Raw genomic sequence first — 135240 nt, forward strand, 5'->3', positions numbered from 1 at the left:
CTTCTCGTATTTCCGATAGAAGAGTGCGTAACTCACAAACACAGGTCGGTCTCAATGCAACTTTGGGGCAGCACCCGGAAGAGTGCGAAATCGGCAGCTGTGGGAGCCAGAACCTGGAGTATGCACAAATCTGAGAGGCAAGCAGGGCGATATAATAAATATGTTTCCGCTTTTGGCAAGATATTGTCACGTCAGAACGCAAGTAAGATTAATGCTGCACAACTCCACTCATGCATTTAGTGACGCGATGTAGTGCTACTCGCAATAGCTGCACACATTTGTCCGTATCAACTCGTACTGATTGATACTGCCTGTGAACGACGTCAACTACAGGATAAGGCCACTATTACTGTATTTTCGTTTACTTCCCCTGCAATGGCTGATACGACACACGCGTGCCATGCATACTGAGTTATTCATTGCCGTCTCTATAGAGTACAAAGATGGCAAAGCTGATCATGGCCTCACAGAAACAAACTCCATGCGACACACGTGATCGCAATGAAGAAACAATGCTCCTCAGGCTATCTTCTTGTGATTAAGAAGGCGTACGTAGCTGTATAGTCGCAGATTCTCGATAAGTTCAGGAGTGCAGCTAGTGATTGTAAGTCCATGAGAACAATGTAACAGCACCCACTTTACATAGACAGATCAAGTATTTCATCGAAAACGGCTTTCTTTAACTACCTGTGTACCTGTCGTGCCTCTGAAGTATACTCCTCTCTTTCTGATAATTTGCCGCATTGGAAGTTATACCACACGTTAATTACAATATCAGAGAAGAAACGTTTAGGCAGATTTGCCCTAATATATTTGGTAGATGCGCCGCTATTGACGACACCCAGGGCCTTCATTTAAGATAGCTTGGATTTAAAAAAACTTATCTCAGTTCAACGTGTAGGAGTATGCGGTACAACTGAAGCCGGAAACTCTCGACATCCCACAATGAAGCAACCGAATGCAATACGCGTTTCACAAGAATGTTTCATACTGACGTAATGCCATATCATGCGGTTCAAGAGAGGAACAAAACTGTTCTTTTTGTATTTATTTTGTATCTATTCTGTGCTTAGCACTGGAGCGCAGCTTGAAGGTGCAGCTGTAGCACTTGCACTGGTTGCTTTGCTCGCTACTAATGGCACTAGTAAGAGTACTGAAGCGTGAACATCGCAATGGAGGAGCCAGCGCGACAAATGAATCTCGTGAAACTGTATAGGACCAGCAAGAGATTGATTGATTTGTTGGGTTTAACATCTCAAAACCATAATTTGATTATGGGAGACGCCGTAGTGGAGGGCTCCAGAAATTTTGACCACCTGGGGTTCTTTAACGTGCACCCAAATCTGAGCACACGGGCCCTAGCATTTCCACCTCCGTCGGAAATGCAGCCGCGGCCACCGGGATTTAATCCCGCGACCTGCGGGTGAGCAGCCGAGTACTTTAGCCACTTGACCACCGCAGCAGGGTGGACCAGCAAGAGACTCCAACGCACTAAAAAAAGAACTGTTTCATGCGATGTGAGTGCGCATTGCGAACAAATACTCACGGCTTTGTGAAAATAAGCGCGTCACAACCCAATTGACTGTCAAAGACACCACTGAGGCAGATCAAAATGCTCGACAAGCTACGCCAGCGTGGGGAACATTGATGTGGAAGGCATCAATAAACCCCAAAAGGATATATGGCATCAATCGACCCCACTTTTACACATCAATGAACCCCCCACTGCCAATGTACAATGTATAGTCCGTATTTGTTTCTGGCCGAAAGAGCTGCTACTACTTTGATAGAGACGCGTTTCACCTCATTGTTTTGAACGATGGTTATCTCACAACCAATGTGTTTTTCCTTGTTATTCTAGATGGTCGCATAGAGGCATAGTCAGGTAAACAAGGAATGAACACAGAAACGTCTAAAATGTTCAACATTGCGACCTAGTAGGCAAGCCAGACCACAGGTTATAATACTTCAAATATTGGTTTATTTATATATTCTCTGGTGCATACATTAGCTCGATTTTAGGGTATTATTCGATAAAATAAATAAAGCTTTTATACGCTACGGGTCTGGCGCAGTATACGGTTTTTGCAACGTTCTTCTCAAGTCGTGTGATTCATGGTGCAAGCGGTGACACGTAGTCAGTGCTGGTGAAAGCAAGCTTTTTAGTCAGGAACCAACACGAGGAGTGACTCAACTAAAAAAGTGTCCCCAAGCGTAGTGACTCCTCATGAATATGTCCTTGTTTTGTATATACGCAAACCAAAATAATAAAATAAAGCAATAGTTACTTTATTGATTGACAACAATATGAACCGTTTTTAGAAAAGGCTTCAGGTTTAAAAGTTGTCCGGCGTTTAGCTACGATACAGTAATGCATGTATATTTTAAGTATATTATTTATAACTTTACGTGCGCTTAACTTGAATAAGTCTTCCTTTTGCGAGTAATATTATGTGAGACTTCATGTGCCAGGGTCATGGCATCACTATGAGACATGCCACTGTGGAGGGCTCTATATATTTAGAACATCTTTCCAATTTCACATGTAACGATTTTCATCTTTGAGCATTTCGCCTCGTTCTAAATACGATCGCCATGGCAGGAATCGAATCCGTGACTTTTGGGTCAGCAGCAGAGATTATTTTTGTGGTAAGCCTGGACTGGAGGTATTGTAGAACAGATGTGAATAAATAAAACCAATTTGATACTCTTTCACCACCCAAACGTAATTGAACATGGCACAAATACACAAATCAGTTAGCGAAAATACCACCAAGTCTGAGCAGCAGACTAATAACTAAGCAAATAACAATCTTCAAAAAACGTTTTTTTAAAAACGGTATTTCGCATCAAGGAATAACAAACCATATTTTCTGTGTTTTGAACGATGACTCTAAAAAGAAATGGTGTTGAATTGTTTCAAATGAGAAGAAGAACTGAAGGCATATTTTAATTCTTGCATCTATAGGCCATCATGGCAGTCGAGATGTTTCGTAACTTAGCGCACAGCAATACTCTAAATTAATTCCAGACAAATCAAAAGTAAGTAGAGATGTACTGCCGCTTGCGCAGGAAACGCATAGAAAAAGGTTATCTTAGCTGTTGCGATACCTTGCTATGGATGCCACCTTACGAAAGGAGCTATAGTAAGCACGCCCGCAAGTTAACAAGCCCTTTCGTGGTGCCGTTATTTTTTTGCGATTAAGTGCTAATGCAACAGTTAGAGAGCCTCTCAGTTCTTCTGCACGACAGGCAGGATGTAAACACACCACACGAATGTGTGGTGTGACGGTGGCAACAGTAGCGTAATTTTGTTAACAAATTAAGTGCCTCCGTATTTGACACTCAATATCAGTCACAACCGAGCGACACTTGTGAGACGATAAATATCACCGAGTGAGGTGTTTCGCAATCCTTTTTGTTCTTTCCCTAAGGCAACTTCAACATACGACAAATGTCTACTGCTGCGCCTTCCAGTGATTCTGTTATGCCAACCGCAATATGCACTCTCGGCTATCTACTCTTATCTGAGTTTCCGCAAATGAAGTTGCCTTGGCGGATGCAAACCAAAAGCAGTAACGCCCACACAGCCAGCGTTCATCTTGAGCGATGACACCAGATGCTTTTAAAAGCGCGTCGTGATGGCGAGTTGCCTTCATGCTACGTGACCAATGCGACCTCCCTCGCATGAGCATGTGAGTGATTATACGATTGTTTGATTGTTGTTATCCTCAACGAAAGGTGCGTAACGTTCGTTATTGTTGAATAGATGCGAGTACCCAAGTCACATAACAAGCGAAATTTCTGCAACGCTACTCAAATTTATTTGGAAAGGTTTTCTGAGTCTGACTGCTGCGTGCCTCATAGAGTGAGAGCATACCTATGACAGGTTGAGTCCTCATAGCAGTGGCGAAGCCAGGTGAAGGTTGGACCCCCCCCCCCCCCGCCGTATTTTGTGCACCACGGCCCCCCTACCCCGCCACTTACCCATCTCTCTTTTCTCGTGGCTTCGCGCTGACAAAATTTCGAAACTAAGTGCGGCTCCTATCACAACACCATTCCTGGGCTCTTTCACAGTGAATAATGTCTGCATACGAAAAAAAAAGATGTCGCGATGTTTGTCGAAGCTTTGGCACTCTGAAAATTTGGTCATGAATCTCGGCCGCGAGCATTTTAAGTTGGCTCAGCGACGGAGTTATTGCTGCAGCTGTGGATGCATGTGCTCCCCGGAACATATCCCGCCGGAGTCGATCACTGCAATACTTTTCACTAGTCGGAGGTTCGTTGCAGGGGTATAAGCCAGACACACTCTCAAAGTCTGATAAGGCACGTTCAAGCCCGTTACAGTGTGACTCTTCATAGGTGTGCTCAGATATGCTTAGGTCAGAGCGAAACATTTGTATTGAGCCCTTCGCACATTTCTAACATTTAAACACACACAAACACACACTTACACGTCACACATGCGTGCGCACACGTTCGTGCGAAAAAAATATTCGGCTCATCCACCAAACTTCGCTTGTATGCGAGTGCACAATATAATGATAGATATCTTTACTATGTCCAAACTGCTGAAGACTCTCTTAAGTGTGGTGTAGTGACAAAGGTGCAATAGAGGCAAACGTTTTCGCCAATCGCGACCTTAGAAAGGCTACGAAAATACTCAAGATGTAACTTGAGTTGGTAAGTAAAATAGGGTGGTCATAAGCCTAAAGCAGCGTAATGAGAAATGCAGTGTGGCAAAATGTGGAAGACGAACGAATATAAGGCTGAAAATTTATGCGGCGTGTATATATATATATATATATATATATATATATAGATTTTTGTCACCTGTCCGTTCCATTACATTAACATGACTAGAAGGGGCACACCGAGCGATTTATCCAACTAGCGACATAACGCACAATAAGAAATGTACAGGACGAAGAAACATCGTTGGACGTGCTATCATGTAGAACAAAGAACAATATACATAGCAACCATAATTTTTACAAAAAACGAAAGGAACTATATGCAAGCAATATTTCCCGCAGAAGGCAGGTACATGACATAGCGGAATGCTGTTGATTATCTTTTTAAATTGACTCGAAGATTATCCTGCGCATTACATGTCATATTATATGCCATATACGTTACCCTAAATTACCGAGAATAGTTACTTGCAAACTGGCGTTTTTGCGTCGCCGTTGACACCATTCGTATCCGTGCACGTCTGCAAAAGCAAACAGCAGGCAACGGGAGAGAAGGCGTTACTCTGCTATGGTCTGAAAGTGATTTTCAGCAGTTCGTGTCGGCCGCGTATTCCAAGCAGCGATACCCAGCAATAAATATAGGCAGCGTATATTAAGGGGTTAACTTCGCATTGCTAAGAAGCAACGCAATCTGCAGAGTTCGGGCAGTGACACTGAATGCGAGAAACGAGAAGGTTTTAGCGAAGCTAAAAGTCGGCTGGTAAAGTTCCGTCCTGCTCACTAGTGCTCCTTTTTTACCCTGGCGGAAAGATTGACTGACGGGTATACGATTATTTCGCTTACCATCAGGTTCCCATAAGGTCGCGCTCGCCCAGTACCTTACACTGTGCGCGAAGCGTCTTGCGTTTGTGATTGTGCCCACGCACCACCAGAAGGCGTGTAGTTTCTGTTTTATTGGGATCCCATACCACAAACGTGAATGAATGCGAAGGAGTTCATGCCTATAGTGAAATTTCAGCGATTCGAATCATAATGCCAAAACACACAACCGATAGGCTCGGATGGTGCACAGTACAGTGTAAGTAAACTCGTGTTGTATGCGCTGGTAGTGCTCGTCGGAGTTAACGCGTTCTAAGACATTGATAAAGGCACACTATGCTATGAACAAGACCTTAGTTCATTTCTTCGTCACTAGTGAACCAATTACTCGAGATGTTGCGTGGTACGAGGCTGCTCCAGTTCGTATCGGCATAAGTGCTGGAAACATGATTACACGTACTAGTTAGAACAGTGTATAGAAGCCATATTTATTCTGCGCGATGAAATATTCCCTACAGTTCTAAATCTGTTGACTGCATGCTTGCAAAGAACAGAGAACACCTTGCCGCAACGCTAATGTTTCAGGGAGCAGAGCGACGAAATCTCCGAAAAGAAAAGAGAACAATACGCGCTTTTCTGCATATTTACGTTTGTAGCACATATAAGCAGCGAACAAGCTATTTTTATGTGAGCAGGCATAGTCTGGTCTCAGGTACATTTTAGATTGAGACAAACTGAACATTTCTCAACCATGATCACCTTTCCCTCGCAGAGTGCACCACAAAACCTCTGCGATTGGAGTAGATCATTGCTATCAATAGTCGCGGTAAATAGGTTCGCTCAGCAAAGTAAGCAAAACCGAAATGTAATTTACGGTATACTCAAAACGATGTACGCAGCATGTAAAACATGCTGTGTATACGTTTTATTCCGCGTTGTAAGTGGAGTCGTCTTTGACTTGTGAAACGCCCTTCACCCCGACGAGGACTACGCCAACTACGAGATTAATAAATAACGATGCCTTCTCCGATCGGGCGGGTTGTCGCAATGACGCGTTTTCTAAGACTATACAATTCAATGGTGCGACGAGAAGTCGTTGCTTCAAACGGCCATCGTATCTGTCGTTTACTGTATTTCACGCCGATTACTTCGCGTTTACTTACTCTCTTCACAATTCAGAACAATACGCATGCAGGGAGGAGGGGGTCTCAAAACTTTGATGGCATGTGCACTGGCTGCTCAAACTACCACCGATAGTCACGTCACAGTTGAAAGCTGATGCATCTCCCTCCCAGTTGGGTCAATGTAACCCCCCCCCCCCCCTGGAAACGTTGCTGGCTACGCCCCTGCCTTATTGTGTCAGATAGAAAGCTTCTTTATTCAATTTCGCAGGCATTTACACGCTAACAGATGTGAGCTGCACGTCTTGATGCTGCTATGTTGTTTTGGTTTAGCGAGCTCAGTTGACCCGCATTAAAACAGATTCCTTTAATGCGACTGGTGGATTTCGATGATAAACAGTATAAGAAGCATGGACACTTCACAAATTACCGCACCTAAATTATGTTAATAGAGAAGTCAAGTAATCACCGGAATTTTACTGCTCGGTCCACACGTTTTGCCTGGAATGGTCGCTTTTGCTAACCATGGCATACATCATAGCATGCATGGCTTGTATATAAGACGGGGAAGAAAAACTGATACAAGTATGCTTTCTGTCCTTAGTGCCTGGACGTGCCACATGTACGGCGATAACTCCTCGCAATGGCACGGGCACCAAGAAAGGTAGGTTAAGAGCAATTTGCTGCCCTCTCTGAGATGGTTTTCTTACACAGATATCGATCGTCTTTATATACGGTAAAAATAGGCGCGACGATCCTGCTCAGGAGTCACTCGTTTGACCGCGTGCTGCTTTCGTAGCACGGGCCACCGGATCAGTCAAGAGAACTTTCAAAAACTGATTTGGTGAGGCGGCCCTGAATATGGCAGCATCTAGGTGAACAAGACAGTCTGACAATAAAAAAATGTCAGCCAATCGTAGCCCAGAATGCAATCAATAGTAAAACATGTTGGCAATTTGTAGGCGTCTCTGTGAATGCCACCCTAGTAAAACATGTTGGCAATTCGTAAGCGTCTCTGTGAATGCCACACTAGGCTTTTTTCTCGATCGCTTTGAAAAGAAAGAAGGTATAAGACAGCAAAAATAACAAATAAACTTATCACTGAATTTCACAAATTGTGCGATGGTATATAGTTTTCCCTCTGAGTGTTCCGGCCCATATCGCTCTGCATTACCGGCAAGACGTTATCCCGCAGGTAGAATATGTCAAGTATTTAGGGATCACTTATACTGAAAAACTTATTTGGAGTTCACATATAGAAAACATGGCTGCCAAAGAAACACGCGCGCTGGGGATGCTTCGTAGACTCAGCAACAAACGTTCACGTTTACGCCGTGATGTTCTCATCATAATTTACTTCATGTATATTCACCCGATATTAGAGTTCGGCTGCGTCTTGTTTTCTGGTGCACCTGAATACAAACTACGACCACTGGTTCTTTTATAACGTGAATCATTACGATTCTGTCTTTGACTTCCGAAATTTGTATAAGATACTATTTTATACAAAGAAGAACACCTCCCTTCTCTTCGTACTCGGTTTAACATCCTAACCGTGTGTATATTTCTAAAGATTTATGCATCGCCATTGAGGAGATCACATATATATTTTTCTTAATCATCCGATGGAATTTTTCGGCCATCTGTGGCCACGATTACGGCGTCCCAAGTCATTTTTGCACAGACACAATTAGAAACATTACAAGTGCAGCTCCGTGAGATACTAATCATGAGCAGATCTGTACAAACAAGTCAAATAGGTTTTGATGACATATTTCCCATGAATTGGAAACATACACCCAGTAGATTCTTAAATTGCATTTTGGAGGACCGTTTATCTTGATTAGAAACGGCTGCAGTGATAGCAACTGACGCTTCACTTTGTGAAGAAAAAGCAGGGGTGGGAATAGCATCATTACGTTTAGATTGGTCGTTTTTAATTCTATTACCGGACTTTACTCCTATTTATCATGCACAAATATTTGCCAATATATTAGCTCCATAGAACTTACCCCTATCATTATCAGAAGCCATCATTCTGACAGACAGCCTATCCGTCCGTTCCTCTTTAACTGAATCAATTTTTTCAATTTCTTTAGAAATATTTGATTCCGTCATTCCAAGACATATACGTATTATTCGTTTGATATGGGTACCAGGGCACAAAGGTATACCTCTAAATCAACAGGTGGATGCACTCGTACTTTTATCATGTAATGGTTCGATAATGTCTATTTTGCCGACGTTGGCGCCTGTAACTGCGGCGCGTTTTAAAACATTTGCCCTATCAGACAACTTCTCAAAGTCTGTGTTACATTTTCTGAGTTCCCTCACCTCAATCATTGTTGGCAGAGTCGATGGTGTTCCTCCAGAAGGACCAAGATCGCAGTTACCAAAATACGATGCCGACTCCCCCCACTGAATTTTCACCTACACAGGTCTGGTCCGGTACAGTCACCTTTATGCCTTCATTGCACTGAGTGTGAATCTATTGGTCATTTCTTTCTAACGTGCAGATTATTCACCAATCAGAGGAAAAGACTTCTATACGAACCGCTTCGAAGGTTGAGATTAAATCTATCCCTTCCGGTTCTTCTTTCCTTTGGGGCTACCGTGCTGGGGTTTAGCCACAGGAGCGTTTGCGAAGCCGTTTGCGATTTCCTTTGGGAGATGCCAAGACTAAAATGCTAAGTTCATTGTTAAAAATTATCAAAATAAAGCATATTGATTAAAAACTTAACATTTCGAAATTATAAACATTTTGTTTCATATAGCGAGACACCGTTCGTTTCATGGCCGATCCCCCATAGTGGGTTGTGCCAGCATAAAAGGGACAAACAAACAAACAGACAAACAAACATAGTGATGACGATTACGGTGGCTTAATGTAACAGTGCATTGTTTCGGAGCACGAGTAGTGGGAATCATCTAGATTTTATCAGGATTCTAAGAACAGGAGAGTAACCGGTGAGACGTAAAGGCATCCAGGTCTTCTGATTGAAAAGTTATGCATGCACTCGTACGTTACCTAATACCACAACCTGATGCGAACTATTCGCAAGTTTCTTCCTTTATAGGGGGCGCACAGGGTGGTTCACTATGGTGCCCACAGGGAGTATCAGAGTCGCTGAGAACATGTGCAGCTTGCCCTGCACTGTTTTTTTTTCTTCGCGATGGCTCTACCCTTTTTTTGCAGTAGCATATTATGCGCCACCTAGACACTTCAGAAACTCGGATATGATGCCTCGTTGAAGGCGAAGAGGTCCTGAATGCCAACCACATCACTTGTTGTGGCGTGCGATGTCCATGCACGTTGCGCTACACTGAAGGAGTGCCTCACAATCATTACGTGGTTTGTAACGCAAAGCCCCAAATAGTGTTATAATATTCTGTATTTCCTTTCATGTAGTCCGTTTGAGCGGATACCTATCGATGTTATTTTCTGCTAAGTTATCGAAATCCAAATATTTTGGTGCATTAAAAAAAGTCACAGCTTTGCTGCAAAAGCAAAGCAATGAACGAAATAGCAAGAAATTGAAAGATTACGAGCAGAATGGCTGGCACATCGAGACGTGTCCCGCGTTTTTCACGCACAAATGAGGCACGAAACGTACTCTCAGGCATAGATTAACGCAAATAAGCGTCTGAGTTGTTGCTTCGCTGTGTCTGAAAACAATACTCTCTTCGCAAACGGAGACTGTGCAACGTTTTCAGTGACCTTTGTGCTACTGGTAACTACAACAGAAACGTTCTAGTGAAGGCCGAATGCCAGCCAAGACGTACGATACTCCCCAACGCGAGATAAGGGCACGCGGGTAAGCGTGACGCCCTGCTCTCCATAGGGCAAAGTGCACGTGGGAGATCACAGCACGATCCACCGCGTTGTGACGATGTGGCTTAGCGCGCTCATTGTGCCATTTTGCTGGTAATGTTGAGAACGCGATAGTCCCCCCGCCCTCAACGCTTGCACGAGCGGTAAGCGGTGGATATAGTTAGCTTGCAGTTTGAGTGTTGAAAGACGTACTCCTCGGTGGCTCAGTAGTTAACGCCTCGCACTCACGATACAGAGCCTTCAAGTTAGATTCCGCGCGCTGGGGTGTTTTTCTGGATTATTTTTCTTTCTTGCTTTTTTATATAGATGATACGTATACATATACGGCGAGTGACGATGACGCCGACGTGGACAGGAAAATCAAGCAGAGTGTGTTCACATAATTTCTGCCGTAATAAAAAAAGAACGGCTGCGTAAGGAGCAGCCTCGGGGTGTTCAACAACAAGGCCACGTCATAAGCCTACGAGGAGAGGCCAAGACGTACGATGCCCCCCGCCGCGAGATAAGGGCACGCGAGTGAGCGTGACATCCTTATCAACATCTCAAGCTTCCTGCGTGACGTGCTGTCGAACCATACGGCCGCGGCGCCAGGGAAGGTAGCTGTGGCCCTTCAAGCGCGGAATAACCGTCACCGCTCTACGATTTTCAAGCCACCTGCGTACTGTGACAACCTTTATCCAATACTTCTCCATCGAATTCATTGCCAGCTGAAGACACGTCCAAGTTAACGCAGCGCGATTCCTGCGGCAGCCTCTTCTGCCACTTTTCTTGCACCTGAAGGGAAAAGAAACAGGAAACCTGCTTCATTTGAGGCAATGACGACTTCGGCTATGGCTGTCTCTCAACAGACACATCGACCGCAGTGGCCAAGGGCCATTTTCGTTTCGAAGCTGAGCCCGAACACCACTGCTGCTGACATAAAAAAACATATAACTTCAACAGATCTGTCTCCCACCTCTTGCCGGCATCCTCAGACTAATTTTCAGACCTTTTTTTTCTACATCGAAGTTGACGAGGAAACACTACAACGCTAGAATGACCCTTCAATGGGATGCATCTTCAAGTTTTGGGGTGGTTGCTGCACATTGACATTCTTCATCCTTCTAAGCTAGTTAGTGCCTATTGTGTTGAAAGTGCAGTGTAACGTGAACATTCTCTACCAGAATGATCGTGGTCTGCGTACCAAGAGAAACAAGTTTTTCACTAATGTTCTTTCGTCTCCTTTTATTATTATCACTTTTTCTTTAACTTGGCTGCGCCCTGAAATTCCGTCTCTGACTTTCTGCAGTGACCAAGATTTTAGTGCAAACAAACAGAAAAGCGGTGACGTGCTGATTTCCATCGACAGTTCGCTGAAATATGTTAGACGCAAAGACCTGCAATCTTAAGAACAATCAATTTGGTTAGAAATCAGCCTGCAGCGCTGAGAAAAAGGGTTGATTAGACGTTTCCAATTACCATCGAGTATTCCCCTGCCTTGATTTCTTGATGTCATGTTTCCCAATGAACATTTGATTTTGTCTCATAGCGGGCACAGATTTATTGTTCTTGGTGACTTCAATGTGTCAAGAATTGACTGCAGCACGCATACCATTTGTCATTATAATCGATTAATTCAGAAAAAAGTACAGTCTGCTCTTATGCTTTTCGGCGTTTAATACTCTACTGAAACATACGCAATCAACCGTCGCAGAGACAATGTCTTAGGTTCCATGTCAGTCAAACGATCAGACCGTTGACGTTTCACACTCCGACATCTCTATTGTTCGCCCTGACAAATACCACCCACCACTTAATGTAATTCTTATCAGCATGTGCCAAAACGTCGAGCTATACAGCCGTCACTTTAACCAATCTCCAAGATCTGCTTTCAAGAGAGGTGACACGTGCTTTCATCAAAACTTGTACGCTGTGTATTGGGCACAGGCTACTCAGAAACCAAATAATGATGACCAAATTGAGAAGTTTACGGAGCTTGTACTAAACAGCATGCGTGCGTTTATGCGGCAACACGCACATAAACATCGAATATCCCTGATGGTTCTCCCTTAAACTTAGGGCACTCGCGCACTAAGATCGGGCTCACAAGAAGGCTAAATGTTTTTCATTCAGCAACCAGAATGAATACTACAGCTCTTTCAGAACTCTCTTAAAACGCCTACATAAAGGGACCACAGCTCATATATTGCATTACTAGAACAAATCTTTCTCACAGCCCAGTTGCGTTTTGGAAGTATGTGCGCAAACGGCGTAGGAAAAGGGGGGAGTCCTTCGGGCTTTTGGACTCGGACGGTGTCGAAGTGCGTGACGTTCTTGGTTGTTTTTCTACGCATTTTTCATTCGTTTAGAAGGCCTAAGACCCTAGAACTGAAATAAGACCACAGCACAAGCCAGTTTCACATCTAGTGGTCTGTCACTGGATGAAAAGTTCATCTGCTCATGCATCATGCGCTTATAACCGTCTTTATTGTCTGGCTCAGCTGGGATCCCTTCTGCCATACTAAAGGCTTATGGTAGTATATTTGCCCCAGTACTGACTGAATTGTTTGATAACAGCCTGACCATTTCCGCATTTTTCAGCGTATGAAAAACTGCACGTGTTTTTTTGTTTTTTTAAGGCGGACTGCAAAACTGATGTTTCTAACTATCGCCCGATTTCTCTACTGTGTGCCACTTTCAAGATCTTTAAGCTGGCTATTCACAATATATTGTATGTTAGCGTGAATATATAATTGATCTATAATCAACACGGCTTTCTCCTTGGCCGCTCAGCTCCCAGAAATCTTGCTAGTTTCATGACGCAAATCTCCTCAGGTATTTCTCAAAGACGGCAAGTTGTGTCCAGAGAAAGGCTTTTGACGTAGTAAGCCACTCAATGTTTCTGGTCGAATTTGCAAGCTTTGATTCTGACTCGTATCCTGCGCATCTCCAGAGAACTATCTACTTAATAGATCATAATATGCTGCCGTGAATGGATGTTTTCCTTGTATAAAGTGACTACTGTAGTCCCTCAAGTATCGGCCTTAGCCCAACTCTTAGTTTCAGTTTTCTTTAACAGTATCTTTTTTGCAATTCGTTATTCCTCTTTTCTCTTGTATGCCGATGCTGTCAAAATATTTAGGAAAATTTATTCAGTTAACGACTGTCATTTACTTTAGTCAGATTTTTGTTCGTTTTCAGAATGATGTGACAGCAACAACCTTTCTTTTAGTATCTCAAAGACCAAATTCATAAGTATATCTCGCAAAACATTCATTGTGTCATTTCCATACTCTGTCATTACCATGTCGTTATGCAATGGTTATGAGTTGAAAGATCTTGGTGTTCTTCTTGACAGCATGTGAAATTTTTCTGCTCACACCTAATGTGCTGCCATGCGTGGCCTTCATTCTCCACACTGCGTTTACAGAATTTCTAGAGAATTCACTTTTCCTACAGCCTTCTACAAATTCTACACCGCAATATGTCTTCCTCAACTTCAATATGCATCTGTGATCTGCAACAGCATTGCTAAATCTCGCAGTGACGTCTTTGAGCGAGTGCAACAAATACTGATAGACATCTACAAACATCGTTTCGCTAGAAATTACTCTAGATCTCACTGTAACACTACCAGATTATTGTCATTGCCATCACTTCACTGCCGATGAAGTCGCACTGTCCTGTCATTTCTTTACAGCCTAGTTCACGGTATGATATCCCGCCCTTTACTTCTCAGTTGTGTAAATTTTTGGATTCGCCATAAGTTCACTACAGAGATTCGACTATTTAATGTACCTGTTAAATTCTTTCAACACTACTGCTCACATAAAGGGAAGTCTTTATATTAATACTTTCTATGAACTTGATACTTTTCACAGTCTACTGTCATTTTTTTATCTGAGCTCTACGCTGTGGTAATATAGTTTTTCACAGTGTTAAGATTCTTCCAATTTCCATCTTTCAAGATGATTTCTACATAACTTTGTATAACCTCCTTTATTTTTCACGTGCATTTCTTGATTCTCCTGTTTTCTATCCATTGTTCGCATATTGCGTTAATTTCTTTTTGTCTGTGCGTTATCACCCTTTTTATTTGATTTTATTTTCTAAAGACTGCCTGTATTGTATTCTTCACTTGTATTGTTTTATGTTTGCGTACGCCTGCACTAAGACTTCATGGTTGTTCTAGGGCATGTTAAATATATCTGGTTTTTTTAATAACACATTATTATTATTATTATTGTATTATTATTATTATTATTATTAGTATTATTATTATTATTATTATTATTATAAACTTTTGCACAACTGTCAAGGGTGGCTACAACAGCACGATGTAGTAGAGCAGTAGGTGAGTCGTTGCGCCCGTATCTGTTGGAGATGAAGCGCACCTTTCCGCTGAACCCTTTCCAGTATAGCGATACAATTCACAGTGTGATAGAACCACACAATATTAGCATGTTCCAAGACCGGGCGGACAAATGTGACGTTAGCAAGACGGTTCGTTTCATGTGTGGAGAATGACAGGGCCCTTTTACTAAAAAATTATTTGCTCATCGCTTTTTTGGACACTTGACGCACGTGCTCTGTCCAACTAAGATCAAATTCAATTGTGATACCAGGGTATTTGTACTGGTTAACCCTTTGTAGTGACACATTATTAAATTGGTATTGAAAATCAAACTTAGACGCCTTGTTGGTAATGAATTTATTATTGGAAATTTTGGAAATGGAATAATAATAATAATAATAATAATAATATTAATAATTATTATTATTATTATTATTATTATTATTATTATTATTATTATTATTATTATTATTATTATTATTATTATTATTATTATTATTATTATTATTATTATTGCATTTGCAAGCACAAATACACGAGAAGGCAGAGGGTACTGAAGGGCTCAACCAACTTGGTTTTGAACAGACCGGTATAACATCATTGGCGCTCTCCATAGAATATTTTAGCATCTGTTGCCTCACTGATATTACATTCTGGAGTGTAAACACACCGTCGATAGTGTGAAGCAGCTGGTATACACGCTCGTCTGTTGATGAACGCAAACGTCGCTACTCAATCTCTCTACAATAGGTCAGAAGTAAGGCTCAGTCAGGGGTGTTATTACAAACGCCTACTGGAAGGAATCACCACAAGAACTACTCGCGGAATTGATCTCCCGCAACCCCCACGAAACTATACTAGACGCTCGACGAATGGGACTCACGCGATCGATTCTCATTACCTTTGGACAAGCCACCGTCCCACGAAGGATTGTTTATGGTGGAGGACTGCATCTGTGCACGCCCTATACACCAAGGGTCGAGACGTGCAGTAACTGCCGGACCATAGGCCACCGCACGGATGTATGCATACAACCTAGGACGCACAGGTGCCCCAGATGTGGCCAATTACACCCGAAGGAGGCAAATCGAACGTGTACTCCAGTCTGAATCATGTGCGAAGGCCCACATCTGTCGGGGACCCGGGAGTGTAAGCACCGGCACCTACCTAAAGTAACCAGGCCCAAGTCACCACGTGAACCACGATCACAGGAAGGAGTAGACCACTCACTACGCGGTGCAAGCACCAAACGCTCTGAACCACATGCCGGCCAACGAAAAGGGCAGTCGAAGAGTTCCGACCAACCTACATGGGCGGACAAGCTGAAGACGCCCAATGGGACCAGACTCCCGGCAACCAACACTCCGCGTGCCCCGGACCCCCGTGACCGGAAGCTCCGGGCCCTGCGTGTGGAGGTAAGCCGTCTCACGACCCTTCTAACACAAAGCCCTACTCCCCCCTCACCTTCTTCGCAACAGCTGTCCCCGGAACAAGTCACCCCTCCCACTGCGCAGTCACCCAACAGCCCCACCACACACTCCTCACCCCGCCTTAAAAAGAAACGCAGTTCAGACTCAGTCGATAATTATCAGGCTGACCTAAGAAACTTGGAAGCTAAATTTGACGCCAAATTGGTAGCGTTGGAGGCGCGCATCGAAGCTAAATTTTCAACGATAGTCGAGCAGCTGTCTACTCGTTTTGAGCAACAGATGGATGCACTATTCACACGCCTAACCCAAACTCTAGAAACTAGGTTTACGCAATTTGAGACCCGCCTTCAGAGGCTCGAAACTACCAGCTCATCACATGAGGGGTCTTCTACCTACATCTCACACACACCTGCTCCTTCTATTTCACTTCCACTACAGCAACAACAACCAATCCTAGCTCCGCCCACGCTCCAATATGGCGGGTCATGATACTTCCACCCACCTATCACTAATCCAATGGAACTGCCGCGGCTTTCGGGGCAAGCGCGCACCGCTGCAGCTCTTAATACCTGCCCTCCCTGCCATACCCAAACTTCTTTTGTTACAGGACACGCAACACCAAGCCAAACTTCCAAGTTACCATGCAGTACACTCAGACCCCACTGACACTCCCCGAGTGTCCACACTTATACATCGCACCCTTATCTACCAAGAACACACAATGACCTCCTCCACTCCGTGCGTCCTCATAGAACTCATCGCCACAAAACTTAACACACCTCCAATTTTTATAGCCAACATCTACCACACCCCACGCCAGGCCATGGCCACTCTCGATGTGCTATTGCAGAGAATTCACCGCATCGCGGGCGGAAACCCCCTACTCATAGGCGGCGATTTTAACTCTCAGCATACAGACTGGGGTTATCGGTACACCACAGCACGGGGTCGCAGGCTTTGGACTACCATTCAAGACTTGCGCCTCACTACACATAAAAACTTTCTCACACCAACCCGAATCGGCAATAGCGTAACAATGGACACTAGTCCGGACCTCACACTCAGCCGTTCTCTCAAAGATATCTCATGGCCTCGTACACAACACACACTTGGAAGCGACCATTATATTATCGCCTTACAAATACCTCACAAACCACACAGACCTCGACTCCTCACCCACAATCTCATTCACTGGGACGCTATCCGATCCGCTCGTCGGGAACTCCCCAATACCCCGATACAAGACATTGATCATTGGGTCTCATTTCTCCTAGATTATATAAGCGCACACACAAAAAAGATTACCACACCACCCAACACCCCTACATTGGACACTCGCTTAGCCCACCTCTGGGAGGCGCACCACAGCATACTGGAGAGATGGAAACGACAGAAACATAACAGAACGTTAAAACGCCGACTGGCTACGCTACAGACACAAATAACTGCGCACGCCGAGGAGTTGTGTCGTTCCAACTGGGGTCAGGTGTGCAACAGCATAGCTGGCAACCTCTCTACCAAGTACGCATGGCACCTCCTACGGCACCTTATCGACCCTACACACTCACGCACAACGTCACAACATCACATCACACGCCTACTTCACAACTCCACGCTTTCCCCTGACACCCTTCTGGACCAACTACGCACAACACACACGGCACCCGGCACCTCCTCCCCTCTCCCGCCCTACACGGGAGCCCCGAATGAAGCCCTGGACAACGACATATCAAAGCAAGAGGTCCGTATGGCCCTCCAGAACATCCGAACAAGCTCTGCACCGGGGAAAGACGGGATAACTAACTCCATGCTCCGTAATCTGGATGATCAATCGATTGCACAGACTACAGATTACTCTATTAAATGCTGGAAGGAAGGCACCTTGCCGCAATCCTGGCGCCATGCCAAGATTGTATTCATCCCTAAACCTAACAAACCCCTTACCATATCAAACCTCCGCCCCATTTCACTCACATCGTGTCTCGGGAAGCTTTTCGAGCACGTTGCTTTAAACAGACTGACTCAACACATGCACGACCACAACCTATACCCGCACAGCATGGTGGGCTTCCGCCTGTGTCTCTCCGCCCAAGATGCCATGCTTAAACTGACGCACGGCATTCTTGATCCTCTCATCCCCGCTCATACTAAAGCCGTCTTGGCCCTGGACTTAACCAAGGCCTTTGATCGAGTAGAACACCGAGCGATCATGGCGGCTCTCTCCCCCCTCAATGTGGGCGTTCGTATGTACGCCTACATACAAGCCTTCCTATCAGGACGCACGGCCGATGTTCATATGGGCCCCCATGCGTCCCCTCCATATACTCTCAGTGGTGTAGGCACTCCGCAAGGTTCGGTCCTTTCCCCTTTTATCTTCAATGCCACACTCATTCCCTTAGCCCGCGCTCTTCACAATATCCCTCACCTTCACCACACCCTCTCTGCAGACGACATCACACTGTGGATCACCCACGGGGTAGTGATGGCGACATAGAGGAAACTTTACAAACCGCCGCAAACATTACACAACAACACGTACAAAGCATTGGTCTCTCCTGTTGCCCGGAAAACTCTGAGCTGCTTCTCATACGCCCTTCACCACGTACTCTTCCCACTGCCCCCGTCACCGTTACTCTGACGGCCGCCCTATCCCAGAGGTCGACACAATCCGAATCTTGGACCTTCACATCCAAAATAACGACCGTAACACTTTCACAATCCGGAAACTCAAGCGGGTGACGGATGCGCTCTCGCACCTCGTCCGCAGAGTTTCTGGAAAACACTATGGCATGAAGGAACACGATTTGTGTCGTCTCATTCATGCCTTCATACTGAGCCGCTTCCTTTATACAATCCCCTGTGTCCGACTTCGACAAGAAGAAATAGCCACCCTGGATGCCATGCTTCGTAAAGCCTACAAGGTGGCCTTACACCTCCCCCCTAACACACAGACCACTAAACTTCTTCAGCTTGGGCTCCATAACACCACACACGAACTCACTGAGGCCCACAGACGAGCGATACACTCGTTTAGCTCAGACTTTCACCGGACGCTACATACTTAACACCCTCAGTATTCACATACCAGCAGCCGACCCCACACTTCTACCAATCCCCCGACCCATACACACACAGATAATTGTTAAACCTCTCCCAAGAAACACCCACGTTACCTACCATTCGGCCCGCCGCAAGGCCCGTGCAAAAGCTCTCCACAAATACTACGGTTCTGAAGAGGACGCCGTATGGGTGGATGCAGCTTGCACGGGCGACGACGCGGCAGTTGCAGTCATTGATCGCACACTCCCACCCATTGCAACTCTCCACCTTCCTCCTGCATCCACCCCGGAATCCTCGGAAGAAGCGGCGATCGCGCTTGCCCTCGCACACACTGATGCCCGGTACGTCCTTTCCGACTCGAAAACCGCGATCCTAAATTTCGCGCGAGGACGAGTCCACGAGAGCGCTTTCTGAATTCTCAGCTGTCCCACCAAAAACCCGGCCCGCCATGTGGAGCTGATCTGGGTGCCTGCGCACTCTGGAAATCCCGGCAACGAAGCCGCCAATGACCATGCCCGAGGTCTCATCAACCGGGCGGCGGCGGAATCGGAGACGGGCTCTTCCAGGGAGCGCATGCATTCGTTCAACGAGATGACCCAGTCATATCGCGCCGAACGCCAGCTATACCCACCACCCCACCGATCCCTCAAAAATTTTCACCAAATATTATGGCGTCGCCTTCAGACCCGCACCCTTCCCTCCCCCTATTTTCTTTCCCGCATTTACCCGGGAGCGTACGCCCCGTACTGTGCTCAATGCACTCACCCCCGCGCTACCCTTACCCACATTCTCATGGAATGCCCGGCGGACCCTCCCCCGCGGGGCCCGGAGCCACTGACCACATGGGAGGAATGGCAGACCTTGCTGCGCTCGACGGACCCGGCCAAGCAGAAAATCGCCACTGACCGGGCCGCCCACGTTATGGAACTGCATGAACTCATGAACGCATAGCGCAGTGGGGTCGTGCGGGGACTCTGGGACGTAAGTGCCCAAATCCCTTGGTCTAATAAAGTTTTACCTCCTCCTCCTCAGAAGTAATAGTTTTATCACTGCGCGTCATGTGTATACGTCGTGTATGTTATCATTCTGTTTCGCGCAGGATGCAGCGTGGTTGTGGGCGTCAATGTGCGACTCTAAACGCGCGTTATATCCCACCGGGCCGAACTTGATGTGTTTTTTTCTTTCGTGGATTAGAAGCGTGGAGGTGTAAAAATAATAGTTGTATCTTAAAGTCTGTGAAACTAACAAGCAGTGCAAAAACGATGTATTGCTTTGAGACAAAATTCAATCTTCATAAAGATCTTCCATAAAGGGCTGACGGCAGATTAATTCAGTGTACATTCTAACGCGGCAGCGTTAAATAGGTCGCTTTTCAGGCATTATGACGTTAGCTTTGGTGTATAGGCGTCTTTCATTTATGCTAAAAAACGCGTGTCGTACGTCAGCAAAAAATTGAGAATGAATGAACGAATAAACTTTATTATTTCTTCGTTTGGGTGAGCCTGGGGAAGTGGGGCGGGGGAGGAGGGAAGAGTGGCTCGAACCACTATGTCATTTCACCTTCAATCGGTGATGATGAAGCTGGTCAGCCAGCACTTCGCTGGCCGATCAGCTTTAGGCCATTACGCAAACCATTGATGTGTTTCGAGCAAAAAAAATATTAAAAAGTCGGTCCCAGATTGTATGCATATCAAGCAGGTGCTCTGCCACAGAGACCACTTCAGAAAAATGAATACACTATATCAGTGTCCAGTAGTGGGTGGAGTTTTCTTAATGCATGTAATATTGCGTAGCTAAAGCTTAAGATTGAGCAAATCATCGAAACATGTGAATTAAGCAAAGAGGGAGTGTTTTAGAGGCCCATTCATTGCAAAATGCTCAGGCATATTTAATTGTAATCATTAGCAAAAGCATCAACGAAGTGACCAGCTGTGTAGGTTTGCATGTTGCCTAACAGAAGTGTAGTGGGTCCTTCGCTGATGCGAAGAAAAAAGTTAAGGCGTGCTAGGCAGTTGACAACTGTAAGTGCCGATGTTTTACCAATTTGTTCTTTTAAAAAAATTATTCCTATATAAACGTATTCGGCTAGTAAGACAATTTTGTTTCTAAAATAAGGTAGCATCCGTTTCATGGCTGACCCCCGCGGTGATTTGCGCCAGGCATCTAGTGGGCAACCAGCCAACGAACGAACTGCAGTACGCATTCCAGGACATTTTGAAGCAGTCACTGTTACCTACACAGACATTCATTTTCTTGCGGCATGGTTGAGACATCCATCATGAACCGCAGCCTGGCTATTATTACAGAAAGCGATGAGCGCGGGGCTCGATTACGTTATCAGGTACTACTTCTAAATGAGAATTTGAAGTGTCCTGCAAGTTTTTGTTTCCAGTGAAGTTTTCCATGGCACTGGGGAACGTCAACGAGAAAGCCGCTGTGTGACCAAATGGGAAGATAGCCATCAATCGGGAACTTGAATAATTGTTTTCTTTGTTAAAAGAAACGTTATTCTGACGAAGTTTACCTTGAAAGAACTGTTTTCTCGATCAAGGTATAGACCATAATATAGTTAGAACATGACATGTTTTGAATCGCATCTCAACATGGACAAAAATGGTGATTCTGGAATTTTCTGGAGTTCATAATTTTTCCTTCAAAAGTGTAAAAACCTTAGTGCCCAGAAAATGTTTTACCGTGAGCTAAACCTTTTGCAAAGTAAGAATTGATTACACAGACATTCATATGTTTTCAAATATTAGAAGAAAATAAAGAGAAGATTTTGGCCTAATTCGTTGACGACCATACGAAAGAAAAATCGCAATGATATTATGGGGCTTCAAACACCCCACACAAACGCATTTGGCCAGTACTTAAACCGAATTCGGCATTCAATTGAATAACGACATCTTCAGGACATTTCGTTCTGACAAACAAAATTTTCGGACGACATTCTACAAACCTGGGAGGGCTCTCACGTGGCTGGAAATTTTTCCTGTCGGAAATATACCAATACTTCAATGTCTTTAATGAAACAACTCAGCAAAATGTTCTGTAATGCAATTGACAAGACCGCTCAAATGGCTTAGACCTTAGGCGTGAAAAGACCTACACAAATGAGTACTACTGTTCCTTGTCACTGTGAAAAAATTGCATGTTTGTCTCGGTTTAAAATGAGACATCCAGGATGTTTTGTAATAGCGGATGGCTGGCTACGAAGAAACAATGGTTAGGCTGTGGCACCGATATCTGGCAGCCACTCTGGTATACGCTGCGCACTATTGTAACAATAGTACAATCTCTGACGTCATTTGCAGCATCCTGTTTATGCCATAGGAAAGTTATATACATAGTAGAAAGAAGGGAAATGACATGTTCTAGTTGTAATTGCAAGAATACGCGTGTCTTGTGTGGAATTTTTTCAGGTGCCGAGAGTGACACTCGTGACACTAGCGACGAAAACAACCAACCAGAGTGAAATAATCTAGGCTTCACTGCCGCATATTCGTAACCTTCGATGAGGCGACTCATATATTGTTTTGCTAAGAGCCGCACTTTTCTTTGTCGCTATTTCTTCCACTCTAAGATTGTCCACACATCTGCTTAACGACCAGTGGTGTAATCGTTGACTCTCTTTCACTCATACGTCTGGATGACTGTGTTCCTTCGCGCTGAAGTCAAGCGAGGTCTGATAAATATTGTTTAAAATAGTTCTCACATGCGAAGCAAGCGCTCTACCTCTGAGATGCACTCCTGCTATGTGTTTAAAATAGTTTTCAATCATTAGGGGACGATGGTGCTGAGCCCCTTCCCCCTCCCAAAGAATATACAAATATCTCAACACAAATTTATCAAATCACTACCCTGGCTCCGTATTTTCGTTAACAAAGAAGAGACCGTACACCTTGTGATGGCTTTGAAATAGAACACGTTTTTACAGTCTGTTACTAAATGCAATGCAGTTCTGCACGTATGAAACAAACTACAAAATTCTGTGAGCACTGCCAAGACTCCACTCGTTGTACGGCAGTACGAGACATCATCTAGAGCTAATGAAGACTAGTCGCCAACTCAGTAGCAATACGAAGTTGCATTGATGACAGCTGACCACAATGACCAGCTAATTCTGGTAACCAGGATAATACATGCAGCAGTGAGTCTCAGTTTCCAAGAATGAAGACACTATCTGTGAAAAGCCATCACAGAAGCCTATTCGTTAAGTTCATCGCTCATTCTCGTTTGCGCAAAAAATAAAAATATTGTGGTCTAATAAAAACTGTTTAGGCTCATTTTGTTTGTGTTTGTTGCTGCATGAATACGGCGCTCTGATTGTTTCCTAAAATGAACAAGGAAACGTTTCTACAAGTAGGAATATAAAAAATTATCTTCGTTAGTGCATTACCTATAAAAATGGCCAGGACATTGTCATTGCAAAAGACTTATGCCACTTCTTGTCACCCCTCAGTGGATGATCAGAAATTGAGACAACGGTCCGTTGTAAAGAAAAAAAAATAAAACCGTATAGACGTGTTAATATGCCACTAACCGACCCCAAGATTCAACATTCAAATGAAGAGAAGTATGCACACTTTTGCTATGTTCGTATGTAGCTGCAAGAATATTGCGAATACGCACTGTAATAAAAAAGTTAGAGGGTTTAGAGCACCCGTTTCAGCTGATTTCGAATTTTCGTGCTGCCACTCGCCACCCTTATTCGCAATAGAGCAGGGAAGAAGTAGCTCGCCGTCGTGACTGCGGCCACTTCAGCTGCGTAACACAACGTCCGTCATGCATCATTGGCGCGCAACCAATGACCGACCGCAGCGTATACCCTGCTTCCCCCACATGAAGACGTTTCATAGTGGCACAGACAAGAAACGCTGCGCGAAAAGCACATTTTCCCTGGTGGTATTGAGACGTCTCGGAGGCTTTCGTTCTTGCAATCCCGCACTTCTGGAGTTTCGGGTGCCACAGTACGGCAGAGGGCAGCACAGCAAAATCAAAATGCGGACTGCGCAGATGAACCTGCATCGCTGCGGGGCGAAGACACTGTTTCGTAGGGGAAAGAACCGATAGACAAGCTCGGTGGTGCGTAACGTAGCCCATGGGCAAGCTTTCGTCGTACTGTGCGTACGAGTGGATTGGTCCTGCGAAGAAAACAGGTGCGGGGTTGCTTCTTTTATAAATGGAGTGTCTGCGTGGCAAATGCTGTGCGGCAAAAATTCTGCGTGGCAAATATTCTGCGCGGCAATGCCTGCACCGCAATTATTCTTAAATGCTATCACTGTGGTCTACTGTATGAATTTGCGAGTTTCTTTGGAGGGGGGGGGGGGAGTAAGAAATGTCGTAACCTCTTTACTGACCCATTAGTGTACATGTACAGCATATCTGATGCCATTTCGTCCAGAATAAGTTAAAACAAGCAGTACTTCTATATTATTACCGGTTGACGCCTGCTACCTGTACAGAAACTTTTGGTGTTTGCCTCCCCTAGGACACAAGGTGGATCAATTTTTTCAAGGTAAATAGAACATCTGACGAAGCTCAGCGAACAACGCTAACTTTGCATCAACTCTTAACTCTCCACAAATATAGACACATTGACAGAAAGAAAAGCTGGGTCCTAAGGTCCATAATACCGACATTGAAGTCGGCGACTAGCATAAAAGGAGGACAGATGCACGGACGGACAGACAAATGGACGCACGGACGGATTGACTGCAGGTAAACGAACGCACAGGCGGACTGGTGGACGGACAGACGGATGGCGCAGGTGGTTTTTTCATGGCTGTATAACAGGTGTTTTGATATTAGTGTGGACGCCACTACATCACCGGACAAGGCTTTCCCCGGAGGAGCTTCGCCCCTAAAATATGACGTCTTGAAAAACAGGCCTCATTCAAGTTGGTACTTCTGCGCACACATCACGAATTTACAAACCTTTCCGTCTTCGTGTTGTGTGTGCAAAAGATTTAGTATGCAGCCAAACCATTGATTCGGGTGCTCTAATGCATTGATGCAGCCAAACCATTGATCCTGACCCACCACTCTCCGGAAGCTTCACGCATCTAGCATTGCCTCAAGCATTCGAGGCACAGCTGGTTTTTCATGAAATTGTTATACCGTTATTTTACATCGTTACAATTATTCGGCAAAAAATTTAACAGCGGTGTTAAAGAACGGGGAGAATCCCGCCAGCATACGCGGTTCTTCTGACGCGTTAAGGAAGTAAAAAATTGTGTTCCATTACTCTTAGACAAATGTTTTGTGAAATTGAGCCCTCTTCCCTTCATTTCGTTTTTTTTTCGCTTGATGAGGTAACCAGGATTCAGCACTGTGTCCCTTCTCTGTCCGTATCTAGCACATTGCGCTGTAAAATACTCTATCGTAACCTCTATTCGAAGTCCTTACCACTGCGAAAAATCAAGTAAATGTCCACGTAATAAAAAAAACACTAAACACACCTCTTTAAATATTCGTCAACATTCGTAATCGTCCTTGCTTTGCGTACTTCTTTTGTGCGTGTGCGCACACCCTTACTTTCAGTATGAATACAGACCGAACCAACAAGCTCAGTTCTGTGTTGCTCTTGTGATGATCGCCCGTAGATGATTTTCTATTTTTATGCTACTTTATATGTTTTGCGTTTTTTTTCTTTCATTTTAGTTCGAACAGAACCACTAGACGTAATCTGGTGAAGCACGTAGTGAGTGTTAGTACCGTGACCCCTGCGGTTACCAGAAACCTCAAGCTAAGGACTCTGCCCTCATATTCAAGTTGCAGCTATCGTGCTACCTTAGGCAGTGATGATATTGCTTTCGGTGTTCTCAATACACATCATACATTCTCGCAGTGCGAGCTTCTTCAGGTACTACAAATGCGAGAATAACGACTGATGGAAAGATACGGTGTTATCAAAAAATGATTTTGGTTCGAAATGAAGCTCTCCCGATTATATGCAAAACGTTCAACATAGCTCTGAACAGATGGTTTAGACCAGAGCATACTTTACGACAGCATAAGCTATACGTTAAGGCTCTACGACGAATATAGCGCTCTTCTCCTGATGAACCGGTATGATTCACAGGATAGAAGGGTTCAGTTTGTGGAAAATGCAAGCAGCCGTTGCCAACTCGAAATGGCTGTTTTTGTATCTACTGGATGGGTTGGCTTTCATATTTCGGGAAACATATCGATATTGGTCTGCAGGATGACTGAACTGAAGACGCCCACTCTGAAATAAAAAGCTTTTGTGCTACGGTTATGTTTCAAAGGATGGTTGACGGACTAGACGCCTAACAAAAAAAAATTGTGAGACCAATGACACTTCCATGGGTCTTGAACATACATAATACGAACATTTGGGAATAAAACATTCAGCGGATCCCATGTACCTAGGAATGGACGTTATGCAAAACACGAGGGGGGAAGGTGACCATGTTGCAATTTTTTTATTGAGCGATACGTTATGAAATGACGCTAAGTATATGTAGAAATGTTGGACGCACATACATAGGTTGAAGAGTTGCAGATGTTTATATAAGCAATTGTTTGCACTTGCACAACGATGCCAACTGGAACATGCGCCTTAGCAACACCAGTATCTGATATGAAGCACTGATGCTCGTCAGGATCCTGGCCCTGGACACTCCTGAATAAATTAACTTCAGCGCATGGCAATTAACCATAGTTGGTTAGCTGCCATGCGCTGTCCATGCTGCACTCCAAACGCAACCCGACGTGACGGCTGTATCAAAGGGGTACATATGAATGTTTTCTAAATTTGGGTATGCAGCTCTGCATTTACTACTGACATTTCACGAAGATTAGCGTCTATTTGAAAAGTAGTTCCCAGACCTGGCGTAGCTCTGTGGTAAAATGCTTCGTTGTCACACAAAATGTTTGGGTTCAATGCCAGCTGAGACCCTGACATTCATTCTTTGCATTCGTCGGGTCGACGCTACCGACATCGGGTATTTCTTGACGCTCGCGCTTTGAAATTGCCCATGTGTGTTTTTGTTGTTCTTGGGACATACTAAGTGTCAATCACCTGTGGCAAATACCCACATTCCAGCGGCAGATACCCGCCCGTGAGTATGTGCCACTGTCTGGCGGGAAGTGTTTGACAATGGACGTGACGGCGTTGTGACAATATTCATCTCTTGGGCAGCGCGTCATATTTGTTTAACCATCTTACCCTCGCATGCTAATTTTGGCTCACGCCAAGTTAAGGGGGTGACCTCGAGAGCACCCAAACGTAAGTGGCTAGATAGATAGATAGATAGATAGATAGATAGATAGATAGATAGATAGATAGATAGATAGATAGATAGATAGATAGATAGATAGATTCAAATTCACCGAAGTTCACTAAATATGCTTCGCATATAAACAATCAAACGAATGCAGTATTGTGTGGGCCGGGCCACTAGCGAAAGGTCCAGAGGCGGTTTTTTTGACACACCATGCACGGTGAAAATACATAGAAGCGCAGAAATTGTCTGCTTATTTCTAGGTGCCGAAGGTGTGAATTAGGGAGTTTGCGATTTTTTTAACGCCATAGCAACTGTCGCTTTACGGTGGGACTGGCTGTGAAAAAAAATGTGTATGTCGACCTTCAGCGAAAGATCTCGATGGATGCAAGGAATGATACGCAGCGTTCGAGCATTCCGCGTGGCACTGAAATGTTGTCACACCTGTACGTGGAAATACTTAGCAAAAGAAGACCCCGTGCTGTTGTGAGGCGAGAAAAAGAGTCAAGCTAGCGAAGATAAAATCGCGAGGCAGAGGTGCACCAAGCGTCACACCGCCGCACCCACGCATAACGTGTCTTTTGCGACTGCAATTTAAGCAGGCGCTCCTATAGGAAAGCGTGCAATGGTTAATGTCACGCACGCATGCTTTCCGCCACAATAGTTGCGGAGTAGATGGAGGAGAGATGTATGGAAAATGAATGGTGAGCCAAAAAAATGCAGCATATCCACGGAGTGAATGATGGAGAGTGGGGCGAAGAATTCGTCCGTCCATTCGTTCCTGCTTCCGTCCATCCATGCGTCCGTCAGTGTGACCGTCCATGCGTCCATCAGCCCGTCCATGCGTGCGTCTGTTCGTGCGTCCGTCCCTGCGTTCATCCATGTTGCCGCCCCTGCGTCCATTCATGCGTCCATCCATGCATCTGTCTATGTGTCCGTTCGTCCATCTAATCAACACTCCAAGTACTACCATCTCGCATCTTTTCATCATATATTCCCCATATAGAAGCACCGCCATCCAGCGGACATTCCAAGGACTAAACGAGAGGTGGCACACGCACACTTTCTTACGGCTTGCGCTTCGGGTCCACTTCCCACCTTTAACCACCTCGAGTTCATGGTATATACTAGTTCACTGTATTCATGGCACTGTGGCTGAACGCTCGCTAAACCTTTCGAAAACCAAGGAGGTTACACCCAGCGAGTATGACGTAGCAAACTTTTTCAGTCAGATAGTGCTCAACGTACATGCCAATGGCTGCTAATGGTGATCGCAGCCTGCGCGTCAACTAAAAGCCGAATGCTGCTGTCTCTTATTCCCCAGTAGCAGCCATTGACATGTACATTGAGCACTATTTTTTATAGTTCAACAACGCACGGAAGAACTCTCTCACAGGCACCACCTTGGAGGTCAAAATGTTATACTTGTTTCATACTACGGGGGACAAACGGGTGCCGCTATAAGGAGCTTCGCCGCTAAAACAGCCTGATAAGCTCTCGCGTTTGAATATTAATGGCGAAGTTTAAGCATTCTAGGGCGTTCTTTGTACGCGCCCATATTGAACAAGTGTGGAGAAGTTACAGCTTCTCATTACGTGTGTTCCTCACGGGGAGTTCTACGGCAAGGCTCGCTTAAAAAAATATGTAAACAAAGGCAACACTATGTTTCAATTAAATCCCACTCTAGTGTAAGAATGTTGTTACACTTTTTTCAACATCTCTCCTGATCGATTTCAACGTCCTCGTGGATTCATTAAACACAACAGAATGGCTTTTTCACAGAAACTGTTGGAATAAGAACATATTTTGCCTAAACCGTTATGCCACCATACTTTAAAAAACAAAATTCTTATGAACAAAGAGGAGATGCATGTGCCATCGCCACAAATGATGGTTCAGAGACGTCAGAAGCCCAGAAGCTTGTGGATTTTCATTATTTTTTTGCTGGTAATATTTGACATGGAAGCCGAACTTTCCCCGTGGCACGCTTCCGCATGGTCTGTTTTATAAAAATCTTCATGCAAATACGGCTTACTATTTTTAAAAAATTGTGACGTGAGGATTGAGTCACCAAGCGCGCACTGTGTGGCTGGAGTCATCTCAATGTTTTCGTCATGCGCAAAAGAAACGTGACAGCAACAACGGTAACTCGAATCAGTTGCAACAGGTGTCCGAGCTGGCCTGCGTATTGTGTCACATTGAGTTACGGGGGAGGCGACCGGAAACGATTGCCTGAACAGACGGCGTTGGGCATATCGTCAGACACGAGGTTATGCCGTCAACCGGAAAGGGCAATATTTTCTGAGAACATATCTCTGTATATTTTGCTGACACGAACGAGACCAAAACAAAAAGCCACGGTACGAGCATTCGTAGAGATTTCTACATATCTCTATAGGGAACTGTGGTGTGGTGATCGTTCGGCCTCCATCGGAATAAATGACACAAATTGGCCTAATCTTCGTGCTGGTGGCTTTCAACACACTAGTGGCTTTGATAAATGCTTTGTTTTGACGTTTGTTTTGGATCAATGAATGAGCATTTGCAAACTTCATGAGCCCACTTCAATTTATGAGCCTAAGCTAGTCCACGTGGCAATCGGAACTCTTAAGCCTTTGCTCAACTTCATTTTGTGAAAAAAAAACGGACGCAGTCGACACAGTACCAAATGGGGACGAGAGAACGAACCGTAATAAAATACATGTATTACCCATAATATCCATGCTGGCTGAAGTAACAGGTGTTGCAGCTCACATAGACACTAGCCCCAGAGTTCCCTCTGGTAAATGTAGTAAGAAACAGCATACGCGCTGGGAGGCACGATCGTGCTGTTTTAGAGGTGTTGAGCAGGTTATAGCTGGGAGTATTTTTTCGACAGATTAAGCCAAAAAAAAATGAGATGCAAGATATAACAAATATAACAAGAACTACACCGTTGTGCGCGTTGCTACGAGTGAGGGTGTTATTTAGTCACGTGCTCCTGACGGTTAGGTAAACCGCACTGAAGCCGAAACGGTTCAATTATTTTTTCGGTTAATTAGTGCGCAGCAAAATAAGTACCACTCAAGGTACTACAGCGGCATCGGTCGTTCAAAAAACATCACATGGTCACTTGTACGTTTCCTTCAGCCTACCCGGAGGTTCAGTACAACGGCTTCTAAGCCGCTGTACTGAACCTTCCGCACCCCACTAAGAAACATTTTGCCACTAACATGGCCTTGCATTGCCTCTAAGGCTGGAGGCGCAGTAAGCTTTCTATGTCTCAACTTGTTTTGCTATGCTTCCGGGATCAGCCCACTTTTTACAGGCATTGTTTTTATGTGATAACGTCACAATATAGATGCTATACTACAAAGCAAAATATACGCAATGAGCAGAAGGATAGGCCATTTGTATAGATACGTCATCTCTTTATTAGTAAGTTCTATGGAAGCCGTGCTCACACAACCCACCAAGTATGAAATGCGTTCAATGTGAAAGCGTTTGCAGCAATGAAAGCATTGATATTATTTAGGCAGGTGCGTCCGTTATCTCCTTGCTGTTTATGATGAACAGTCGCCCGCAAGCTTAACACGGAATCTTCGCAGCGTAGTCTGAAACAGTTTGACGCTAGCACCGCGTATAGGTTTGGGCTATCTCGCCGAGATGTTACCCATGCATGCCAACATACCATCCAAGCAAACCGAGGCATTATCTCGGGAACAGCGCGCAGCGCTTCGCGGCTGGCATCAGCCAAAGTAGTCCAGGTCACACGTCGGAGTGTTCGCGTTAATTAGAGATCATTCGACCAACATTCAAGCGGCCCACAGGACACAGTATACACCCAGCGAGAGAATATTTTGTTGAACTCCTATGTGAACATAATGACTATGACGCCACCTGCTACTACACCACTCAAAGTTCGTGTTGAGCTCCCTAACACCTGTACGTGACGAAGGGGCGAAGTGCACTTTAAAAGAGTTCGTTTGTGATGTTGTGGTTGATATAAAGTCAAGGCTACCACGAATTTCAGGGGCGATGCTCCATGAGGCGTGGGTCTGTCCATCCTGCGTCGTTGTCGGTCGTAGCCACCGGGATGAGAGATGGGAGATGACGGTACTTGGAGTGTTAACGAGATGGACGCACGGATGGACGCATGGACGGACGAACAGACAGACTAGCAGACAGGCGGACGGACGGATGGACGCACGGAGTGGGCGTGTGCCACAAGGGATGTGACATGGCGGTACTTGGCATGGCGGTACTCTATCTATCTATCTATCTATCTATCTATCTATCTATCTATCTATCTATCTATCTATCTATCTATCTATCTATCTATCTATCTATCTATCTATCGGCCTATGTCTGGGTGCTCTCGTGAACACCCCCTTCATTTGGGCTGGACCCAAAATAGTATGGGAGAGTGAGATGGTTTGACGAATAGGACTCGCTTGTACTGACGCGAATAATGTCACAGTCTCGTCGTGCATTTCGTCAAACACTTTGCGACAAACAGTGGCACGTACCCGCGGCTACGTATGCGCCACTTCAGGCGCGTACGTTTTTCTGAACATGAAGCGATGCTCCTTTGTTGGGGAAAACTCATAATTGATTTGATTGATTTGTGGGGTTTAACGTCCCAAAACCACCATTTGATTATGAGAGACGCCGTAGTGGAGGGCTCCGGAAATTTTGACCACCTAGGGTTCTTTAACGTGCACCCAAATCTGAGTACACTGGCCTACAACATTTCCGCCTCCATCGGAAATGTTGGGGAAACTCAGCTCTGTGCCTATTTCTCATCTTTACTGCGATTTGGAAAGTAGTGCTAAGTGGTGGTTTTAGTGGCTTTCCTGCGCTTTGTGCGCTGTAAGGCTCATGCTTTACAAAAAAATGCGGGCTCACTGAAATGTACACTTGAGCGAAAGAGTCGTACAAAATGCGTGGTATGGCACTTGACAAGGCCCATGAAATACGAATGAAGACGACACCTTTCCTCGAGAATGTGCGCTTTTGGCACTTGGCCAGACCCATACAATACAAATGAAGGTGACAGCTTTTCTTGGTATACAGAGATTTCAATCGTTGGCCTCTGAGGCTGCAAGAGGTCATATGAAACAATACCTTACGTCGTGCCTAATTGCTTTTCTAATAATGCACGTTTTGCTGCATCTAACAATTCTCAAGCGTTCTCGCAAGCAATACATTAAATAGTATAAGTATAGCGCTGACTCTTACGAAATTTTTCATACTGCTTCAATGTCTTTAACGCTCTGATTTACTTGATGTTGAGTTCTCCTGCTTGTAATTACTTTTAAAATATGGCTTTAGCAGTAACGTTGTCGCCAGTTCGATTGCTAACCTTTCACTAAACTACAGTGTTACATTAACAAAACCCTGTCGTCTACAAACTTGATTTTCTGTTTCACAAGCGAACCAGTGGCAATCGAAAGATTCGACGACAGCATAAAGAGCGCGAGCGTGCCACGTCACCCGCCGTGGTATTGACGCAGCTAAGTGGTTCGCTTGCTGAACGCGGCAGCCGTATTTCAACAAGCGCGAAATGCAAGAACAACAGAGCACTCCCATTCAGATGCACATCAAAGAATCGCGGGTGGTTAATTGTAACACGCGGTCCACCGCTAAAGCGTGCCGGACAAACATGTTGCGACTTTGGCACGCAAAGCTCCATAATTTAGCAACTATGTCAGGTCGAGACTTTCTTACATCGGAAGGCGACGAGCAGCGCGAAGCATGCGCCGTGCGATACCCGTCACTCGCACAGCAGGTGCTTGCTTACACAAGGCAACAGGGAAACTTTGCACTGTGCTTTCGGGTGCTTTTGAATTAAGAAACCGCCGCAGAGAGATGCCTCGCTTGGGCGCGCGCTCTAAATACAAGCAAAAGGCTCGGGATGCGCGAGCTATATACCGAGTGGCCCTCGATACGAAGCAGGGCGCTCCTGCGCGTCCCGCGCGACTCGCGAGGCGGAAGCCCTAGATGTGGCCCAGTTGGGAGCATCTGTCGGGAGCCCCGTGCGTCGTCAAGCACGGCAGCTGCAGCTGCAGTCACTTGCCGCTGCACAGCAGCGACGACTGATTCCGCGCATGAGCTCTCTTCAAGAGTGGTGTTTCCACTGATGAGCCCAACGGGGACACCGTGGGTCTTGTATAATCTGCGTGCATTTACCTCTGCCTTCTTATATTGTAAGTCAAAGGAACCCACGCTGAAGTCGTCTCAAGAGGCCACGGCCGGTGGAGCGAATTCAAACGTGAGTGACACTCGTCTTTTTAAACAAGATTTCAGTAACATTAACCGCGTATTTTGCTAGCGCGGTTTATCCGATATGAAAGTATGAAATCATGACCTCTGAGATAGTGTGCTGGCGAGAATCCGCCGGCTCGCAATCTATATTAATATGTTTTGGTTTGATGCCAGATATACCACGCTATAGAAACACACACTAAGACGTCGGCGCGCAATCTCTGAGGCCATGTATGAACTCATTATGATTACAGCCTCACGATCTTCCATTCACGAGGGAAGCTCGAATAGGAACGCCTCAAACTAATTGGTCAAATAAGATTACTTTTCATGTATTCTACGAAATTGCCGTGTCTACATGCTTCTCGAGATCTGACTAAGAGAGTGCAAAAGGCATAATTTGAGTCGTTGACTTTGCATGTCGTGAGAATATTTTGTGCAGAAGAGGAGCTTGTTCAGCCCCATAAGGCTTCAGATCGCGTTGAGTCTTTGGAAATGTACGCAATCGTGGGTCCTCAGTGTTGGAACAAGTGAAAAAAAAAGCTGTTTGTGTGAGGTTTTACTAAGCTCAAAACACTACCTGAAGACTCTACAAGCACCTTTGAGTACCACTTGTGAAATGCTTTGTTGATACTTGAGTTTTCTTGAAGGAGCGTGGCCTCGTGGTTGACTGAAAAAGTTCATGAGTCTTATTTTTCGAATTTTTAGGAAACAGGCATGAGCTTGTAAGTGTGGAATGCCAGTATAACAGAAGTATAACAAAGTATAACAGAAACTCAGGCAAGTCACAATAAAATGAATTGCTAGATTTTCAATTCACAACATAGGACAACAGAAATTTCGGTTAGCTTGTGCGGCTTCATATAAAATTTTCACTGCAATGTAAAACCAAGCGTTAAAAAGCGGAAACAAGGGATTACTTGAGAAGCATTGTCAGGCAGATACCATATATACATGCACCATAAAAACGGCCGCATGTAGAACATTCTTTTTAAATGCGCAAATCAGAACAATAAAGTACATTCCATAGACTCTCTTTTAATAGAGTAACATGAAAAAGACAAGGTAGGAGGTTACACGCGCACAAACAACGCTTGCAATGTTTTCGATTAGCTGCCTGGACTTAGCGGTTTGCGGCGCGCAAACGACTACACATACCTAACACATGCTAAAAATTACACCAATAAGTAAGCGAATTGATTGGGGGTCTTGAAAAAAACTGATTGAAGGTGAATAAATCAACCAACGTACGTAAGAAAAAAGTCTTAAACCGAGCATGAAGCTTGGTTGCCTAAACAAATAAAGTACAACAAAGTTGACATACTCAAAGCTTTCAATAGAGTGATGTTCCCAGCTTTAATTTCTCCACGAAATCTGATTTTCTTTTTCCTGTCTCTTTTCCTGTTAGTGCAATATTGTAAGTAGTGATCGTTTCAGCATACGTTAATAATTAGGAATTTACAGAATGCATGTAACGAATTTACAGAATGCATTTACAGAATGCATTTACAGAATGCGTTACAGAATGCATTCTGTAACGCATTCTGTAACGCATTCTGTAACGCATTTACTAATGCATTTACAGAATGCATAATTAACGCAGATGCTTTTAATTTCATCGCCCACGCTGGTAGACAAACTTTTCAAAAAAAAACTTTGTAAGACTCCTGAGGTGCCAGCTAGTGCAAGTGTACAGAAGACCCCTGGCTTGCTAATTTGATAACCTATTTTGTAACAAACCAGCATATTGGTTTTCAAACGTATCAAAATGCATTATAATCGTGTGTCGGCTTCCAACAGCCCCTTCAAGCCTACAAGATGCTCCTAAAACTATCGCTTAGAAGGAAGCTTCTTTACTACTGCTGATAATACCGGAGTGGTCGCTTTAAGCACATGATCTTACAGATATACACGTTAACTGAATGGTCGATTTTATTGATTAGCGTTTGCCCTTAAAATAATCGTTTAGGTAGCATAGGTATTGCCTAAACATTTTTCAACAGCTGGTGAAGTGCCCATTTGGCATGCGGTTGGCCTGTTAGGGTGGCACGAAGTTAGCTATGTTACGGCAACCATGTTTGTTAGATCTTTGGCAAGTCAGATACGAAGACGACAACAATTCACTTCATGTGGTGTACGTGCCTCTATATAGAAGCGCTTTTGCAGTGTTAGCCAAAGTAAATGTAAACTAGTAGCAAAACTTCCATGGACGCCCATGTATACAGTACAGTTGGCGAATCGTCGCCACCATCATCATCTGCGTATAGAAAGCACCCCTAAAAAATTAAAAATGGTGTCACAACCGGCAGCGGTAACGATGTCGTGCATTTGCCATACATGGAGCGAAATTGAAAGTTAACTTTAATTGCTTACCTTTCACATGCCGTTATAAATATGCAATCTCATTGCGTCTTATGGCTCTCTAATTTCGAGCACTATAAAAAAGACCAAAAAAAGATTGAAGAAACAAAGCTGTTTTATAAGGCAAATGGTCTATTTGAAACATGCATGGAAAGCTTCGCAGATGGAGTTGTGACACAACTGTTCCCGAGCACAGCATAATAGTTTGAATACTCACGTTGCCTAATCGTGGAAAATAACTTGAGAATATCGTTTTGGCAGGCTTGAGAATAGCTTTGGCAGCCATAAATTGTAGCGGCCGTCTCGTTCCTTAGTGTGTCGCAATTATCGTCAGCAAAGGCGAAGGCACGCCGGCCGTGCGCAACTGAACACTCGGTAATCACAGCAGTGGCTTTCTAGACACTCTGTGAGCTAGATGAACTGCGAAATGTCATGCTAGTAAAAAGCCCCTAAGCATATAAATAAGCAACAGAAGACACGCAAGAAACCACTATGAAAAAAAAAATGGCAGCATATCCACGGGGTGAATGAAGGAGGGTGGGGCAAAGCATCCGTCCGTCCATTCGTTCTTGATCCATCCGTCCATGCGTCCGTCTGTGTGACCGTCCATGCGTCCATCCGCCTGTCCGTGCGTACATCTGTTCATGCGTCCGCACGTCCATCTGTGCATCCGTCCCTGCGTTCGTCCATGCACCCGCTTCTGCGTCCGTCCATGCGTCCATTCGTCGGTGCAGCCATCCGTGAGTCCGTCCATGCATCTGTCTGTGTGTCCGTTCGTCCATCTATTCAACACTCAAAGTACCACCATCTTGCATCTTTTCATCATATATTCCGCATATGCACCGCCATTCAGCGGTTATTCCAAGGACTGAACGAGAGGAGGCACACGCAAACTTTCTTACGGATTGCGCTTTGGGTCTACTTCCCACCTTTCACCACCTCGAATTCATGGTATATGCTAGTTCACTGTATTCATGGCACTGCGGGCCAACGCTCGCTAAACCTTTTTAAAACCAAGGAGGTTATGCCCAGCGAGTAAAACGTAGCAACCCTTTCTTGTCAGATGGTGCTCAATGTACATGCCAATGGCTGCTAAGGAGGAATGAGAGACAGGAGAATTCGGCTTTTAGTTAACGCGCACGCTGCGAATTTTTTATTGTTCAACAACACGCAGAAGAAATCTCTCACCGGCACCACATTGGAGGTCAAAATGCAAGACTGGTTACACACTACACCTACTACTACGACTACGAGGGACCAACGGGTGCCGCTATATAGAGATTCGCCCCTAAAAGTGAGCGATGCCTCGTTGACCTAACATTGCGCTGAACTAAATACGAGCTCTCATAGCTGACTTCCTGAATACGCCCCTCCCCCCGCTCCGGTCATGGCACTCGACCAAAAGTTCACATAATCAAATATTTATTCAAATGTCAGTTAAAGTGTTCGGCAAAACAGTAATGATCTTTGACATATATGAAATTATGACGGAAAAAATATATTGAGTATTTAGTTTTGGTTATTTCGCCCCTCCTCACTTAGTCGCGCTTCAATCGTCGGCAGGCGCACAGTTAAAGCCTGTGGCAATCGGTTTTCCACAATTTTAGTTACAAGTTTCGCGACCCATATAATTTGACCATAATCTTGGGTCTGAAGAGTACGTGGAGCAATTCTGTTCGGGCAGAGTACTTGATTCGGCATTCTGGATCCTGCAAAAGGCAGGCAAGTGTAGTAAAACACCATTTTATGAATGATGCCTTTACACTTTGTCACAACCTTCTCATCTGCACCAACATTTACGTCGGATGAGCAGACATGCATCAACAGTGGGCTGAGAGTACTATTACGTGTGTGGGTAGAATAGCAGACCGGAAAACTTGTCTGCGCATTGTTCGAGCGTGGAGGCTGGGATCTGTTTTCAGCAGGTTAACGTATACTGTTATGAACGCTAAAGCAGAAAAATGAAAGAGATACAGTGGACATCTACAGCGTGTTAACACCTTCTTATTGTTCCAGTGCATACATAAGTACGCCAAATTTTTCTCTAAGGAATGTTGATATTGCCATTTTGAATGAAAAGTCGCAGCTCTTGTGGAAACATGTGTTCGGAGGAACTCTGGGCAACATTTTTTATACGAATCGTTCTTGATAAGCACTTTCATCATTCTGTTCTGACAATTCGTTTTTTTTTTCGTTCACATTTGCACCTTTTTCCTTCTCCCCACTACTTATTTGAGCGCATTGAGACTCAGGCACCTCAGTGGCAACTCGGTAAGATTGACAGTTGTTGGTTTCCGCGCAACCGTTCATGCTACGTCATGTCGTGCCTTCAGTAAGTCGTTCTTTCTTTATACAGCGTATTCCACGCAAAATTTCCCAACCTGTGTTATATTGTATATGCCTTTATTCAGTATATTGTTAAATGTTTAAAATTTGGTTGTTGCCTAATTTTGAGTGTTCGTATTTTCGTTAGATTCAATGCTTTTTCAAGCTGCTGGTTGCTCGTGTTGTTGATTTTTGTTTGTACTGATGCAAATTCGCAATATTTTTCATTTGACTCTGAAATTTCCAATTTTAATTCTTGTGATTCTCATAATTTTTATTATTCTTCTCTTTCATTACGAACACAATCGAAATAGTTATGAATATATGCCGAACTGCTAACCGATATTTTCGTCATCTCCAGTTGTTTCTTGTTAGGTGGTGGCCCCAGGAGTTTTTACTTTGCGACCTCCGAATCTGCCATTCTATGTCTACTGTTAATTCGCTAAATAATGATCATATTTCTGCAGCCAAAAAAATGGCATCAGGGGCTTCCGCTGTTAAACCATATGCTCAAGTTTGTTTTCCATGCTCACGGAATACCTGAAATTTCAACAGAATTCTTCACTTTTTCTTTACTATCTAGTTCTGCCGTACTGCCTTCTTGTCTGTGGCTGGGTAGGCTGATAATTTAGACACTGCATTGACGCTGTCTAGCGCATGCCCAGTGCTTACTCTATAACGATGCTTCGAAGCATATTGAATAAAATTCGAACTTTCTTTTCAAAGATAAATGAAATACTTCCAAATCAAACTTGAGCACGTGTACTCATTGTACGTGTAAGCAGCACCGAACTTAAGCCCCGCAATACACCTTTAGGAGGAAGTGCCCAATGAAAAGAGAACTGCCTGTCTTATCATATTTGCAGGAGTAGATGATTAAATAGCGCGCGGAATTCTGCACAAATTTACCAGTCGGTTGGAAAAAACGCAAATTTACTAATGCACACAAACGAAGACATCAAAAGCTTGGTGAACGATTTACTTCTCAGCTTGTTCTCAGTATAGCATACATAATATTCGAAACCGTAATGTACAATGACATAAGCGTGGCGTCTACTTGTCTTATTTCAACGTTAGGAAAGCAAGCTAGCTTGAGAAAAGGTTAGTTTGCTACGGGTTACAGATATGTTCGCAGTCAAACAATTGAAAGCCATACATAATACTAGAAAGCCATGTAGAGTCGTTAGCAAATTTAACGCGAACGTGTCCTGGAACAGTTTCATTGACGCTAGCGCCGCGTATATATGGGTTCTGTTGCCGAGATGTTACTCATGAATGCCCATATACTATGCAAGCATACTGGGGCGTTATCTCGGAAACAGTGTCCAGCGATGGCGGCTGACATCAGTCAAGTAGTGCAGGTCCCTCGTAAGAGCGTGAGTGCCTGGTGAGTATACAGCCTGTTCACGACTGTACATGGTCTTCGTTACCTACGATGAGCCGTTCGAATAAGTAGAAGCCATGGCAGTTTGAGACTCACCGCCTGGCCAACGAGCACGTAATACGTAGGTGGATACCACAGCCAAAGTATGCGAACAGGTAGCCCGCCTCTCCGCTAAAAAAGAGGAAAATTTCGATAGCGAAATCTGCATTACCAGGAAATGTCATCTCTCCAGTATATATTACCTTCATACTTTGAAGTAATCAAACGGCTGATATACAGAATCTATGAGTATAAGAATAAATATAAAGTATTTATCTGAGTAACTGTGCCTTTATAGAAACATCGTGTTACTGAAGAGTGACGACGGCAAACTAAAAAAATAAATGGTTGAAAGGCCAAACCGAGAGTGAGCTAGAAACCAGTGGATTTATACTAAGAATTTACAGACATGAAATGCACCAAGCTCTAGCACAATTGAATCAATTGGAAATCATTCGGAGATGCCTGCAATCAGCACGATGGACAGTCAGAGTTAAGTCAGCGCTGTTTCTGTCTGTTTCTTATTGTTTCGTCTATTTCACACTGTTGGTACCTTTTACGATTGTTGATAATGCTACTGATGATGAACATAAATGGAATGTGATAATAGTGTTAGGACCACAGCATAAGATTTGCAAGGTGCATTCACAACCCATAGTTATATGTCCCTGCGGCTTAAAGTGGTCCTGCAGAGCCGCTTAAGTGAGATCAGAAAATGGTGCCGGTCGGCAGTAGAGGATACTGAAAACACGCGGACCAATCATTAGAGTGAATTGTGGGACGTTGAATTCAAATTAATTGTCAAAGTGAGCTAGAAATTGCTCTCTCTTCTCACTACGAATGATGCCCCGTATCTAAATTACCGCGGCAATTGTACAAAGTCTGCGGCTGCTGGCTCAATTGAGCACAGTGAGCCTTTCGATAGCTCTCCACTCTCGTAGAACGCTTTAAGATGTCCCGAGCATTATCGACAGAGCAGTGTGAGCTCTTCAGGTGAGGTGCTCGAAACACCGTGGGTATATAACCTTGGCAACTATAGGTGGCCGGCCAACAGCGTATGAAGCTTCGGCTAAGCTTTGGCACGGCTTCGACTAGGAGGAGGAGGAATAAATGAGGAAGGACAGGGAGGTTAGCCAGTTCTCAGACCGGCTGGCTACCCTGTACTGGGGAAGGGGGTAAGGTGAATAAAAGATGAGAGAAAAGAGACGTTGTAAAAAAAGAGAGAGAGAAAGTCATCAGACGATCCACGACGCTGTTTACAGTCTGTCTCTAAGACCACTTGTCCGCAGAAAGCGCAACAACGCTCTCAATGCCTTGCGTGCAGAGGACGGTCTCGGCCAGTGTCCTAATACCCTTTCTTCCGACAATTGGCGATTGTCTATTCTATCTAAAGCTTTTGACAGTTCTTTTCTTGGCACGCTGAAGCGGGGACACTCGCAGAGAAGATGAGAGAAAGTCTCTGCGCAGCCACAGTTGTCACATGTCGGGCTTCTGGCCATTCCGATTCGAAACGAATAAGCATTCGTAAAGGCCACCCCAATCCACAGACGGCACAAAAGTGTCTCCTCTGCTCTGGTTATTCCTGATGGAAGACGGAGCTGTAGGTGTGGGTCCAAATTATGAAGGCGGACGTTGGTGAATGCCGGTGAATTCCACTGAGCAAGTGTCAGTTCTCGTGCAAGTGATCGAAGCCTTGCAGCGGCGTCCGTTCTTGATAATGGTATAGCTACACAAGGGGCATCGTCATGAGCAGTTCGGGCTGCTTCATCTGCACGGTCGTTTCCATCAATGCTGCAGTGGCCTGGTATCCATTGATATGCTATGTCATGTTGTTTCTCTATAGCCCGGTGATGGAGCAGTCGTATTTCAGCAATTAGCTGTTCGTTTGGTCCATGACGATATGGCGAGGCAATTCCCTGGAGAGCTGCTTTGGAGTCGGAGAATATTGACCATGTCTGTTGCGGTTCTTCAACTAGGAACTCCAGAGCGGCACGAATGGCGGCGAGTTCTGCCGCCGTGGATGATGTCAGATGCGAGGTCCTGAACTTTATCGTGATGGATTTCTCCGGAATTACCACTGCGCCTGTCGAACTTGTTGAAGTGACCGACCCATCCGTGTAAATGTGAATCCGTCCACTGTGTTTCTCATGCAGAAACAGTAATGTTGTTTGTTTTAGGGTCAAATTTGACAAATGTTTCTTCTTTTGCATTCCGGGGATGGTTATCAGGGCTTCCAGTGGATGTAGACACCACAATGGTAACGACGGTCTTGCTGCGTGCGTGAAGTTCGTGGGAATCACCGTGCGATGTGGGGCAATAATAGAGCAGAACGCAGAGCATGGCCTGGAAAGTGGAAGGGAGGCAAGGTGATGCGATTGAATCCGGGTGGCATGTCTTATGTGCGTTCTTAAAGCATCGACACGAATGTAGGTTGTGATAGGGTGTTCATGAGCGATTGCGACAGTCGCTGCTGAGGATGCGCATCTCGGCAGCCCGAGGCATATTCTCAGTGCTTGAGCTTGTAATGACTGTAGAACGTGAATGTTTGTTATGCGGGCCTTGCCAAGCACAGGTAGGCTGTAGCGCATGAAGCCAAGAAAAAGTGCAGCATACAGTTGAAGCATGGCTCGTACCGATGCACCCCATGATTTTCCCGCAAGAAACCTTAGGACGTGGGTGATCATGGTCAGTTTCTTCTTCATGTAAGCAATATGAGGGCTCCAAGACAAATCACGATTTATTATTACTCCCAGGAAACGGTGAGTCTTTTGATAGCTAATTGTGTGTCCATTAATTCTGATGTGATATGGCGTCATTGTCTTGCGCGTAAACGCAACTAGTGAGCATTTCTCATATGACAGCTCCAGTCCTCGTCCTTGAAGGTAATTTGACGTCAGTGTAGCCGCTGTCTGAAGCCTGGCTCGTACGTGTAGACGCGTGACCCCTGATGCCCAGATGCAGATGTCGTCCGCGTATATCGACAGATGTACGGAGTGTGGCAGGACGTCAATGAGGCCGACGAGCGCAAGGTTGAAAAGTATAGGGCTTAGGACCCCACCTTGAGGTACGCCGCGATAAGTATGATGTTGCCTTGTTGCGCCATCTTCTGTGTGAACGAAGAAGGTTCTGTCTTTCAAATAGCTGTAGACCCATTGGTAAACGCGGCCTCCCAATCCAATGCTTCCCAAGGCGTCCAGGATGGTTTCATGTAATACATTGTCGTATGCAGCCTTAATATCCAAGAAAAGTGCCGCTGATAATCTCTTTAGGCTCTTCTGTTGTTGTACAGACGTGACAAGATCAACAACATTGTCTATGGAAGATCGTCCACGTCGAAAGCCGGTCAAAGCCTCGGGGTATATATTGTTATGTTCCAAGTACCACTCCAGGCGAGTCAGCACCATTCTCTCCATCACCTTTCCAAAACAGCTGGAAAGCGCGATGGGGCGATAGGAGGCCATGTCCAGAGGCGATTTGCCTGGTTTGAGCAGGGGAACAAGACGGCTGCACTTCCACGAAGGAGGAACCGAACCGTTGCTCCACGAGTCATTGTATACAGCTAGAAGGGCACGCCGAGCTGTTAGTCCTAGGTTAGCAAGGGCCATGTAAGTGACTCCATCGGGTCCAGGCGATGACGAGCGCTTGCATGCTGCCAATGCTGCCTGAAGCTCCTCTAGAGAAAACATATTGTCCATCCGAGTGTCTCTGGACACCGGCGCGTTTCGTAGGTTACTCATGTTGATCCCGGACCCCTTTTTTGCAACCCTGGCACAGAAGTCTTCCGCTACATCGATTTCACGCCGGCCTTGGTGGAGAGCAAGGCATTTGAACGGACAATTCTGTTGTGGCAATGCTCGTAGGCCGCAGATTATTCTCCATATTTGCGAAAGAGGTTTGTGGGGATCGAGCGACTCGCATAGTGACTTCCATCGTTGCGATTGTAGTGCATTGATTCGACGTTGAATCTTCTTTTGTAGACGTCTCGCTTCCCTCAAGTCGTAGATGGATTTCGTGTGCCTATAACGTCGTTCGGCGCGACGACGGATTGCGCGAAGTCGCTCCAACTCCACCTCATATTTGCAAAAATCTGGCAAAGGTCTACAATTAAACGTTGCCTCTTGAATAGCGGCCTTCATTATACCTTCTAGGCTTTCAAGAGAGCCTTCTTGGTTTCTCTCGCATTGCTTCTCTGTGGATGATCTGTACTTTGACCAGTCTATCCGGGAAGTGGGCGCGATTTGCGACTTGCTTAGCTCCTTGATTTTTATATAGGTGAGGATGTGATCACTGCCATGCGTTTCATTGTCCGCAAACCACTGCACCTTGGTGTTCAGGCTACTCGACACAAAAGTTAGGTCGAGACAGCTACTATATGTCAGACCCCGTAAAAACGTGGGAGCGCCGTCATTTAAACAATGTAGTTGGTGGTCAGATGCAAAGGAGGACACATCTCTTCCCCGACGGTCCATCTTCTGGCTTCCCCACAGGGGGTGATGAGCGTTAAAATCACCGGTAATAATCCATGGCCCAGGTGTCACTGATATAATGGCACTTAATCTTGCTGGGTCGAAGCGGCCTGAAGGCGAAATATATACTGCCACTAGCGTGAAGTTCACGTTCTTACGCTTAACTGTCAGGCACACGTATTGGTTGCTGTCGTCCGGTGTTACTGGATGCTCAATATATGTGAGTTCGCACCTGATGTAAACAATGACCTTACTGGTTTCGTTACGGGTTGCAGATCTGAAAGCCTCGTATTTAGAAAGTCTTATAGCATTGTGAAGACGTGGTTCACAAATTACGATAATTGGAAACTGATTCTTGAAAACATATGGTCGAAAATCCGAAATGCGGGGTTTAAGACCTCGGGCATTCCATTGGAAAATTGATGCCTCTTTCACTTGTTTACGGAAGGGCTGCAGGGAAAGAGCCATGGTGCTTCTGTAGATTTGATAGCACCGGATTCAAAGCGTCCAATATTTGAAGAGCGCTGTGGGCAGCCGGAGTCTGAATATTATTCAGGAGTACTCGAATTGTCTTCATGAGGGTCTTAATCACGTCTATTATTTCGTTATCTTGACTGTCGTGACTTACTCGCTCTGAAGTAGCTTTCAGTGGGCGATGCTGCCGTTCTACTGGCGGTGTCACTGACCGCAGCGCTGGCCACGCGTCAGGGTCAATGTTTCTGGCGTCTTTCTGAGGATGCTTGTTGTTGGCACTTGTTGATGCTTGTGGTGGTGAGTGCGTGATATTGGGTAGCGGTGTATCCCTGGCCTTGGCAGAGGATGTCCTAGGAGTTTTCCTATGGCGCGATCGCCGACGTCGCACTTTGGCAGCAGCCTCCCTGTGGGTAGAACCGTCTCTGGCCATCTGCCTCAGCACTTGCATTTCCTTCTTCACATTTGGGCACTGCTTTGATGACGCCTCGTGAGGACCTTGGCAATTGCCGCATTTGCGATGTTCTGCCTGGCAGGCTTCCGTGTTGTGCGACTCCGAACATCGGGAGCACACAGCAGAACTTGTGCAAACAGCACTCACATGTCCTATTTTACAGCACTTCCGACACTGAAGAGGTTTCGGCACGAACGGCCGTACTGTGTGTCGAAAATGACCAACTCTTACTTGAGTTGGGAGGCTGTCACCCTTAAAAACTAGTTTCACGCATCGTGAGTTCCCGAGACGGCGGGCTTGCAAGATTGTAGTAGCTTCCGTCACTGGTTTGATTAGAGTTGGAAAATCAATATCGCTAATAGATGTGTCGACGTCGTAGATAACGCCTGCCCTAGAGTCCTTGCCATCTGGTATGAAAGAACGAACGTTGATGTTCCCGAGCACATTCACCTTGGTCAATACGTCGAGAGCAGTACGTTGCGTAACGTCTATCGCCAGAACGTTCTTGCGGCCATTGATTCTCACGTCTGTTATTTGTCCCGGAACGAGCGCCTCAAGTGACATAGACGTGGCCTGGCGATTAAGTCGGTTCATGCTGTCAGCGGCATTCAGCGGGACAAACAAAATAGTGTGAACCGGTGGCTCTTGAATATTCGTGGTGGCCTTACTTTGGGAAGGAGATGTCGTAAGCAACCTCCTCTTCGCCTTGTGTCTTGCCACGGGCACAAAGTCACTTTCGTCGGAGCTCTCATCACTGGCCGTAGAGTACATGAGCGTGTCCTCACTGTCGACGTCACTTGGGTGGCCGGAGCGCTTTCTTAGAGTGGCCACCGACGACGCGGGACGTATGGGTGGAGGCCCTGGTGATTCTACGTCCATTTCCGCAGGCAGAAAAGCGGCGTCTTCCACTAGCACCAAAGAAAACGAGAAAAAAAAATCGACTAGAATGTGAATTTTCGCTGTAGTCCTGCGCCGGCTTACCACAGGGAGCGGATGTCACGCGTTTAGCTCTCGCTCGCAGCAATACCTTCGTCCCAAACTCGTCTTCGTCCGAGTTTGGGCTACGCGGTATATCAACTTGTGGGGTGTATATATATATATATATATATATATATATATATATATATACTTGGTATTCCGTGCTTTTTTTTCCGAGAAAGTTTTTGTGACATGGTATCTGTGACCTTTCTTTGTGTGTTTTTGTCTGCTAACTGTCTTCACCCTGGCAGTTTTCAGAAGTACGTATCAATAAGTCTCTTGTAGTAGTCTTGTTGCAATCGTCAATCGTCGCATCTTTTTGCCTGTGTATGGAATTTCAAGCCTTCATATACTTTCCCCTTCCTTGCATGTCATTTGAATAAAGTATATCAAATATAGGGAGTTTATAGGATGCGCCATCATTCTTTGTGTATACATATCATCAAAAAGCTAACTGCTCCGTTCTTAGTGCTGTGAATAACATGACTCCGAAAGTCTGCTGCGACGCACGGCAGCAGATAGCGTTCGTTCTATTTCCAACCAAGAAAGACGCTCTCCCCATGTGCACCTAAATATTTTTAGATTGGTACTACCTGGAATTCTGTGCAAGGTTCTGTGTTCTGCTTTGATGACGCCACTTTGGGACATATTGCGTTAAACGGAAACTCGTATGTCAGGTTTCGAAAGAACACGAGCGCTATTCGACAGCTTCATACTACGTTTCATAGTTGGTTTCCTGGTACATATGCCTGTAACTGTGAGGCGGAACTCTCGTCGTGCGCAGTACACAATGCGCGTGTGCTTTAACCACTTGTGTCGTTCAATTTCTTAGTCACTTGCGGTTCTGCCTATCGACTATATATATTGCAGGCATGGCCCCGAAAAAAGCAATGAGGACATGAAACCCATACCAAGTGCCACTAGATATTTCTTGCGACCTTTAAGACGCCGTGGACGTTTTTTATGTATGATAATAGTAATAACATCTGGGTTTTTGCGCCCCGAAACCCACGATGTGATTATGAGAGACACCGTAGTGGCTGGCTCTGTAAGGTTCAACCACTTGGGTTTTTTAACGTAAATGTAGATTACTTGAATCCGAAGTAGTGAATTCAGTTTCTTAGGCTAATCATGAAAAAAACTTTAAAAGAAAATTATCATAGTTCGAATATCATGTTTCCTTCGTGTTTCCTTAACTATAGGAGAGCACAACGTGGTGGCACAGTGTTTATCTCAGACCTGGGGTTATTTAGTGGGCCCTGGCGTCACGAACGGACATACGAGGTGGACGTGTAATTTAAATTGAGCTTTTTCTCCATACTCTCCGACCCACTCTGATTTAGGGTCAAAGCATCGCAAGGCGCCTAACATGCGGTGACCTTAATGTCGTTATAAAGACCACGCCTCATAGAGAGCTGAGCTTTGCGTCAGAAGGTCTGCCTATGGATGCTGATACGAGCGCGGCCTTTCGAATGCAGTGACATTTACCTTGACACGCTCGTGGGGCTTGGCCTTCGTATTGGCCGTGACCAGAATTGTGTCCGCCCTCGACCACCGTGTCTGGAATCACCCACAATGGTTGCGTTGTGTTGAGGGCAGCTGATCAAACATAGTATGAGTGCCATATCGGCCTTTGGCTCTCGCCACCTAGATACTATGTATGAAATTTGTCAACGTGAGAGTGAGATAACAATTCCTGTAAAAGATTTTACATTGTGTTCTTTTATTTTAGCGCTACTCCAAGTGCCTTCGTTCATAATCTGTACCACAATAAATTGGCTCACAGGCTAAGAAAACTTACTACTCACAAACTTTTCATAAGTTGTTTCAAAGGGAACCTTTTGGTCGGAATCCAGTACGTAATCATAAAATTGTTACCACCAGGGTACTTCGTATCAGGTTCCGGCATTCATTTTGAAAGGAATTCGTCCAAATGTATAATAAAATTAACGTTAATCTGTGTTTACTGAAGTCAATCGTCTAATCAGTATAAATAGATTGCGTCGCCACTGGCAACTAACTCGCCTCTAGTTGATTGATACATGAGCATCTGGGGATACCAGCATACGACATGTGTAAGCCAAGCAACACGTCCCTTCGTACGAATTGTCGCTGCATCTATTTCACGAATGAATATCGCGCACGCACTGGTGGCACAACACGTACCGTACAGTGTGTACAGCTATTGCCAAAGCATTGTTGATTATCTAAACATGAATTCGAAAAGATTTGGTGCTTTTAAAACTAACATATGCCGTAACATGACCCTAGAAAAATTGTGCGTGTGTTACTACTTGGATTAGTCTTGACCTGCCCCGCATATGACCATGTTTAATGAGACACCATGGCTATCGACACATTAATTTTACAGCTAAAAAAGATATGGCATATGACATCCTAAGTTCTATCAAGAACAAGTTTGTTGCATTTGGTTGTATTGAAAAACAGAGCATAGTGATGTGGAGGTGAACCGAGTGAGTATCCAGGCATGAGCACTTGCCAAGCTCGGCACATGTGGCATCAAGAAACTTTATCTCGCTTTCCTGAAGAAAAATGAACCATTTGCTAGCACAATCGGTTCCTTTCCTTTGTTCATGGGGAGCCTCCCAGTGTTCTTGGTCTGATTTCTTCCAACTTTTACCTCTAATCTCAGCTTCGCGAAATATTGGGTCACTCGTGATTTTCCCACAGGGGGAAGAAGGATTGTCAACATTAAATGTTGTACATGCTCTCTGTATGAGTAATCAAAGCAGCAGCTTGTTTGCCCTCTGTATAACTTTGCACAAGCCAGGGTCATGCTGTACACTTCTTTCACATGTCTCAAAAAGACCGAGGCGTGCTTCTTCGCGCATCATTTCTTCTCGCTTACCGCCTTTGTGGTGCGACGGTAAAGCTTCGCGATTTACTTGGCGTTGATAACTCGCTCTACAGTACCACTACTCATCTGTGCCAGCGTGACAATCTTCAAAGAGGGTTCAAGCGCATCATTAAAAGGACAGCCTACCACTCGGAAAATCTTTTTCCGATTTTGGCGCAAATGGGAAGATATTTTAACACATGAGCGGCAACGAGCTTACCTTTGTTCATAAAAGAGCAATGATACATGTAACATGATGTTGAATCTCAACAAAAAAAGAACCGCCAGTGCCAACCAACATCTATGTGCTAAATGTACTAGTGACAGACATGCATAACGTGTAACTACACTTTATGCACTTGAGGCAGCTTTTGGTTCCACAGAAACTAAATTTTACGTGTTCAAATAGAGGCCCACTGGCGCTCCCAGTGGTGTGTTCGCTTGTCTGCATGTCTGCCTGCAAACGACGAAGAAACGCGACAACGACGTACGGGGCCGCTCAATAGAACAGCAACAATAAAGTGTGCGCGTGCCTTGAATGACCACTAAAATTTTTGTTATAGTAATAAACTGAATGACCAGTAAGATATTTGTTAAAGTAATAGACAAAACTTGATGAAGCCTGCAATAATAACCATACGTGATTTCAGTTTTCGGCTTTCAGCGGCAGTGAAATTTTGTCATCGCCTTTTTTCTACTGACCATTGTTGTGGAAATTCATCTCACTCATAGAAAGAGAACAAACGCATATCAAAAAACTTCCTTTTTTGCACACAAAAACTTTACACACTTTTCAGAGAAACCGCTTCAAAGTTGGACACTTGAGATGATATCTTTTTTATTGCAACGCAAAACATAAAAAGAGTGAAGGGCGGTAGACAAGTGGCAAGTTAGAGCTCACAAAAGAGAGTAGAAAAATTATCGTTCTTTTTGAGAGTATTTTTTACTGTCACGCACTAATTTAACCTAGTCTATCACAGCTTAACGCACTTAAAGTGTTTTTGAGAATGAAAGAGAGACCATAGAAAAATAAAAAAACAAATGGGCACACAGGCTCAAAGAAAAACTTTAGATGCTTTATTCTTGAAGCCCGCGCACTCATTTGTCTGCTTCTTTTTTTTGCGTGCTCTACGCTAGACATATTTAAGAAATATGGAGTAGCCTCATTTATTCGTCAGCGTCTTCTTACATCGCGCTAATGAAAATAAAAGTGAGTAAACTAGTGCCCTTGTTTAGGAACCTCACGTGGGAGGAGGAAATCTTTTATTAATTATGAAGGCCTACAGCATCCGAAAGGAGTTATGATATATGTGCTAGGACTGCCTTATTCTCTGAAACAATCAAAGAGCAGCTGTTTATGCGTAATACGCCTCAATGACAAGCGTATGTGGAAGTATCGCAACTGTGCAATACAATTTCAAAATGCGAGTAAAATATTATTACTATAGTTATCAACGAGCACGCGCCACTAGTATAATTAGCGGACTCCTGTTTCATGATTAAAAATTTTTTCTGATAGCAAAGTAGTTAAACCGTGGTGTATACTTACTGTTATGCTGTCTCTTTTGTCAAAGACGATAGTCTTTCTTGGGGACTTGCGACGGAAAAATTTTGGTCTGTCTGTCTGTCTGTCTGTCTGTCTGTCTGTCTGTCTGTCTGTCTGTCTGTCTGTCTGTCTGTCTGTCTGTCTGTCTGTACATTTGTGTGTTTGTCTCCCCTAACGGTACTTCAAACGGCATCAAACGACCAACCCTATCCGCAGCGCCCACCAATATTGCTCAAGGTTCAGCGTTCATAGTTGTGCAATTGTCAATTAAAAAGCAATTATTGCGCATATCTGAGGGGCCACAACAACGCTTCGATGTCTTCTATGTCTACCTTTATACTAGAAGAGGCACACACAAGTAACTCTAAGGAATATAGCGTTTAATCGCGCTGCGCGGACGGTGCAACGCGAAGCTCAAAAAAGTGTTTCCAACGCTTCGCTACGAGGTCACGGTGGTCGCACCTGCCCGTCGCTTTGCGTTCTACACCTTATCACCTCCGAGACTGGCGCGCATTTTTCTCCGCGGGCTGCACTCCTTCGTTTTCGAAGATAACTGCCAGATGGCACCTGTGTCTAACGTGCCTAGATGGGCTCGTTCGCCTCCGCGCACGCTCGAGGCACTTTGACGCAGCGCCTCCAGAATGCCATTCACCTATATTCTTGCGCAGAACATCAAATAAACGTTTAGCTCACTCTCTCCAGACGCAAGACTATCGTTTTTCGACGACATTTACAGTGTAACATGTATATTCGGGCCAATTTTTTATTTCTCTTTCGTTCCTTAGAGTTAAACCGTGGTGTCCTTCCTGTTATGCTGTCTCTTTTTTTTCTTTCTCATTTTCTTCCTTATACTTCGCATGTGTTAGAAATCACGTTTGGTCACACGTAGCTAGCTGGCCTCTCTTTGCGCCGCAATTTCTAGTAATGCATGCGTGCGCTGCCACATGTGGCATTACGTGGTAATGTTGCTTCGAGCGCAATGTGAAGAGAGAGAGAGAGAGATAAATAGAGAGGAAAGGCAGGGAGGTTAACCAAGCTTGGCTCGGTTGGCTACCCTACACTTGGGGTGGGAGAAAAGGGGAATAATAGAACGAAAAGAGACAGAAAAGAAGAGGAGTAAGAAAGAGAAGCATAAATAGTCAGCTCGAAACTACACAGCACGGCCTCGCACAGTTCTTTCACAAGCGGTCGTGAAGTTTGGTGTTCCTTAAAAAGCACAAGAGGGCTTTCGTGGCTTTGCGCGTATGGGAAGCCGTCGGCCAAGGTCCCAGGATCTTCTCTTCTGTAAGCGGCCGTGAATCCAGCTGACAGAGCTTGGCTTCCATAATACGTCGTTCGGTCTGGTATGCTGGGCAATGACATAGAATGTGCTCAAGCGTTTCCTCGCAGGCGCAGATGTTGCATGCCGAAGTGCTCGCCATTCCAAGGAGACGAGAGTACGAATTCGTAAATGCCACGCCCAACCTCATGCGACACAGTAAAGTTTCGGCGCATCGTGGGAACCCGGATGGCAAACGAAGTTGCAAGTTTGGGTCGATCGAATACAGGTGCGTGTTGGAGAAACCCTGCGTATTCCATTGTAGGCGAGATATACGGCGAGCAAGTGATTGTAGTAGCCTTGCAGCGTCCGTTCTCAAGAGTGGTATGGGCGTGCGCTGGTCTTGGTCATGAGCCGATCGAGCAGCTTCATCTGCGCGGTCATTGCCAACGATTCCGCAATGACTCGGTAACCACTGAAATACAATATCGTGACCTTCCGCGAGCGCTTCGTGGTAGTCGTGCCTTATCTGATATACTGATTGTTCATGTAGCCCGTGCTGCAGAATAAACCGTAGTGACTGTAAGGCTGACCTGGAGTCGCAAAAGATGGCCCATTGGTTAGGTTCCTGGTGAAGAATGTACTTTACTGCACCTTGAAGTGCTGCGAGCTCTGCTGCTGTCGACGTCGTGGTGTGAGAAAACTTGTACTGAAGCAACACATTTTCAGATGGAACAACCACTGCTCCTGTGGAGCTGTTGGAATTAGTGGAGCCATCGGTGTAAACATGTATGCGGTCGAAGTACCTTTCATCCAAAAGACGCAAAGTCAGTTGCTTCAGGGCTAGCGTTGACATGCGTGCCTTCTTAAAGATTCCAGGAACTGATAAGCGCACGTCAGGTTGACGAAGACTCCATGGCGCAGTTGCTGGATGCATGGCAAGTTTGAAGCCAGGCGGTAGTATGTCCTGATGTTTTGTCACGATACCGCAGTACGAAGAATGGGGCCTCCGAGCTGTCAAACACGTTAAATGATGTGACGGTAGCCGTGATAAATGCCGAATGTGCGCTCTCAGCGTCTCGACAATGATGTGCGTTGTGACCGGTTGTTCTTGTGCAATAACAATAGTTGACACTGTCGATGAGCATCTTGGAAGGCCAAGGCATGTCCGAAGTGCTTGGGCTTGTACGCTTTGCAGTGCACGGATGTTAGTCTTGCACGTGTTGGACAGGACCGGAAGGCTGTACCGGAGAGTTCCGAGAAATAGGGCTGTATAAAGCTGCAACATGGAGTGCACGAATGGGCCCAATGATTTTCCAGCTACGATTTTGAATACATTTTCAATGCCAACGAGCTTTTTCTTCAGGTATGTGACATGCGGGCTCCAGGTTAGGTCACGATCTACGATGACGCCTAAGAATCTATGAGTGCTCTTATATGGGATTGATCTGCCATCGATGCACAATGAGTAGAAAGACATCGGTTTGCGTGTAAACGCCACCGCTGCGCATTTTTCTGTGGCGATAGTCAAACCTTGCTGGCGAAGGTATGTCGATGTCATTGTTGCCGCTTTCTGTATTCTTGCGCGCACTTGAGGTCGTGTCACGCCGGACGCCCAAATGCAGATATCGTGAAATGAATTGCGATTGTACATAACACTGATTCAGGCACGAAATTGCGCACAAGGACTGGAATAATACTCGCACCTTACCTTCCGCTCATATTACGAATGTAGAATGCATCCAAGAATCTTTTAATGATAACCGCACTGGTGTAACAGGGAGGAAGGTACACCCGCCATCCTCCGAAGTCTTTGAATGTTGCAGAGCCTTTTGTTCTGCAGTGCACACACAACAGGCTGATGATTATAATAGGAACGCTGCAGAGCGCAAAAGGCTGTTCAGTGAGTATGGAATAGAAGGTGGAGGTATAAAAAATATGCATTGATTTAGAGTAAAACAAGAGAGAAGTTATTCTACGTGTACAAGCGTAAAAAAATCAATAAAGTGGATAGGCATGGCACTTAATCCTATAACCGAGAATCAGGTTGGAAACTTCGAATCAAAAGGTCATATCTCACAAGAAACAAAGAAAAAAACATCGAGCAGGATTTAGCAAAAAAAAAAAAAATAAGATGGGCGCAGGCATGCATTAGTGGAGTAACGACAGGTAGCAGTAGTGCTGGTGGTACCGCCCACCACTTTTCCTGCACCTCACTACTCTCTCACATCGCTTGCATTATTGCACCATACAAGATTATGCTAAGCTTTACCCTATCAGCCCCTCCTTTTTCCCCGCTCATCCTCTCTTTTCTTTTTTACCCTTTAGTATATTTTACTATGCGCGGCTATATTTTCTCTTTCTTGCTGTCTTAGTTTTGAGTGTGTATTCGAGCAAAGCAGTAGATCACCGAGAAGAGGGCGAAGGGATCACGTGCCTGCTTATGATGACAATAGGCTCCACGCCCTGCCATGCGGCATAATCAAAAACCTAACAAATTCTCTGCAAAAATACTCATATAACGTCACGGTAGTCTTTCGGAACCTGTTACCTAATGATGTGGAGTAATCAGAACTTGGAACAACGTAAATTTTATTTCTTAGCAAAGCTTCAGTAGGGTAATCTACATTACTGAGGAAGGATGTTGTTTTATAGAAGCCATATAACTGGGGTTGGGTTCTTTTGCTATTGGTAGCAGTAACGTGACACGATTCTCTTGCCAGGTAATTGTAAATGCTCACGTGCACCAATAGAACACACAATGCTGTTGACTTGTGATGCACAGTCTACCAAGACAAAACTACTTCTCCGCAAAAATTGTGGGGAACGTTCATGAAGTTCTGTAGCATGTTGCACATTCTGTAACCCCTGAAGGTTAGAGCCCGCTGTGAACTTTGTTTGCTGCAGGCTTTTAATAAATAACGAGTCTTCAAGATATAACGACCCGTAGTCTGAGTGACAATCATTATGGTACCGTTGTGCTCCCTTTCCCTCTCCCCTCACACTTCTCATTACGACCTCAGCGCGCCACGCGGTGTCGCACTGCCTCGCGGATTGTCCAGCCTTTGTCCAAGTGACTGTATCATCAGGTGATATCATAATTCTCTGTCTACGAATACGCCATGGTTATCTGATGTCATGTGATGATATGATAACGCTGTGGTGTAAGTCACCGATTTCGGCCCTCTGTGACGTCATGGTTATGCCACAACGAAACTGAATCGTACTTTCTCTACACACCTCTCCCTCAGAGAAGAGCGCGTGCATTTCTTGACAACTTCATCCACCTGCCGTTTTTCACTGTGTGTCACGCTTAAGGTTTTAGCCTTAATAAACTGAAAGTACCGTGAGCTGATCTCGAGCCCAGTGATGAAAGTATGACAGTGCCGAAAACCTCAGTATTTGCCAGAAGTATTTAGACAGGTGGCTTGCATACGAAATTTGTACAATATGCAATTAGGACCAGGGGATAGCGCCACATAACTTAACGAGACCCAGCACCGACAAAAACTGCTTGCTGGCGTATCACTTCGCAGCGGGGCTGAAGAAAATGCTAAAATGACGCCACGCTTTACATCTGAGTAAAACTTTATTGCAGTTTATGCGTGCGAGTGCAGCAAGATGGCTGTCTCGCCTTCCTTCACATCCACAAAGAAATATGCTGTTTAGCAATTTCATATCTTCATAGAGTTGTGTTCAAATTGAATACCAAGCACCACTGGCTCTTTTGCGTTCAAGTGAAGCGTGGCGTCAATGTACCACACAAATGGACTCACAGCCACATTTCGGAAAGGAAAATCTACCACGGGGAGTGACGAAAAGACACGCCACAATGCTGCCCCTTCAATCCTGAATAACAACGACTCGCTCATGCGGCATGTGCGACGCCAACGCTGATAGCCAATGGACAGCTGTGTTTGCCGGGCCGTAATTCATTATGCAACGTCTGTACAAGTCCGCTGCGTGGAGAGCAGTGCGTGCGTGCTCAATCCAAAAAAGAAAGCTGACACAGTGTGTGCTGGCGTGTGTGTTTTTTTTCTAGAATACAGCAAAGGCTTCGCTGGAGGTCAATACAAGCGTTTTATTTACGTAAGCGCGTGTTTTTAAGGACTAGCGACTTCGAACGACCTGCAGGTGATCCCCGCAGAAAAACAGATACGACTTGTTGTGCAAGGAATTTGCTACAGCTTCTACGCTATGGGATTAGGTTCTGTCATTGAAAGTCGAGTCAAGCTTGCGTTATCCTAATATTTTTGTGCGCTGGAGGTCGTCCCGAGACATCATGTTGCCGTGCTTTCGTCACGCAGCATGGGATGCCACGGTCGAGAGCACTGGAGAAACTTGGTGGCTGCGATGCAACTTCAAATCATCGAGATCAATTCAACGTAGATTTGCCTGGCTCACGTACTCGGTTGAAATGTTGTGTCACTAAATTTGTGAGTATTCAAGGATATTGAGATACGGGCGTCACCAACACGGCTGCATTCATGCCTCTATTACACTTCCGTGATCAGTGTGAATTTAGGTGTGGTACTTAAGTGCGTAAAGACATCAAACTATATAGAAAAAGTAGCGTAAATGTTTCACTCTCTTTTCTCATGCAACTTCGCTCACATAAAACAAGACATTATAAATCGCCGGAACCTGTTGCCAAGGTTTTCGTGAAAATATTTGAAAATTTTTACAAAGCTCAAATCGTTACCGCAATATCATGGTACACCTGTCACATACTTTCTTAAATGCAACATCTGCGATCACTTAACATCCATTGTCAGGACCGCCTTAAAATAATTGCGAAGAATGTGATATTTCTAGCTGAGGGAAGCCTCAACGTACTTACGATATTCGCCTACCCTATAATGAATTCACGTACCAATAACCTCTTTTGTAGAGGTTTTGCACAGTCACTCTACTGAAAAGTGTGTTTTGCTTTGTTTCTAAAAAAGTTTTTGTAGTAAAAGAACTCTTGAATAAGAATTATGCTAACCGCTAAACGTTCACATTTCTCTAATCTGGCCAGGAGCAAAAAAAAAGAATGAAAAATTCGTTGAGCCAAGCACAGGCCAGAAGTGCGCTTGTACTAATTTAACAAGTTAGGTATCTCGCGGCAGCAATTCTCTGCCTCCCACTGCAGCGGCGGATGCTCAACTATTTCACCAAGCCTGTCATGGGTTAAGGTGCGCCCTGGGGCCTTCGCAGAGCCTTATACGGCTACCTCTCGAGATGAGCACCCAGAAACAACCAAGCGCCACCTCACTGTACTCCTCTATTCATTGGGCAAAACCTCTGGGTTCCCGGTCGGCACTAGAATCGAAGCCGGTACCTCTCGCATTCTAGGCGGACGTTCTAAAGCACATAGCCACCATTGCAGTATGAGGGACACTTCAATTAGCATAAACACTTTTCGTTTCCTTGAGGCTGTGCCTTAGTACAGTGAAACAGTTTCTATAATGGTTCGCTATCCGGTTCGCAACCGTTAGGTGCAATGCGCTGCGTTTGGTACATCGTACAGTGCTATTTAGTTCTGGCTGTACTGGCTCCAACACTTCAGAAGTAACTGCTATGGGTCACAGCACATGAGCTAACAGGTCTTGTCTGTTTGTTTCTTTATCGTGTTCTCTCTATAGGGTCTGCATCACGTGTACCGCAGCTCATGAAACGAGTGGAAGTTTTGCCAGGACATAAAAGAAATCAGCCTGCTTCCTGGCAAAAAAATAGCAATGTCTTTTTGTAGGAATACCGCAGAGAAATTTACCGAAAAAAGTAACTGCAGGAGGCATACACATATCTGCGGTCATCTTATGACAACTGCGCTGCATGGCAAGTGTAGCGGCATTTCTGATTCTCCAACATGTGTTGTCACCTTGCGCTGTCCCTTTTCATGGCTAATCTTGCTGAAAATGGTAAACAATGTAAAACCAATAAGGTGTATCGAAGATTAAATGAACGTGAGCCCTGCACGCAACGCGCAGCACTGTCCCCTGATTTTACAACTATTCATCATGCGGAATTACTTGCAATTCTCATAGCATTACGGAAATCGCCTCAATTCATGAGAGATGCTGTTATTCTAAAGGACGGCCTGTCCGTGTGTACTTCATTAACGGCGCCTAATATGTCCAATGTTTTAGAAGTGTTTTACGCCCTTGCCCCAACATATTGAAGAGTCATTATCTTGGTGTAGTTATTAGGGCATAAAGTTGTAACCATCATTGAATATGCAGATGCACTTGCAGTGGCCTCACACACTTGTCCCATAGTTTCTATATTGCCGGCACTAGCAGTTATCGTCGTGGGACGCTTTGAAAAATTTGTCACATCGGATAATTGTGAAAAGTCTCGCTTGGTAACACCTGGGTTTTCTCATCTCAAGTACCCCTGAAAAAATTGATGGTGCCCCTCTATAAGAGGGGAGATATCAATTACGAGGCTACGAATCTGAGTCTTCCCTCCCCCTCCCCCTCCGCTTAGTTTTTATCTACACAAATCTCGTCTGGGGCAGTCTCCCCTGTGCCTCCACTATAACGAGAGTGAACCTACGCATCACTTCATCTTAACACGCAGGTTATTTATAAATCAAGAAAAACGACTGTAAGATGAACCCTTACATCCTCTCTTTAGGTTGGCTTTAAATTTATTTCTTCCGGTGGTGCTTTCTTCTGGAGCAACTGAAAGGGGATGTAGCGGCAAGAACGTTTGTGAAGCCGTGTGCGATTCTCTAAAGGAAACAAAACGAATAGAATGTCGGGCTTAGGCATAAATTCACTTTATTTCCTACCATACAAGCTTTTTGAATTTTTTCATTACGTCTATTTATTTTATTCAAATCCATGGTTTACCTATGTATTCTCTGTTAAACGTCCCTATCTAAACGTCCCACCTGGTAGAACAATTCAATCTCAAAGATGAGGTACCACCCGTTTCATGGCCGATCACCAGTGGTGGGTTGCGCCAGGACTCTGAGGAACAGCCAACAACAACCACTGTCACAGCGAAAGCACGAAGAGCGGCCTTTTCTTAACACTTTTGAGTAACTGCTACAAGCACACTTGCTTGGTACCCACTAGGTCATAGATAATTATGATTGGTGTGTAGTAGCCTGGCTATCCTTCATCATTCTTCGGAGAAGCGTGGTATCCACTCCCCACTTGATAGCAAGATTGTGCAATATTTCTATGTCATGGCTGATGACGAGGAAAAATTATGCCTGAAGTGGGTATGCGCTACAGTTAACAGGTGAAGAAGAACAAGCTTTTGTAATGGGCTAAAGTATTAGACAACCCACTCTTTACGCAACTCCCATGGCGTGACGCCTGTTTGTTCCTCTGATGTTTCTAAAACGCTTTATTACTAAAATGCTGGGATTCTTTTCCCGGCTTCAAGCCTGCCTAAGGCTAGTTTTGAAACAGGTTTCAAGTACCGGTGTGGTTGAGTTGTAGAATGCCGCGCTGGCGCGCAGAGGACCTGGGTTCAAATCACTCTGTGTGCTTACTGTCTTGTATTTACTGGTTTTATCCTATTTTTTCGATGATTACCTTCGGACACCGGCAGAGGCAGCCAAAAATTTATGACAAAAAAGCTTAATCTGTTATAAATGACTCGGTTATCAAGTGCAGCGGTCGTTCTGGTAAATAATACAGAATTTTTTATTATTTAGAAGGAAACAGGTTAATATAGCTAAATTAGTGACTCGTTCGACCAACTCCATGCAGGGGGTATAGTAATAGGATAAACGAAAGACATGTTGACGCAACGACGAACAACAATTAGGCCCAACTAGCCTCGTTCTTGTGTTTTTCAAAGAAGCTGATTGTCTGCTCTTTGAGTGCGCTACATGTTTCGCGCAGGCCTGGTGCTTTCTTTTTTTCTCTGTCTCAGCACTGAAACATACGGACAATACTAATATGGGCTCACCTATGACTAAAACTCTATAAGTCTCTCATACGCCCCAAACTCGAATATGCATCCACCATATGGGATCAAAGTCATGCTAATCTCATCACCTCTCTTGAACTAGTACAAAATAACTCTGCTAGGTTTATCCTCTCTAACTACAACCGCGCTGCAACTATGACTTCAATGAAAAATAAATTATCACTTATTCCATTGGCTCACCGACGAAAAATTGCCCGTCTTTTGCTGTTTCATAAAATTTTCTATCACCCTACACTTCATAATGACCCGATACTCCAGCCTCTGTACATCTCAAACCATGTTGATCATCGCAATAAGGTAGGAATCGCATCATGTTACACTAGGTCTTTCTTTCAGTTATTTATTCCCCGCACATCTCCCGATTGGAACCGCCTTCCCTCGAATGTCGCAACCATCACTGACTTCAAAATTTTTCACAAAACATTAGCTAACATTGTATAACCAAGAAAATCTGTTACCTATGCTTACTGCTTCTGTTTTTGTATGTTTGGAAATAACTATTTTTTATACATTCTCCAGAAATGTTAATATTATCTGTCTTTTATTGTATTGTTTTATTTGTAGTTATTTATTGTTTATTTGTATTTATTGAACTGTTTTATTTGTGTTTTTATGTATTTACCCACTCCGTTCTTCAATGCCTTTTTGGCTCTGAGGGTATTATAAATAAATAATTAAATAAATAAATAACTTCCCCGTGGGTACGTTTAGGTGAAAGTTCGATCAGGCACAGTTAGTATACACACCACAAGTTTTATAACCACTTTGACAAAAGTAGGCTTTGAGATGTGGTGCCCATTTTTTTCTCTATCATTATTTAGTTCTCAAAGGTACGGTTGGGCCGCAAAACTGGGGCTTGTAGATTCGGAACGTGATGTCATAGCCCCTGAGCCACCCTAGAGTGAATGAAATCGCTCACACTCGAAAGCAAGATCTTTAATGTGTGCCCGTGTGTGCGCTGTGCTTCCTAAGTATCGCGCTCTTCTCTTTTCACTCACGTTCTGAGTTTCATATTCCCTGTCATCCCCCGTGTGCTACCCCGAACACAATACTTACGACCGCTTTGTCTTCTCTTTGATAAAATTTTTGCTTCAGTGACTTGTTTTGCTTTATTGCACGTACAAGCACAACGTACGTTCATATAAGTCATATGCGAGGTAACTTCTAGGAACTTGAATGGTGCCGTCAATGAGTGAAAAAGCCCGGTGCTCCGCAACTGGAAGGCAACGCAGGATACGCTACTGATTACAATCATACCGGTGAACAAAAAGGGCGCGTGTACACGGAGGCGGCGACACGTGAACAAAAGCAGGTCATGAGGCTGCGCCGCATGCACTGGTGTAGGCGAAATTTGGGATAGTGGGCGCTATTCTATTTAGGATAGATGTCTCTACTTGGTTACTGTTATCCTTCCTCAGCAGGTTGAGTGTCACCTCCACCGCCCCTCGTTGCGGTGGATCTCTCGCTAATCGTTCAGTGCAACTGCAGAAACACGAAATAGTTCAGGTAGCTTCATGTCTTACACCACTTTGCCTTGCAAGTACACATGTAACTCCTCAATAGCTATTGCCCTTCGCTGACTCCGTCTCTCACTCTATTTTGATACAGTGCTTGTTTAATTCAGTGCAGCAGCGTAGTGTTTTCCTGTCGATGGAATGCTGGAAATGAACGATGCATTTGCGGCTAACCAGATTCAATTTCCAGGTTTTAAAGCAGGCACATCACGCGCGCTTCAGACGACCGCTTGGGTAACGATGCGAATACTGAATGCCGATGCAGTGAGCAATGCACTGCGTCAACGAGTTCAAAAAGGCCGCTTAGATCACGGCTGGGCTGGGCTTCTTTCTTGTGGTGAAAAAAAATGTATGCGAAGATCGTTGCGATTTTCGTTTACGCTTTAAAACACTCAAAGAGTGAAAGTGTATTAAGGATCTACTCAACGGAGTATCCTCGTATTCATTCCGTTGTGAAAATATTATAAACTATTCTGTTCTGCTGACTTTTTATTTTCTTTTGTGCTGGGTTGAATCATTTTTGTAATAATAATCATTTTTGTAAAGACGACGTGACAAGAAAGCATTTCCACTGATCTGCAGGCAGCATGGCGAAATGAGCCAAACGACGACTAGATATAGAACCACTCGAAATAAAGCGCGATCATTTTACAATAATACACCAGCGGCTGCAGTTGCTGAACTTCATTGTCCGAAGAAAAACCCGTTTGCACAAACTGCTGTGGTGTCAACACACTCCGTCTCACCTGATGGCTGTTTAGAGCCTCAGAATGCTGAGGCAGAAAAAGTCAGCAGAATGAAGGTCCAACAGACGCGATTCCGTTTTGTCTGACTTTTCGGTCTTTAACATCAGGACTTCACGAAAAATACACTTAGCAAACTAAGTTGTTTTAAAGCCGGGAAATATGTGCTCTTTGCGGAATGGTGTAATTCCTGTGGCTGTAGAAACCCGTGGCTTGCGAGTTCTTTCAAGTTTAAGCAAAATATCACCGAAAAATTCACGTTATGCCACCACGCTAGGAAGCGCTGAACAGCATTTGCCTCTGTGCTTGACTCTTGCGGAAAGAGCCACGCGTTATCCGTGTATAAACAGCGGAGCGATTCCACGTTATACATACATATAAAAAGTAAGACTCGACGAGCATGCCTGGTGGTGTCTTATCTACCAGTTTCGGAATTCCTGCTTCTGCCTTTGAACTCTGGCAAGAGTTTGTTCGCCTGCACGCACGTGGTCACGTACGTTTTGTTGGTGTCCACGCAGAACGCAATGGTGAAAAATATTTCTCCGTGTTGTAATTTTAGTCCAAAATAACACCGATTACGTTTATATTTCAATGAACACTCGCTTGTTCTCACTCGCTTCATTCCAGTAGAACTATTATGAAGCAGTCAGGAAATCCAATTACAACGATGCTATTGTTGGACGAGTGCACGTTCCTCTAACGTTTTATCAGTATTATACATATATTATTATATATTTGCAGTGTTACGTATTATATTGTAGCACAGCTTTCGCACCCATTTCTATAAGTCATAAATGCTTTCAGCTCACCTGTGTTTCTGTTTATTGTGGCCCTATCCGAGAAAGAGAGCGAAAAGACATTTATTGGGCCTAAACTGCAGAGCTTGAGGTGCTGATCCATCCATCTTCTGGCTATATATCTTTGCCGCGAACTTTAGGTACCTGCGACATTATGATAATTGTGAGGCCTGTACATGCGGTGACGTGCCTCATTATTGTGTGAGCATGTGCTTGACATTCCTTAAACATGGAAATCTGTGGCAGTCAGCGTCATAAGTGCCGTACACGGTATCACGTGTGAACTGTACTTTCTTCTCCACATGTCACGCAGCATGGGCCGGACAGCGTTCACAGCTGGTGCACGGCGGGCGCCTGTGCCTTGTCAGCCTTCTTCGCTCTGGCCCCGTTGCGGGCCTTCGGCGTACTTTTCGTGGCCATTATGCAGGAGTTCGGCGCCAACAGAGAAGAGGCCTCGTGGACAATCATGCTACTGGGTGGTGGGAGAGTGCTGTCGGGTGAGTGCATAACCACTTCTGTGGCTGCAGGTTGTCATGTATGCGCCTAAATAATGCACGAAAAAATGTTATAACAGTAATACAAAAGAATCGCCCTGTTTTCCCACGCCAAGCTTTCAAATTTGTCACCGTTGTACGGGTAAGGTACAAAACAGCACTTACATATATGCACACAAAATTACTCTGAAACAAAGCTGCAGAGAAGAAATCGCATCGGAAAAGTTTGCAGTCATAAAAGATGTACTGGGTTCATCATTGTATATAAACATTGAATTGATGGTGACCTCAAGCGTACGGGCAAAAGCAGAAACGAAGAGAACAGCTAATTAGATTTGTCTTTTCCTTTTGGTATATAAAATTTTCAATTCTGCGAGCACTGTGATTTTCAAGTCTGTGAGCACTGTTAAATTGTAGATCTTATGAAAGCTGCATATACAAATTCATCGCATTAGAGTACATCTTCCCATACAACACCCTAAAGGAATGATGTGTAGACTTCTTGTTATTCAACGCTCAACTGCATATACAAATTCCTCATATTAAAGTGCATCTTTCTATGCGGTACCGTAAAGGAATGATGAGTGACGTCTTAGTATTCAACGCTGACCCGACAAATAACAAAGAAAATCGACCACACGCAATGCGTCTGTGCTCACTTCGTATTGGTACCCTAGAGCACAGAAGGCAGTAGCAATAAAATGATTCCAGCGTGTTTACTAGTGAGGCACTACTAATGATAACAATATCCATTTTATCAATAGTTGAGTGACAAAAACTGTCAATAGCACTATCGACCCTTAGTTTCATAGTACAGTATTGATGAGGTAATATCAACCACGCAAGCTCAATTCAGCAACAACTGAGTTTCTCCAGTTCCTCGTAATAGGCGGAGCAATAGGAGCACGCCGAAAAGCAGAAACACTGACAGGCTCGCGTTCTTTCAGCAGAATGCTTCACTGGCACATTGCAATTAAGTTGAACTGTTCATCTGTAGCGACAAACTAGCCGTTATATAGATATATATAAGAGAACTGCCAGCACTCAAATTCAAGTTACATTCTCTGATTTCAAAGAAAAAATATCAAACAGCAATGGTTGGGGTTTCATCGTTCGCTTTCCAACCTAAAAACATCAACAACTAAGTTTGTTCGTTTTCAGGTGTAACTGACTGTTTTTGGCCACAAATTTTTTTGATGGCCATGATCCAGCATTTCCGCTGCTGGAATAAATTAATTATTTTCTCAAAAGAGTTTCTGTAAACGAACCAAGTATTGCTGCACTCGGCTCTTGGGGATGTTTTGGCATTATTCTCAACCGAAACAACGTAATTATTCACTCTCCACTTTATTTTGTGGCAGTTATGCAGTCTTAAGTAGGTATGCTGCAAACAGTGAATGTGATCGCGATAGCAATTTATACGCACGTGTAACGCCAGCAATGATGAAAAGTGAAGACCTAAGCACAAACACGTAATGGTGTGTTTCTCACGACTGCGGTCCCGTGACCACTGCTTTATAGCGGGCTAAATTATTTTACAAAACTACAGCGATTTTCCGGGGCTCTTCATGCAAGGACTTTTGGTTGCGAATAGATCGTTTTTTAGGCTTTAGCCGAGTCTAGCTAAGCCATGTCTTCGAAAACAAAATGACGCGTTTACACGTAATCCACAATTCACGCATAGTAGTGTAGTTGGATGGATTCAATATGACATCGCTTGACAACTTGAGCGAGTTAGAAGAATGAATTTCGGCTCTCACGCAAGCGCAAAAGTTGGACCCCTATTAGGTAGGACGAGAGTGACATGCTTCGACGGACGACAGCGGTAGCGATGAATCCGACGAAACGCCACCATCGCCACCACCAGCAGCACGCATGAAGATATTCCCCACAGAGCAGTAGGTCCATGGCATTTCGCGTGCCGCAGCAATCGCATTCACAAGCTCGCGTGCTTCTTCCGACGCGCCCGACCCGGCGGGAATCGAGCTACTCTGGAAACCACCCGTGGTTGCGCGCATGCGCAACTGCACCCGTTTCTAAGCAGAGGCCACGAAAGCAGCGCCACTTTTTATGTGGTACTTTTAACTAGTAAGCCTAGTAGAAACAAACGAAAATGAACAATAACAAACATATTACAAATTTAAGCCCTTATTCCGGTGCGCTTTAAAAAACACAACAAAGTTATTAGGAATTCACATTTGTTTTTCAAAGCTCTAGTGCTAGGGGCGCGACATTCTGGTATTTGTTAGTTTTGAACGCGATTCAAAAATATATATCCTACTCAGATGGCGAAAAGTTTGCTGCTACCTGCCACCATAATTTTTGCTCTTTTATTTTCCACCTGAATCTAATCCCCCGTTTTGGCGAGTTCTGGGTCCCTCTAAAGCAAGATATTGGTGCTATCGATAGTCCGTTTAAGGAGAGTTGTGTGTCAACAGTATCTAATAAATTTATTGATATTGTTTTTACACTCTGTTGGGGTAATATTTTTTAAGTACATCAGCACGATGAACTGCTCATGGATGCCATACGCGGGTTTTCGTGTGCATGCACGCTTTCCTGTTCAGGTGATTGATAGTGAACACCAGGCGTTGCTCCTCGCAGGTCTGCTGGCTGGTCCCCTTGCGCACCGTTTCACGACAAGGCCGGTCATTCTCTTGGGCAGCATCATTTCAGCTGGAGGCGTCATGCTGGCCTACTTCGCTACAAACATGTGGAGCCTACACCTTACGCTAGGCATTGTTCACGGTGAGTGCACAGCGCCGTGGTGAGGCGCTGTCTTTGTAGCTCTTGTGCTTTAAGCGAATGCTCTTGATAGTAAAACGTAAACCCCCTAAAAGGAGTTGTAAAACGTGGTCGAATTTTCAATGTTATAAAACAAAACAAAGCAAAGTGACATTTCTGGATCCGTGACAATACCTGGTTCAAAATTGAATGTCGGCTGAGCGGCAGGCTTTTAGGTATTGTGGAGCGCATCACACAAACTGTGGGGGCACACGTGATTTGGGGCGTCAGATGTGTGAATTATCAGTATATTCGAGATTTTGCCTGGTTGTCAAGCTCTTCTTTGTGGCCATTGTTCGCATGCTTTTCCATCTGACCTCGTGTTCCCGTCTTCTTGACATGCTCTGCATGGTCCTTGGTGGAGTCTTTTTTACGCTGCTGCTTCAGACGCGTGCAGAAATTTGCACTTTAACTGATTTATACCGAATTGCAGTAGTGTACATAGGATCTTGTAGACGATGCCAGGAAGGCTTGCAAGAGAAAATTTTTTCCATTAAGAAAGTCATCCTTAAGCTTGCTCGTTGGCAAACGCCCGATATGCACACTACGTTGTCTGAACACACGTCACCAAATACATTTCTGCGCACGATGGCTTCAAAAAAGACTTGCAGGAAAAAGGCTGGAAGCGTGTCAAACTGCTAGCTTCAAAAATACCTAACGCACTGAGCTGAGACCTTACCGTCAATATGTTGAACAATACGTCAATGAACCCTCGAGATCAAATAATGGACGATTTTTGAAATAGTCAAAAGAGCATCGAACAGCAGTTTATCCACGTTTCTTTAAAACAGCGTTGCAATGTTTTCCCATGTCTCCTATTGAGATTTCATGGGAGCACATCAGTTGAACTGCACGAAACATCATAACATCACGGCAAGAGAGCTTAAAGCCAGCTCATGTAGAGCAGCTTGTGTTTCTGCATAACAATTCATAACTTTTTGGTAGCAGTCACTCAACACGCTGTGTGCTTGGAGACATGAGGAGATTTTTTTTTCTTGTTTCTCACCATATTGTATAGGATATATTTCACTGGGTATTTCATTCTATAGTCTCTATTTCCGGCCACTATTCAGCACTATTGCATTCAAATTTAATTTTAGATGACATTTCTCCATTCGAACACGTAGGCTTTTGTGTATTCAGGCTTCTGTGCATCGTTTGTGGGCAGCTACAGTAATGAAATGCTAACTTGCCAGTCTGCGCTGACGACATGTTCAAGAGTAGTAAGTAAATTGAAGAAGTCATCATCATTAAAAATCTACTTTGCACTGTACTTTCACACATTAAAGAAAATATCTACAAGAACGGTGTCGGATTATTGTATTGCGCTCAGTATTACAATGACATAAAGAGTGAAATGTCAACAAACGTAGCGGACACTCCTTTCATGTTGTAATATAACACGTTTACATGAATTACGATTGTGTATCTGAAGGTGGCGGGAGTATTCGGAAGCTGTGCGTGACATGGTGGTCAGTGACAGCGGTCACTTGCCTTTGTTGGCTCTGGCAAACTACCTCAGCATGTACAGTTGTGCGTGCGCAGGCTTTCCAGGAGGGGGGAGGGTGAGGGAGCGATGGGTGATTGCAGCGCCCCCTTCCTTTCATGCCAATCAACGGGACCGACTTTCCGTCTTCCCCATGAGTCACAGCGCCCCCTGTAATATGTTATAGTAAGGGCCGATTTTGTGCCTCCATCTTAATGACGAGAAGGGTAGGTACCCCCCTGCCTCCTCGTGCGCATGCCTTTGTCATTATGAATGAGTGACATCGACGGAGTGCTTAAGATTGTTACGCAGGTGGAATCGGACGCCAGGTAAAGGGCTTTCTAAACTAGAAAATCAAAATAGGTATATAAGGAAAGTTTAGCACTTTCTAAAAATGGGAAGTAGAAGGTCTACTTGGACCTTTTGTTGATCTACTGTTGAAATTTTCGCTGGTGCGCTCAAATTTAGAATAAACTGCTTCAGATGAGACGGTTAGAGTTTTTGCGCGCTTTTTTCGAACATGCAAACGGTCTACTGATGCGCTGGCGAAGTTTATGCGCAACTTAGGGCTGATGTTCTGTGAAGTTTTATAGCGACCCATCTGTAAGTTAATATTTTGGAACTGAGTAAACTTTCAATTAGGTGTCCGAGTATCTGCACATTAACGATTATACACACTTTGCTTACTTTTTAAGCTTATAAAATGGCATGTGTGGACAAATCAAGTTAGGTTGACTTTACCTTCTGCCCGAGTCGTGCGCAACTAATGCTTTACTAAGATCCAAGAAAATCAAGAGTGTAAGCTATCAAACAAATTTACCTGTAAGAAGCAACGACGAACTTACACCGTGCACTGTGTACAAATTAGAAAACTCACTGAGGTTTACCTCCGGTAAGCTTAGCATTCATGGGTGAATGTATGTATGGCTTTCTCCCACAATGAGCATTTAAACGGCGTACACCCTCGGTATCTTCGACCCTGGCCCGCTTCCGGGATTTTTAAGCTTTCGTATGACTTACCAATCTGGCCTCCGTTCGCTCCTGCATTTCAACAGGCGTATTTGTCTTTGCTTAGGCTTTATCAGCCTGTCCTTGCGATATGTACTGGACGGTTGGATTCAACCTGTCGCGTGTGCCGCAGTACACGCACGGATCACCAAGCGCCGGCAAAAAAGCTGCTAAACTTTTGCCTAGCCACTAGGTGCCTTGGCAAGAGAGTCACCGAGCATGCGCAGCTGCTACGCATTGCGTAGCACATTGCGTAGCACATGCAGGGGCAAAAAGAGCAGCAGCTGCTGAAGTAATTGGCTGAGAGCCATAAAGTTTTTTGTGTTTCTCCCTAGCTGGCCCCTCGAACCATGAGTCACTAAAACCCCTTGATCCCGGGAAAGTAACGAAACTCTTCTCCACGCACGTTTCCTCCTCGATTCTTCGCGCCCGTTTACGGTACGCGCGGCGCCATTTTTTGCCGACACTCTCGCTGGGGCGCCGCAGCATTCAGTGGAGGTGGTTTATTTGCGGCAGCTTGCGCACCATCGTAGTGCTGAAAATTACTTAATGGTGATAATAAAAGTAAGAACGCTGAGGCAACTGTTCAATAAAGAATGAGATTTTTCCAAACGTCGTCTAAGTGGGGCATGCTATAATAATATAAAAGTTTTTATGGGGAGTTCTACAATGCGGATGTTTTTCTGCCGTATGATAACGAGCTGTACGTTTGCATCTGATATAGTTCAACTTGTGGCTTCTTCCGTCTGTGTTCGGATTTTTTTTTCGTGCTTTTGCGCCAGTATAAGACACGGGTAATTGCACATATTGCAATGACTTGCACATATTGCACATATTGCAATGACTGCACACATTGCACATATTGCAATGACTTCGTGCATGGAGGATCGTTCAGCCACGTGTTCATCTTCTCGGCGTGAAAGTAGCCTTGTGCACTGGTCTCCAAACTGAAGAAGTCTTTTGAGGAATCTTAATACGATTAAGTGTTGCCAACATTGACTCATCTACCACAATAACAGAAACATAAGAAAATGAATATTTAGAACTACGTTTTAACGTTTTTGTCAAAGAAACTAGCAAAAGGGTTACTTGTGAGAGGAGAAACTCTGCATCAGGAATGTCATCAAATTCTGCGCCTTGATAGCGACCAAAAGTTCTATTAGGACTGACTGATTCAAGTCTGAAGTACCCATGTATAAAAGGTACTATAAATTTTTCTTGGAGAATGGAAGACATGCTAATGCAGGTGTGACCAAAACGATTGCGGCCTATAAAATGGCTCGCTCGCTATCACCGTGCTAAAGCTTTCTTTTTTTGCATCTCTGTATTTTTTTTCTTTCGATGGACAACATCTCTTTCAAGAATTTTGTGTTAATGCCCCCCTCCAAAAACAAATAACAAAATAAATATCATTATAGAAACGTGCGCCAATCACTGTCATCTCTATTCATTCATTCATTCATTTGTTTGTTTTCTCCAATAAACTTTCTCGTAAACAACTCCTCACAATCACAAAAAGCGTGATCGAGAAGCTGTGTCATCCTACGTAATTGTTCGCACAGAAAGCAAACTACAGTTGTGCATTCTCGACAATTATCAAGGTGCATGTGAGGTGAAGAAGTATGAACTAAATATTTTTAATTATTTTATTGATCTATTTAGACATACTGCAGACAAGCATTTTGTTCCAGGCAGGAAAAGCATAAGACACGTCAAGTGATTCGTAACAGTAAAAACAAAACATGTATCCATACGCTAACGGAAGTGGCATGTCTGCGAAACAGCAACAAAATTTATAACACATTTGAACACTCTAATTACTAAGTACATATCGTTCCACTGACATAGCAAAGTTGTAAGCCGAAAAAATCTCCTGAGCCAGGGAATTGCATTTATCATCTGTTCTGGGAAAATAACTGTATTTGTAAGCATTACTTTGTTCAAATATCAGTGCCAAGGATCGATCATGTTTACGGCGGGTATTCCAGGAAGTGGCTGACTGAACGCAACAAGGTACATTTAGGGCAAACTTCTTTGACATAACTTTTGCAAAAAAACGTTAAACGATTCCACTTTCTCCTTGTTTCTACCAAAGAAATTCAGCCAATTCATGACCATTCCACTTTGAAGCAACGCGCGAATAGTCGAGAAAAAATTCACAGCATACCAACGAGGTGAATGATGACGAGTCGGGCGAAACGTGCGGACGGACGGACGCACAGATAGACGGACGGATGGACGCATAGAAGAATGCATGAATGTACACACGGACACACGGAAGCATGAACGAACTTACGGACGGTCGCTTCATTCCACTCATCATCATTCACTCCGTAGATATGCTGTGACACCATTTTTATTGACATCCAATGCCATGCAACCGGCTACTACGATGACACGGGACATACGACCCACGGCGCAAAAAGCTTCGCCCCTAAAAACACGCATGTGGATGAGCAGGTCGAAACAATAGTTCAAACGTAGCATTCGTTGTTGCTTTCATACAAGCAAAAAGAAAGGCGCGAAGTTCACTGTTCTTTGTCGAGACGAAGATTTTCGGCCGATGTTGTGCAGCCACTGCTGCTTGCGCAGGCCATCGTGTTTACCTTTGGGTATCACAACAAGTGCGTAACCATTTCCACTGTATTTGTTGCAGTCATAGGCGCAACAGCACGGCTTAGCACTCATACAAAGTACAGAAAACAAAGCGCGCGTTAGGTTTGTTATGCAGAGCGTCGGCGAAAAATGGCGCAAGCAAAAAAGAAAAGCACAAGCAAAGCGCAAGATGAGCGTGTCTCGAAGTTCGACCGTGAAGGAAAGCAATCATGGTGCAGAAAAAATTGGCAGATCTCACATACAGTGGGAATCGCTGATATGCGAAGCACGAATGGAAAATGTTGATATGTCACTTTGAAAAAAGCACAAGGTTACCAGGTGGAAGTAAATGATGCCGCACATGAATTCCGTGTCATGATGATCAAGTTTGGATGTGTCGTTCACTTTCGTCTTCTATTCATGTCAGGTGCAAATTTAGTATATGTGGAGCTAGCGAAATGGACGCGAGCACGCTGTGAGCGTGGCATGTTGTCATGTTCTTAGATGACATGTGTGTCAGGATTATCATGTTTGCACCAGTCATTTATTTCCTCATTCAATGACGTCATATAACACCCATTTGGTATTGTTACGAAGCGACGACGCCGACACGGTCCCGAAGGCACCACTGCTCCGAAACTCACCTCCTAGGTCACCAGCCGTTTGGTAGCGTGTGTTTCTCAGCTCGTGACTGCTTCTGCCAGGGCTGATAAGCGAGCGCACAAGACGACGGTGAGTAAAGGCGAGGCTTATTTACGGCATAGAAATAGAGGCGTTACCAATTCGGCACTGGGGCCAACAGCTTAGGAACTCGAAGAGCCGAAATGCCTTCTCTCTGACGAATACGTCGGCTGCTATCTGACGGATTGGTTAGCTGCAGGCGACGTGCCACTTGGCTTTTTTAGAGCCATCGGGTGAACCTTTGCATCACCAACGTCCAACCAGAAGCGCTGCTGGCCATGGTGTCAGAATCCTCCGATGGGGACCCGCCGTTGGGCTGCGTCATAATCATGACGCAGCCCACAGGGCACGGCGGCATCGAAAACATGCGGATCACTCAAAACCCGCTTGTCTTGATTGCGCAGATCCTTAGCCTTCTGCAAGATCCAGTGTCATGGTGCTCGGAACCGCTCATGGCTGCTACCGGGATGCTTCACCTCGATGGACAGCCTCGGTGCGTGCTTCACGATCTCAACTGGCCGCCGTGGGAACGACTGAATCATCGCTCTACGTCACCGCACGTGGAGCGCTGCGCAGCACCACCACAGGCGGCGACACTGTGCTGGCCGGCTATAAAAGGGCTGCCAGCTTACTTCACGGCCACAGGGCACGGCGGCATCGAAAACATGCGGATCACTCAAAACCCGCTTGTCTTGATTGCGCAGATCCTTAGCCTTCTGCAAGATCCAGTGTCATGGTGCTCGGAACCGCTCATGGCTGCTACCGGGATGCTTCACCTCGATGGACAGCCTCGGTGCGTGCTTCACGATCTCAACTGGCCGCCGTGGGAACGACTGAATCATCGCTCTACGTCACCGCACGTGGAGCGCTGCGCAGCACCACCACAGGCGGCGACACTGTGCTGGCCGGCTATAAAAGGGCTGCCAGCTTACTTCACGGCCACAGGGCACGGCGGCATTGAAAACATGCGGATCACTCAAAACCCGCTTGTCTTGATTGCGCAGATCCTTAGCCTTCTGCAAGATCCAGTGTCATGGTGCTCGGAACCGCTCATGGCTGCTACCGGGATGCTTCACCTCGATGGACAGCCTCGGTGCGTGCTTCACGATCTCAACTGGCCGCCGTGGGAACGACTGAATCATCGCTCTACGTCACCGCACGTGGAGCGCTGCGCAGCACCACCACAGGCGGCGACACTGTGCTGGCCGGCTATAAAAGGGCTGCCAGCTTACTTCACGGCCACAGGGCACGGCGGCATCGAAAACATGCGGATCACTCAAAACCCGCTTGTCTTGATTGCGCAGGTAAGAGGGCATTATGGTAAATGCTTTCGCTCCGATAACCGTTTTCTTTTGATGCTGCCGTGCCCCCGGCTGTGTGATATGTTAAATGTACTCACTTACTCGGCCAGGAAATTGCTGTTGCTTGGAGGCGACATAGAAGAAAATCCGGGCCCAGACACAGCGCAAATTGCTAAACAGCTTAAGGAAATTGCTTCGGACATTAAAGAAATCAAGGAATCTCGTCTTCGAGACATTGAAAGAAAATTAGATTCAATTTCCGCTCTCGAACAAAGGGTAGCATTGTTTCAAGAGCAAATTAACTGCATGCAAAACACTATAAAAGTACTTGAATCAAAAATAGACGACATGGAAAACTATAGCAGACGCTCTAACTTGATCGTTTATGGACTTCCAGAAAAAGAAGATGAAACTAACACCGCACTTGAAACTGCCGTAAATAAAGGCATTTTTCAGGATATTCTTGAAATTGAGAGCGTACAAATCGAGCGTATACACAGACTAGGCAAACAACGAGATGACTCGACCAGACCTGTCATTCTTAAACTGTTAGATTCAAGAAGTAAATATGCAATACTAAAAAAAGGCTTTAAACTCAAGGGCACGGACTATTCCATTGGTGAAGATTTTTCCCAAAGAATTCGCGACATCCGAAGGAAATTGTGGGCTAGTGCAAAGCATAACCGTGACAAAAGAGAGAAGGTTTCACTAGCGTTCGATAAACTGTACATAAACAACGTGCCTTACGTCTGGGATCATGATTTGAATGATAAAGTTCCGTTGGGAAAAAACGGCAATGCGGGCATGAACCGCCCGAATACCAGAGGCTACACGCAGAAGCAAAACAAGAATTGAGAGTGAGGGGTGATCACGAGGGTCCTTCAACATCCGTTAAACGCGTTCATTTATCTCGTCAAGTAGATCAGAATACCCGCAAATCTACGAAACCGAAGGAAAAGAACTTGCGAATCCTAAATATAAACGCACGAAGCATTGTAAACAAAAAAGATTCTATTGAGGCCACACTACTCGAATACGACCCACACATTACTGTATTCACCGAAACCTGGTTACGAAATGAAATAAGTGATGACTTAGTTTTTCCTCCGAGTTACAGTGTCTTTCGTAAGGACCGGACGAATAAGGGCGGAGGTGTTGCTATCCTTGTCAAGCCTTCAATACAAGCGATTGTTTTAGCGGATGTCACTGACCTCGAGTGCTTGTGTATCAAAATAACTTTTTGGAATCAATGCTTTGTGCTATACGCGTGTTACAGACCACCAGACGCTGCTCCTGAATATTTGCTGAAATTGCAAGAACATATGACCCAATTTCGCAGTAAAAGAATTTTTGTTATCGGGGATTTCAACTTACCGAATGTTGATTGGGAACTCCTTCAGGCAAGCCGCAAATCGAACAACAATGCTAACATAGTCTTTGACATCATGCTTACTCACGACCTAGTTCAAGTGGTTAGGCAGCCTACTCGAGAACAAGGTTCGTCTAGTGCAATACTGGACTTAGCGTTCCTAAGCCGCGATTTTTATGAATATACAGTTCTAATTGAAAGTGGTCTGTCTGACCATCATCTTGTAAGTGTCACCATTCCTTTATTAAGCTCAGTCGGTCACAAACGCACAGCCACTCGAAGCTTCAAGGATTATGCAAGATCCGATGACGCGTCTATTGTGCAGTACATGAGAAGTTGTTATGATGACTTTATTGAAAATGAGGGTGATGTTGACGCCCTATGGAACCATTTTACTAGAATGTGCCATCACTGTATAAGCTCATTCGTACCAACCAAATCTAAAAAGATTGCTAAAAGCACCCCATGGATTACGCGTAAAATCATTCATCTAAAACGCAAATTAAAACGGCTGAAAAAGAGTAATCCCCAGTCAGCTGTTATTCATGAACTTAAAATAAATTTGGCACGTGCTTTGCGCGAGTCAAAGGATTTTTACTTTAAAACAACACTGCCAAACTTTTTAAAAAATGATCCTACGAAGTTTTGGAACTTCCTGAGCGATAGTAAGAAGCAGGTATCACATATATTAGTCGATGGAAATACAGTTACAGATCTGAAGCTCATTGCAGAGCATTTTAACAATTTTTTTCATAGCGTGTTTGCTAAGGCGAGTCTTAATACGCCTCAGAAAAGAGTGTTTCAGCCTAATGAAGTGGACTTTATCTCATATTCTGGTGTTTTTGCAATGATCTTGAAGTTGAACACTAAATCATCTTGTGGTCCAGACAATATCCCTAATGTTTTTCTTCGCCGTTATGCAGAAAGTATTGCTCATTTTGTCACTGTGCTTTTTCGATGTTCGCTGTCGAGTGCAAAACTACCCAGTGACTGGAAGAGGGCTCGTGTTGTTCCTGTGTTTAAGAAAGGCAACCATTTACTCGTAGAGAACTACCGTCCCATCTCGTTAACATCACCAATATGTAAAATGCTTGAACATGTAATATCCAAACGCGTTGTGGAATTCCTCGAACAAAACTCTATATTAACTAATTTTCAGCATGGCTTTAGAAAAGGTTATTCAACCGTAACTCAGTTAGTCTCAGTGGTTCATTCATTTGCAGAAACTCTGGATAAAAATGGTCAAATGGACGTCATATTCCTTGATTTTAGTAAGGCATTTGATAAAGTTATTCATCACAAACTGCTTGCAAAACTCAGGGACATCAATCTACCCGACATATTCATTGCCTGGATCCAACACTATTTAACAGAACGTTCACAGTTTGTTTCAGTAGATGGGATCAATTCGAGCTCTCTTCCTGTAACATCAGGCGTGCCACAGGGGAGTGTTCTGGGGCCGCTATTATTTTTAATTTATGTAAATGACATTGTAAACACAGTACTACCAGGAACTCAAATCAGACTGTTCGCGGATGATTGTGTGCTATTTCGTCAAATTACCTGTTCTAATGATCAACAGAACTTGAACTTAAGTCTTAATAACATACTAAACTGGTGTAATGACAATGGTATGGCACTCAACGCACAAAAAACTGTTTATCTTTGTGTAACTCGTTCAAAAACACCTCTTCAATTTACTTATAATCTCGGCTCATCATCACTACAACAGGTTAACAACTACAAATATCTAGGCGTAACAATAACTAATGACCTCTCTTGGAACTTACACATAGACAACGTATGTTCTGCTGCCTTCCGTAAACTGTGTTTCCTAAAACATAAGCTTAGAAATTCTCCTTCTAACATAAAACTACTTAGTTACTTTACGTACATAAGACCAAAACTAGAATACTCTTGCGTTGTATGGGACCCCTTTACTAAATCTAACATTAAAAAACTGGAAGCAGTGCAAAGAAAAGCTGTTAGGTTTGCTTATTCAAAGTTTAAAATTACGGACTCGCCGACTGAACTTATGACTGCTAACAACATTGAAACACTTGAATTACGGCGAAAAAGGAACCGCCTTAACCTTCTGTATCTTCTTGTCAATCATAAGTTAGCCCTTGACCCGCGTGCATATGTATCTCCTCTGTCCACTAGGCATACACGTCATCATCACACCCATTCTTTAACCCCGTATTTTGCTAAAACCAACGCGTTTCAGTTTTCCTTTTTTCCGCGTACTGTATCAGAGTGGAACTGTCTAACTGATCTTAGCCAATTTTCTGTTGCTTAGAGCTAAAATATGCACTGTTAACTTGTGTTATGTATCCATTAAATGTAATATTTTGCCATGTTATCTTTTATGCGCTCTGTTAGTAGGTGTTTCGATTCCATTTCTCGTGATATATTCTTGTTATCACATGTGTTTTTGTTTATATCCTGCTTCTTGTACCTGTCCTGCTTGGACCATTTCTTGGTCTGCAGTATTGAATAAATAAATAAAAAAATCAAATCCAGAGCCGCTGCGCTGGGTTGCACCTAGGGACAAGTGAGGTTGCCACGCATTGTGTAAGACTCGCCAGACTGGAACGCATCGATTGCTTTATAGGGCTCGTGGGCTGAGGGAGCTCGCTGTGCGATGCGTAGGACAGACCAGCGCCACCGCTTGATGACGTCGTTGAGTTGATCGCGTCAGGCGGGCTCGATTGTTGGCCTTGACACAGATTGCCTTTGCAGAGGCATTGACGTTCGGTGTGGACTCCCAGGCGTAACAGCACCCCCCCCGCCAGACAATGCATCGGAAAGGCGAGATGCTTTAACGTGGCCCGGATGTCGGGCGCGCTCGTTCGCCGGATCCCTCCAGGTTTGCCTTCAGGGCCATGGGGAGGATGTAGCTCCAGGCACAGTTCCGTTAACACGTGCCTTTCTTGAGGACGGATTCCAGCTCTACTGGCTTGTCGCCACAACTTGTCTGCTAGCTTCGGTAGTCTCTTCGGACGATTTTTGGTCTCAGCACTTGTAGATGGTTCTGCAACTTGTCAAGAACGGTTCGACAACAGACAACACACGACACGAGCAAATGCCCTCGCTTACCCTACAGAACACCACACAAAGTATAGTTCAACATAGACCTAGCTACGTGCCTATCGGTTTCGTTCCCTCTACAACAAGAGGCACATGTGTGACACACTACTCTTAAAATTAGAACTCATTTTCACACGTACAAGAACGTAATGAAATAGAATACAACATAAAGTCCACTTCTTGAGATAACTACGAACAAGAGCGCTCAGCCAAGGCCGTGATGAGGAAAAAATTTTGTCCCGACTCGCCAGCGAGAGACCGAAATGTGAAAGAGGTACATGCTAAAACGCACGGTTCAATGCGTCTGATATAGCATTTAGCTTTCTTTTTTTTGTAGCGAACATCAAAGTCGTGGTGTTTGAGTATCATGCTCCACCACAGTACCGGCCACTTTTAGGCGACGTGTTATTTATCCAGGTTAGAAGACAGTGGTTCGTTTCTACCACAAACCTCGAACCGCAGACAAAACAGGCTAGGTCTCAATGGCCCACACGAGGCAAGCTCATTGCTTCTCAGAGGTATGCCTCTTCCCTGCAGTTGAGTTTTGACTTTCCTTACCAGCACTGCCTTCCTGACACAATATACCTCCCATGCCACGATCACTTGCATCGCATTGAATGACAAATCTCTTAGAGAAATCGGGTGTCATGAGAATGGGCTTTTCGCTTAAGGCCTGTTTAAGCTTCCAAAACGCCTTCTCCTTTTCTGAGTCCCATACTGCTTTAACCGGCTCGAACTTTCGAAGTGCGTCAGTTAGAGGGCTGGCAATGCTCGAGTAGTTTTGCACGTAAGGCTGATAGTATCCAGCTAGGCCCGAGAATGCCCTTATCCCAGATTTTGTGGTTGGTCGTTGATAGTTCGCAACGGCGGCTACTCTAATTTCTGAAGGTCTACGCCGGCAACGCCCCACAACGTATCCAATGCAATACACCTCGCTGAACCCTAGGTGACATTTATTAGGTTTCACGGTAAGACCAGCTGCTTTCAACCAGTTCAGTACGACGCGTGAATGCTCGACATGTTCTTCCCAGTTATTTGAAAAGATGGCGACATCGTCAAGATACAGCAGAGCGAACTCAGAGCGGCCATTAGGCACGCGGTCCATTAACTGAAAAACAAAAGGGCGCATTTTTCAATACAGAGCTCAGCTTAAATGGACAATACGTCCCGAATGCAGAAACGAATGCGGCATAGTGGCTAGCGCACTCCGTAAGGTGGACCTGTAAATACCGTCGCACGAGGTCTAACGTAAATATAAAACTAGACTGTTACACAGTTTGTACCCTCTCCTCTAGATTTGGTATCGGGTAAGTTTGGTCTCGAAATATGGCGTTAAGACGCCGATAATTGATGCATGGCCTCGGATGTTTTCCTAGCACTTGAACCAGTATTAGAGAGAATGTGTAGTCACTCTCACCCGGTACTAAGACTCCCATGTCTAGCATTTTATCGATCTCCTCTTTAATTATCTGTTTTTGCATAGGAGAACTTCGATACAGCTTGCTACGGATTGTCTCCTCACAAGTTAGCTAGTTATCGTGTTCAATCACCGTCGAGTAACTGGGACGTTCCGAAAACATGTTTTTAAACCCCTAAACATTCCTTCTCAAGTCCTCCTTCTGGACTGCCCTTAAGCTTGGCTCCAGGTTTAACTGCTCCAGGATTGCATAGGATCCCCTTTCGATTATTTCACTACAATTCAAAATTTCTGCTCCCTCTTCCTCTGAAGCATGGAAAAGCAGATTTACGACCGCTTGACGTAGAACTTAGGATTTCATCACGGTACTGTGGTAAGTTTTGTTCGTCCGCCTTATTATTTTCACTTCATAATTGGTATCGGGAAGCTTCAATATTACTTTGGCAGGCCCTTCCCAATGAACCTCAAGCTTGTTCCTTTTGTACGGCCGCAGCAGCACTACCTGACTACCCACTTCAAAGGTGCGTTTCTTGGCCGATTTGTCGTAGTACACCTTCGACAATACTTGTGCGGCCTTCATGAGGCTTTCCACAAGATTTTTCCTTGTTTCAAGCCTCTGAAAGAGGTCTAGAACATAGGCAACTACATTAGGGTATTTATCAAATCCCTCCCAAGACTCACGTAGCATTCGCAATGCTGTTTTCCAACTCCTTCCATACATGAGCTCTGCAGGGCTAAAACCAGTGCTCTCATGAGGAGCTGATCTCAAAGCGAACATAGCGGCAGGAATACACCCTTCCCAGTCACATTTGTGCTCGTAGAAAAGAGCTTTCAGTATCCGTTTTAGAACGGAATGCATAGGCTCTACCAGATTATATAGCGGGTGATCGATCGAGCTGTGCACTACTTTTATCCCGTATTTATTCAAAAAGGTAAAAGTAGAGCAGCTGGTGAAGACACTACCGTTGTCGCATTGGAATTCAGAAGGAAATCCGACGCGTGAAAATATAGATAGCAGTGCATCCACGACATGAGGGGAATTGAGCTCCTTGAAGGTGCCCTGCGACACTTTCAGGACAGCCTTATTTATCACCGTAACGCGTGTAGCGATGATTACTGAGATGAATTCATTCATAATGATGGAAATGTGTGCACGAAAAGTGAAGTTATGAGTCCTCAAAGTGGAAAACTGGAGCAGGCGATGACGAGAAACGCTATTATTTGCATTTCACTCGCCTGCTGACGTCAAAGACCGCTTCCAATTACAGCGCGCGTCTCAAAAAGACGTTCCGAAAATGTCGCCTCATTGTAGCCTTCACACAATACCTCGCTACCACTCTTTTCACGGTGTTGTTAGCATGCCTATCACGAACAACGTGTGTTGGGTAGCAGACGCTCCCACGGTCACACTGTGCAAGATACACACATACGCTTTGTGCGGGGTCACTTCTCGGTTTGCATACCCGACGGGTTCGACGGCAACGCGAGCGCTTACCCCCTGTCGCATTTTCGGCTCAATAAAAACGTGGCATACATTTCCACTTCTAAATGCTGGCGTACCGTAGCCTGGTTCGCAGTCTAAGTGTTGTGTTCATTGTTCTAAAAATACATCACTTAGAAATAGAAATGCTTACTTCCTGAGAAACTATTGAAAAAGGTTTTTGCTGTTATTAGCATCAACACGTATGGCCTAGCTACCCCGGTATGAATATTGCACGCCATTTCTCGCGTGAAGCCAATCAAAAGCGAGTGGTGCTTGTCGTCACGTCACACGACACGATGCCCCTTCCCATGAAAAAATAGCCGATGTGTGTCGCAGTAGGGTGAAATCAAGGTAGTTTATCCCGTGAATTGAAATTATGACCGCGTCAATTTTGGAGTTGCCATGTGCGCAACGATATCGGCGCATTCCGCAGCACCAGAAGAACCAATGGAAAATAAATGCTCAAATAGTGTCGCAGGGCCCCTTTGAGTGGTATGGCTTCCGGAAGTTTTGTGGTGACACAGAGGGCCGTCAGGATGTACCGACAACCTTACCTTGACTCTGGCAATGGCCCGAGGATATCAATCACTAGTTGCCGATAAGGTTCTGTGATAATTGGCAGATGCTTCATAGGTACCTTCCACTTGTCCATGGATTTCCCCGCTTTCTGACAAGTGTCACGTGAACGTACAAAGTCTTCGATATGCTTCCAGCATTTCGACCAATAAAACTAAAGGAAAACAATAACATTGCTCTTTTTTATGCCGAGATGCCCTGCCTACGCATTTTCATGCGCCAGTTTCAATAGTTGGCTACGATACTTTTGTGGCACCAAGAGCTGCTCATACTTGCGACCTTGCACAGTTGTGTAGCTTTGATACAGGAGCCCTGCCTTCTCAAATACAGAAGCCTTCATTTTTCCCCAAGTTTACGCTTTCCATTAGCGCTTTATTCGAGAAGTCTTCACGCTGCTCTCGAATGAATGTTTGTCGATGAGCCTTCGACAGCTCATTCCAACTTTCCGCTACAGGAAAGAGCGTTGCACCCCTCTCGCTCTGACTCAATGGTGCCATGTCGTCTCCTCCACCGACAGAGACCACTCCAGTCGCTTCGGCAACGCGCCGCTCGAGTGACTGCTCAAATGACTTACACGAAAAATTTCCTGTCTGAGTTTCCATCGACTCGCCGTCACAAAGATCAGCAGCTTTTGGAGGTGGTGTTTCACCACATTGAACAAGATCAAGTTCCTGCGAAAGCTTCAGCGCTTCGTATCGCGTGAGGGCCATGTACGCTAAGTTGAAGAACAAAGATTTACCCTGCTCTTTGACGACCTGTTCAGAGTTATTAAAAAAAGATGAGGAAAACGATCGGGAAGCGCGGCAGACACAGCTGCTTCGGTGCGAAGCTGACGGAACGGGCCTTTAATGACAACCGTAGCGATTGGTGAGCAAGCACGCTGCTCCTCGGCGACTTGCCTAATCCACGCGCATTCTCCTGTAAAGTCATCCGGAGACACCAACAAAGGGTGGACAGCGTCCATGGCTGCCACTGAGTCTCAAAGTGCTCGACACGTTTTTCATCTTACACTAATTTCTTGAAGATACGGCTCTAAATATCGCATGTTATTTTCCTATTCTCGGATTGTTGCGAAAGCACACTTTGCTTACAGTTTATCGCGATGTGCCTTTCCTTTTTGCAGTTGTAGCAGACTAGCGGCTTCCTTGATTCAAACACCCGTATGGTATCAGTGCGTTGTTCAGGAACCTCACTCGACTTCTCCACTTTCGTTTGCCCTTCCCCAACAGTGTTCTTCGTAGGAGACGGGTCCTTCCAGAAATTACGGTGCGGAGTGGGTTTTCATTGATCAGGTTTTTTTAGAAGCCCTCGTTTCTTTCATTCTTTTCAACGCACACTGCGCTGCTATGCAACTTTCGTTGAGTGTAATACTCCTCAGCTAACTCTGCTGCCTTCTTCATCTGTACTTTACTTAGTTTGTCCTGCAGCCAAAGCTTGACATCCTCCTCGATGCAGCAGTATAATTCCTCCAATGCAATGCATTCTACCACTTTATCGCGATCCTAATAAACCCCTTCACCCTAGAGCTATTCAATTAAATCGACTTTAACACGAAACGCGAAGTCAACGTGCGACTCATTCCCCTTTTTAGCTTACCGGAACCTTCGCCGGAAAGCCTCGGGTGACAACTTATGACGTCTCAAAAGCACTTCATTAACTTCGGCATAGCTCTCAAACGCTTACCTCGACGAGCACATTATCAAGTTGGACACTTCGCCGGGAAGAAGAGCTAACAAGTTCTGCGCCCATAGAGACCGCTCCAAGGCATTTCGCTCACACATGTGTTCGAACTTGACGGGATACTTCGCCATGTCCTCGCCTACTATGAACGGTGGCAGTTGGTAGCGAATTTTCTGACCACTGACCTGAACTGTCACAGAAACCTCGCTAGGCACCTGCGAACACTGTAGGATTGCCAATTCTTTTCGTTTCAACACAAGGCGCTCCTGTCTCTTGGCCTCCTGACGGCGTTCTCGCCTTTCAGCTTCTTCGTGCTCGCAAACTTCTCGCCTTTCAGCCTCCTCGTTGCGTGCTTTGATATCTGCCTAGGCCTCATCAAGTTCCTCAGTCGTCACTCCTGCATCACTCATGATCTCAAGCATCGCTTGCTTTTGTTTCACACGGCCCAAAATGAGGCCAAGTTCCTCACAAAGTTCGATTAGTTCCTTCACCTTAAAGTTCTCCATCGTTCACACTAGCGTCTTGGTGTTTGCCCCTATTAAGAATCTACTTGCCGTACCCACTATAAGTCTATTAGCAAGACGTGCAGGCAGTTTTTAACACTGCAGTGTTTACACCCTCAGCCTTACCTTGGTTTCAAAGCACTCCGACTTGGCTTGAAACAATCAAAGCTCACTCTAATGCTTCACACAGCCCTTCTATAAACTGCTATAACCTGTGCTAGAGTAGTCTGGTGAACTGGGGGGAAAACATGAGGCACTCAACGCATTGATGTCGGTGATGCCAGCCAATCCCACCGCTGCGACCACTGATACGAAGCGACGTCGCCAATACGGTCTCGAAGGCGCTACTGCTCCGGAAATCGCCGCCTAGGTCACCATCCGTTTGGTAGCGTCTGTTTCTCAGCTCGCGACTGCTTCTGCGCAGAGCTGATAGACGAGCGGACAAGACGACGGTGAGTTAAGGCGAGGTTTATGTACAGCATAGGGGTGCTACCAATTCGGCACTGGGGCGAACACCTTAGGGACGCGAAGAGTCGAGATGTGTTCTCTCTGACGAATACGTCGGCTGCTCTCTGACGCATAAGTCAGCTGCTGGCGACGTGCCATTTGGCCTTTTAGCGGCGAAGCTCCGTATACCGGCACCCGTTCGTCCCTTGTAGTCGTAGTAGTAGTAGTAGTAGTAGTAGTGTGTAACCAGTCACATTTTGACCTCCAAGGTGGTGCCGATGGGAGATTTCTTCTGTGCGTTGTTGAACAATGAAAAATTCGCAGCGCGCGCGTTAACTAGAAGCCACATTCTTCTGTCTATTATTCCCCCCTAGCAGCCATTGGCATGTAGATTCAGCACTATCTGACAAGAAAGGGTTGCTGCGTTATACTCGCTGGGCGTAACCTCCTTGGTTTTACAAAGGTTTAGCGAGTGTTCAGCCGCAGTGCCATGAATACAGTGAACTAGTATATACCATGAGCTCGAGGTGGTTAAAGGTGGGAAGTAGACATGAAGCGCAAGCCGTAAGAAAGTGGGCGTGTGCCTCCTCTCGTTCAGTCCTTCGAATGTCCGCTGGATGGCGGTGCTTTTATAGGACGAATATATGATGAAAAGGTGCGAGATCTTGGTACTAGGAGTGTTTAATAGGTGGTCGAATGGACACACAGACAGATGCATGGACGGACGCACGGATGGCTGCACGGACGGATGGACGCATGGACGGACGCAGGAGCGAATGCATGGAAGAACGCAAGGACGGACGCACAGAAGGACGTGCGGACGCTCGAACAGACGCACGCAAGGATGGGTGGATGGACGCACGCGCGGCCACACAGACTCGCGCACGGATGGACGGAAGCAAGAACGAATGGACGGACGGATGCTTCGCCCCACTCTCCATTATTTACGTCGTGGACATGCTGCCATATTTTTATAGGCACACGGTGGACCTTTGCGTCACCAACGTCCCACCAGAAGCGTCGCTGGCCGTGATGTCAGAATCCTCCAATAGGAGCCGCTGGGCTGCGCCATCATCATTGAATTCGGAGCCGCTGCGCTAGGTTGCACCCAAAGACGAGTGAGGTTGCCACGCATTGTGTAAGACTCGCCAGACTGGAATGCGTCGATTGCTTTATTGGGCTCGTGGGCTGAGGGAACTCGCTGTGCGATGCGTAGGACAGACCAGCGCCGCCGCTTGACGACGTCGTTAAGTTGACCGCGTCAGGCAGGCTCGACCGCTGGCCTTGAAACAGATTGCCTTTGCAGAGGCATTGACGTTTGGTGTGGACTCCCAGGCGTAACAGTATATATGGAGCTAGCAAAACGGCAGCGAGTGCGTCATGAAGGCCCCAATATACTCCAATGTAGCGCTGATGCGCACGGACGCTGGACACATTGACGCTACGTTAGCAGAACACGAGCACTCTATAGTCTGACGCCAGGCGCGACCAGCATCCGTCAGCGCGGCCACCGGTGCAAATTGTGCCATGCTGCATTTCGCGCCTATGTGTTACCGAGACAACGCTGCGTCTCCCTCTCTTTCGGGATGGAGGGACGCCGAATGCGTTGAAACGCGCATGCGTCAAGGCAACGCAGCGCAGCGCGCACCTGCGAGTACATGACAGGACCGGTGCCTGGAATGGCAACGCCGGCGTGACGAAATGAACGCCGGCGAGTACATGCACCGCGTCACGTCGAAATGTATTGACGCCTTGACTGTGGCATGTAGTCATGTTCTCACATGGCACGCATCTCATTATTATCATGTTCCCACCAGTCACATACCTTCGTCTTCCTTTGCCGTCAGGTAATACCAAATTTGGTATTTGTTAAGCAAGCGAAATGGCTGCGAGCGCATCATCACTTTGGCATGTAGTAATGTTGTTACATCACACGCATGTCATGATTATCATATTTGAACCAGTATCGTACCTTCGTCATCCATTCACGTCCCGTCATACCAAATTTGGTATAAATGAAGCCAGCGAAATGATGGCTAGCGCATCATGAACGTGGCATGTAGTTATGTTGTTACATGACACGCATCTCATGATTATCACAATTGCACCAGTCACACTCCTTCGTCATCCATTCACGTACTGTAATACCAATTTTGGTATATGTGACGCTCGCGAAACGGCCACGAGCGCATCATGAGCGTGGTATGTAGTCATGTTGTTACATGACACGCATGTCTTTATTTTGATGTTAGGGTCTGTCGCTTCTGTTCGCCATGCAATCATGCCAAACCAACCAGTTTTGCAACATGCCATGTGAATGAAACCATTGAAAGAGCTACAGGACCAAGAAATGTAAATTATGATATTCATGACGTAAATGTCATAATTTTCATGTTTTGACTAGTTAAATATGTTCTTCATACAGTAGTGTTATGCCATACGAAGTTTGGTATTGGTACCATTATCGAAACGGCCAGGAGAGCTAAAAGTCGTAGGTGGCTAGATAGATAGATAGATAGATAGATAGATAGATAGATAGATAGATAGATAGATAGATAGATAGATAGATAGATAGATAGATAGATAGATAGATAGATAGATAGATAGATAGATAGATAAATACACTCAAAGTCGCCGAAGGTCGCAAAGAAATGCTGACGGTACTTTCCCAAGATGAAGGAGCTCTACGATTCTTAGTTTCTGCCACGGCTGGCCGGACGCGGCTATTAACTCGGTTTCGGCTCATTCCGTCTAACTATAGCTCACGCAGGACACATAGTCAGCATATTAGTTGTCACAATTTTTTTTGTAAAGAAGCGGTAGTGACTAGTCTAAATACTGTCGCCATTCTGTATTATTACAAAATTTTCTGACTGCGCTATGGAAAGTGTTAACCTTAGGTAGCCGATCATACCGCAGAAGAAAAGAAAAGACAAAACAGCACCTACACTGTCATCCGCAGTTTCCCACCCCAACTCTCGGTAGCAAATTGTCTGCTAGCATATAATTAACCTTCCTCTTTGTCACTCTCTTTCTCTCAAAAACCACGCATTACAACGTGATAGTTTTTGTACAAATTGCTGAACTTATTGCCGGGTGCATTTTTTGGCAGGTTTTGGCTCTGGAATTGTGTATGCTATGAACCCTGTGCTGATCAGCGAACACTTTGTGAAGTACCAAACGATGGCTACGGGTGTGTGCTTTGCCGGCTCCACGCTAGGCAGCTTCGTCTTCCCCAAACTAATTGAGAAGCTGATCGCATGGTACGGCTTCCAAGAAGCAATGCTGATCTTCGGCGCTGTCATCTTGAATGCGGCTGCCTTCAGCCTCTTCCTTCGTCAACCCCACTGGCTCAAGCGATGCGGCACTTCGGTGGAGTCACTCATCACTGTGGATAGCACTGACGAGAAGTCTTCGGCTCAGCTGCCTTACGTCATTCCAGTGGGTCGAGATACAGGTAAGCTAGTGTTCGTTCAATGTTGCTTTTTGAGATTTGATTCAGGCAATGAAACTATTAAATACATGTATCGCTTGTCACAAAAGTTAGCGCTCGTGGCAGCCTTAGTCAGCATCAAAAGATACGCGGGGGTAACATATACACCCACTTAAATGGCCACAAAACATATGTCCGGGCTTGAGTTGAGTTACCATGATGATGATGATAATAATAATAATAATAATAATAATAATAATAATTATAGGAAGAAGAAGAACATGGAAAGGAATTGTGGTTTAACGTATACCAAAACGGTCTTCTTATTATGAGGGACGTTGTAGTGGAGGCCTGTAGAAATTTTGTCTACCTGAGGTTCTTTAATGTACACCTAAATCTAAATACATAGGCTTCGAGCATATCCACGGAGTGAATGATGATGAGTGGGGCTAAGCGTCCGTCAGCCGTCCGTGCTTCCATCCGTCCGTTCTTTCTTGCTTCAGTCCGCCCGCCTGACGAACCGTGCGTCCATCCATGCGTCTGTCCATCTGTACGTCCGTTAATCCGTCCGTCCGTTTGTGCGTCCATCCGTCCGTACATCTGCGCGTGCTTCTATCTGTCCGTCCGTCTTCTAGTCTGTCCGTGTATCCATGCGTCCATCTAGTGAACACTCCAAGTAGCGCCATCTCACATCTCACATTTCCTGCCGCACATACCCACTCCGCGCGTTCATCCATGCGTCCGTCAGTCTGCTAGTCTGTGTGTTCGTCTGTCCATGCGTCCATCCGTGTGTCCATCTAGTGAACACTCCAAGTACCGCCCTTTCCCGTCTCGCATCCCCTGTGGCGAATACCCGCTTAAGAGCGGGTATGTGCCGCTGGTGCCTACGCACGACAAGACCAGGAGGAAGGACAGACCCACACCTTAAAAAGCTTCGCCCCAAAAAAGTGACCGCCGAGACCAGGATTTGACCCCAAGACCTGCGTGTCTTGTCAAGCACTGTAATCACTTGACCTTCCCTGGTGGGGGAATTTAGCAATCCGTGCTAGCTCTAGCGCGTCTTCCAGCAAAGTGCAGAAACTTGAACGCATTCCCTTCTGTGTAGAATATACATTTCGAACCCCTAACGCCACATTTTAGCCATTGGCATTGCGCGAAGTAATAGTGGCGATGATCAAATCCAACAATTCGGACAGAATTCCTGGTTGAAAAGACGCAAGTCTTGGAGTCGAGGCTATCACGCTCTCAGTATACGGAGTAATTTTGGCAAGAAATGGTTCGTCGTCACCTAGTGTAAATACATTTACAAAGTGACTGCCTTGCTGCTCCTTTGGAGGCTAGTTTATGCAGAGAAGCGCATCCGCTCTTGTAATAAACGGTTTCAAAAGAGACAGCACGATGGTAGTTCATAAGTTTCAGACGCCACACGGTGCACTTCGTAATGCCAGCCCGGGTTGGTGAACTGAAGGAATGTTCGGTGGGGATCTAGTTGGTGAACAAATGGAAAACGCAAAGCTAAGCTTAGATACAGGACACAAGGAGAAATAAGTCAACGGGACCAGCGCAGCCTAACAACTGTTACCAAGTGAATGGGACCAGCGCTGTTTTGAGTATGCGCTCCTCCGACCGACTTCTTTCTCCTTGTGTCCTGTATCTAGGCGTAGTTTTGTTTATTTTTTGTCAATGCAAGGAGCTTACAGGATACATTTTCTAACAGGCATTTCTATTTAAACATGTACTCAAAGTGCACTTTTTGTGCAAGAAATTATATAAAGCCATCCCAGAAATTGATAAACTGAGGCTCAAAAGACAACCGGGTGATGCTGTAAGATAGGTGTTTTACTATGGGAAGGCTGCGTGTAGATTAAAAATGTGAAATGGCGCCTCGTGAAAGCTTCAGAAAGAAGAAAGACAAAAAAAGCGTTTGATAGTTAACGAGTTTTCCTTTCAACGACGCACTAACGACATATACGGGATCCCCTATAACAATATTGCTAACATCACACTGCTTTTTATTAGAAGGGGAGCTCCATGGGACATATAGCCTTGTCTTTTGTCGTGCTTACTGTATAGAGCCGTTGTGTAGTCAAAATTGTGTGCGACGCAAAAAAAGCTATACAATATACTTTAACGCAAGCATAGGCTAGTCATAAGTTACGAGATCAGTCTTCTCGGCAAAAATAACATACCAAAAAGAGTATTGATTAGTTGATCTTTACTAAAATGTGCCTAGACGTTGAGGCTCCCTGAGGCCCCATGTAAAACAAACGCACACGTTGAGAACTGCATGTGCCAACAAATTAATCATAATAAAATGTTATCCAACCATCGATAAGATGAATGGTTCTTGGATTCACTTTCGAGGCGTATCATCCACTCCCGCTATTTTCTAAATCCTCCTTGAATGACCTAAAACTATTGGAAGGCGAAATAAATATACCATTCTACATACACTTTACATGACTCAATATACATTATATGGGACAACACACTAGTAACGTTCGGTTACTCTCTAATACATTACCCAGACCTTCGCCTACTCGACATGATGCGCGGATTCTTTTTTTTTCTAATATCAACGCATTTCCTATGCATGTTCAACAAGCTTTTCTGCTCCTGCCGTTTCGTTTTCAAGTTCAAGCTGTCCTACTGCGAAAGCGTTAGCCAAACTGCCTAAAACTGTAGACTCACTCAATACCTCGCAACTGCTTTGATTTGACGGCCTGCCTTTCAAGAGCTACGATGACCCTTAAAATGAATGTCATCCTTTCGATTCAAAAAAATTTTTTACAATGTTTTTTTCGTACAAAAACACAGGAACAAAAAAGAGCATAATGAGAGTGAGCGCTTTTTACGAAATTGTTTTTTTTTTCAAAAATGTTCGCTTCATAGGATACAGATCAGCGCTACCAAACAAGTGGACACAACGGATACTTTTGAAAGTATAAACCAATTCTTAGAAAGTGCTTGTCCTTGCATTGCTCTCCTTTGATACTGTTTATGTGAACACACACAAAAAAAGAAAACTGAAGATAGCCTTATTTTAACAAAGCGTGCTTGCAGCAAGCAACTTTGCATAGGAATTTATCTCATGTACCCTTACGTGTAATTCGAAATTTTACTGCTCTGTCCAGATTCGAAAGACCCGGAAGCCAAAGCACGTTTGGATCAAGCCGTTGCAGTCGTGCATGAACACCGTAGGAATATCTCCCTGCTGTGCGGTCTGGACGTGCTGCAGATTCCCATGTTGTATCTAGTCATGTTCTCCTGCGTGGCCTTCAACCTCGGCTACGATTGCTACAACTCGCTGCTGGTCGACTTCGCCGTGGACAGAGGAATCGCTCAGAGCAGCGCAGTCACGATGACGTCTGTAAGCTCCCTCGCCGACCTCGTGGGCCGCTTGGGACTGCCCGTCCTTGCCGACCGACGGCTGCTCACCAGGCGCACCCTGATGGCCATGGTGTTGGCCTTAGTCGGACTGATGTACGTCATTATGCCCCAGTGCTCGGGGTACGGGTCCTTGTTTGCGCTGGCCGCGGCTGTCGCCTTCCTGCTGGGCAGTGGCGTCGTCCTGTTTCCCGTGATACTCGTTGACTGTGTCGGGCTTGACCGAATCGCCGTAGCAACGGGCCTGCTGACGGCCTTGTCAGCCACGTTCTCCTTCGCCAAACCATCTCTTATTGGTAAGGTTCATCGTTGGCTAAACTCTGCTGAGTGATTTGCACATTTAATTTGCAATTTACATTTTTTATGGAATAATGTGTTTTAGGACGCCTATGTTTTGTTGTATGACGTACTGTATGGTACGACATTTTCAAGAACATGCAAGTCGAGGAAAAAAGAGCTCAAGGTGAATATGTCATTGCAAGCACAATTCGGGCAACCAGTCTCCTCATGCTCTTCTGTAACATTGGAGGAAAATGTCTTTTGCGCAATACAACCTGCTAGATATTTCTTAATTGCACTAGACTCGTCAAAACAGAGGCGTTCCCTTGGCAGAAGAGTTCCCTGTTTCAATCTTTTGAACAAACGGTGAGGTAAACATAACAAAGCCTTCCCTACAGGGAAAGTGTGAGCAAGAGAAGCTTGGCATGTGCACGCCTTCTACAACCGCTTTCGCTTATTCATTGATTCATTTGTGTACTTTTTCAACATTACTCGGTGTTCGCTGAAAACTCATTCCTTTATGCGGGGCATTGAAAGCGCGAAAGGCTGACGCAGACAAAGAATGTTCATTGGAACCTCCTCGTCGCCATCTTTACTCTACGTGAGTCCATCCTTTATGAAAGCACTTCTTTGTATACTCTGGGAATCGCAAATTCACTCGCATGCTTAGCGGCCAAACACTTCTGTTGCTACAGGGAAGAACAATGGCCATGCGTGAAACATTTCATTGAAAGTGAACACTGCAATACCAGCAAAGTAATCGACAGGTGTCTATGGTCAAATATATAATAGTCATATCAGAAACGGCCGATCACCGAAAAGCGCTTGGCTGAGAGAGCACCAGTTATTGAAAAATAGGCCATAGAAACATGCTTTTGACAGGCGCACCACGGAGGACCTATTTGTGTCCGCCCGCATTTTGGTAAGTTCGCTAGCACCGGGTTTTTTGCGACATTCATTTCCGTAGCCAAAAATATAAAGACGTAGACACAGGAGAGGGTGGCGAAACAGGACGGGCACTCGGCATCGACTGAATTTGCTGCAAGGAAATATACAATACACACAACCCATTGGACAGGCCGGCGCTTGCGTGCAGCAACGCTCTCCTGCTCGCCGACATCACATGTGAGCCCTTTGGATGTGCAAGATATACATTCATAGAGTCAATCTCTTTCTGTGTTAGAGCAACCAGAAGAACACCGACTGAGATGTTTTGTTCCCGCTGAGAGGAAACGCTTCTGTTATTTCGGCGTCACTGGGTCTTTGCCATTCCGAAGCGCACGTGTTGCATTAGTTTCCGGAGCACAGATGGACCTGCAGGTACGGTCCGCCGTATGTCCCTCTGTTGCCTGCGCATAAACTTCCGCAAGATGCTCTCGCAGTCTACAAGACAGCACCTGTTTTGCCCGATGTGGCATCTACCGAATGAAAGCTATATCTTGCACTCAACACCCATCTCGCGAAGCACAAACGACGTAGCATGCTTCTTAGCGCACGAACGTTTGCTTCCACCAATCTACCATCTGAAATATGCAAGTCCACTTTTCTAGAGCACAAAAGACTACCAGCACAATGCGTTTTGGTTCCGCCTTCTTCAGCTTTGTGGATGATATTGTCTGTCATTATTCGAGCACTCTGACCTTGAGCACTACACGGGCTCAGCCTGGCCCCACTTTATGAAGCCCAAGCCAAGCCCGGGCCCGTACTCTGAGGCCCGACTTGGGCCCAGGCGTACATTAACCGAGCGCGAGCGTGAACAGGGCACATGGTTCTAAACCCTGTCCCGGTCCGGGCCCGCTAATGGATATTAGCTGTTGATGATTTTTTTATTGATGCCTTGTGCTTTGTAGCAGGTGATCGGACGGAACATCACCTGTACATGCATAGAAATATTGTTTTGCCTGCCCGAAGTGGTATCTCAGCGGTTAAGCTGTTTTACTGTTATCTCCTAATACCTGGATGCGATTCTCGAAGCCACGGCAGACGTATTTGATGGGGGCGAAATGCAAGGGCATCCGTGTACTTCTCTTTAGTTGCACATTGAACAACTCCAGGTGGTGTAAGTTAACGCGGTTCCCACTATGGCGTGCCTTGTATTCACGTCGTGGTTTTATCGAGGAATACCAAAAATTGTACATGAAATGTTGCCCATATGGCACAAGACAAGTCCTTACAGTGACAGTTTAGTTCCAATAAAGCATGGCAACAAAATGTATTAAAAAGAAGTGTACAACTGACATGAAAAGACTGATGCAAGCAAACCACAGACATTGTCTTTAATGCTGCTTTCTACACTGGTGTTCAAAACATTAAAACACATTTACTTCAAATGAGGCTATTGACATATAATTTTCTATAAATGATTTCTTGCTGAAAATATAAAAGGTTAGCGTTATATACGGTGAAAAGCCACCAAATGCAGATGAAATATGAATAGTTCACAAAACACATCAGTTTATATATATATATATATATATATATATATATATATATATATATATAGGATATGGCACAACGGGAGCATTGTCAACAAGAATAAATATATTTATTTCCCAACAGTTTCGGGAGGGGTCCTCCCTTCATCAGGGGAGGGAGGACCCCTCCCGGAACTGTTGGGAAATAAATATATTTATCCTTGTTGACAACGCTCCCGTTGTGCCATATCTCATACCTTCACGAAGACTAACTGGCCAATTGAATTATTACTCCCACTATATATATATATATATATATACATTGATAAGAAGTTCACTACCAGGAAAAGCAAGGGAAGTGCGAGTAGAGAATGAAGACGACGTTGCCTCCACCGCGATTCCTCTGAGTGGGTACGAGCCATGGTGGTGGAGATCATCATCATTATACTGTGATCGCGGAGTCAGGGCCCATTAAAACCACGATTAAGTCACCTTGCCTTATACAATTTGGTGGAAGGTGTTGGGTAGGATGAACCCAAAGAAGGCAGCTTCACTACCAGGACTTCGTCGCAGATGCCACCTCGCCGGACTTCCACCTTCGCCGATCGTAATGGCCCAAGAGCAGCCATCCAACGCTTCGAGGCCAACTCCGATGGGTTCCGTGCCGTACTACAGAGTGCCACCAAACTTCGGCGGGACCTCAGGTGAAGACATCGACGTGTGGCTCAAGAACTACAAGCGGATGAGCAGAAGCAATGGCTGGGACTCGAAGGAACAGCTCAGTCATGTTGCATTCTCGTTAACTTACACCGCCCTCATGTGGTACGAGAACCACGAGTACATGTTCACAAGTCGTGAACGTTTTGTTGAAGAAGTGCAGAAGTGTTTCGGTGATTCGGACGCAAAGAAGAAGCGCGCGGAGCAGACATTGTCTCAAAGGGCAAAGCTTCCAGGAAAAACATTAACTACATACATTGAAGAAATATTGAAGCTGTGCAAGATCGTGAATGGGAGGATGTCTAAATGAGACAAGATTGGACATGTTCTCAATGGTATAGCCAAAGAGGTGTACAATTTCTTAATTGGGAAAGACTGCTTGAACTCCGTGTCCGACGTGATAAAGCACTGTCGTACCTTTGAATCCCTCAAGATGCGCCGAACTTCTCCGAAATACGGCCGCCTGTCCAACGTCCCCACTGTGGCTAGTGTTGAAACAGTGCCACCTAACGTCCTTGCTTTGACCATACGGCAGATCGTCTGAGAAGAGCCGCTTCGATGTCAGCAGACCTATCATCGCCCCAGCGATTTTCAGGACGTGTATGTAAACGAACCAGAACGTGTGTGGACTCCTGTTTCTCTTCCACCATGGCAACCATCGATCAACGCAGCAGACGCTTGTGAATATCAAGGTACACGGCAGGCTTGATTCCCCCGTCAAGCAACTCCCAATTACGAACGAAGTTTTCGCCCGCCTGTTTACCTAACATCGCCTGCCTACAGTGCCCCTGAAGGGTGGCACCACTATCCCATGCCTTCCGAGAGGAGTCGTTACTCTGAGCAGCCACATGCCCCTCGACCGATTCTGGTATGCTACAACTGTGGTGTCCCGGGTCATATTGCACGTTTTTGTGACCACCGCTCATATCAGCGAAAGTCTTGGCACATGTCTCACCAACCTTTCGACCATCCGCACTCCACGTCACGGAAACCACGCGCCCCTACCGGGTTACGCTACCCCTCGCTGCCTCTGATCGAAGTTTGACGCCACCACAAGCTCCCTGTGCTCCACAATCGCCGTCGCCACGGCGACGCGCACGTACACTGCCGCCAGAAAACTAGTCGGTGCAGGCTGAGAAATCACAGGTGCTATCTACAGATATACCACCGTCAGCGTTTATGTTGAAAAACAAAGTTCATGTAGTTGTCGATGGGATGGCTACTATGACACTTGTGGATACAGGCGCGACAGTCTCGGTGATGGGTGTAAATTTTAAGAGCCTGCTAGGACCAAAAGTGATGTTTTGCCTGAACCGTGGGGTGACATTTCGTTGTGTAAGTGGTGACGTGTTGTGTCCGGTGGTATATTGTACTGTGGACGTCTCGCTGTGTGGCAAGGTGTTTTGCACAGTTTGCGGTTATTCCGCGGTCTACACATAACGTTATCTTGGGTACTGACTTCTTGTGTGAGTGTGGGGCAACTGTAGACTGCAGAAGTAGGCATCTTTCTATACACGGTACTTTCCCAACGACGCTCTTGGAGAATTTTTGTCCGCAGGAACGCATCTGTTTCGTCTCCGTGGATACAGTCGTTCCCACATTTTCTGCTGTGTGTGTTCCCGTGGCATGTTCCAGTAAAAACTGTGGCACGTTTGACGCCACGCTCAAACCGATTCCCTTGGCATGCCTGAAAAAGAAAATTCTCATTCCCCATTGTAAAGTGTCAGTCGTTGATGTACTGGCAGGTGTGTGGACGATGAACAGTTCTATGGAACTTGCAATTCTGCCAGGCGGCATGAAACTTACAGACTTGAGACCCGAGTCGTGTACGACGCTGGTTGCGCTTGTTGATACTACAAACCAAAATGAACATCTAGGCTTAGAAGGTTCAGAAGATGCCTAATTGCTACAAACGGTCAGCAAGTCTCTTGACCAAAGCGAACGTCATACACCGCTCGACGTTCTATCTAAGCACTCGAAAGTGTTCGATTTTTCTAAATACAGCCGAAGGCCCTTAATCCCAGCGACGCGGATGCGTCCTTAGATCCAAACCGAGTCGGCGCATCCCATTAGGCGGAAACCTTACCAAGTGGCACCATCAGAGCGCAAGATCATCAACGAGCAAGTCAAAGAAATGCTGGAAAAGGGAATAATACAGGAATCGGCAAGTCCGTGGGCTGCTACCGTCATTGTAGTGAGGAAGAAGGATGGTACGTGGAGATTTTGCGTTGACTACCGCCGACTGAATTCTGTTACCAAGAAAGACGTCTATCCACTGCCGCGCATCGATGACGCTCTAGACTGTGCATTCCGCGTCCTACTTTTTATCTGTCGACCTGAGATCAGGTTACTGGCAAATTCCGATGCATGCAGCTGACAAAGAAAAGGCGGCATTCGTTACGACCGACGGACTTTACGAGATCAACGTTATGCCATTCGGTATATGTAATGCTCATGCGACATTAGAAATATTTATGGACTCTATATTGCGTGGTTTGAAATGGCATATATGCATGTGTTACCTTGATGATGTAATTTTTGGACGTACCTTTGAGGAGCACAACACTAGCCTAGACCTCGTGCTCAGCTGCATTGAAAAAGCTGGCCTTGTATTGAATTCCAAAAAGTGCCACTTTGGTGAGCGACAGACATTGGTGTTAGGGCATCTCGTTGACAAAGATGGCATTAGACCTGATCCAGAAGAGACAGCGGCCGTTGAATCGTTCGAGCGTCCTAAATCTGTGAAACAACTGCATAGGTTCATCGGGCTCTGCTCGTATTTCCGCTCGCAAACTTGGGTTCGTACCCAGGTTTGCGGATGTCGTTCACCCCCTGACGAGCCTTCTACGCAAGAACAGCCCGTTTCAGTGGACCTCCGAGTGTGATGCCACTTTTCACAAGCTGAAGTGTTTGTTAACTTCACAGCCAATACTTCGGCACTTCAATCCTTCGTCGCCCACGGAAATTCACACAGACGCAAGTGGAATCGGTATCGGTGCCGTTCTCGTTCAGCGTTCTGGCAAGAAGGAACACGTACGTTGTGGCGTACGCAAGTCGTTCTTTAAGCAAGCCTGAACGCAACTACACAGTGACCGAACAGGAATGCCTAGCGGTAGTCTTTGCCGTGCAACGGTTTCGCTCATACACCTATGGTCGCCCGTTCACTATCGTCACAGATCAACATTTACTATGTTGGCTGGTCAACCTTCGTCACCCATCCGGCCGCCTTGCACAATAGGCCATTCGTTAACAAGAACATGTCTTCACCATTTCATACAATACTGGCCGTCTACACGCTGATGCGGATTGCCTCTCCAGAATGACGCTACCATTGACAGATTGTGAAGCCGATAACTTTGACCACCTTATCGCTTCTCTATCGTTTGGCTTTCCCGATGCCGTACCTTTCACTGCTGAGCAGCGTAATGACCCAAGCTTGAAAGCTCTATTCTCTGGAGCGAGAAATTCATTGAGCGAAGGGCAATTAGGCGTCCAAAATGGTCTTCTTTACCACAGAAACTTGTCCACGATGGGCGCCCGCTTTCAGCTGGTTGTTCCTGCGCCCCTCTAAACGTCTGTTCTGCGTCTCACGCATGATGACCCCACCTCTGGCCATATAGGCACCACACGAACACCTAGTCACACGAAAGAACTGTTCTATTGGCCGAAAATGAGCAAAACAATGCAGAACTACGTGGCCAGCTGTCCGCAGTGCCAGAGCCACAAGCGGCTCTCCTCAGGTCCAGTTGGTCACCTGCAACCTGTAAAGCCTCCTGGTTCGCCCTTTTGAAAAGGTCGGCATTGATCTGATGGGACCATTTCCACGCTCCTCAAAAGGTAACCGGTGGATAATTGGATGCGCCGACTACCTGACGCGGTACTGCGAGACGGCTGCATTATGCTCCGCCACAGCAGTCCAGGTTTCGGAGTTCCTGTTGCATTCAGTCATCCTCCGACACGGACCTCCTCGCGTGATAATAAGTGACCGTGAACGACAATTTACCGCGGATATTGTCGAATCATTACTTCGTTTGTGTGCCTCCAAGTTCAGACACTCAACTGCGTATCATCCACAAACTAACGGCTTCACCGAGCGCACAAACCGAACGCTGATCAACATGTTGTCAATGTACGTCGCCTACTACCACAAAAACTGGGATGAAGTATTACCATTCGTCACGTATCCCTTCAACACGTCGAAACACGAAACGACAGGCTACAGCCCTTTCTATCTGCTCTACGTACGCTCGCTCACCTCGGCATACTCTGGACACTATCTTTCCTTTTGTCATCCATGACGATTTAACAATTGTGGAAACATTGTGTCGTGCGGAAGAGACACGTAGACTTTCCTGCTTGCGTACACTGGCAGCGCAAGAGTCCTCCAAAACTCGCTAAACACAGTCAACACAGGCATGTAACCTATGCCCCCGGTGATCTAGTGTGGGCGTGGACCCCAATACGCAGACGTGGCTTGAGCCAAAAGCTACTGGCACACTACGCCGGTCCTTTCGTGATACTCCATCGTCTCAGCGAGGTCAACTATGAAATTGCACGTGTCACCACTAGTGGCCGACGTTCATGCAAGACAGGGGTGACGCATGTTGCCCGCCTGAAGCCGTTTACGCGAAGGATGCAAGAATGACTCGCCCAGAGGGCTTCGTCTGAGACCAGAGGAATGATAAGAAGTATCACTTCCAGGAAAAACAAGGGAAGCGCGGGTAGAGAATGAAGGCGACGTTGCTTCCACTGTGATCCCTCTGAGTGGGTACGAGCCATGGCGGTGGAGCTCATCATCATTATACTGTGATCGCGGGCTCAGGGCCCATTAAAAACCTCCATTAAGTTACCTTGTGTAACAGTATACATATATATATATATATATATATATATATATATATATATATATATATATATATATATATATATTTATATATATAAAAGCGCTTAGCATTATAATAATGTAATATTATCGAGTGTAATCGCAAAATGCCAAAGAAGAAATCTCCTGTCGAGTGGTATTCTGTATAATATATTTTTCCTCACATTTAAGCCATTTTTTATGCAAATAAGAGAAAGCATCATAACTGCTTTTTTTCTATTCTCTTTTGAAAGCTTACATACTTACGTAGGCTTTAGCGAGCACTTTGCACGTGTCACTTCCGCTTGGCACAGAATGCCTTAGACCATGTAATACATAATGATAGCGTGTTCTTGACGAACCAACTCAGGCATTTACTGAGTGAACCCGAGTCCTGCCCGGCCTGCAGCCCCAAGCCAGGACCCGGCCCAGGACCGCTCTTTCAAGATCAAGCCCGACCAGGGACCGCCAGAAGGCACTTTTAATCGTGGGCCAGGCTGTGGCCAGGCTTTTGGGTCTGCCTGAGCCTGTGGAGTGCACTGCTGTGACCTCTTCCACAATGCCTAAATATTGACGCCAGAACGATCCAGTAATGCTGATTCCCACGATCAAGCTTCATGCGTAATTACAGCTGCACGAACACCTCTGTGAGTGGCGAAGTTGGACTGTATAGAAGCGTGCAAGAACTGTCGACGTCAGAAAAAGGACCAACTAGTATTGAATAGGACAGTTAATTTTGCGTGTTAGGGTGAGGACTGTGGACCGAGAAAATATATTTCTTTGGTTGTAACCAAGCAGCGAGTACACGAACGTTGTTTTACAAAAAAAATGGCATCTGTAACATTCATTAGGCAAGAAACTGAGCTCAGTAATTGTGCAATAAGTATTAGTAATGTTCGCATCACTCTCATCCATACTCAGTTTCGCAGCTACCTAGCACCACTGCCCAAGCTACGACGAGTGCACGCGCGGTATACTTGAGACGGCCATAGCACAGTACTGAGCGTAACTTACCAAAGAGGTACAATGGCTTCGGTTGACGAATTGCAGCGACACCCGAAGGTTAGACCCTTTGAGACTGCACTGAAAGTGGGATTCTTAGCGCTAGATTCGTTTGTGCTGGCAGAAAAGAACCAGGCAAAAAGCACTGGAGTGTTGTTAAGAAATATTGTTACGAAAGGAAAAGCATTTCTCACAAACCAAGGGGGACGAAAAATTGGCAGATCCCACGTACACTGGGAATCGATGATATGAGAAGCACGAATGAAGAATGTTAATATGTCACTTTAAAATCAGCACAACGTTACGAGCTGGAGGTAAATAACGCCGTGCATGGTTTCCGTGTCATTATCATTATGGTTGATTGTGTCGTTTACCTTCGTCATCTATTCACGTCAGGTGATGTGGAGCTAGCGAGACGGCCACGACCAAGCTATGAGCATGAAATGTTGCCATGTTCCTACATGACACGTGTGTCAGGATTATCGTGTTTGCATCAGTCATATACTTCGTCATCTATTCACGTCACGTAGCATTAAACTTGGTATATGTGGAGCTAGCAAAACAGTCGCGAGCGTATTATCAAGAGACCAATATACTCCGAAGTAGCGCTGACGCGCGCGCACGTTATATGCACAACGACGTTAGCAAAACGCGAGCACTCTATAGTCTAAAATAACAAAAACAAAACGCCGACCAAGGGGAAATACACAAATTTAAAAAGATGTTTCAGCTACGCACACGGGAGCCTTGTTCACAGCCTTGTCCGACGCCAGGTGCGACCAGCATTCGTCGGCGCGGTCCAACGGCAACCGGTGCGAAGTGCGACATGCTGAATTTCGCGCCGATGCGTTACACAATACTGCGTCTCCCTCTTTCCGTGATGGAGAGACGCTGGACACGCTCAAGCGCACATGTGTTAAAGCAACGCAGTGCGGCGTGCGCCTGTTAGTATATGGAAGGAACGGCGCCTGGCGTCGCCATGCCGGCTTGACGCGACGAAATTAACGGCGGCGAGCACGCGCATTGCGTCACGTTGGAAAGTATGGGCGCCTTGACTGTGGCATGTAGTCATGTTCTCACGTAACACACATTGTCTGACTAGTCACATTGAACCAGTCACATACCATCGTCATCCATTAGCGTCACGTAATACCAAATTTGGCATATGTGAAGCTAGCGAAACGGCCGCGAGTGCATCATCAGAGTGGCATGTAGTTATGTTTTTACATGACACGCATATCGTGATTATCATGTTTAGATGTGTCATTTACCTATTTCGTTCGTTCACGTCACGTGATGCCGAGTTTGGTACATGTGGAAAGACCTCGAGCGCATCATGAGCGTAGCATGTAGTCATGTTGTTACATGTCACGCACTTCATGTTTATCATGTTTGCACCCGTATTATACGTTCGTCATTTTTTCACGTCCCGTAATATCGTAATCTCAAATTTGGTATAAGTAAAGCTAGCGAAACGGCCGCCAGCGCATCAAGAGCGTGCAATGTAGTCATGTTGTTACATGACACACATGTCATGACTATCTTGTTTGAACCAGTCATGTACCTTCGTCATCCATTCACGCACTGTAATACTTTCACGCACTGTAATAATTTGGTATAAGTGATGCTAGCGAAACGGTCACGAGAGCATCATGAGAGTGGCATGTATTCATAATGTTACATGACACGCATATAATAATTTTCATGTTAGGGTCTGTCGCTTGTGTTCGCCATGCAATTACGCCATACCATACCGGTTTCAACATTTCACGTGAACGAAACCACCGCAAGATCTGCAGGACCATGAAATGTAAATCATGAGATTCATAATATACATGTCACAATTCTCATGTTATTACTAATCAAATATGTTCATAACATGTTCATAACATGACTAGTCAAATAGTCACGTTATGCCATGTCAAGTTTGGTATTGATACCATTATCGAAATGGCCAGGAGAGCTAAAAGACCTAGGCGGCTAGATATATCGATGATAGATAGATACGCTGAAAGTCGCCGAAGTTTGCTAAGAAATGCTTCGCATTTGAAAAGTGCTCCTTACCACAAACGGCAGCACACACTCCGTACAAGTGGGTTTCTGAACATCAAATAAGCGGTGAGGTGGCGTAACCAAAAAAGTTTTTGCGTGTGCTTGGAGTAAGTGTCCACAAGTTAGGCGAGTTGACGCCAAAGAGACGACGAGCAGACGATGCGACACGGATGAAGACGTCTTGGAAGGGCTTTCGCCATTTCTATTGGCTAACAAGAGCCTTGAGACTGCCACAGTGCTGCAAGGTACTTCTGCGATAGAATGTAGTAGGTGTGCAAGTATTCGAAAATCCTGAAAAAGGAAAAAAAACGAAATTTATATATATATATGTATATATAATATGTAATATATATATATATATATATATATATATATATATATATATATATATATATGGCACTCTCTGTTGAGCCTGTTTGGCGTCACGTAGCACGTGAACATGTATACGAGGGACTACTGGTCAGCTGCCCACTCGTAATAAGTTCACGTGCTACGTGACGCCAAACAGGCTCAAAAGAGTGCGCCACACTCGCAGCCAAGGCTACTGGTGGCGCTGACTGACACTCCCACGTTAAATTCACATATAAGCCCAATAATGTGGCTGGGGGGATGGCTGTCGTGGTAGCTCAAGTGGTGGAGCATCGAACGCGTCATTCGAAGGTTGCAGGTTCGGATACTGCCCACGGCAAATTATCTTTTCACCCAATTTTCTTCTTTGTTACATTACAATTCGGTCTAATATCTTACCCTATACTTTCCTTGGCATTATTGTCATTTTGATCTCATTATTACTATATATATATATATATATATATATATATATATATATATATATATATATTAAGCACTCTATTCGATTTTCGATTCGGCAGTCGATGAGAATGCACCTGTGGTTATATTGACGCCATATTGATCAAGAGATAAAGGCGTTTTTTTTTAAACTGCAGTTTCCTCAAAACTGCAGGGTCAGCTGTAAGCGATCTTTACAGTAGAGTTTATGATCATTCTACTTGTAAAAATTGCTTTATAGTGCGCATCACCTTGATTTGAAAGCTCTTGATAAGCTCTCATTTCGAATACTGTAGTAACTGCTATATTTCAGCTTGCCGTCAAAACTATAACGAAAGCTCTATATAGTTGCGTCTCAGCTTGAATAAATGTATTGTACTTTGTCGGTGAAGCCTAATCATAGCATTATATTAGTAAATAGGTGATGATTTGTTTTAAATCAGTTATAAGAAATTATTTGGCTGTTTGAAAAATTGTCACCTCAGCGTTCGAAAACTCTTGGAATTGTATTTGATGAATATTCGTATTTGATTCGAAGGCATCACAATTCCATTTGTATATTATTCGGGTTAAAATCCCCATTCGCGCACTTCAAATTGGCAAAAGGTAAATCAGTATGGACTTGCTACCCCTTAGGCGTTAAGTCTTCGCGGAAGTTAAAGGGGCCAATTTTATTGCGGCGAAGAGGCAGTTGCTAATAACTCTGCGTTTTCATGAACTATACACAAAAATGGCCATTGTTTCTGCAACACGCTCTTTTATGTTACTTTTTATCCTATTTGTGTGCTGCATTGACCTTGCGAACATTGTTTTTGGTAGCGCTAAGTTTGTTTTCAAGATAGATCAGCCGCTTATGATCGCCAGCACTCCTTCTGAACAGTTTATTCTGTAAAGACTACTCTGCTAAGGAAGGCGTTGTTTCATTTTGCGATGGCGGCAAAAAGGAAAACATTATTCAGTGCAAGTATAGGGGCGAATACAATAATCGGTTATCGATCTACTGATATTCCGCGTCCTCTTTTATACTCTCGGAATCTAGTCTTCCACCTTAAGTGTAGTGATTTCATTAGTTTAAAAAAAATCGACTTCTCACGTGGTGTGCGTAATTTTTTTACTCCATTGCAGAGCTATGAAGCTTTTTACATTCCTGCGACACCTGCGGCGGACTTCGGTAGCAGGTGTAATGGTAACTTGAACCTAAGAAAATGTCTGTGCGGGCCCACACTTCACCGCAAGAGCGGCAAAAAGCTCGTTTTGCCGAAATATCGACATCGGTGTCGTTGTCATTGGTTCTGAGCGAAAATCAACACCTTGTCAGTGAGCGAAAAATTAAAAAAATGCAAATAAAATAATCAGTAAAAATTTTCGCTCCCGAGTGATGATCACACCCAAGTCATCTGCGCGGCTAGCAGGTGTTCTACTAAGCACAAAAGCAACGGAAAAGGTAAAAACGACAGACAGACGGAGTGCATAAGTTCAACCGCAGAGCCACCGTGTTTGTTAAAAATACTTTGGAAAAGAACACCATTATAACGTCTTTTAGCAGAATGAGTGTTCTTAGGGCATCCCACATAAGAGACGTGGATATTCTCGGCAGGCGTTAAAACAGTGTATTCAGAAAATAGTGGGTGTTTTAAAGGCTCTTCCATCATAAAGCACTGGTGTATTTCGATCCTCAGCAGTAGAGCTTTCAACAAGTTCAACAGCTGCATAGGTTCACGAGTTGCAGTATAGGGTGCTCCGCCGATTCGCAAAAGGAATAATTATGGCCTACTGGGCAATTCAGACTGTGCCTGCAGTAGGTGTTCTTTGATACTTGTGAACGGTCAGTGTTACGTGCACAGTTGTTCGTTTCCATTGAGGCGTGCACCGGGAGCAGAAGCAAGCTAGGAGTTCCGAATGCGATGTGCATGACACCCGATTACGCTTTCGCGAGCTGCTCTTCAAGGCGAAGCTCAAGAGTCTTCCAATTTCTTAATAGTCAAATTCAGGGACCTAATGTAAAAAAAAAACAATGACGTCGTTCGTTAAAGCTGTCACTGTTTATGTTTTACTAATATTGCCCAATCATAGCATTGACACGGAGTTATTTTTCGAGGCACCTCGTATAAGAAATAGAATTTGTGCCGAAATAAACCCTAAAGCAACTGAACAACCAAAAAAAGTTGCTGCTCAGAAGTGTAACACGGGGACGAAGCAAAAAAACGGAAACACCGCCATCACTTCGATATTGAGAAGGAGTGGCTGGAACCAATTACCTGGCTCACAACAATCTAGAAGCACACTCTTCTGTACAAAAAGCAATGCATTCGTGTGATTAGGTCATTGCCGACACTGCTTTATGGAATGGAAGTTCACTAATTTCTATTCGTGGCAGGGGCTTAGGCAGAAATAGTTTTCAGGGAGGGGTTGGATCCTTTATCAGAAGTGGGGGCCGGGCACGGAGATGCGATCGAGGTCTCACACTGGGCTTTGTACGCAACGGTAACGAAAAAAACGCCACTGGTTTACCGCAACATAGAATTCACATTTTTCGGACAAGAACACGTTCACACTATTGAACGGTGTTCAAATGCGATTTAGCGTTGCCTCAGTGTTCATTGCTTACCACATTTTCTATGCTGCTATACCATTCGTATTGTCATGGTCGAACTACATACTAAAGCTGATTCTCGAAAAGCAATGTCATATGTGCCTCTTAACAGTACAAAAGACAGCCGTCAGTGTTCTGAAGCTGACGTTGACAGGCCATTCCACAGCAAAGCTATTCTTTTCGGGAAAACCTACGCGGCAAAAAAAGATTATATATCCGCAAAACGTGTCGAAACTTCCGTCGTTTACCTCTTCCGACAAGCCGCATTAGTTCGCCTTTAGCTTTCAAGGTCTACTCTTTGTTCTTTGTTTCACTTCGGCTCCTACGGCGTATCACGCTGTGGGAGAAAGGCCGTGCATAGTAGATGTATACGTAGTGGTGGTTACATGTGCTTAGCGTCACACGTATTCTACAGGTTAGAACACGCACCCCACACATTGATCCACACACAGAACAAAAAAAAAACTTTCGCACTGCATGCCATCGCCACGTTGCTCATGAACCCCCCGCATATTGAATTATCGTTAGAAAATTCGCCACCATAGTCTGGGACGTACATTTTCCCTGCAATTACTTATAAACATTAGGGTGTAAGCTTTGTAAGCAGCAACTTAGTGCATATAATTGTACCTTCGCAAGCACACGACCTACCCAGTCTCTTATAAGGTGACACTTATATTGAATTGACCCTCAATGCAAGTGTCAATTCAATAGAGTGCCAAATGGCACTCTATTGAATTGTTTCTTTTTTTACGAGCATTTACGCAACAAAAAAATAGCAGTTGGTACTGCCAGTAATTCACCGTGCCTACCCAACCCACGTTACAAGCTCGGTCTTCGACATAATTGGCATATGCCAGCCAAACGCCAATGAAGTGGCTGAAAGTTTATTATCTTCTAAAACGGATGCTAATGAGGAAAAGTATTTTAGTTATTATTGAATTACCCTTACACTGTTCCACAATCACCGCACTCACCTCGAGAGGAGGCTTGGTAAGCAAGAAAACGTGCAAAAAATTTGGGTCGCGATGTCACTTTGAAGTTCCTGCTCTAAACATCATAATGTCATAAATTTTGATGGTGTTTACTACTAGGGCGCCTGACTACTTGGCTCCTAATAGGTGAAAAATGAAGCAAAATGACTGCTGATGGAGTGAGAGGCCTATATACCATAGAAAGTTTCAGGGAATTTCCATCGTTGCAATATTGAGAAAATAGACACACTTTGACATTCATCACGTCCCAGATGCATGTATCAGAGCGAAATTTAAAAACTGTATTTTGTGCATTTTCCTCTCCTCGAATTATGAACTTATGAAAGTAAGATTGACAACGTTTAACTTTTTCAGACAACTTTTCTTAAATGAAGAGCAACTTTTGTTTCACTTTATGGTCACGTTAAAGAACCAATCATTGAAATCAAGTTACGAGAGATATGTACGTACCCACAGTTGCCAAATTTTCACTGACTTGTAGCATGCTCATGCGCCGAGGAGTAAAACGGGAGACAATACATGGTTCGTTCTCACCGGCTTCTCCGTTCACGTAAGCGCTTCGAAAGTTTGTTTCCAGTGCGCTTTAGTCTTTCTGAACATATTAGTGGACTTATATAAATGGTCACTGGAGAATGAATGAATATCTCGGTGTCCACAGGAGGGCGTTGGTTATTTGCGAATTTGCACTTTCATAATGACCAATAGTGCTCAAAACGAAGCCACCGCACGTTAGAAGCGTAAGCTAGGGTAGGAACGGGCATGTCGAAGCTGAGGCACCAGTGAATTTTCTGCAAGAAAGGCTATGCTGAGCGCCAACGAACGGAAAGCTTGAATCGCGTAGAATTACAATGACCTGATTAAGGAGGAGCACCAGCTTCGCTTTTCACCAGTGTTTTCGAAAAGAAGATAATGAGATTGTGTGGTTTATTTTAATACACGTGAGAAACATAGAACCATGTTTACTTTGCTGCCGAAGGCGATGGGTTGGTAACAGCTTTATTGGTAGGCCCGCAGAGCTTTTGTACAAAATATTGTTACGGGGTGTATGATACAAGCCATGATGAACATCAAGGACTGCTTCATCAAGGCGACAAAGATGACGATTCCCTGATAATCATCATGGCTTGCATCAATATCATGAGAAAAATAAAAACAGCAAAAGCTCACCAAAAGGATGCCAAAGATTGATAGAATTTCGGCTCCTAAACACAACCCATTGGCTTCCGTGTGACAACCTAACCATTACCATAGCTTATCTGGAATTTTACTGTTACCCACGCTCTAATATTTTGCATGGATTCTGCGCGGAAGCTCGAACATAAGCCGATGGCTTCCGTGTGGGTGTCGTTACTTTATTTTTTAACTTTTTTTGAAAACACGTATGTTGTTTTAATATATGCCGTACCATTTCATCTCGACCAGCCGAGATTTGATCCACATCTTGATTCCTCTCACATAGGACCTTGTATGTAGCAATGCATTCTTGGTTTAATGCACTCTGCGAAGACCAGGCTGTCTTAACATTGCGGTTAAGCTTTCTCACTAGTGGGTATCCCTTTGCAACATAAGTCTGGAATTATTTCAGGCAGTATTATGTTAATGCTAACCCCACCACTACTGATCTTTTGAAATAGCGGCAGGAAGGATTATTTGTTGCCACTGAGTAACATAATTGGTTCAATACGAACAGTACAAGAGGATTTAAGAAGTTTACAATTAAGTTCCTCTTGTCGAAAATCCAGCTCTTTGAATTCTGTAATAGCCTTTGAGGTTGATTAAATTAATGAAAGCGCCTATAGCTTCAGCAAGCTAGTAAAGTGTTAACGAAAGTTGGGAGCAGTTCTACCTGCAAATTGCTGCTATTCAGGTAAAGTGTATAGACCGTAAGTATTACCTTTTTCGAATGTCACAACTATATTACAGATACGAAACGCTTCAAGAGCGGTGCCGCTAGAGCTACATTGTTGTAACGTATAAAGGTACAGGTAAAATATTTATTAAATGATGCAGTACGGTCTTTCATCACTCAATAGGGCTTGCGAAATTCACGTGTAGGCTTGGTCAATAATTTCCGAGCATGTTTTCAAGCCATTGATGGGAATAAAAAGTGTACACTTGGTACATATATTGCGCACGACTTCTTTACCGGTAGCACCACAATATTATCTATTGTGCACTGGATGCCAAATAATCAGCGTTTTCCAAACCATCTATTTCAACAGAACCACTTTAGCAGACGTAGGGCTGACTATGACGGCAGTCTGTCATGTTGTAACCTAAACCACAATAGGTTGCTATTTCATCAATGCAATATAGCCTAATTTTCATAAGAGAGTGCCACCAATCCAATAATATGTATTCCAAGCACGTCGAAATATGTATTTGATTTTACAATTGGAGGAATGATGGCATGACAGATATCAGCAATTCCTGGTGAAGTGTCACTTCAGTTCTTTTTTTCTTTGAAGGTCAGTGGATGTACCCTTTATTTTGCAAGGAAAAAAAAACCTAGATGCTTTGAATCAGAGACAGCGATAACTTCCGATAAGCGAACAGGTGGTTTTCAAATTCGCATTCGCATGACGTGTTCTTTTTAAAGGAAAAAAATGTCTGGCAGCGTACTCTTTTTGTCTTTTTCTTATTGATAGACACGGAGAATTATGTTACACTGATACGCTGCCCAACGTCTACTCGGGAGGAGGTGTCACCAATCACGCACAGTCGCACCAGACGCAGTGGTAGAACGCATCATGTAATGCTCTGCGTGAGCTCCTACTCATGAGGCAAAACAGGTTGAATAACGTGAATATAACGTTTTTGTGAGCTAATGGCCGTGTGAAGAGAGTGTCGCACAATAAGAATGCTCGATTAATAATACAAGGGCACTCAACAGTGCGCTTGACTTGTTTAGTTCTTGTGCCTTCGTTGCTTGTCACACCGCACTTAGCATTGCCGTCCGATGGTGCTATGCGAAATAAGTAACTTCGGTCTCATACGACGCTTTTGATTTTCAATGGTTTTTGCAACACCATATTTTGAAGCGAGAGTTATTTCAGCGAGCCCAGGGGTTTTGTTGTTTGAATGAACTATCCGCGTATAACGCAGAACATTGCGCAAACGTACAGGTGTAATATTTTTACCCTATATTCCCAATGAAGTTGTCGTGGCGCCTTTTTTTCCATTTCAGGAATTTCAGTTAACTTCTCTCGCAAATGTTTTGGCCTGTTCAGATACGTTGTTTATTATGTAGAGGCGACTCAAGAAGGCGACCGATAACGTGCCCTCGCACTTCCTATTCCCGACATTCAGGCTAGGCAACGAGCTTTAGCTCTAGTTGTCACCATTTACTATGCCACCATTCCTGCTTGTGCATTATACTTCTCGCGTGATTTCGAGTGAACTTCATGGCTTTTCACCACATATAACTGTTCAGTTTTTTTTTTTAAAACTTCACTGTGGGCATGGTGCATATATCGAATACTGACAATACGGGTAAGTTTACATATTAACAATGCTCCAAAATTGTGGGCTCTCATTACCATTCCCACAGCTGTTCAGCAAATAAACTTGGTTTAAGTATACTCCTTCAGCAATATGTTCATAACAATTTTTTTTCAAAAAAAAGGTTTTGAAAGCATTGCCAAGTGTTTTATACAATTGTTCCTTTTGTATCAACAGAAAAATGGAATGGCGATGAAACATAATCCCGCGTTCGTTTCTTCAAATGCATTCTGTTTCACCCTCGCACATCTATTGGTACTGGTCCTCCGTGTTTCAGACGGTCTCTGAATTTCACAAGAACATAACAACAACGCTTCATGACAGTGGAGTGTCACTTTGTTTTGCTGTAAAAAAATTACAGCAAAACCGTACACATTGACCTTCTTTTAGAGCAAATAAATTTGACTTTTCTTCGTTTGTTTAGTTGAAGCAGCTTTAATGACCACCTGGGCTCACACAGAACTGCGATTTCATTTGAAAAACTCTCTTTTCACGCTTCGAAGTCTGATTATCTAGTGGTACAACTGCATTATTCAATTTATTGTACCAAAAGTGTATGATGGGTACAGAGGACATTCAATTTAGCCAACCCAACTGCTGTATTAGGAAAGAAACAGAGATGAAGTGTAGTTAAATGAAGGTTGGATAATAAAGCATATGATAATGAATAGGCATAGTCAGGAGGCACAAAGAATTAATGGCGCTGTTCATCATTCTTTACTATTACGCCTAACTGACTGCTGTACAGTGTTGCACTATGTCTCCCTCCCTTTTACTCACGTTTCATATTGGCTGCTACAGTTGGAGGCGTCCTTCATTACAGGTGGCCTATAACTGTGGCGGAATTCGTAGCCACGAAAGAGCATTTGCTATTCATGTCAGTGTTAAGGAAATACACCAGATGGGCATGCAGATATTGATCGCCATTCTTAGTGCAACGGCAGTCATTGTTGTAGCAGATCATCACCACTCGATGGAAAAGCTACCTCAGCTACAGTTATTGACCAGCATTCATAGACTTCAACAAAAAAACAGCAACATGTTCTGCTGGTCTGTGACAATTTTGAACAACCCCTGTGAAAGCTTCATCTCAAAATTTCGCCGTGATTTACGTAAAGGCCTCGCTCAACGGTTGTATTGAAACTGCGGCGTTTCATTCTGCAGCCCTGAGCCTGGATTTAAGTTGTAATAAATAAGACACCACCTTCGACAAGTGCATAAACATTACTGTTACTATAGAGTTGATACACTTGAAAAAAAGCTAACAAATTATCAAATGCGCCCTACGCACTCCACGCAGAAAACGGCCGCAGGCAGAGCATGGATCCTGGCAGCGTTGGTAGTATAAAATGTCGCACCTATCGCTTATCGTCCTAGGGCTCTGAACGCTCATGCATATATGTACATATCAGAGCGTTTATATGGTTATCACAGATTTTATGAAGAAAACTGCAATTCGTCTGGCAATGAACCTAAAGGTTTTTTCTACTTCAACGCTGATCTTTATTGCTGGGTGCTCATTCCGTTAGTACGAGATAGAGAAAGCTGTTTCAATGTCCCTTGTCCCAATACGAAACAGACGCAGCCGGTTTTTTCAGACACAGCCAGTTGAAAGCAGCATAATTCACACTACTTAATAGAGCAATCATTTGAAGTTGCGATTATTTTACTACAAAAAGTGACCAATTATAATCATAGTTTCCAAAATGGAAGCAGTTGCACTTATTTTGCAGTACTTGATTCTCAGGTTGCTTTTTTATGCTTTTTTTCTGCAATAGAATCAAATAGTATTTCGCGCATGACGAGAAGCGACCAGGAAACATGGTGCGGTATTTCTAAATTGTGTAAATACAAGGACGTTATATGTGCATGTACACGTGATATAAAGCTGTGTGCCTTATCACTGCACACTGGACACAAGATTATTCATTTTCTTCTCAGATATAGACAGACAAACCATGCCGACATATAATTTGCTTAAGTGTCTAATTCTCATTGCTTCGATTATTTTTCGCGTTGGTTTTTCAAAGCAGCTATCTTCGATAAAACATGAGCTGGATTTCGTTTTACATGTGTAGTCCCTGCAGTTTCTTGCAAGATTATCATAATTTTATTTCTACTTTATGAGCTTTTGAATGAGCGTATTTGATAAGTGTGTTATTTCGAGCGTTCATAACGACACTGACCCGTTTAACCAGAGTAAGATAGCCCGCAGGTCAGTGGAGCAGGGCATTTTGCGCTTAATATACCTAACCTTCTGTTTATTGTGGAGATCTGGGAATTTTAGGCGTCAACAAACTATCATTCTACGCAGATGTGATAGTCGCAAAACGACATATTGTTTGGAGACATTTTATATCAGTACAGCTGTCCAAGTAAAAAAACCTTTGAAATATGAGACAGTTTTGAGGCCGTCCCATCATTGCTCTTGCCAAACAGAAGCACGACGGAACATCGTGTCAGCTACCATTACCTTGTATATCGTGTGTATATTAGCTATACTCTTACAGGTGGACTTTTTTTCTCCTTGGCGTATCAGCAGCTAGGTAGTGAGATTTACTGGTTGGTTTACTTATTTTACGGGTGAGAGAGCGCTTGAAAACTTCAAATGAGAGAACAGGAAGCTGCTTCTTATAATTTTAGGCAGCGTTGGCATCGAGTAGTAGTGTTTGTAATCATCGCCTTCTCCGATCTATTTCTCAAGCACACACAGTGATGTATGCTGCATTGGTCATAACCTTATTTAGAATTATCTCAAGACGCATAACAGATACTCTCGTATTATTCTAGTCAAAGTGGCTGGTCGGAAGGGCTGTAAATGGATCGACGTTATCAGCGACTGTACTGAACGTACCCCGAAGGCGGATGGAGTTTTACGCACACGATGATATAAGGAAGACTAATAGCAGTGTAACTATACTGACGCTCCCTTCCACACTAATAATTCCAGACTGCAAACTATAACCATTACTTTCCTTGGTGTAAACATTGAAATGAATAATTCATTTACTCATTTTTCTTCGCATTTCTTTTTATTTGCGAGTTTGCGCTCTGTTCGTGCCAGTGCTTTCACTGTTCATTATTTTTTTCTGTTTTTCACCGCTGAACTATAGCCATGAGTAACAATAATACGGTGCCTCCTTTGGCTTTATGTACAACGTCTGTATCGTCATGGGCAGATATACTTGATTATTATTCTTCGGAAAGCCGAAAAACGTGTGCATTGTCTTACATCAAATAGCTGTTCACGGTGATCCTAGCACTCTGTTCAGGCAAAACTAAACAGCCGATCATGGGTCACAAGGGTTCGTCGATAGCAAACTGCGCCGCGGACGGAACACAAAGAAGGAACGAATACCGGCAGATGTTTGCAGCCTGTATTTTCTTGTGCCTTCTTTGTACCCAGCCTGGTGCGCAGTTCGCTACAAGACGGTAACATTTGTTTCCATTCGAGTGTCATTGTGAAGCACGCTAACTACATCACTTTCACCTTGCCTTCACTGCAGGGTACTTTCGAGACACGCTCGGCTCCTACGATTTCTTGTTCGTGGCGTGCGGCTTGGTTGCCATAGCGACGTCACTGGCGTGGGTCTTCGTCAACTTATTCATGTGGCGAAAGCGCAGCACGTGGACTCCAGACAAAGTCCTCGCAGAGAAATCGGTACAGGCATCAGGCAGATTCTCCTATTACCCCCGGCTGGTCTACATTGGCGATGGTCGGTACATGGAGACGGGAAAGTCGAGGGCACCCAGCACGATTACGGCCCTGTATTGATTCCATGAACTGCGGCGATCGACTCCTGTTTACCGTGCTCTTACTGAGACAATGTGACACAATGTGTCAGCAGGTGCTCGCCTCTTGCCATCAAGGAGAGAAAACATTCCCGTCCAACGTACCTCTTCATGGTGCAGTACTGAATTATACGAAGTACCAGTGCAGTGGTAAACATCAATTCGTCCAGAAGTGTCAAATATTTCATCGCTATTTTATTTTGAATGTACAATAAAACCATTTCATCTTGTATGTATAAAATTGACATCAGTAAAATAAATATCGCTGAGAAATCATTTCAACACAAAACGTTTCTTTGTTTTTGTCAACATTTCTCATTACTTTTCAACAAAGATAATCCGGAACAATTGCAGCAACATTTTTTTTACTACAGCTGTTATTTATTCGAGCTTTGATAGTTGTGTGATCCTATAGCTTCTTGCAAGGTCACACCTAACGCCTCTTTTATTTCTTTCAATGGCAGTCAGTGCGGGGCGCGTGCTGCTCAGAGGAGCCCTTGGTGCGCCTTACTTAACCCTTTCGGCCCTGGGGGCGTCGATTGACACCCCCATGCAACATTTCCCCTAGTATCTCGAAAACTTGACTAATACTGCTAATTCTTGGGGGCATAGTTCTTAAATAATCCCCACCGCAATCGACATCAGTATTGCGGCAGGTTTGCAGAGGTAGCAGTCACAAAGAAGAAGAAGCGCGACCGAGGTTCTCCGAGAAAACGTTTACCTATTTTATACCCGTGACACACGGGCAAAGGTAAAGTACTTTGAAGTAAACCCCTTTTGTCGCTTAAGGGGACCATTTGCAAAAAGGAGTGGCGCTGATGACACACGGCACCAGACTACTGCTTTAGGCGGTACCTCAGAAGAACGCTGCAGAAAAAAATGGCGCTGTTTGTGGAAGCAGCAAGATAGGAAATATTAAAAAGAATCGGTGCATGGATGTACATCACATTTATCGACACCGGAGCATAAAACCGTTTTTTTATTGTCTTGTGGCTTATAATGCGCATACCTGTAATTTCCGTTCGCTTTTTTGCGTTTTTAGCAGCAACTTAGGTTCGTCTGGCAACTATGAACAGTCGATGTTTAGCTGTTTTTGTTTTTTGTCGTGCTTTTTACATGGCTGCGTCCAGCTGGGTCAATGACGGCGTGCCACGTTTCATCGTGGTCCTGCGATGTCTCAGCGCAGAGACAGAGATAAAGCAACAGTTGAGGTGGACCTGACTCTTGTCGCCCTCGGCTCCATCGAAGATGAGCTAAACGCTGCGACTAAGCGCCCGTTTACGGGGAATACCGGCGTCGGTGAGGCTCTCGGCAATCGCCTGGTGCACTCCACCGTTGTGGTTTTGCCCTCGCAAGGCGCCCAAGTGGTCCTCTTATACCTTTATCGGCGCCCACGTCTCCTTTTCAGTCCACTGGACACGCAGTTTTTTTCTTCACCGACTGAGCCGACTCCATTGTTACAAGATACTACGTCGCCGACACAGCAACTGCCGCTGCCAACCCTAACATGATCGCGCTAGGGACGTAATGCAGGTGTTTGAGAGTATGGACAGACTATAGGCCTTTACTTTTTAACAAATTGCACTGCTGATGAAAACGAAAACATTTTCTCAGCGCAAAAAAATACTGACAGGGCACCGCAGTGTTGCGACACGTTTTCTTCTATTGATGAATTATGCACACTGTATGCGAGAGTACTCCCTTCCTGCCAGAAAAGTAGATGCGGGATCTGCTTTTGCGAAAAGGTTCTTTGCCGGAAAGGAGCTACACCTTTGTCGTGTGTCACTGCGCCCGAACGCCTTTCCGAAAGATGTCCCCTTGTCTAAAGGACTTCAGGGTGCCCGTGTGTCAGGGGCATTACCTGATTTCGCCTATGTAACAGCACTCAGATATAGAAAGGCTTCTTTGCACAAAGAAATAGAAAAAAAATTATCATTGCATAAAGTCAGAGACTTCGTACATCTAAAATATTGCTGGAACAAACAGTGCTGTGTATCTCGGCAGTTAGAAATTACAATCACGAGATTACGATGCAGAATTCCGCATCTGAATTACTACCTACATAAAGCTGGACTAACAGCCTCTCCGTTGTGTCTCTTTTGCAAGGAATTGGAATCAATAGATCATTTCTTTTTATCCTGTCAACGTTATGCTTACCGAAGGAAAAGATACCTGGTCGAACCACTTGAGAAGCTAGGTTTAAAAAAAAACGTGGAACTAATTTTATCCTTCGGAGGCATTACATTAGGTTACAGCCACAGGGAGGTTTTCTCTGCTGTGTGCGAGTACATAAGGGCAACAAAGAGATTACCTTGTTAGCCTATTGTTATTATTTACGGCTACTTAGCACACTTGATGATCCTGCCGCCCGGTTCTTGGCCGATCCCCCTTTGTGGGCGAGTGCCAGCAAAGCTGAAGGTTCATCATTATCATCATCAAGACAAGGTGCGTAAGTTGAGATGGGTAAGCGCCATTTTGAGGACAACGTACCGAAGCTGTTTCAGTGAGTATTAGAAAAGTAAGAAGTTGGTTTTTAATGTGTGTACACGATTGATTGGCAGAAAAAGAGAAGCCATTTCTTCATTTTACAATCAATGGGCTCATATTATCTGATTCGGTGCCACGTTAAATAATCCGAAAACGCTTGTATCAGTGACTGAATTTTTTATTTGTGGTGTTCTGAGGTCTTAATTACGAGAAAAACGCGCACAAAAAGTGCATCCGACCAAAATAAAAAATCCAGGGCGGAAAGGGCTAAGGTAGTGGTCATGATGCGTCACACGTGCGTCCGAGCACTTTCTCACGGAAATACGATAGAGGTGTTGCCCTCTCCGATATCTTACGTTTAGAAGATTTGTTACTTCGTGCTTCTCCGTCGCTCAAAGCAATGCCACCACTGCCTCAAAGCGCTTATAAATGGGCGGGGTCACCAAATTTTGAATTTATCCCAAGAATGCTGTGGGTTTCCTCTGTATGCAAGGACTCTCCACGCGAAGGGTCGGACACACAACAAACGCCTAAAATATATTTTTTTTCATTTATAAAAGTGTAGCTGAGCGCTCAATCTCACGGTCTAGGCCAATCGCTTGCGCAGCAACATGAACGTTTCAGAATATGAGGAGCAACGGCAGTTGTCATGACGTCAAACTCATCTCTAGTAACGTGAGTGACCTCCGTCATCTCTGAAACGAGCATACTCAACCAACGCCTCCTAGATTTCCCGTGCCTGTCGAATGAGTGCGAAACGCCGATTATCTATGGCGGCGCTGCTTATGTAGGAGTAAGGGTGTTTTAACTGGGCCTTTAAGATCAGCAACTTTGGTGTTTGCTACTAATTTCACAGGATGCCTTGTATTAAAAAGTTGCTTGCTGAATGACGGCGTCACTAACGTAGAGTTAATCATAACAACGTTTACGCTTTTTAATAACTTTTTACGTTATTTTTGTTCACATAAGCTCCAAAAATGTAAAAACCTATTTGAAAGCAGCTCTACTTGAGTAGCGCCACCACTGTAGTTCCGACGACGGCCGCTTCCCAAGTGACCACCGATAATCTTGCAGGCACGGGAAATGTAGGAAACATTGACCCAACGTACCACGAAGGATCGGTTTCTGTATTACTCGCCGATTTTCGATTGCTTCTTGGCGAAGTGCTACTCATCGAAACCTGCGAAGGCATTCAGCGTTCTCGGTGGGTTGCCCACGTAGCGACCATGGCTGTATGCTATTGTGTGCTAGACTTCTGACCGAGCAGATTCAGTGACCCAGTGAATTTTCACAAGTTCGCCAAAGGCGAACAACAAAGAAACGCCTGGACAGACTTCGTTCCTTTCCAAATACTTGTCTATAATCTTTTTGTTGAAGAACTGTGTTGTACAACGGATGGGATTGCAAGTTGTGAACGAGGAAAGAGCTCGAATGCCTGCTTTTACAAGTGTGCTGGCGTCCCTTGCAGAGACACTGTGTGCGTCCGTCAAGGATACTGGGTGCTTTCTAAAAGCCATTTAACGAGTCTTTAAGGGACAACGGAGGCGTCCGTCAAAGACGCTGCGCGCGTCCGCAAGCGTGGCTGCTCTTTCCTGCTTCAGCGTCTAGGCGCCTAAAAAGCCGGCGCATCTAGCGTCGGGCGGCTTCCTCGCCTTCGGTATGTACATACGTTGTAAATATAAACAATTTGTTTCTTTCTGGCTGCTTTTTGCCTTGCCACTGCCTGGACGCTACAGCAGCTGGCCATGGCGAGTGTCAGGGCGTTTGTTTAGCTGGCGCTTGTATGTCACGTGTGTGAGAGAGCAGACCAAACTTCTCACGATGTGCGTCACAGCCTTGTGAGGTCACGTGACTAATCCACCTATGCATCGACGTCACTGCCCGACTGAGCGCCGTGAAAGCGAAACCAAAATATTTTACATAGGTAGAGCAATGTTAAATTATTTCGCGAAAATACAGGAATGTTGGTGCGTGTATCATGCTACCTGGCTCTGAAGGAAACGTTTACAGCAAACAGTACGAGCACGCAGGCCACAAATTCGGTGGCACCACCCCTTTAAAATCAGCGCACGCAACAGGGTCATAATGACGCTTCCCCATTGATTGCCCACATAGCGCCACAACCGGGTACATCCTATCTCAAAACACCGCATCTTTTACAGAGCCAGCGTGGCCACAAACATTGCGATCACGAGAAGTAGAAGACGCTGCCCCACGGGTACATACGCAACTGAACGATAAATCCTTTCATATTATTACACCGCAAAGCACTCGCAAAGGCTAGGCGATGGGTGAGAGGAGAAAAGGGTGGAGTGGCGAATGGAATCGGGTGCAACTGGGTGACATTGAAAAAATAAAGGAGGCGCTTCGCTTCCATACGTATCGTGTCTACTTTTGTAACGTATATCGTTACTGACTCGGTGGCGAAACGGTAACGTGCGCGACTCTAGATTTTGTACAGGAGTAATAACCCAGATGGCTGAACACATTTTCAGTTTTATCCTTTTGAGTTTAGGTAGTGTGTCTTGAACACCAAGCCGCTGCGTCATCTGTGTAAGGGCAAAGATGGTGCTCGAGAGATGTGAACTGGCATACCGAAGTAAAACCAATGACACAATTCAACAGGGCTGAAGCAGAGTCATAGCACTCGAGTTCCCCGCACAGTGGTGTCACAGATGGTACCTATGGTTTGGTTCGCTGGTACTTGAGTGTTCTTGTGCTGCCAGGACACTATGAGCAAAAAGTGGGACAAGACGCACGCCAGCAGAAGACTTTTTTTTTTTAACAGCAAGATGGGACATCGCAAGATGGCTAATGGGATGACAAAAAAATCCATCTTGCTTCCACTGTGGTTTATATTTGACGGCTCATATACATAGAAAAATGTGTTTCATTTTGAGCCTGGTAGCAATTTGAGCGAGCGATCAGAGCCTGCGGACTGCTGTATTTTGGTCATCTAATCCGTATACCTTTCCTACACAGGTGATTCAAGTGCCTCATTCTTACGTTTTATTCTATATTATTTTCCCCCGTGACTGCAGTGCTCTGATCGCTTGTTTTAATATGGCTCCTATTGTTGCATCGCATTCCAAAGAGTTTGAAGACTTTAAGGTGTCAATTGAAAGAAAATTAGCTACCGTTCATAACACGTTGGAATCTGTAAAATCTGCAGTGACTGGGTGTCATCCTGAAAGTGTGAACAAACTGCAATCTGAGATCGATGACATCAAAAAAGCCATGGATTTCATGAGCAGTAGTTTGAGGCTGCAAAGTCGGAAAACAGCGGCCTCAAATCTGATAATAAGCTCCTAAATGAAAATAATCAGATGCTGCTGCAAAAGATTAGACATTTGGAACAGTACTCTCGCCTCAATAATTTGGAAATAAGGGGTGTTCCAACAACGCAAGGCGAAAACTGCAGAAACGTTGTCGAGCTTCTCGGCAAAAAGGTCGGTTGTCCTATCAAACCCGATGACATCGATACTGTACACAGAGTACCAACGCGCGACATGAATAACAAAAACATCATTGTGCGCTTCTGCTCGCGCGACATGTGCAGAGAGTTTCTGAAGAAGGCTCGGAAGTTCCGCCCAAAAACAGACTTGCTCGGTTTTTCGGCAGCGCAGGAAAAGCCAATATACGTTAATGAGCACCTGACGTCTGATAATAAGCGGCTGTTTTCTAAAGCACTTGCACTCAAGAAACAAATGAAGTGGGCTTTTCTGTGGACTGACAATTGTGTTATTAAGGCAAGACAAACTCTCGATAGTGTAGTGCACAGAATTGTCAGTGATGTCGATCTACATGTGTTCAACTCATAGGTGTGAAATAGCGTAAGCTTGAAAAAAAAACATAATGGCTTATGTTCTTCCGGGTGACTTTAATAACATTTCTTCGCAAAAGTGGGGTTTTTCTTTGATTCATTTCAATGCTCGTAGCCTCCCTAAAAATCATGACAGTATTACCGCTCTACTAGCTTCCCTTAATCGTCAGCTCTCGGCTATCTGTTGCTCCGAAACTTGGTTATCACGTGGTCATGGGGACTTGTATGGCTTTCCCTGGTATGTAAGCGAATATGCTCACCGAACTGATGATCGTCATGGTGGCTCCGCCATTTTTATATCAAACAACATTCTGTATAAAAGGCGCGATGATTTAAACCTAAATGTGGCGAAATGTGAATCTCTTTGGTTGGAAATCGATCCGCCGGGTCTTTGTCAGAATCAACGAAAAACTATTCTTGCTACTGTCTATCGATCCCCTTCCAGTGACCCCTCTGCTTTTTGTAATGTGCTTCATCACTTGCTTGATAAACTTAATGCTGAGCGCAAGAATATAATCATTATGGGCGATATGAACTTTGATTTACTGAATTCCTCTAACCATTCTGCTCTCGAGTATAGGACTTGTTTTCATAGATTTGGGTTTAAATCGCTAATATCCGTACAAACACGCTGTTCTGATAACGGCTCACGGTCATCAATCGATCACATCCTCACAAACATTGATGGCGTCAGTCACGCTGGTGTCATTGACAGTGACATCACAGATCACTTTCTTGTATTCCTATATTTTGAACAGGTCATCACTCGTAGCAACATAATACGTCAAAAGTATCGCTTTCATTCAGACAAGTACTGCATGCTCATTGCCGATGAAGATTGGTCCAGTGTATATGCCGCGAATGATCCTGAAGAGGTTTGACCAGGTTCTACGACGCTATTTATTCAGGAGTTGAGCGCTCAACTACATTGCAATCATCTAACAGACGCTACTTCGCCCCACGGTGCCCTTGGTTATCACAATCACTGATACGATCTCTTCGCAAAAAAGAGAACCTATATAAAAAGACGAAACGTCAGCCTTTTAATTCACGCTTGAAATCACGCTATAAAACTTACTTCAGCACATTAGCCACACTTTTGAGAAAGACTAAACAAAGTTATTATGAGCGGGAACTACAGAATTGTGGACATAACTCAGGAAAAAAATGGCAGCTTTTAAAAGAATTTTTAAATTCCACTCAGTCGCGCAGAAAAGTGACCTCTATTCGTGTCGACAACGTCACCATCACTGCGGCCAGTGACGTGGCCAATGTTTTTAATGTACACTTTTCCACTAGCCTTGCCGTCCCCTTCTCCTCAGACAATGTACCTCCGTTTTCTCACAGCCCTCAGTCGATGTTTCTTTTTCCTACATCTGCTTCTGAAATTTCCTCAATTATTTCTGGATTAAAAGCTACCAGAGCTGGGTTAGACAACATCCATTCAAAGCACATAAAACTTGTAAGATCTCTTGTAGCTCCTATATTAAGCCAAAATGGTTGATTGGGCGAGTTGGTGATACATGACTAATTATGAAATGGAAGCGCACAACGTAGATGCAGACGGAAAGACAGGGACAAGCGCTAACTACCAACTGAAAGTTTATTCGGAAAAAATATGAAATATATACTAAAAGATGATACAGTGTCAAGGCACATACGATAACACTAAAGCACAGACCAAAAATGGCAACACCGATAGAATATCTTAGTGCGTCAGCCCTACCTTACCATCGCTTACTGTGCTTTACATTGATTAGTTAACTTCTACGGCATCTGTTAATGTTTAAAAACGCTAGCTCCTTATCGGACAAAGCGATTGATGGTTTGCTGACGCAAGCCCCGTGTTCCGCTATGTGTGCTGCTTCAATTATAAGCCTTGTGCGCTCATCTTTGTGTTTTTGGAGAACTACTGTCTTATCAAATTGTACTTCACAGCCACATCTAGTGACATGCTGGGCGAGAAAACCATCGTTGCCGCTACGAACATTGCACGCATGCTCACGCAACCTGTCGTTGAGGCATCTTCCAGTTTGCCCAATATAACAGGCACCGCACGAAAGTATGATCATGTAAACTACGTCACTAATGCAGTTGACAAAACGGTTCCTGTGCTTTGTTTTACACCGCTGTTCCCTGTGTCTAGCGCCACATGTCAGTCTAGCCAGCTGAGAAAGCTTGTGTGGTGCAGAGGAAACTACACGCACTCCCATGCGCTGCCCCACCTTTTTCAGGCGGTGGGTAACCTGATGCATGTAAGGGACAACAGCTACTCTTTCTCTTTCTTTTTCGTGGGTCCTGTTGTCACGTCTTACTGCACCATGTCCTTGGCCATCTTTAGCTCTCCGTTTTCTACGGATACTTTCGGCCACGGACACCAAGACCGCCTCAGGATACCCAGCTGACTTAAGCCTAGCCACCTGATTGTGGAAGCTGGCCTCCATTGAATGCATACAGGAACGGTCAAGTGCATTAGTGAAACACGTACTCACTATGCCTCTTTTTACAAGTTTGCTATGAGCCGACGTGTATGGCAGAAGCGGTTTCCCCTCGCGTGGCTGGAATTCCCAGCAGGTATGTTCAGCCCTAAACGTAAGCCTGAGATCAAGAAACCTGATTGACGAGTTTTCCGGCATTTCATGGGTCAATACAAGTGGACCAAGGTATTTCTTAAAGAGAGACAACACAATATTGGCATGAGACACAAAACCTCGAGGATCACACTTCACTAAGACTAAAAAATCATCAACAAATCGAAACACTTTTTTCGCTGAAGTGCTCACTAATTCTTGATTAACGGCCCTGTCCATTTTCGCCAACAACAAATCACTCAAAAGTGGGGCCAGACACGACCCAATCGACACGCCCTGTTTCTGAAGATATACGTTGTTATTCCACTCTACATATGTGGAGTTGAGATACATGCCCAATAAGTCTAAAAAACCACGCGCACTCATTCCTGTGCTGTTCTGAAATGACACTCCACCGAATTGGTCAATGCATTCTTCAATACAAGTGAGCAACGCATCATGAGGTAAAGAATAGTAAAGATCTTTAACATCTATTGAGAATGCCATGAGACCTGTGTTAAACTCTTGGAGTGTCATTCGGTGGAGTGTCATTTCAGAACAGCACAGGAATGAGTGCGCGTGGTTTTTTAGACTTATTGGGCATGTATCTCATCTCCACATATGTAGAGTGGAATAACAACGTATATCTTCAGAAACAGGGCGTGTCGATTGGGTCGTGTCTGGCCCCACTTTTGAGTGATTTGTTGTTGGCGAAAATGGACAGGGCCGTTAATCAAGAATTAGTGAGCACTGCAGCGAAAAAAGTGTTTCGATTTGTTGATGATTTTTTAGTCATAGTGAAGTGTGATCCTCGAGGTTTTGTGTCTCATGCCAATATTGTGTTGTCTCTCTTTAAGAAATACCTTGGTCCACTTGTATTGACCCATGAAATGCCGGAAAACTCGTCAATCAGGTTTCTTGATCTCAGGCTTACGTTTAGGGCTGAACATACCTGCTGGGAATTCCAGCCACGCGAGGGGAAACCGCTTCTGCCATACACGTCGGCTCATAGCAAACTTGTAAAAAGAGGCATAGTGAGTACGTGTTTCACTAATGCACTTGACCGTTCCTGTATGCATTCAATGGAGGCCAGCTTCCACAATCAGGTGGCTAGGCTTAAGTCAGCTGGGTATCCTGAGGCGGTCTTGGTGTCCGTGGCCGAAAGTATCCGTAGAAAACGGAGAGCTAAAGATGGCCAAGGACATGGTGCAGTAAGACGTGACAACAGGACCCACGAAAAAGAAAGAGAAAGAGTAGCTGTTGTCCCTTACATGCATCAGGTTACCCACCGCCTGAAAAAGGTGGGGCAGCGCATGGGAGTGCGTGTAGTTTCCTCTGCACCACACAAGCTTTCTCAGCTGGCTAGACTGACATGTGGCGCTAGACACAGGGAACAGCGGTGTAAAACAAAGCACAGGAACCGTTTTGTCAACTGCATTAGTGACGTAGTTTACATGATCATACTTTCGTGCGGTGCCTGTTATATTGGGCAAACTGGAAGATGCCTCAACGACAGGTTGCGTGAGCATGCGTGCAATGTTCGTAGCGGCAACGATGGTTTTCTCGCCCAGCATGTCACTAGATGTGGCTGTGAAGTACAATTTGATAAGACAGTAGTTCTCCAAAAACACAAAGATGAGCGCACAAGGCTTATAATTGAAGCAGCACACATAGCGGAACACGGGGCTTGCGTCAGCAAACCATCAATCGCTTTGTCCGATAAGGAGCTAGCGTTTTTAAACATTAACAGATGCCGTAGAAGTTAACTAATCAATGTATAGCACAGTAAGCGATGGTAAGGTAGGGCTGACGCACTAAGATATTCTATCGGTGTTGCCATTTTTGGTCTGTGCTTTAGTGTTATCGTATGTGCCTTGACACTGTATCATCTTTTAGTATATATTTCATATTTTTTCCGAATAAACTTTCAGTTGGTAGTTAGCGCTTGTCCCTGTCTTTCCGTCTGCATCTACGTTGTGCGCTTCCATTTCATAATTAAGCCACGTTTTTAACCGCTGTTTGAAAAACGGTGTTTCCCGGAAATATTAAAAGTTGCGAAGGTAGTGCCAGTATTTAAAAAAGGTGATACCCTCAGCATGTGCAATTACAGGCCCATATCTGTCCTTCCCTTCCTGGATAAAATTTTGGAAAAACTAATTAAAATAAGAGTATCTAAATATTTAAGCAAATTTAGCATACTTTCTCCTTGTCAGTTTGGTTTTAGGGCTGGTCTTTCTACTGATACTGCAATCACTTGTTTCACTGACAAAATCAGATCATTCATTGATAATGGTAACATCGCAGGATCTGTCTTCGTCGACTTTACTAAAACATTTGACAGTATTGATCATTTCATCCTATTTCGCAAACTCCAGTACTACGGCGTAACTGGTCACGCATTAACGCTATTACAGAGCTTTCTTCTTAATAGGTTGCAGGTGGTCTCGGTCGATAATTTTACATCCATTCCGAACCCCATTACAAGAGGTGTTCCGCAAGGTTCAATTTTGGGTCTATTATTATTTTTATTATTCATAAATGATTTACCACGTTGCCTTATTATTCTTCTAGTTTATTTTACGCTGATGACATGACTCTCTTTTCTCATCACTTGGATTTAGCGACTCTCGTGTGAAGACTTCAAGCTGACCTTAATTGCCTTGTTGAGTGGTGCAACTGTAATAGATTGTTGATTAATCCTTGCAAAACCTGTTTTATGCTTTTTTATTCACCAAACAAAAACTAGCATTTATTCCTTACCTTTATGTGAACTCAGTAGTTATTCCTTTAAGTGATCATACGTCATTTTTAGGAGTTATAATGGACACACATCTGAAATTTCAGCAACATATCAATTCTGTTTGCAAAAAGATTTCGTACGCTATCAGGGCATTGGTCAAGTCACGGATGTGTTTTAACATCAAAACTCTGAAGGCATTGTATAATGCATTCATACACAGTCATCTCAGTTATTGCATTACATCATGAGGTAATTCATATTCGGTGCACATTTGGCCGTTAAAGGTATTGCAAAAACAAGCAATTCGACTCATAACTTTCGCTTCACGTCTACCGCCATCACATGAGATTTTTCGCCAGCTTGACGTATTACCGATCTCCCAAATGTACGTTTACAATTTGTGTGTTTTGTTTTTCAAAATTTTCCACCGTACCCTCACTATCAACATCTTTCCTATTACCTTGTTGGATAATTCCATTAATACCAGATTCGCGGTCGCCCATAACCTTTTATTACCTAAAGTTTGCACTAATTATGAAAAAAATGAGCATTGTTTTTCATCAATCTCATTATGGAATTCTTTATCACATGATGTGAAAGACTTAATGCACATTCATGTTTTTAAGAGGAAATTGAAAAAGTCTCTATTAAGCGTATAACTGCTAGATTTTGTTAAGTTTTGATATCTTGCTTTGTTTGTAGGAAAAAAGTTCGAAATGTTCCGTGACTTGCTCTTTCGTTATTCATATTTTAGCGTTTTCATTGTGATAACATAGGAGGTCCCGCCTGCGGTTTATTACCTTGGGACCTCCTCCTGCATACTTACTCACAATGTACACTTTTGATGCTAATAAAGAAACATTGATTGATTGATTGATTGATTGATTGAATTTAGAGTGATTCACCTATGCGACAAGAAAAAAATTGCAGAATATCTACGGAGTGAATGATGGCGAGTGGGGCAAAGCATCCGTCCGTCCATTCGTGCTTGCTTCCGTCCGTCCATGCGTCCATCTGTGAAACCGTCCGTGCGTCCATCCACTGTCTGTGCGTGCGTCTGTTCGTGCGTCCGCACGTCCATCTTTGCATCCGCCACTGCGTCCGTCCACGCGTCCATCCGTCCATGCAGCCATTCGTGCGTCCGTCCATGCATCTGTCTGTGTGTCCGTTCGTCCATCTATTTAACACTCCAAGTACCAACATCTCGCATATTTTCATCACATATTCCACATATAGAAGCACCGCCATCTAGCGGAAATTCGAAGGACTAAACGAGAGGTGGCACAAGCACACTTTCTTACGGCTTGCGCTTCGTGTCTACTTCCCACCTTTAACCACCTCGAGTTCATGGTATATACTGGTTCACTGTATTAATGGCGCTGCGGCCTAATGCTCGCTAAACCTTTCTAAAACGAAGGAAGTTACGCCCAGCGAGTGTAACATAGCAACCCTTTCTTGTCAGATAGTGCTCAATGTACCTGCCAATGGCTGTTAATGTGGATTGAGAGACAGGAGAATTCGGCTTTTAGGTAACACACACGCTGCGAATTTTCGATTGTTCAACAACGCACAGGAGAAATCTCCCACCGGCACCACCTTGCAGGTCAAAACGTAAGACTGGTTACACACTACGACTACTACTACTACGAGGGACAAACGGGTGTCACGTTAAGGAGCTTCGCCCTTAAAGTACGCCATCTCCCACTAATGGGAACCATCAGTAGATCGCGAAGCAGCGCATGTGTTGAATAAAAAGTTTCCTTCATCAGGGGCACTTTTCCCGATGTTAACGCCTCCTTGCAAGATGTTGCTGTTACTCGTCCCGCAATCTTGTTGGAGCATGCCACGCGGATTAATCGTCACACCACGCAGGAGCACGTGGCTTTATCGCGCATCTGCAGAATCTCGTTCCCCGACGTTATTACATGATTGCGGAGATCCTGTGAAGGGGAGAGGCCACGGCCAAAGCCATTTACGGCGGTTCGAACTTGCTAGTGGGTAGGCGCGTTATGGCAGTGCTTGGGTCAACTGCCAGATACACCGGATTGAACCAGCACTTCCTAGGAAAATTTTTAGAAGGTGTTGATTGAGCTCTGCTATAAGCGTCTTCACATGTACAAATGGGAAGGAGCAAGTCAAACTTCCACAAGCCTACCTCCTCTAAAAGCACTTGCTCTTTGCTTTTGTGCTCATTTTCCACGATGCTCCTGTTCTGTCCTTTTTGGTGGGCTCGTAAACCAAAACAAAAATTGACGAACGATTGCCTCTAACGTCCACAAGCCAACCTCCTCAGATGTCGCTCCCCCCCCCCCCACTGCCTCCCCCCCGTCTAGTTACCTATACGGTGCGCTTATTGCCGAGCATACTGCTGCTTCATTTTGAGCGATCAGCTTCGAAAATTTCACGCGATGTTGCTTTCTACTCTGTTTTTCTTCCATGGAAACAATCAACTAAAAGAAGAAAATCAATACGGTTAACAGAAGTAGTCAAGAAGTAACCGGCATTATTAACCAAAGATTGTCAGAAACGTTTCACAAACCTGCGGCTAACTGGGGCGCTACACAAAGAGGGCAACACCACCTCGCCGGACACGCAATTCCTCCGGCTAACGGCACTTCCATAGCGCCAAATCAGTGTCCGCCATCTGGAAACCACCCCTGGACGACAGCGTTGACGCCCGAAAATCGCGAGCTGAAGGCTCAGTCAACAGCGGCAGCTTTCCAAGCGCGACAAGGTTAGCGATATCAGCCTGTGCCTTTGCAAGGGAAAGTTAAGTGAGCATCTCCAAAACGTAAGTGGCGAATACAAAAGCTCAACACCGTTCACCCTCAGACCACGGCAGCTCGTCAGCGCTGCTAAGCCCATTCTAGACTCAACAAAAAGCAAGCTTGAGTAGGGCGCTCACATCACCTGAATAATACAGCCGCGGTGTATAAAAAGGCAGCTGCGGTGCAACGTCAATGCGCCAGTAAACCCAACTGCCTCTCCTGTGCGCGAAAACTGTACCATAGAATAACATCATCTAATCGTATTTACACATTACCACATGCCACAGAAGGCCAAAAACGGACGACGCCATAATACCGACATTCCAACACCAGCAGTCGTAGCACAAATAATAATAACAAAACAATAACAACATTGTGACGTGAATCTCTGGGGATTCGCGTCACAACGAACTTGCTCAAGCTTCACATTTGCGAAGCAACTGCAGTTTTTACGACCGATATAGGTCGGTTGTATATGGGCAGTTTTATGACGGAAATTGGTCACTTAAATCTTTATTTATTTCCCCATAAAGTGATGTCGTCTTCAAAAAAGCAATTTCATCTTCGTATGTTCACTCAATACAGGGGTCACAAGCGTGCCATCAGTTTATACAGAAGCTTACAACTAATCTTTGTGTTGAAAGCTCGTGGTGATGTTAAAATAAGACAGCCATAGTGCGAACTTTTCTGAATATCAACCAATGTGCCGTTAGTCATTGCCGGGTTATGCTTCCCAGGTAACCAAAATAAGTTATTTCAATGAATCTCTGATTGGCGCACAGGCAGGTTCGCGGAGCACAGATGCTTCTGATAACTTTGAATGTGCAGGTTGTCCTAAAACAATGGCTCAGGATGGTCTTGCGAAATAGGGAAACTATAGAACGCACTGCCTTCGCGCAGGTACACGTGGCACTGCCTGAGTTTGCAAGCACAACCAGTAGCGTCTGCATCGGGACGTCCTGATGTTTCTACCATTGTTGAAGGACTGCTCACATGTGATACTTGTTTATGATTTTCTTGTTTTGTTTTGTTTACTGTATCTGTATTTTTGTGAATCGCAATCCCGAAATTGAATCATGGGTTTTCTAACGTATAGTGTAAATAATGCTAGCTACATTAATGCGACCAATTTCATGTCATATTGAAGCACCCACCTAAGACCACAACACGCACTATCATGCCCGTGTGCCGCGCGTAGAAAGAAATGAAACGATGTGGGAGCATCGGTATATTACGTCTGTTCAGAACGTGCTCTCTCGAAAATAAAGACCATTCGTGGCCAGAGTAGAGTGGCAGTCGTAGTATTCTGTGCTCTCTGTAAATCATTTGTGGCGTTGACAATAATCCACAATAACAATACTCGTGTGTGCTCATCTCAGTTGCAAGCTCATCACGACAATGTTGTGAGGTGCTGGCAACCCAGATGAGAACTCGAGTTTTTTATTGATATGTGGGGTTTAACGCTGTAAAGTAAGACTCCAGAAATTACGACCACCTGGGGTTCTTTAACGTGCACCCAAATCTGAGCACACGGGCCTACTGAGCACTCACGTTTACATTAAGACCAAATTGAAGTTTCCTATAGCTAACGTCCGTATGTAACGTTCAGTAAGAAATGCCCCCATAAACTCAATAACGAAACAGCACAAACATACGGCGGAAGCCTTTAGTGTCTCATGCTCAAGTCCGTTCATTTCTCCGCGCTTCTACAACCGCTGCGATAAAGACCAAGAACTTCGTCGCTTGTGTCAATTCGAAAATTTAAACATTCTGGTAAATTTTGTTTATTAATTCTACACCACGTGGCAGTCAAACATCATATTTAGTAAAATAACCACGAACCCTTAACTAAATTGGCAGCGTGCCTCCGTGCAGTGCAGCTGATGTCATCGAAAAACCCCAGTATTCTGTTTGAAGGCGCTGCGTAGAAAGAAATGAAACATTTGCTTTATTCTGGCAGTGATGTCAGGAAACGGTAGTTTGCACCACGTCCGGGCTAGACTGCACCTAAGACGCTTCTTTCCTTACGGCTTTCTCACGCATCGCGATTACGATGGGAGAGTTTTTGAGTATGTTTCAGCCCCCAACGGCGGTAGGGGTGCAGCGACCCACACATTAGATCTACTGCGCCGCGCACATAGCACAAGAGAGTTTGTAGACCTGAAACCGCAAATTAAGGGTTCTCTACTAAAAGGAGGGGGGGGGGATTATTAAAGAAATCGAGGATAGAGAGATGATTGTCTACTAAAATAAAACTAATTTATCAGACGCCTTGCCGTCTAATGTAGGTATGTATGTGCTCGTGGATAATAATACGAGCTGTAACTCATTCAAAATGCGGAAGAATCGGCTAATGAGAGGCATAATACAGAAGGCATAAAGCACCAGCTACAATCCGAGAGGTATAAGAACAATGCTGCACCTGTTCTGCAATCAGAGAGCACTAAACACCTTTGACCCTTGGTTTTGTCGGACAACGACGTCGCAATTAGGAGAGGTCGCTCACGGAATTACAAGCGTGCCTTCTTTTTTCTAGCTGTTGTCCATTTTGCTTTATTCTTTCAAATACATTGAGAGTGTTTTTAGGGCTAATAGCTGCTGTCTGCAGCCTGAAAACTCTTTTAAACACATACGTTGTTGTACATCTAATGACTAAACAACTGCTTATATATATAAGAGAAAGAAAGTAAAAAAAAAAGAGAGGGCCCTTGCTGCTCAATAACGTGTTCAGATGGCACGCACATAGTGCGGTGGTGTGTATTGTCAAAATGTTAACACCACCTGGAAATATTGATTCCGGAGATTCCAAACCCTTTTTCATTCCTTTGTACTGCAAGCCCCGTCCATGTAGAATGCGAACGAAGTACGCAGCTGCTTACGCTCGCAAGCCACTTGCCCCGGAATTAAAACTGTAGTGCGAATGAGTTCTGCGCTACCTTTCTACTTCCTAGAGCAACAAGATTAGAAATAAAAATTGACAACATTACACCGTTTCGGCAAGTAAGCAGCTGTTTTTCGGGAAATCAGTATAAATACTGTTGTAGTTCATGGCTACCAGCAGGTTGTTGTGAATTGCCTTTTATTTCTAGTGTGGCTTGCTTTACTTTGTGATTTACCCACCACGGCTGCATTTAATTCGGTGCTTCGTCAGTGTTCAGACAACAGTAATTTCTTTAGTCGAAAAGGCAGTCACACAGCTTTCTGTGTGTGCACTACGCACATGGATATGTATTAGCTGCATGAAGGTGTAGTGCTGTGTTCTGTCACGGCCACTCGATCACCGTGGTTCCGTATTGCAACTACCGTTCGGGGAAAACACCTGGTGTTCCTCCTCACCAATTCCCGAACAATACCGAACTATGCGGCAATTGACAAAAAAATATTGCGGGAGACAACCTCATCATCAATGACAAGTCTGCATTGACAGTCGTATGCAGCAGACACTTGCGCGATGAAGACTATGTGCCTGCGTTCTACATAAGAAAACTTGTTCCTCACTGTGCGCGCGCCTACGTTTTTAATCTTCTTCCTTACAAGGCCCGCACAAATCTATTCAAATACACTTTCTTCCCGCGGACAATTGTGGATTGAAATGCATTACCGAGTTCTGTTTTCTCTGCGCGAACTGCGGCTGCTTTTTCAGCGAAGGTGCTTGCTGCCCTAGAATAATTATCATCTTTGTTTCAGAGGTTTGCTGACCGATTGCTGGTGCTTTTCTAGTTTTTGTGTAGCTCTCGAACGGTTGAAGATGTTTTAGTCGTGGGTTTTTCATTGTTTGTTGGGAAAAGTGCGTATTTGTCTTTTACGAGCTCTACTGCATAATACGAGCTCTACTGTATAATGGTTTTGTTTTGCTTGACCTAGAGACAGTGTGATCGTTGCAACTTTCTAGTTTACAATGAGTTTTGCACTGTGCAATGTTTTTTCTTTACCTGAAAAAAATGTGTGCATAAATGTCTGTATGGGTGTATTTGTTTATACATCTATACTGCACGTGTGTATGAACAAAGCATGGTTATTGATATGTATTCACCGCTACCATGCAATACATGTAACTTTCCCATCTGCTCTCCTGCTTGGTCCTTATAGGACTGCAGTATGTAATAAATAAAAAAATAAGTAAAAAAATGCGAGGCATTTCTTAGCGAACTTCGGTGACTTTGAGTGTATCTATCTATCGAGCCGTGCACCTGCGACTTTTAGCTCTCCTGGCCGTTTGTATAGGTATGGAATAACTTGGCTAAATGACGAGCATATTTGATTTGTCATAACATGAAAATCATGACATGTATGTCAATGTTATTATGATTTACATTTCATGGTTTTGATGCTTTTGCGGCGGTTTCATTCACATGACATGTTGCAAAATTGGTATGGTATTACATGATTGCATGGCGAACGCAAGAGAATGACCCTAACATGAAAATCATGAGATGCGTGTCATGTAACATCATGACTACATGCCACGCTCATGATGCGCCCTTGGCCATTTCGCTAGCATCACATGTACCAAATTCGGTATTACATTACGTGAATATATAGCGAAGGTATCTGACTGGTTCAAACATGATAATCATGAGATGCGTCTCATGTAACAACATGACTACATGCCACGCTCATGATGCGCTGGCAGCCGTTTTGCTAGCTTCACATATACCGAATTCGGTATTAAGTGACGCAAACGGATGTCGTGGGTAAACGATACATCCGAACATGATAATGACGACATGCGTGTTATGTAACATGGCTACATGCCACACTCATGATGCGCTCGCGGCCATTCCGCTAGCTTCACATACGTTGAATTTGTTAATACGTGACGCCAATGGATGACGAAGGTATGTGACTGGTGCAAACATGATAGTCATGAGATGCGTGTCATGTGAGAACATGACTGCATGCCACAGTCAAGACGCCAATACACTTCAACGTGACGCGGCGCGTGCGCACCGGCTTTCGTTTCGTCGCGTCACGCCTGCGTTGCAACGCCAGGCGCTGGTCCTGCCATATACTCGCAGGCGCGCGCTGCGTTGCTTTGACGCGCGCGCGTTTCAGCACATCCGGCGTCCTTCCGTCTCGAAAACAGGCAGACGGAGTGCTGCTGTCTGTGCAACGCATTGGCGCCAAATGCAGCATATCGCATTTCGCGCCGGATGCTGTCGGGCCGCGCCGACGGACGATGGTCGCGCCGGTCGCACTTGGCGTCAGACTAAAGAGTGCAATTTGCTAACGTAGTGTCGCTGTGCCCCACGTGCGATTGCGTCAAGGTTACGTCGGAGTATATTTGGCCCTTCATGATGCACTCGAAGCCGTTTTGCTAGCTCCACTTATACTAAATCTGGCGTCACGTGACGTGAATAGATGACGAAGGTAAACAACACATCCAAACATGATAATCATGACATGGCGTTAATCATGTCATGGCCTTAAATTTGGGTGTTACGTGACGTCAGTGCACGACGAAGGTATATGACTGGTGCAAACATGATAATCATGCGACACGTGTCACATAAGAACATGACAACATACCACGCTCGTAGCGTGCTCACGTCCGCTTCGCTAGCTCCGCATATACTAAATCTGGCGTCACGTGACGTGAATAGATGACGAAGGTAAACAAAACATCCAAACATGATAATCATGACATGGCGTTAATCATGTCATGGCCTTAACGAAATCGCAGCAGATGCACAGAAAAGAGAAAGAAAGGCAGTGCTTCTTTTGCATCAAATAGAATGAAACATAAGAAAGCATTCAGCGTACCCAGACGATTTTGTAAGGGCTGTGTGGTATGCCACTTTTTTTTGTAACAAGGAGGATACGTTCATGCGCGCACTTTGGGGCGTGTGACACTGCCAGCAAGGTGAACTCTTCAAAGGTGTATCGGTTCAAGCCCAGTATCATCTGGTAGGAGCAATGCCATAGATCATTTGTGCGTCTTCAATGATTACGCAACTTGTTTTTCGACACGTAGTAAGTGGAGAAGTGCGCCTGAACTCATGTGCTGGCGTTGCACGCGCTGTACGGAGCAGCGGAAGATGGCAGGGTCGCAGCGCCCTTCTCAAAAAAGTGGCGAGAGGTATGTACTACACCCGTTGCGAAGGCTGTAAAAAGAGAGCGTGCAGGTGCAGTCTAGCCCAGCTGTGCTTGCACATAACCCATGGGTCCAGTGCTTCTGCAGAAGCACTGGCACGTGGCAGCACTCTTTCGCCGGCAGAGCGCTTTTTAATCACGGTAGTCGTTCTTGGGGACCTTCAACGCAAAAATTTTGGTCTGTCTTTTGTCTATTTGTCTGCACTTTTGTCTCTTTTCCCGACCTTAACCGCACACTGAACGGCTCTAAAGTGGTCACACAGTACTACAAACGGCCGACCCCATCCGCAGCACCCACCAATATTGCTCAAGATTCAGCATTCATTTTTGTGCGATTGTCAATTAAAAAGCAATTATTCTGCACATCTGAGGCACCATAACAACACCGCAATATTCTGTATGTTTCTCTTACTAGAAAAGCATACATGAGTAATTCTAAAGACCGTAGCGTTTATCACGTCGTGCTGACCATGCAGCACTTGCACGAAAAGGCAAGCGTTTTCAACGCTTTGCTAAGACGACACGGTGGTGGCACCTACGCGTCGCCTTGCGTTCCACACCTTATCATCTCCACAACGGGCTCGCAGGACGCGCGCGCTTCGTTTTTCAAGATAACTGCCGGATGCGCTCATGTCTCACGTGTGACGTGACTTTATGCGCTCGTTTGCCTCCGCTGTACGCTCGAGGCACTCTAACGCAGCGCCTCCAGAATACCATGCACTGATTTTCTTCCGCAGAACATCAAATGAATGTTTTGTTCACTCTCTTCAGGCGCAAGACTAGATCATCTTTTGGCGACATTTGCACTGTAACATGCATATACGGGGCCAGTTTATTTAGCAAAGCGCCGCACTTAAAGCACAGCGTAAGAAAAACCAGGGTCCTTATAAGTGCGTATCAACGCATTTTAAAGGAAATTGAATTAACCATCTAATGGGTTTCGGTGTTGCACCATAAATTTCGATCGACAATGTAAACAAGTATGAACGCAGTCATCACATTAAGATGGCTGGCTGCATTAAGTGACGGAGAGACAGGCCGGCAGAGAGACGGAGAAACAGACCAATATTTCTGCGTTCAAGTATCCTAAAAAGATTACCGTCTTTAATATAACGAGC

General features: G+C 44.7%; 1 protein-coding gene across 1 annotated transcript; it reads left to right on the plus strand.

Moving 5' to 3' along the window:
- The first annotated feature begins 7238 nt into the window (after nt 1–7238).
- On the plus strand, nt 7239–113903 carry LOC142787006 (monocarboxylate transporter 12-like). Its single transcript, XM_075884622.1, has 6 exons — nt 7239–7298; nt 63226–63409; nt 66011–66154; nt 86939–87283; nt 90394–90942; nt 113356–113903. Exons 1-6 carry the CDS (start codon nt 7278–7280, stop codon nt 113622–113624), a joined length of 1512 nt encoding a protein of 503 aa, XP_075740737.1. The 5' UTR covers nt 7239–7277; the 3' UTR covers nt 113625–113903.
- Nucleotides 113904–135240: the final 21337 nt, after the last annotated feature.

Source organism: Rhipicephalus microplus, unplaced genomic scaffold (genome assembly GCF_043290135.1).
Source record: "Rhipicephalus microplus isolate Deutch F79 unplaced genomic scaffold, USDA_Rmic scaffold_41, whole genome shotgun sequence".
In the NCBI taxonomy this organism is placed as follows: Eukaryota; Metazoa; Arthropoda; class Arachnida; order Ixodida; family Ixodidae; genus Rhipicephalus; species Rhipicephalus microplus.

Bases quoted from the DNA above. Each gene is read 5' to 3' on its own strand.
- LOC142787006 (XM_075884622.1), top strand. From the start codon at position 7,278: ATGGCACGGGCACCAAGAAAG. The intron at 7,299-63,225 runs GTAGGTTAAGAG...CATGTCACGCAG, and splicing joins TGGCACGGGCACCAAGAAAG to CATGGGCCGGACAGCGTTCA. The intron at 63,410-66,010 runs GTGAGTGCATAA...TGCTCCTCGCAG, and splicing joins TGGTGGGAGAGTGCTGTCGG to GTCTGCTGGCTGGTCCCCTT.